Below are 114,080 nucleotides of genomic sequence, written 5' to 3' on the forward strand. Positions count from 1 at the left end.
TCATTTATTAAGCTAATCAACACCACTGTGAAACACTGTCCGCCTTCACTGCACAACTGTCCTCTCAGGGTGGTATTTGTGTTAGAAACCACCTTCACTGCACAACTGTCCTCTCAGGGTGGTATTTGTGTTAGAAACCACCTTCACTGCACAACTGTCCTCTCGGGATGGTATTTGTGTTAGAAACCACCTTTACCGCACAGCTAGCCTCTCGGGATGGTATTTGTGTTAGAAACCACCTTTACCGCACAGCTAGCCTCTCGGGATGGTATTTGTGTTAGAAACCACCTTTACCGCACAGCTAGCCTCTCGGGATGGTATTTGTGTTAGAAACCACCTTTACCGCACAGCGAGCCTCTCGGGATGGTATTTGTGTTAGAAACCACCTTTACCGCACAGCGAGCCTCTCGGGATGGTATTTGTGTTTAGAACGACGGTGCACAGCTGTGGTGAAACAGTTGACTTTGGGTACCAATGTTAGGACCTTTCAAGAAAAAACGTGGGGCCTTGGGACCTTGCATCTCCTAAATGACAGGTTGTGACCCTGGGTCTTCCATGAGGCGAAATTGAGCCCTGGCTTTCCCTCATTTGCAATTTTTAAGGACCTTTGAATACAATTTCCCCCCCACCAAAATAACCCTAAACTCTATGAGGAAATGGGAAAGGTAGGCCAGGTGTTGGAAGTGTTTTTACAGTTAATGTAAACTTGGCCTTAACCTTGTCTGTACTTTGTTAAAAATGGTGGACAGAAAGCCAAGTCTTTGGTTGTCCCTTCGGCCCCATTATTAGCCTTGTACTGGACATCGCCACCTGAAATAATGCCTTGTGAATTCAGATATTTTTTTGCAACAAGCAGAGTGAAAAAATAAGTAGTTGAAGCCCTTTTATGTAAACTATATGGGAGCCGTGCTCTACAGCGACCCACCTAGAGCTCCACGTCACCCAAATATATTTTGTTCCTTTTTTTTTTACTTTAGTAATTTAGCAGAAACTCTTATGTGGAACGTCTTTCAGTAAGTGGATCTTAAAATAGCCCTGTGAGACAACCACATATCATTGTCCTAGTTAGAATATTTTCCCGCAATAAAATGCTTTAGCTATCAGCAAAGTCTAATAGAAATGTCCCTCTATCCCTCCATCCTTTCTCACCCTACATCCTTCCCTGGTTTCTCTCCCCCGCTCTCCCTCCCACCCTCAGCCCGCTTCTCTCCCTCCCACCCTCCGCCCGCTTCTCTCGCTTCACAGCCATAGCCACCATCCAGCGGATCTAGATCATCATATCATCATGACGTCATGGCAACGCTGTCTATCTGAATGATGAAGCAAGACAGGTAGAAGTAGTCTGTCTAACTCCTCACCTCACCTGCAGGCTATAAAATGTGTGTGTGGTATGTGTGTGTGTGTGTGTGTGTGTGTGTGTGTAGGCTATGTGCATTCATCCATTCCCTCCCGTACAAGGCAGTAGAATTACAATCATGTAGAATTACAACTATTTCTGCTATATTTATATTTGTAGCTCAGGGCTGGCAGTTACCCTTGAGCAAATTCATAAAAGCTCAACTTCTCCCAGTTTCCAGGGCTGTGTACTAAACTAAACCCTAGCATCTATCTAGTGCACTAGTTTAACCACTTGTTTAACCCCACACGGCGCCACTCGAGACTCAACCCAGCTGTCAGTGTTGGGACAAAATCACCAGGGAGGAGCTTCATTCCCACAGTGAGGTCAGTCTGACCGGAGTGGAGTTGACAAGAAAAAGAGAAGGGAACGAACAGAACAGAAAGAGAGTGAGATGAAGAGCAGGAGGGTGAGAGAGTTAGAGAGTGAGGAGACTGAGAGAGACAGAAAAACAGAGAAAGAGAAAGAATTATTTTGCGTAGGGATTTTAACGCTAGAACAGATTCTGAACCTGACTGAGGACCCTGAGGGTGTAAACACATATTTGGCCATCCTACACCGAGTCCCATCTCCAGTCATAGAAAATAGGTCTGGCCAGGGAGTGAACCAAGTGGGAAGGAATTTTGGCATCTCTATAGAAATGTATGCCTGCATTTTCTTAATGGCTGGATTAGAAGAGATTCTTTGGGAAGGTTAACCTTCCGTTAAGCTCATGTAGCCAATGTTGTTGAAGCAGTCAAAAGTAAATTTATGGAAATGTCAAAAACAATTCTAGGAGGTAACCTCGTAAAGAGATATGGTTGTAAACTATTAAGAAAAAGAATTGGATATTCATTTCATTTTAGAGTCATTTAGCAGACACGTATATGCAAAGCAATTCACAATATGAATTAGGTTTAGGATTGAATTAAGTGTTGTTTTACTTTGTTGGCTTGGTTGATTTGATCAGGCAACCTATCAGTCCCTGGCTATCTGCAGCTATAAACAAATGGAAAACATCAGCAACCACAGAATAGTCTTAATAAAGAACAGAAATACGACATAGCACATCAAACAGCAATATTTGGACAGATCCTTTTGTATAGTCTCTATGGAATTAAACATATTGCCTTAATTTAACTATAAGAATGCCCAAGGAAAAGTCAGCATCCTAGAACCAAATTAAATTACTAGCAAATACTCACATTACACTTTCAAAGAAAATACTAAGCCTTGAACCTGGAAAAGCATGTGTCCCAAAGAGTACTCCTGAACAACAATTCAACCTGATTTTGATAATGTGCTGCTTCCCTGATATTTGGAACCTGGGGGTTATAACCCCCATGTATTCAAACAGGTGGTGGAATTCGACACCACATCTGACCAGTGTCATGGCCAAACCATGTCGCTTTATTCTCAGTGACTGCATACAAGCCTCACTCACTTGCCATTATGCCGGCAGAAAATATTGATATTTACAACATACAGCAACAACCTGACATGTTTACAACATACAGCAACAAGCTGACATATTTACAACATACAGCAACAACCTGACATATTTACAACATACAGCAACAAGCTGACATATTTACAACATACAGCAACAACCTGACATATTTACAACATACAGCAACAAGCTGACATATTTACAACATACAGCAACAACCTGACGTATTTACAACATACAGCAACAAGCTGACGTATTAACAATGTAAAGCAACTGACATATTAACAATTTACAGCAACAACCTGACATATTAACAGCTTACAGCAACAACCTGACGTATTAACAACATAAAGCAACTACCCAACATATTAACAACGTAAAGCAACTACCCGACATATTAACTGTGTACACCAACAAACTGACTTATTAACAACTTGACCAGGAATTGATTCCAGGGACCAACCAAAAACAAAATGTATCCACACGTGACATTATTTCAGGGATAAAAGTGTCTGCTAAATAACCATTAATATTTGTTATGACAACACTGACAGCGCGTATTAAAAAGCTATACGTCAACGACATTACTGTCTTCTTACATAGCATGTTGCAGCATTGACGAACAGTCGCAGGCCCATTAAATCACAGGAACCCCTCCATGCACGAATGCTTCTCCTAATGAGCGTCTGCACAAGCAGCCGTGCCGCCGTACACGTGTTTGATCACGGAAACCGAACTCGGATTAGTTCCGTGGAAAAGTAAACAAATGAAACAAACAAACTGAAAAGGATTGGCTCCAGAGGCAGACGTCCCTAGAAACACACAACCAGAAGTTCATTCAGGCAGCGTATGAATAAAACATGCTCTATTCTGGTGGTTTTGCATTGTGAATATATAATATCCCACAGCCCTCCGGAAGCCTGTCTGTTGAGATATTACTGTCAGAAGGACAGGTAAGGGGGGGGGGGGGGGGTCAATGCAGAGACATTAGGATATTGTTTCATTTCTGTTCCAACAGGCTCTGCATGACCTTTCTTATTCTATTGGTAGAAAGGGGACTTCCCTTATTTAATTCAATTTCATATTTTCTCTCCCCCCCCTCTCTCCTGTCTCCCCCCCCCCCCCCCCCCCCCCCCCCCGGCGACCCCCCCCCCCCCCCCAGCCCCCCCCCGCCCGCGCCCCCCCCCCCGAACCCGCAACCCCCTCCCCCCCCCCCCCCCCCCCCCCCCCCCCCCCCCCCCCCCCCCCCCCCCCCCCCCCCCCCCCCCCCCCCCCCCCCCCCCCCCCCCCCCCCCCCCCCCCCCCCCCCCCCCCCCCCCCCCCCCCCCCCCCCCCCCCCCCCCCCCCCCCCCCCCCCCCCCCCCCCCCCCCCCCCCCCCCCCCCCCCCCCCCCCCCCCCCCCCCCCCCCCCCCCCCCCCCCCCCCCCCCCCCCCCCCCCCCCCCCCCCCCCCCCCCCCCCCCCCCCCCCCCCCCCCCCCCCCCCCCCCCCCCCCCCCCCCCCCCCCTCTCTCTCTCTCTCTCTCTCTGTATATGTTTTTAAATGATCCCACAGTGCCCGAACTTCGGCCAATCTGTGAAAGGTTTGCTTTTCCACTGGGCTCAGCCCACTGCCTACAGGGCTAGCCTCTCAGTGAGAGCGGTTTGTTGTATCACCACATCGGACATTCTTGTGGTGCCGTAGCAAAGAGCTGCAACTTTTTAGAGGCCCTGCCAAGTCCCTCAATACAGAGAAAGCTATTTTTAAGCACAGTTGGAAACCCCTTTCAATAGTTTTGTGGGTAAGACAACTTAATGGTTAGCCTGAACACATCAAAGACGTGAGAGACTACTCATCACAACTGTACAGTACCCTACTGTACTGTATTGGTGTCTACTTAACTCTACTGTACCATACTGTACTCAAATGTAGTCTACTGTACCCTACTCTACTTTAAGTGGTCTCTACTACATTGTACTCTACTGTACTGGTCTCTACTGTACCCACTGGTCTCTACTCCGCTGTATTGTAGAGTATTGTACTCCAATATACTGTACTATATCATATCCCAACCCTAACACCCGGACCGCTGGTTCTCGACAAAAACACATATTATCCATCAATATCAATCACCAAATAACTCAGCGCAGGCAAGTCTGTGAGCCAATAGCCCCTCTCTGACCCCCTAGAAAATCACACCCACATCACATTCTGAGTGGATAGAATTAAATGCAAAAGACCCTAGAAAACTGTGCTAAAACGCAATTAGCTACCCACTAAGCTTAACGTTTTAACCACACAGACATATTTTCAACAACTTTTATCTGTGTTTTGCTCAGTGTAATAGCATAAATGTATCACCAATTAAATCTAATTTAAGTTTTAATGGCTTTGTATCTATCCAAAATGCTAGGCTGTCCTAGACTGGCATCCTCCTGGCCTAAGAGTCAGGAAAGTGTATTCGTTTTGATGTTGTCAGCAGGAGGTGTGGATAATGAAGTGGATACACACCGCTGGTTGGATACATACATTGCAAATTGAACCAATCATAACCTCAGTTCAACTAAGCCCCGCCTCACGTTTGCCTCATGTTAATTACCAAAATGTTTAGCAATGCTTGAATTGATGAGGAAACTTGTGGCGTTCCGTGTGCAAATTGCTATTAAATAACAACCAATGAAAACCCTAGCACACCAGTGAGCCACAGCTGTCCTTGTTCTGTCAGCTACGTAGGAACAGCTCTAAGGATCAACAGACATGAACGCCATCACCATGAAATACTTCCATACGGGAATTCATTAGGTTTGTTCTGGGATGTGTTAGAATGCAATTTCCCCTTTCGTTGTTCCACTGTGCTCCCCTCTGCCGTAAGGTACCTTAAGTTGGCGGTGCGGTGTCATTCACATGCGACGGGTAGCGTGTGGTGCTACTGAGTTATCTTCAGGCCTCCATTTTCACATTATGTCCTTTTGGATTTGCCGAGAGGATTTGTAGTGAAAATGTTTTTTTGTGTGTGTGTGTGTGCGAACGCCCCAACCCGTCACTTTCAGCCACAGGCTATGGGCTCTGCCGGTGCCATGCTTATTTCCTGAATGCTTTGTTCTTGCCCTCCTCCTCCTCCTCCTGTTCTCCTCTCCTTCCGCTCTCTTATCTACTCCTGAGGGGCACACCCGCGCCCAGGAAGGTGTGTGTGAGTTTTTACAAAAAGTATGTATTGACAGGCATCATTGCCTGAGGTTGGTCGATGCTCCGTCCGTCTGTCTCTCCAGCAGTGTATGACGAACATCTTGCTGGTTTTACACTGTTTGAGAGATATCGCCCTGCCTGTCTGAATCAAAGGGAGCTCTATAGGCACCCGGATATGGAAGATATATTTGAAATTATTTTAAGGACTTCCTCAGATGTAAGTGTGTATACTGCATGTATCGTTGATGTCTAGAGACGGCACAGATCTATTTCCTTCAACAGAAAACATTGCATAATGGTTTCGAAGTCAATAGACAGAGACAATTGTTGTTTTTTTGGGTTCATGTTTGCATATGGGTTTGTCACTGTGTGCGCGTTAATTCAGTGTGACAGGAATCTAGCTAGATTAAGGATGAAATCATTTCTGTTCTCAATGTCAAACGAATTTCCCCCCAAACAATATTTACTTACTGCTTTTAAGCCAACCCTGGTTGATTGCACAGGTGTTAAAGGCTACCTTTTGCCTGCCTAGGGAGTAGTTAAGGTCAACTTTCTAATGGAAATATAAAACATTTAATTTTCCACTTTCCTGGCTCAGGGATTTGTTGTAACTTCCTTTCAGTTTGCTGGTCCGACACTTTCCCTCCAAGGCTATCTACCGCCCCTCAGTGCTATTGCAATAATGATGTGTTTGAAACAAACATATAAACAGATGGGCTGATAGACAGACAAGCAGCTCATGGTAAACCTCAGTCTGCAAACAGTATATTTAGAGAACTCTGTTAAGACTGAGACTTGTCTTTGTTATTGTTAAGGTCATAGCAAAGACGGCAGCTGGATCCCAAATGGCTCTCTGATTCCTATGTAGTGCGCTTCTTCTGACCAGGAACCGCTGCGTTAAGGCCACTCAGGGCCATTTGGGAAGCCGCTGGAGCTCTCTGTTAAGAGAGGAGAAATCACTTAGTCACTACGGTTGCCAGATTCTTGACAACCCACCAAACCACACGTAAACCAAAGAAAGCACCGCAAGTCAAGGGAGGTAACTGGAAACCGCAATGGAAAGCCAATGGTGTACTGCACCTGTCTCATTAGAAGGTGCCACCTTTTCAGATACATTCACATAATAGCAGATGCTGTTTGCTGTACTTTGTTCATCTGACGGAAGTAATAACACATTGTCTTGTTACTTCTTAGAGATAGGATACACACTGCAAAACAAACTGAACATGTTTTGGCGGGATGTTATGTCAAGATGTGTTCCGCATGTATCTTTCAGTTTGTTTTTATGCGTCATAAGATTTCACAACTACTTGATTTTGTCGAGATTTTCACAGAATATTCTCACCCATTGCTGGAACCGACAAAGCTGCTTTTGGTGCTAAAAAACTATTCGGCTGCCGCTTTGAAAGAACAAAACAATGGTGAGTCTCTCGTACGTACACACAAGGGGCTGTTGCGTGCACGCTGTGAGTGTGGTCGCTCCATTTCAGGACCTCTGGGATGTGCACCCCAAGCAACTAGAACCTCCTGGTCCTCTTTACAGCGGCTCCGTTGGTGCAGAAGTTGGCAGCATGCTCTCTCTTTTGTATGTATGATTTGTACAATTTGCACAGTGTCATTTTGATTATGCATGTGCCTCCTGGTTCAACCGTTCCCATTGGGATTCCAAGAAAAGGCTCCAGACCTCTCAATATGAGCGAGTCAGAACTCCTTCCCAGTACCAAAGGCTCTCACTTTGATGAACTGAAATGGCCAAAGGTGGAAACAAGCATCGCTCAGATGAGGTTAGGTTTTCCGCAGCCTTACCACCCAAATATCTGTGTAATAATTTTAGCAACTTAAATTATTCACATGAAACACCACTAAGAGCGTTGCCAACTTCTTTACCTGTCGATTCTGGTCACATTTCCAAATGGTGAAACCAGTATTTGCACAAATAACCTAAAATAAAAGCTGAGAGACTACACTCTGACCTCTTAGTAATGGATTGCATTCAAACCCAAACCTTTGAAGGCAACAGGAGACGGAATTGCTTCTTCAGAGCCAAAAGAAGAAGGAAATGCTTCACTCTCCCAATAATTACGGAGGGCACTTCATGTAATTATAACGGTCAATTATCCTCTCTAAAGTAATGGAAAATTACAATATTTATAAGAATGTATTTCAAATGTTTTACCTCCGACTTAGAAACTTAAACTCTTTTGCTAATACTGTCTGATAAAGGGACCGAATGTAAGAATTTTTCTGTACTGCTTGCATAAATACAAGCATAAAGAAGACATTTGCAGTTAATGTCTTAAGCAAAGTCATTTTCTTCTTCAAAATTGTTTCAAATGCCTGAGATATTTCCCCATGAATCTTTCTTGCCAGTTTGTCAATCAGTTTGCGTTGATGTGTAGTCTTCTTGTACTCGCTTTAGACCCTCACTGTACTATCCCCACTCCCTAAACCACCCTGGACTAGATAATACTATCACCACATCCTAAACCACCCTGGACTAGATAATAATATCCCCACACCCTAAACCACCCTGGACTAGATAATACTATCCCCACATCCTAAACCTCCCTGGACTAGATAATACTATCCCCACTCCCTAAACCACCCTGGACTAGATAATACTATCACCACTCCCTAAACCACCCTGGACTAGATAATAATATCCCCACACCCTAAACCACCCTGGACTAGATAATAATATCCCCACACCCTAAACCACCCTGGACTAGATAATAATATCCCCACACCCTAAACCACCCTGGACTAGATAATACTATCACCACACCCTAAACCACCCTGGACTAGATAATACTATCACCACTCCCTAAACCACCCTGGACTATCCAGTACTATCCCCCCTAAACCAGCCAGGACTAGATAATACTATCCCACACCCTAAACTACCCTGGACTATCCAGTACTATCCCCCCTAAACCAGCCAGGACTAGATAATACTATCACCACACCCTAAACCACCCTGGACTATCCAGTACTATCCCCCCTAAACCAGCCAGGACTAGATAATACTATCCCACACCCTAAACCACCCTGGACTATCCAGTACTATCCCCCCCTAAACCAGCCAGGACTAGATATCCCGGTCTTGTTCACTAAGGGAAGAGGAGGAAACAATGCTGTGGTCCTGTAGACGTTGGAGGCAGGATTCTCCAGAGTGCCCATTTAAGCCATAAAAGCTTGTCCATTTCATGTAATATCAATGTTGCTTACAATTAGTTTACTGTTAATTCTCCAACATGCTAATACCAAGAAAATCCTCGTTTGGGCTACCTGCTACCTCTAAGGGGTGCTATACACAGACATGACAATTATCATGTTCATTAATATGAACACCACGAAGTTGTGATTATGCATCCAATGTGATGTCCATAACGCTGGAATTGCCCATATAGATGGTGGGGTCCCATTTCGTATGCCGACACTCATCTTCTTCCTCCATTAGTCACAAACACAAACAGATGGTGATTCACACAGAAGGGTCTTTGCATGTGATTAAGGAGTCTAATGCAGGTATGGAAACTGTATTGGAGCGAAGAAGGGAGAAGACATCAGAGGACAAGTAGGGAGAGGAGCGGGGAGAGCAAGGGAGAACAGATGTGAGGAGGTGAGATAGGGAGAAAGGAGAGGGGAGAGCAGGGGAGAGCAGTGGAAAAGGAGAGGAGAAGAGGAAGGAGATGGAAGAGGAAAGAGAGGGGAACAGGGAGGAGAGAAGGGAAGGGGAGGGGAAGGAGGAGAAAGAATATGAGAGGAGAAGGAGGACTGGGGAAAAGAAAGGAGGGAGGGGAGAGGAGGAGAGGTCTCCAAGTGGTGACCTTAACCTCACGACCTCAGTGCGTGATGGTGCGTGTGTGTGCACGTGCATTCTATTGTGCGTGCATGCATGTGTGTGTCTGTTTATGTGTGTGTGTGTGTGAGCGTGTGTATGAATGCACAGGTGTGTGTGTGTGTGTGTGATGAAGTGTCGATGCTGCTGCTCCTTTCAGACGCCTCCTAATACCCAGGGAGCTTGGTTTGTTCCTCCGCCAGCCACCAACGCTCTCATTAGCCCGCTGTGTCCCAAATCGAACCCCAGGCCCTATTTAGAGCACTACGTTTTAACAGGGCCCGCCGGACTCTTCTGAAGTTGTAGTGGACTGGGATTAGGGTGACACTTAGAGCGCACCCTCTGGTTGCCTTTCCGCCAGCTGCATCCAAAATGGCACCCGATTCCCAACGCAGTGCACTACTTTTGACCAGGGCCTATCGGGAATCGTGTGCCGGGCGTAAATTCATTCTCAGCCTCCTCACTTCCTGCTACATGCTACCTGCTACCTGCTCCGGCACAAAGCAGACCTTGTTCTGTTCTCCGTTGTTGCGTCCCGTTTCCTGGGACGCTGATTAGTCCGGGCAGCGTGTTTTGAGAAAACTCCAATTACCCTGCTGATGAGTGGGCTCCTGTTTACATGCTGTAGAACAGCGTCCCTGATTAGCCCAGCAACAACCTCACAGGGTGGTTGCCACGGGACTCAGGGCGCTGTAGTGTAGCCATGTGGAAATTCCTAAACCTAATCTATATTTTGCTCACAACGCCGGGATTAAATGCACAGAAAGCAAAGCCCTCCGTACATAATAAATTATCCAACCTGGTTCTCCTGTGTGCGCGGCCTGCGTGACGTAAATTCGTGAATGTGCCGTTTAAAGAATGACTCTCCCTGAGGATAGTACATTCTGACCCTTGGTTTTTGTATTCTGCAGTGCATAGTCCCACGACCCCCAATGACCTCGGAGTTTCATCAAACGCGTTTCATTGCCTTTAATCCTCTCTAGCGTCCTCTTAAAACAACGGTCAAAGGTAATCAGGAAGAGGAAACGAGGACTGAGCGTGCGTGAATATGTCGTATTTTAAAAGAATGAGACATTAAATGTAATATGTTTTGAAATGTGCGGTTGATTTTGTCCTTCAACCCAAAAACTAAAGCGGCGAGCTTTGGATACTCCTCAACCGGTCTGTTCCTCCCTTCCTGCCCCCTCGATTGCTGATTGGTTTACGGGTCACGGTGAAAAAGGCACACAGGAGAGCGGATTCAGGATTAACTTCAATGGATTGAGAAAAGGCCCTCTTCCACGCGCAGCCACAAGAAACTATTAACCCAGTAGGATCAAAGGCATCCATCCCCATATTCCATTGCAGTTGATCATTTTGGGCTTTACGGTATCTACTCATTGGAGCGTTGCATAGAATTACATTGACAGAGATCAAAGGTCACCGAATGTCACCGCCGAGGATCACAGACTCGCCTTCGTACTCCAGTGCACGCAACACTTGTGGTTTTGGGTTGGATTCCCACAGGGGAGGCCGACAGAAAAATATATGCACTCCGATTAAGGGTGTTTACTAAATAACAGTCTCCCTTTATAAAGTGGCATTCCCTGACTGCATATTGAACACTGGAGGTATACGTATGAGGTATGCATTTTTTTTACTCCTATGATACCAGGAATACTTCGGCCCGGTTATCAACGGCTTCACCTTTCATAAATGAAGGCCTGGGCTAAACTTACAGGAGCACACGTGTAGCCAACCTTGATTCCTAATACCCAGCTGAATTAAAAGCCAGTGAGCCAGCTGGAGCAGATCCTTCTCTATCCACGGAGGCCATCAACTGTCCCTGGGAGTAATCCCCATTCCTCCAAAGGAATGCTCATTTTCTTCTCATTAAACGCTACAAGATGGCCAGTTGAAACAAGAAACTGTCCTGTGGTTTATGTTTCATGTTGTTTTTTGACTCTGGATACTGTAATGAATTATTCCGACTGGTCATTAGAAAAGGTGCCAGGTCTCAGATCCTATATTGTCTGAGCCCTGGTCAAAACAGTATTCCCCCTCTTATTGTATGGCTCAATCATTGTCTTTTTCTCTTTTCTTGATCCTACGTGCTACTGGTAAGATACGCTGTCTCTTTCTCTGTCTCCCTCTGTCCCCGTCTCCCACTCTCTGTCTCTCACTTCCAGTCTCTCTAATTTTCATCCTTCTTAGTAACAATTGTTATGAATAATGTAGATAACTATTATTGCTGAGAACCATTTGCATCGTCCTACATGGTTCACGAAGGCGATATATATTATGTACAGTGGATATCATTCCCCTGAACCTCTCCCTTTAAGACATTCCTGCCGTCACCTCATTGAAATACAATATTTTGCTTGATTGCATATGCCTATTAATTATGAATTAGTCCATACAGTCGGATTACTTTTAAATAGACTTGAAATTGTCTTACACGGGTGACATATGATGCATTCATCTATTCTCTGCAGGTGAAGGTCAATATTAGAATTGTCCAGGTGAGCAAATTGTCTGTCTCTATATAATTAAGAAACGGACCACAATGGAGAATTATGAATGCTGCTACATTTTAATTGACTGACTTAAACCTAACCGGCCCTGTGCAGAGACCAGCTCATGTTAGTCTTTATTTAACTTATTTAAATGTAAACTTACATTTAGTCGTAGACTTAATCTTAAATCTGAATTCCTAAAACTTAACACCTAACCCTAATTCTAAACCGAAGCCTCAACAATATATCAGTGAATATATTTTACTAATATATTACCAAATGTCTTCACTGCTTCGAAGATTCCTTGTGCAAGAATTCTTGTGACTTTTGATCCTCACAAGTATAAAACACACACACACACGTCTGATGGCTGGTCTGAGATGTTTCTCCTGAGGGACCAGACATATCATCCAGGACGATGTGTCAGACATGTCTTCCCCGTGGGTGTGTGTCTTCAAACCCTGTCTCCTCACAGTTGAAGAGATTACCCTGCCAGGACCCTGCCTCCCGACCGCAGCGACCACAAAACTGAAGAGGAGACAAAGGTGTCATTTCAAGCACAAATGAACAGTAAAACCCAATAACTGTACAAATGGCGAAACTCAACGATTGGTCTGACAACTCCACTGCACTGCCGCCCATTTTTAAAAGGCAGCCATATCCACAGCCATTTTCCCCAGCCATTTTTGCACGTCGAAGGATTGTTAACCTAACAGGCAATGCGACAAGAACATGATTTCAAATAAGATTAAAGCTCAGAACAACAGAAGTGGTTTAGGATGGAGAACACACGAATGCTTGACACCACCTACATTGTAGTTGACAATGTCATGGGGACAGATCACGTCTAACCCTAAACTGGAGGATGTAGACACTGACAAAAACAAACATTGATGGTCAGCATTGTAATGCATTGCTTTTCATTGGTTAACACACATTTATAGCTAAATGTTATTTAACACCTCTGCCACTCGCAATACCATAGCATGTCTAGTTTGTGTCGATATCAGCATGAACTAACATGACCATTTCAGATAATCGAAAATAGCTTTAAATCTTCCCCTGTATTTATATCAGCGCTCCGCAGTTAAGGTTTACTCAGGCCAGATAAAAAAACAAAACTGTTTTGATCTGGTTAGTATCTCAAAACTCTATTAATGTTTCCTTAAAATTAAAATCATTTGTGAGAGTTAGAGACATTAGAAAATATACATTCTTAAATTCTAAGTGAGTCTATTGGGGTAATTATCTTGGATAAACACACAGGAAGGAAGAATTGGTAAACAAACAAAGCCTTGTATAACCCACTTTAAGAGATGCATGAACGGATAAGGTAAGCTTACAGATGGAGTTTCACTCGCCTAAGGTAAGACTGCAACTACAGTTTTCATCTGATTCAATTAAATATTTTATAATCTCAGAAGCATGGAGGTAAATGAGGCCTGACAGATGTTAGGGTAGATAATACAATATTAATCCACAGCAGTTCGTTCTTCCATGAAGTTCTCGTTGTGTGTGTGTGTTCCGTGTGGTTTTTGAACTGCTTCTCTTCTCTGCAGGACATTCTCAGTTTCTGACGTAGTCCCTGTCAGGACATTAAGGTAAAACACGTAACGTGGTTTCTACTGCTGCAACACATCCCAGCTATTCTCCACCAGCATATGGGGCAGACAAAAGAAGGACACAGGAGACGGAACATTCTGCCCGACACAGGAGACGGAACTTTCTGCCCGACACAGTAGAAGGAACCTTCTGCCCGACACAGGAGACGGAACCTTCTGCCCGACACAGGAGACGGAACATTCTGCCTGACACAGGAGACGGAACATTCTGCCCGACACAGGAGACAAAACATTCTGCCCGACACAGTGGACGGAACATTCTGCCCGACACAGTAGACAGAACATTCTGCCCAACACAGTAGACGGAACCTTGTGCCTGACACAGTAAACGGAACATTCTGCCCGACACAGGAGACGGAACATTCTGCCCGACACAGGAGACAGAAAATTCTGCCCGACACAGGAGACAGAACATTCTGCCCGACACAGGAGACGGAACATTCTGCCCGACACAGGAGACAGAAAATTCTGCCCGACACAGGAGACAGAACATTCTGCCCGACACAGGAGACAGAACATTCTGCCCGACACAGGAGACAGAACATTCTGCCCAATGCAGTCGACTGAAACGTCTCTGAGCCTGCCTATGCTGTGCCGCAACATTTAGTACCACTTTGGAGTTCCATCACAATCTGACAAATGGAACCCTAATCCCTATTTATTATAATGTGTACTCCAGTGAAAACAAGTGCGCCACAGTGGGAAACCATGATCCCAGTTTGCTGTAATTAAGTGATTTTAGTCATTGTTTGCACATTAGGCCCAGCAGGATTTGTTCCACTCTCAACCTGGCCCCACTAAACTGGAGAGCCGTGGGGAACTGTCACGTCGGGGTGCCCCGGGACCAATTTCACTGTCTTGAGTAACGACAGAACTACAGATGTTCCACCGTTCTGGCTCAGAGATTCAATCTGGTAACCTATTAGTTTCTGGTCAGATGGTTTATTGCTGTAACACTTTCTATTGGCCCAAATAATTGTTCACTCTAAAAGTCTTTAGAAATGTCAGCAAACATTTCCCTCAGCAGGCTAAAAAAAGATTAATATTAACATCAACATAACCTCCATATTACCTGAAATCAACTCAATATTGGCTGACCCACAACACGCTGAGATCCACATCCTTTCCATTGATGTTTAGCTAGTGGAGGTTATAGTTAGCTGGATGTTATGTTCTTCTTGGACAGTAGAGTGGTGTAAGTTAGGGTAACAGATCACCAATTTTTTCAATTACTTGGTTACATATAATCCGTCACTACACAATCCTATATATAGATAACTGTAAGGGGGAGGAACCATCTAACATTTAAAGTGTAAAAAAGTGAACTAGTCCTTTAGCGTTACGATAGCTGTACTGTGAACTGAGGCACAGCGACCTTTCATGGAGTAATGAGCAGGAAGGGAGGTTCGCCGAGGCTGAGTCCTAAATGCAGCGCTGACTTCACAGTGTGTTACAGTGCTCTAGACAACATGGAGTGCAGGTCATATGTAGTGTACTACTTAGGGAAGAGTGTGCCGTTTTGGACGTGTCCAAGAGACATTATGTGCTGGCTTCTCTCTCTTCTCAAAGGCCTCCTGGCGACGACATCTTTCTCGACTGACCGGACAGCAGTTTCCCAGCTGAGAGCCGAGGGAGGAGACCCTCATACTTTCCGACATCCGTGGGACTGGTTGAGGACCTGGGCAGTCTGTGCGCGGAGAAAGTTCAAAAACGCCTTCCTTGAAAACACTACGAGCTGAGAGAAGGACTAAGGCTGAAACAGAGACAGTATGAGAGACAAAAAGAGACACAAAGACAGATGAACACAGACACAGAGAGAGCGACAGAGAGAGAAAAAGAGAAAGAAAAAGAGAGAGAGAGAGAGAGAGAGAGATACTAATACAGAGAGACAGACGGACACAGACGCAGAAATGCAATGACATTTTCTGTTTGGCTTTCATGCCTTGAGGCTTTTCAATAACGTCCATGCTGGTATACATTATTATATTTGTATTATTATTGTTACAGTATCTGTTACTGAATACCATTCCCACTATATTTATTACTACACAGGGACAGAGAGAGGCAGTGATAGAGCCAGAGGCAGTGATAGAGGCAGAGAGAGGCATTGATAGAGCCAGAGGCAGTGATAGAGACAGAGGCAGTGATAGAGACAGAGGCAGTGATAGAGACAGACAGAGGCAGAGCTGGGGGTTGATGCTGGCCTGCCTTCCACATCATCTACTCTCTCACCCAGCTTACTGCCTGTCAGTAAGCCATATACCAGACAGTAGGGCAGAGGGGAGGAGAGGAGACAAGGAGAGCGGGGAAGAGGAGAGGAGGAGAGCAGGGCAGAGGAGAGGAGCTGAGGAGAGCAGGGTCGAGGGGAGGAGACGAGGGGAGCAGGGCCGAGGGGAGGAGAGGCAGGCAGCTGGTCCATCCAGGTGCTTCCAGTCTGTGTTCCTGTGCCAAGCAGCTCAACTTGAAATCCACAATACAGAGACTCTTTCAGAAAGACTGACAAACACTGAGGGAGTGGAAAGGGAGGAGGGAGGAGAGACAGGAAAAAAAACAACACAAAAGTTAAGCTGAATAGGAAGGAAAGACAATAATGAAAAGCCAACTGAAATTTGTAGAAAAAGAAAGGGGGTTTTCTGTAAATTCAACATTGTTCGACCAAGACATGGCTTCCGCTTTAAGCCCACCCCCCTGAGTTGCGGAGGGAGTGCCACGGAGAGGAATTAGGGTCAACTGTCTTGCTGAGGGAGAGAAAGTGAGACTGGGCTCAAGGATTCACACTTAAAACCTTTCGATTACTAGATGCTTTGATCGCTGGATGACCTGCTATTTTTGAACAACTGAACATGTTAATGAAGAGCCAGAAGACAACTGGCGACCTCTCAGAGCCAGACCCACCTATCACGCAGTAACACCACAACCACCAGCCCCTCACACAGTAACACCACAACCACCAGCCCCTCACGCAGTAACACCACAACCACCAGCCCCTCACGCAGTAACACCACAACCACCAGCCCCTCACGCAGTAACACCACAACCACCAGCCCCTCACGCAGTAACACCACAACCACCAGCCCCTCACGCAGTAACACCACAACCACCAGCCCCTCACGCAGTAACACCACAACCACCAGCCCCTCACGCAGTAACACCACAACCACCAGCCCCTCACACAGTAACACCACAACCACCAGCCCCTCACGCAGTAACACCACAACCACCAGCCCCTCACGCAGTAACACCACAACCACCAGCCCCTCACGCAGTAACACCACAACCAGCCCCTCACACAGTAACGCCACCACCAGCCCCTCACACAGTAACACCACAACCACCAGCCCCTCACACTGTAACACCACAACCACCAGCCCCTCACACAGTAACACCACAACCACCAGCCCCTCACACTGTAACACCACAACCACCAGCCCCTCACGCAGTAACACCACTACCACCAGAATAAAGGCTACACTGGCTGTTGACAGCTGTGGACCTGAAGTGAGAAGAATTCTATGAAGTTTATTTGAAAGCAGACTACTTTATTATTATTGTTTCTATGTGGTATTTTTCTGTCTAAATTTCATAGCACTTCATATTTTATCCTCAAATTAATCGTGGCTCTGCCTTCTGTTCTTTTTGTCTATGTCAAACAAAGACCTTCATCTTTTGAGACCAATGGGATTCACCGGTCGTTCCTCTTTTGTGATTTTACTGGAGGCTCATCTTCATCTCCATACCAATTATCACCCAGTCCCCCCCCCCGGAGACATCTGCCTGTGGAGCCGAGGGACTCAAGAGGACGTGTGAAAAGCTTTGTGGGGTTTGAGAGCCAAATCCTCTCTCATATTATCACGGCTCCGTCCCATGAGGCACGGCTTGGCTTCGCCACCAGTTTAGATTCACTGTGTCCAAAGTCTTTATCGCCAGATAATGACAACCGGATCGGGCCAGCGTTCATGGTGGATAGAGGAGGTGGAATGGGATGTTGTCCGGCTGACTAGTGGGTCTGCCTGTGGGAAAGTAGGGCAGAAGACAGTGAAAGAGAGAGAGTCAGCAGAGAGAAAAAGACAGAAGGACAGACAGGGAGAGGGAGAGGCTGATAGAGAGAGATTGATCACTACAGTGCCTCCTCTGTGCTCTGCTAGGCACCCTGCTCTCCTACACAATAGTGTTCTGTCACTTATGCCAGAATGTGACCGTCAATGTTCATGTTTGGAAATATTGACAAGGCACACTAGCCTTGGCCATAAGTGCTTTAAAATATACAAACCGGCTGAGATATCTCTTAAGACTGACCACAGACAGGTAGACAGACAGGCAGACAACAGTTCTATTTAGACAATGCAATTAGATCCAGTTAGAAAGAGCTTCGCAGAGAGAGTGAGAGATAGAGAAAAGGAGAGATGGTTTCTCCATGTTCCTAGATTCATGAGCGACTTGAATCAGTGCTGTAAATAGAACTGGAGGGACGTCAATGAATCTGTCATTTTTAAACAGTGAACTGTCTAGCACATGCAGCTTCATGCAAGGTCACACTGTATGGAAGGTCACACTGTATGGAAGGTCACACTGTAACGAAGGTCATACTGTAATGAAGGTCATGCTGTAACAAAAGTCATACTGTAACGAAGGTCATACTGTAAGGATTTGCATTAGTTCACCTGAATCTGGACTGCGAGGTAGAAAACAGGGATTTATTTTTAAAGTCTTGGAATGTCCCTTTAAGGGACAAGATGAATGCTTTGTTCCTGCGTTGATAACAACAAGAGGCTTCTCTGCACGATCCTTGGCCTACAGCGCCCAGTATCACTGGTTGAAGCCGGTCACTTACAGGGTTCAGCTGAGGGCCTTTTCTGGGATCAACAACAAGCTTGAAGTGTATTATTTTCTCAGTTCATCTTTTCCACAGACTACTTGGAAAATGGAACAAACGCCCTAATTAGATGGATTAATAGTTAAAAAGCCCTTTGGGAATTGCACTGGTGGTAAGTCACATAACTCACAAGCAGCAGAACATATTTCTAATGTAATTTGATCAGCTAATCTGTAGCACAGAGGTTGTCTTTGGCCATTATGGACTCATGTATGAATGTGAACATCCTATGTTATTTTCTAAGAATCTCTTCTTCCTTAATCAGAGGGGTACTTCTTTCATCGTAGCTGCATATTCTGCCGGAAGGTCCACGATTTAAAAATCTAATGTCTCACTTTGACATTAGTGTTTTGTATTAATCAGTGTCAATCTTCTAATTACATCCATTTCATTTTCATTTCATGTTGTAACACAATAACATTCGGAAAATTCCAAGGGGGTGAACCATTTTAGATAGCCTCTGTATTTGTCGTCGGTTGCTAACCTAAGTCGCTATGAATGTGCTATTTGTGTTGGCATTGAATAAACGGTTGGGTAACGGTGTGTGTTTAGATTAAAAAATCTATTTGTTATGATCAATTGCCATGCCTCCAGTCAAACCAAGCACACACAAGTGAATCATAACACCTCCTGGGAAGGTCCTAATCCCCATATTGTACACAACAGAAGTTATGATTTAGAACCTGGCCCTCAACGTGTTTTCTGTGTCCTAGGCTTCACCAAATGTCAGATGAGTAAGAAAGACTGAGCCACACTTTCCACTCTCTACTGCACACAACAACTGTCCGGTCAGAATTCACTCTGTTCTGTCCAACCAAAGGGTACTGTTTTTTTCCAATAGATTCTCAACGGCACCAACTTGGCCTCAGCCCTTTGGCTCGTTTCCTTCAGAGGGACAGCTCCATTACAGCATGTGTGTTTTTCTCTATATCCTTGTGTGGACAGTTAGTGCTTACACATGTGAGGATATAGTATCCATAAAGATGCTGTGCCACTACCAGAGGCGTCGCTAGGATCACAATACATTCGGGGCTTAGCCCACCCCCCACCCCCCGCCCGGGACAGAAAGTACAGGGTTTTGAATGTGAATGCGGAAAACATTTCGATGTGCACGCTAGCGGCCTACACGTCCACATTGTCATAATTCGCGATCGGAATTACAGATGAATAGATCAGGGGCTATTTCTTTATCATAATGTTTTTTCAATCAATTTGAGATTGGAGGCTTTTCATAAAAGCTCTGGGGCTATAGCCCCGGACGCCTAGGCCTAACGACGCCGTGGGCCACTACTAAGCGCATTTGTGTTGTAAGGTGGTAATGGCAGTGTTTCAGACACCGGAAGGCTAGGTTAGGTTCCATTAGGTTAGGTTAGGTTCCATTAGGTTAGGTTAGGTTATGTTATGTTTCGTTAGGTTAGATTAGGTTCCATTAGGTTAGGTTAGGTTATGTTTCGTTAGGTTAGATTAGGTTCCATTAGGTTAGGTTAGGTTAGGTTATGTTTCGTTAGGTTTAGTTAGGCTGGGTTACATCAGATTATGTTAAATGCTGTGAAGTGACTAAATGTCCTACATAGCTGTTATAAAGGCTTCAGACAAAAATCTGACAAAGGCTGAATTTCCATAGCACTGTTTGTGATGGACCAACACCTTATCAAAAGGTTGCTGGATGCCCCTCCACCACTTCCCAGCATGCCTTCAGGCAAGCCTTTGTATTTCTACACCCCATGTTGAGCCGTCCCTTTCGATCTCTGTTGGTTTCTCCATGGCAGTTTCCCAAATGGCACCCTATTCCCCATAATAGTGTCTTCTTTCTGACGTGGGACATGTGCAGTGCACTTTGAAAATAGCTTGAAAATTGGGATGCAGATGCTGCTTTCATGCTGCTGAACTGCAAATCTAATAGTCCTGTTAAGTTTTTAAATTAGGCTACGCAAAGGTGCAGCATATCCTGCTCACTGTGCCAATTATTTCTATTTGATCTCTGTGAAAATAACACACCGTGCCGATGAGGCTGTGAAAGGGCATTAATTACACCGATTTGCATGGAAATGGATATTGATTGCTGGAGATATCAAGCAGTGAGAGTCATTGCGCTCGATGTGCCAGACCTGGGTTCAAGTAACATTCTAAATCCAGTCTGGGCTCGAGCATGCCTTGTGCAATTGAACCAATTGAACAGTCCCAGAAGTACAAAGGATTCAAAGTCTGGTGCCCCCGGCAGACAAAAGCAAATGCTGAAATTATTTGAAAGATTTTGAATAGCAATTGAACCCAGGTTTGCGCAGCTGACACGCTTCTGTTTTAAGAGACATATTTGTCATTTACAGCCTGCAGCTCCTCTGAGCGGCTGCTGGGAGAGGCTCGGAAGGAACTCAGATGAAAAGGTAATTTTGGAGATAATTTTTAACAACAAGAAAACAAAGAGGGCATGCTGGGCCTCCCTCAAAGTGTACTTCCACTTAGCATAGATGTCATTTCATATTACAGGACGCTCTGTCGGGAAGTTCCTAAAAGCTCTCCAGAAACAGGAGTCTTAGAAAAAGCCTGAAAACAGTTTTTACACACCAGAGCTTTCTATTAAATCAAATCAACAGAAGTGCTAAAATATATAGGCTGTAGTGTGAATAGTGGGTCAAGCAGAACCATGAACATAAAAGGGTTTCAAAAGACTAGATGCAATTTACAGCATTGTACAGGCACTTTGAAATACTGATAATGATATTAATATCTTGCCCAAAATGGAAATAGCATTTTAACAATAGAAAGGCCATGCCTTTTTGGACCGTAGAACCCCCCCCCCTCCCACCCACCCACTTTCTGCTAATGATGAGTTTATTTTTACATCATAAATATCAAAAATTATGCTATTGGAAAAATAATCCTTTCACAGTGTTTATGAAGGTCTTGGTTATCATAAAATTTTTATTATAAAATAAATAATAATTTCAGCTATTCACACAACCAGGCAACGGCACGCGGTCTTCTTCACCTTTATTTTGGATTTACGGTACATTAATCAAATCCTGTGAAGCTACTCAATGAACCTTCCTATACAAGCCACATTACATCACAAGTCCAGTTACTTTCGTGAAATGCCCGTTTCCAGAAATCCTGTGTATATTATTCTTACAAATAATATATAAAATTAAACATCCATGGATCCAAATGTTTTGGTTAGGTATGTCCAGACCTTTGCAACTCCAAATTACAATCCCACTAAGGGGATTCACCCTATTGGCAAGGACGCTAACCTTCTACTCCAAAAGTTAACACCCCGCCCTGCCTCACCTACTACAAGGCAACAGTCCCTCCAAACTCAGTCTCTCTAAACAGCGTCAGTGCGCGGCTCCACCAGGTCTGCTGCAGAGATATGTCCAGTCCGTACAGGCCACAATACACCTCATATATTACACTTATAACGTACTGAGTTTGCCCAAACAGAATTAGGACCCTTTTCAATGCAACAAACCATAATAACAAATATTGTTTTTGGCAGAGCAAGCGCACGTCAATATAAATGCGTATAGGTCTTGAACCCTACACCTGTGCGTCATAGCCAGAGCTATGAAGGACTCTGCAAATATGCCGTTTGCCACACGAGCCATCTCACTCACTGAACTGTGTTCACAGGCAATAGACCAAATATATATAATTAGCTAAAAACGTTTGGTGAACAGAATCCCCCTGAATGTTTTACTGCAAATAATCGTGGAAGTACTATATTTGGGAACATACTAGTCCTGATCAAACAACTATTCAGGCTCTATGCCTCCCTCCTACTTTTTCTATCAAATTTCTCTAGCTGCGAACCTGGTCGCAATGCACTTACAACTAAATCAACATGCCTTTCCAACCACGCCACCCATTACTTTGAGGGGAATTAATTTGATTGACACGAGCAAAAATGCTATTAAATACATTCAGAATCAAGGAGCAAGAGAGTGATGTGAGTCAGCGTTCTAGATAGCTAGTTCAACAGTTTCAACAGAAATACTGTAATAATTCCTATTAGCGGGTAGCAAGTACAAACCCAATACCTATTGATTTGACGACCAAAATACTGTACATCAGAGGTGTTGCTAGGATCACAATACATTCGGGACTTAGTCCAGCCCCCCCCACCGAGTCACAAAGTATAGGGACCTTGCGTGTGCTGCAGGATTTTAATCCATTACGGCGTAGTGTGTTACTAATGGTTTTCTTTGAGACTGTGGTCCCAGCTCTCTTCAGGTCATTGACCAGGTCCTGCCGTGTAGTTCTGGGCTGATCCCTCACCTTCCTCATGATCATTGATGCCCCACGAGGTGAGATCTTGCATGCAGCCCCAGCCTTCCTGGCATAAGGAAGAAAGAAAATTCCAGCAGCTGCAGAAAGGCTCGGTTCCAGAGTTTTCCTCAGTAATGGTGGCCTCATCCCATCCAATTGCTTGGCTATTTCCTCCCTGTACACTTCATACATACAGTCTAACAGTTCGTTTTGTACAGTGCTAGATGTCCCTTTGAAGATGGGCTGAGCGTCATAGTACCTCTGAAGTCTCGAATCGCCCTCTCACATAGTCTCAAAAATGCATCTGAATATTCCAGGATTCAGGGGTTCCACCAACTTGTCGTGCCCCGCAGTGCGGTTTCACATTTTCCACATAGTTTAATACATGTAATGATCCGACTGAGAACATACCTGTTTTCCTCCACCTGTTTGTTATGCTGTTCAATGGAGCACCTGTATGCAATGTCAACTTGGGCTGCGACATTTACCCTTCCAAGTAAGCCCAATTTCACAGCATTGTCCAGATGACTCCCGCTGCTCATGTTTTGCAGTCCTCTCAGAAAGATGTTTCAAATCTTTGTAACCCGTCCTCGACCAAGTACCATCTCCACCAAATAGCAGATATGGAAAACAGAAGAGTGCCTTCTTTTGTATGCTAACTGTTAGCCACTTTTTCTTCAAAAAACACTCCACGTTAAACCCGCGGTTACTTTTACCAGCAGTTTGAGTGATGACAATATCCTGTGGCTGATGGGCACCAAGTCGCTTTACTTCTCCTCCAAAATAAGAGCTTGAGTATGTGCTCGAGTATGAAATCCATTTTATTAATTTTCTCAAGTTATCTGGCGTTTGTGAAGCTAACAAGCTAGCTAATACAATCTACCCTCCTCGCTCTTCTTGCCGACTAATGTTGGCGCCAGACAGACAGACAGCCAATCAGTTTTGAAATACGAAATTACGCTGTAGTGGGGCTACTGGCTGTCAGCCCCACTTGGCATAAAATTTGTGTGATCTACATTGATCACACTAACATTCGGAGCATGCGTATTAATATTTTCACACGTACAATGTACATTGCATTGTGCGAGAGGGGCTAGCCCCACATTCACGCTTAGCCTATGGACTATTACTGCAAACTCGAATCGTCAGAACACAGTCTGAAGCAGGAAGGCAGGGACCAATGAACATGAAATAACATCCTAACACAAATTTTATGCAATTCAGGAAGATGCTATATTCCTAGATAATAAATTATAGGAAGTAATTTCTGTTGGCAACATGTGTGGCTGTGCCCCACCTGCCCCTAATGACCAGTCCCCCCTGCTGTCATGTTATATTTAATCAAATAAAGCATATTTTTCAAACCCCATAAATAATTTTTAAATGCTATATTATATTGGATGCATTTTCAAAATACTTCGCTTCATCTTTGCTTCATCTGTAAATACATTTAAATGCTTTTACAATTTACAGACAGTGATGTATTTTAAAGACAGAAATGATTACATACTGAAAATTAGTCAGTAACTAGAGGGTATAATTGATGTATAGTAATTATAATGCAATATTAATAATGATAATACTGGTAATTGAAAATAATTTAAATCACAAGCTATTCTATATGAAAATGCTATGGTTTGGTATGTAGGGCAATCTTATAGGCCTAAATAAGGCTAACATAGCTACAATAATCTATTGGCTACTGTCTTATACTGGAACTTAAACTGGGTACTGTCTCCGTGTTCACTGTAATTGTGTTCACATAATTTTCACAACTTTAAAGTTGGGGGAACATTGGGGGAACATTACTACAAGATGAATGTAATTAAAATCAGCTGCCTTCTGATTGACAGGAAATTTGCAAAAATACAACAGATTCGCTGAATTACCTTTAATGGAGTGGCTGAAACAGAAGCTCACCAGAACCTCACCAAAGTCAGCATTTGGTTTGTCTCATTGATCTTCCTGCCAAAACGGTAATCCAGGAAAATCTTTGTGGGACCATGCCAAATGGCACCCTAATCCCTAGGGCTCCTATTGGGCTCTGGTCTAAAGCAGTGGACTAGGTAGAGAACAGGGTGACATTTGGGATGTAACCTTGCTGGGCTTACATACAACCAGCCACATTTTCTAGCCCATGTTCCTTATTTCAGGATCATTTTTAAGTTCCTTTGCAGACTCATTAAACCCAGTGAAGCCAAACCAACGAGAACATTTCCTTGTCTACGTTCCCGCCTTAGTCCTAAACGGCGTCAGATTCCCTAAGTAGTGCACCACTTTTGACCAGAGCCCTATGGGCTGGTCAAAAGGAGTGCACTACAAATGACAGGGTAAAGGGATGCAATTTGGAAGGCAGCCTAAACATTCACTTCAGGAAGACACTCGGGCAGTTTAGGTGGTGTTTAATGAGCAGTGAAATGCTGTTACTTCCCATTTAGAAGACAGATCAAACAGTCACTAACTGAATTATTTTTCAGTTTAAAGCATGAGCCACTGGTTCTGTTAGCTATCGTGGGGTTCAGCGAAGGAACAAATCTTGCACACTGTGCTTCATATATACAGCCGTTACATATAATGGGATTATGGGCCAGCGTTGTTCACCTTCAAGTGACATGGCAACATTTTATCCTGCTTATCCTTTATTTTTACTTTGTATTTTTATTTCCAGGAATTTGAATTAGACAAAAATAAAAGTAATTTTTAGATGGTGTAGATGTTTCTTTGACCAATCACCTGGTCATATCACATTATATTTGTAAAAAGAAAACAAGTGAAAAATTTAGATGCTTACTTACAGAAGATACTAACACAACGTATGTGTTGTACCTTGACAACAACCAGTCGTATGTTGGAGTACCCTCACAGCAACCAATTGTATGTTGTAATAACGTCACAACAACAAATCGTATGTTGGAGTACCCTCACAGCAACGAATTGTATGTTGTAATAACGTCACAACAACAAATCGTATGTTTTAGTTGACCCCCAACAACCAATTGTATGTTGTAGTCCCTTCATAATAACCAATCGTTTGGTGTTGTACCCTCACAACAACCTGTCGTATGTTGGAGTACCTTCACAACAACCTGTTGTATGTTGTAGTACCTTCACAACAACCTGTCATATGTTGTAGTACCTTCACAACAACCTGTTGTATGTTGTAGTCCCTTCATAATAACCAATCGTTTGGTGTTGTACCCTCACAACAACCTGTCGTATGTTGTAGTACCTTCACAACAACCTGTTGTATGTTGCAGTACCTTCACAACAACCTGTCGTATGTTGTAGTACCTTCACAACAACCTGTTGTATGTTGTAGTACCTTCACAACAACCTGTTGTATGTTGTAGTACCTTCAGAGCGACCAATCGTATTTTGTAGTACCCTCACAACAAACCGTAATATGTTGCAGTACCCACACAATAACCAATCGTATGGTGTTGTACCCTCACAACAACCCATCTTAAGCAAGCACCTGTCAAGAGCAGCACATCACTGTGTTGCCAAGGAAACAGGTCTCATATATATATATATATATATATATATATATATGTATAATGCATATAAAATGCCAGTCAGTGTGAGTCCCCCAGGATAGGTTGGGTAAGCCTCTATAATGTCAGCTCACCTAATTTCTCATGGCCAGTATGAGGGGGCGTACGTATAGCATTTCAATGACCTAATATTTCATGTTGACAAACTTGGGGCTTAGTGAGACGCCTCCGCTGGCTGCCATGCCATTTTCATCAATTCCAATTGCCAGTATTTTTTATTAAGTCAGACAGCTTCTTCACTCTAAACCTTGAGAATCAGAGCTGGAAGGGATGGCATGATGCTTGTAACCTATCATCGCACCAACACACGAGCTGTCAGCCTACACATGTTTGTGCCTGGCTCGAGGTCATCACAAAGACACTCATTCCATTTATAGTCGTGTCAGCCTGTTTCCTTATGTGACTGGATAGAACACTGAACATGTGAAGAATGTGCTGTTGATAATATGCACTCAGAGAGAGGGGAAGGGATAGGATTGTAGGGGGTAATTGCTTGTCATATCCTCAGACAATAGATAATGTTGTGTTTTGGCTTGGGGGCAGTAGAGAATAGAGTGTAGGCAGTCATGATAGGGATGAGTAAATCTCATTGGTGAAAGAAAAACCTGGACTTGTGGCTCCCTATTCTCCGTTTAGTACACTTCTTTAGATCCAGTGATGCACCTCATAGGAAATAGTGTGTCACTTGGGACTAACGTAATGGCCTCACAAATCTTACCGATAGTTTACGGAATAACTTAAAATACGTACATTTTTGTATTTATTTTTTCCCAACTCCAAGAAGCCTTCCTCAGCAGTCGGAATCATTGCCAATTCAAAGGCCACGGAGGCGGTTATTGATTTAGCCCTGTGTCGTATCAGAATAATTACATTAATTGTGTTTTCTTATGCTTATCGATTTGAAAGGAAAATACGGCGGCAGCCAGCAGAACATAAGAAGAATGATCAAAACAATAGAAAATGTCAGACAGCGGAAAGGTTTAGAGAGAGTCGCTGCGCGGCGAACCGGCCGAGCCTGTCCTCTCTGGCAGGCCAGCAGGGCACGTTCTACTAGCCTGGTGAGAAAGGTAGGGGGCTAGCTATATCCCTATACGTTCAACCTCTGTTTTGTAACAGACCGCCAAATACGTCACAGTGTGGGCATGCAGGAAAGACAGTGCCGAAGAAAGAATTGCAGCGAATAATGTAACAGCGCAGGTTATGTAATAGAAACACATTCTGTACATTTCAGCCAAAATGCTGCAGCTGGGAAAGTAGACATGCCATAAAATGAAATGTCAGTAATTATGTTATGACTGTATTATATATAATTTTACTTTAGAGGTAGATCTTTTATGTAAGGGAAAGTTAAGAACTGAAATGTGTATATATAAATGTAATAAATAAATATATAACAATTCAAATAATTATAGAAACAATTCAAATATTTAATCACTATTAAAAGCAACATTTTGTGTAGTGAATTGATCACGATTATTTTCCATTTTAGTATGTGCATTTTGTTAAAGAAATATTGTGCTTTAGTGTATAGGGCTAGATAAACACAAAGATGATCTGTGTCAGAATTCTTTGAAAGCTTTTACTCAGCCACAAAGTTAACTGATTTAAAGCTGTTCAGGCTTCCACTGATGAAGTATATATACTTCCTCACACAAACAAAATTGAACAGTTTTTGTTAATGGTCATGTTTTGATCCAGTCTGTTCAAGTAAAAAACAAGTAGAGAGGCTACTTTAGTTAGCGGCCATTACAATAATAGCTTTTGCTCTGGGAAAAATGCCTAAACATGGACAAGCACTCTCGTTCCCCCACATGGGTGCAAATCCTGAGTCTTACCACCAACATGTTTGTCTAGAGGAGGAAAATTCTGCTATTAAATACCCATTAGATGACCAGTACTGGGATAAACCACTGGAGTTGGAAAAAGTGAAACATTGCAGAAGGCAAGCGTCTCTCCTCTAATCTGTTGAACGGTGAAGAGCATTTCTTCTTGGTCTAGACCTGCATTAACATTATGAGTCTCAGCGTGTAGGAGGGTTAATATGCAATCTCTTTTGACTAAAACGGGACCTGATCCTAAATCAGCTCTCTGACTCCTGCTAGTAACATTTGGCTTTGCTCATGACCTGCTCTGGACTTGCTTGGATATGCTCTGGCCCTGCTCTGGCCTTGCAGGATAATTTTGCTCTCATGACAAGATTTGACAAATTAAGATCCAATACACTGTATCTAGAATGAAATGTTGGATCACAAGGCTGAGCCTGACACAAGGCTTGACAACATGTTGACTTGAATATTGACTAGTGTTTCCATTCCAAATTATGAGCATAGTGCTGCTGGGGTTATCATGTCTCTCATTAGTCAGTGCAGCTGTGGTTATCACATCGCTCATTAGTCAGTGCAGCTGTGGTTATCATACCTCTCATTAGTCAGTGCAGCTGTGGTTATCATATCGCTCATTAGTCAGTGCAGCTGTGGTTATCATATCTCTCATTAGTCAGTACAGCTGTGGTTATCATATCTCTCATTAGTCAGTACAGCTGTGGTTATCATATCGCTCATTTGTCAGTGCAGCTGTGGTTATCATATCTCTCATTAGTCAGTACAGCTGTGGTTATCATATCTCTCATTAGTCAGTACAGCTGTGGTTATCATATCTGTCATTAGTCAGTACAGCTGTGGTTATCATATCTCTCATTACTCACTAGCTGTTTACATTAAGAAGCATGTGAGGTTCGAAATAAAAACGCTCAAGGACAAACACAGAATAATTGGTACCTCTCTCTCTCTCTTTCTCTCTATTTTCAATTACATTTCAATTTCCAAAGCTTTATTGGCATGACAAGAACATTTTCAAGTGTTGTCAAAGCTATACAACAATAAAGAATAGAATAACAACTACCACTGTAATGATACTTATTATAACTATAATATAATGAATGGTAATAGAAAAAATATGTACTGTATTATTAATGTAAATAAGGTTAAACAAATAAATAATTATAATAAAAATAAATTATATATATATATATATAAACCTAGCTATATATATATACACACACACACACACACACTTAATTAGAAAATAAATAAAAAATTATTAAAAGATTATTAGGTCTTCAGCTGGCTGTCCCTAAGGTTATGTCACATATCTGGCTGCTAAAAGTGAGCAGTGTGGTTTTTCTCCAAAGAAGTATAGCATTTTTTCTTTATCTGGTAGGCTCTCAAATTCTGTATATTTCTTATGCATTTTGGGGAATATATTGTCTAATATCTTTATATTGGTCACAATGTAACAGAAAGTGCAGCTATGTCTCCACCTCTCCCTGAGGGCATACCCTCTCATCTTTGGGCAGCCAGGTCTTTATCTGTCTGTAATGATTTAAAAAACAACCACTTTGTCAGTGGTGTGCACTTTTACACTTAAATAGAGGGCAAATCCATGGAAATGTAATAATACTTTTTTGGGATATATACTGCAACTTTATGGCAGTACATATTAATGATTGCTTTAAATAAATATTTATGTAATAATACCTAACCTTTATTGAACTAGTCTGTATTTATACCTCACCCTTATTTAACTAATCAGTATAAATACATAACCCTTATTGAACTGGTCTGTATTAATACCTCACCCTTATTTAACTAGTCTGTATAAATAACTCACCCTTATTTATTAACTAGTCTGTATTAATACCTCACCCTTATTAAACTAGTCTGTATAAATACCTCACCTTTATTTAACTTGACTGACCTAACCTAGACCTAACCCCAACCACCATGGTGCTGGGAGCTGTCTTACCTTCTCGTGGTTGACATAAAGACTTTTGCTTTAAATTACCCTATTTCCCATTCTGCCAGTCTTGTTCCAAACCCACCTGCTATACCAGTATAGTGGCAACCAAATGGGAATCAAGCCCACAACCCTTGTAAAATTATACGAATGAAAGCAGGAGTTTCTCCCTCATATTCGTTTTTTAGTCTATGAGTATAAAAATGGGACCGAGATTTTAAACCTGCAGATGAAAAACAGCGTTCCCTGTTGAAATACCGGCGCTGCAACGTCAAAAGGGGTTAATGTATAAACATTATCAGATCAAAAAGTAGCTCTTTGGTCATGATAAATGATTAACAGCATTATTAATAATATCACTGGTCAAAGTCATATTTATGAGTTCTTGGTCCGTCAAAAACAGCCGTGGAGGTGAAGGCGGAGTTTCTGTGTGTGTGGTGGGGTGTCAGTATGTTAGTAAGCATATCATTCACCTCACCAGCAGAACCCCCATAGGCGTTTACAGTCAATATTACTCTCTCCCCACTGCTCCCTCCTGTCTCTCTCCCCACTGCTCCCTCCTGTCTCTCTCCCCACTGCTCCCTCCTGTCTCTCTCCCCACTGCTCCCTCCTGTCTCTCTCCCCACTGCTCCCTCCTGTCTCTCTCCCCACTGCTCCCTCCTGTGTCTCTCTCTCCACCATCCTCTCACTACACCTTTCTCTCTCTCCATCTCCACCATCTCTCCATCTCTCTTTCTCTACGCTCTCTGGATCTTTTCTCCCTCTACCTCTCTCTCGAACACTCCTCTATCTGTCTGTACCTCTCTCTCTAACACCCCTCTATCTGTCTGTACCTCTCTCTCTAACACCCCTCTATCTGTCTGTACCTCTCTCTAACACCCCTCTATCTGTCTGTACCTCTCTCTCTAACACCCCTCTATCTGTCTGTACCTCTCTCTCTAACACCCCTCTATCTGTCTGTACCTCTCTCTAACACCCCTCTATCTGTCTGTACCTCTCTCTCTCTAACACCCCTCTATCTGTCTGTACCTCTCTCTCTAACACCCCTCTATCTGTCTGTACCTCTCTCTCTAACACCCCTCTATCTGTCTGTACCTCTCTCTCTAACACCCCTCTATCTGTCTGTACCTCTCTCTCTAACACCCCTCTATCTGTCTGTACCTCTCTCTAACACCCCTCTATCTGTCTGTACCTCTCTCTCTAACACCCCTCTATCTGTCTGTACCTCTCTCTCTAACACCCCTCTATCTGTCTGTACCTCTCTCTCTAACACCCCTCTATCTGTCTGTACCTCTCTCTAACACCCCTCTATCTGTCTGTACCTCTCTCTCTAACACCCCTCTATCTGTCTGTACCTCTCTCTCTAACACCCCTCTATCTGTCTGTACCTCTCTCTCTAACACCCCTCTATCTGTCTGTACCTCTCTCTCTCTAACACCCCTCTATCTGTCTGTACCTCTCTCTCTAACACCCCTCTATCTGTCTGTACCTCTCTCTAACACCCCTCTATCTGTCTGTACCTCTCTCTAACACCCCTCTATCTGTCTGTACCTCTCTCTCTAACACCCCTCTATCTGTCTGTACCTCTCTCTCTAACACCCCTCTATCTGTCTGTACCTCTCTCTCTAACACCCCTCTATCTGTCTGTACCTCTCTCTCTAACACCCCTCTATCTGTCTGTACCTCTCTCTCTAACACCCCTCTATCTGTCTGTACCTCTCTCTAACACCCCTCTATCTGTCTGTACCTCTCTCTCTAACACCCCTCTATCTGTCTGTACCTCTCTCTCTAACACCCCTCTATCTGTCTGTACCTCTCTCTCTAACACCCCTCTATCTGTCTGTACCTCTCTCTAACACCCCTCTATCTGTCTGTACCTCTCTCTCTAACACCCCTCTATCTGTCTGTACCTCTCTCTCTAACACCCCTCTATCTGTCTGTACCTCTCTCTCTAACACCCCTCTATCTGTCTGTACCTCTCTCTAACACCCCTCTATCTGTCTGTACCTCTCTCTCTCTAACACCCCTCTATCTGTCTGTACCTCTCTCTCTAACACCCCTCTATCTGTCTGTACCTCTCTCTAACACCCCTCTATCTGTCTGTACCTCTCTCTCTAACACCTCTCTATCTGTCTGTACCTCTCTCTAACACCCCTCTATCTGTCTGTACCTCTCTCTCTCTAACACCCCTCTATCTGTCTGTACCTCTCTCTCTAACACCCCTCTATCTGTCTGTACCTCTCTCTCTAACACCCCTCTATCTGTCTGTACCTCTCTCTCTAACACCCCTCTATCTGTCTGTACCTCTCTCTCTAACACCCCTCTATCTGTCTGTACCTCTCTCTCTAACACCCCTCTATCTGTCTGTACCTCTCTCGAACACCCCCTCTATCTGTCTGTACCTCTCTCTAACACCCCTCTATCTGTCTGTACCTCTCTCAAACGCCCCCTCTATCTGTCTGTACCTCTCTCGAACACCCCCTCTATCGGTCTGTACCTCTCTCTCTAACACCCCTCTATCTGTCTGTACCTCTCTCTTACCATTTCATCCACTCTCCAGACACCACAAATATCAACCCAGTCAGCCAGCTAGACAGCTAGGCGTCTATTCAGGTGAATCACTGACTGTTTCCATATGGAGGATTGGAGACCAGATCGCTATCAAGAACAGACCGATTAACCTGCCTTTCTTATAATGATTGAGGTTTGACCAGAGGGCCGGATAAATGTTTGTGTCCCAAATGTCACCATATACCCAATGTAGTGTACTAGTTTTGCACAGAGCCCATAGGGTCAGTGTTAATGGTTCTTTAGGGTAAGAGTTAGAGGGTCTGTTGGGTTACAGTCATAGGGTACTTTGAAAGGCGTAATCAATTCAAAGAACAAGGTGCCATCTAGGGACACACCAAGAGAAGACTCAAACCTATTTTAAATGCATGGTTGGTTTTGCTGTATGTGATGTGTGAGTGTGTGATCCTGGTTTTACCATATACCCCACAAAGAAAAGGCTATTATTGGTTATTATTGGGGTTAAGTTTGGAGTTGCACTTACAATTGGGGTTAGTCATAGATATTGGGGTTTTAGGTTTCAGCATCAGGGGTTAGGTTTAGGGTTAGGCGTTAGGAGGTTAGGTTATCGAGGTTTGGGTTAGAGGCCAGGGAAAAAAAGATAATAATAATTGAACAGGCTGTCATGACAGACGAGCAGACTGTCTTGATGGATGAGCAGGTTGTCATGACGGATGAGTAGGCTGTCATGATGAACAATGTCTCTGTGCCACACCCAGCCATTTGTATTGTGATCAAGCTGTGATCATGTCCCGGGCCCAGAGTCATTCTGTTTGGATGTAACTACCTAAAGGTTTAGGCTAAAGTGTATCACCCTACCACAATAGAAATAAACGATTTTCTACATTAATTCCAAGTCTGCAACAACCTTTGGTGCTCTTGAACACATGGGTTCAGTGGAACCCTGGGAGGAGGGCTTCTCCTGCAGGCGATGGGCAAACTGAAGAGTAGATCTGTCAGGATGTAACTACCAACAGCTAACATGAATCACTGAGAGGATTGTTCTATTTGTTTCGCTCACCTCTGCTGGAGATGCGGTTTATGTTCAAACTGATTTCAACTCACCATTGTCGACCAAAAAACAACACAGAAAGACTTTTATATTCAAAATGTTCAGAAACATTTCAGAAAATAAATAACATAAAACACATAACACGCTGCTTATGTACAATACAAACTAAGGTAAATAGTACAGCACAAGTGCACTTGAGATTAGAATCCAGACTACTGAAAGCCAAACTACTGTTAGCCTATCACCAGAGCTTCATTTAGCTCCCCAGACGGGAACCCTCCCCTTTAAGTGCTCTTCAAATTGCAGTTGGGGAACACCGAATAACTTATTCATGGAATCTTTTGAAAAAGTTTAAAGAGATCCTTTGTAAACTTATAAGTCTGTTCTCATTTTGTGCATTATTATTCAAAATTAATAATGCATAACTAATTACAGATAGATGTGTGAAGAAATGATAATGAGCACACACACACATATAATATAGTATATTCAACTAATTTATTTAATTTAATTATTTGGTTTTTCTTCATTATAGAGCATCTTTATATCAGCTTTTTTGTGTTATTAAAGTGGTCCCACTCCCCTGTTTCATTTTTCTTAGAGACACACCACTGTGGTAAAGACAGGGACAGGGTCAAAGGACAAAAGGACAGACGCCTGTGTGCCCGGCTTTGAACCTTTAAATCACCAAGCCACCGTAGACCTCCTTAGACCAATAGACCGGTCTAAGCCACCTTGCCATCACTTGTCATCAGCAACATGAGCAATGTGGAACTGTTGACAATGTACACTCACCTAAAGGATTATTAGGAACACCATACTAATACTGTGTTGGACCCCCTTTCGCCTTCAGAACTGCCTTAATTCTACGTGGCATTGATTCAACAAGGTGCTGAAAGCATTATTTAGAAATGTTGGCCGATTTTGATAGGATGGCATCTTGCAGTTGATGGAGATTTGTGGGATGCACATCCAGGGCACGAAGCTCCGGTTCCACCACATCCCAAAGATGCTCTATTGGGTTGAGATCTGGTGACTGTGGGGGCCATTTCAGTACAGTGAACTCATTATCATGTTCAAGAAACCAATTTGAAATGATTCGAGCTTTGTGACATGGTGCATTATCCTGCTGGAAGTAGCCATCAGAGGATGGGTACATGGTGGTCATAAAGGGATGGACATGGTCAGAAACAATGCTCAGGTAGGCTGTGGCATTTAAACGATGCCCAATTGGCACTAAGGGGCCTAAAGTGTGCCAAGAAAACATCCCCCACACCATTACACCACCACCACCAGCCTGCACAGTGGTAACAAGGCATGATGGATCCATGTTCTCATTCTGTTTACGCCAAATTCTGACTCTACCAACAGAAATCGAGACTCATCAGACCAGGCAACATTCTTCTAGTCTTCAACTGTCCAATTTGAGCTTGTGCAAATTGTAGCCTCTTTTTCCTATTTGTAGTGGAGTTGAGTGGTACCCGGTGGGGTCTTCTCCTGTTGTAGCCCATCCACCTCAAGGTTGTGCGTGTTGTGGCTTCACAAATGCTTTGCTGCATACCTCGGTTGTAACAAGTGGTTATTTCAGTCAAAGTTGCTCTTCAATCAGCTTGAATCAGTCGGCCCATTCTCCTCTGACCTCTAGCATCAACAAGGCATTTTCACCCACAGGACTGCCGCATACTGGATGTTTTTCCCTTTTCACACCATTCTTTGTAAACCCTAGAAATGGTTGTGTGTGAAAATCCCAGTAACTGAGCAGATTGTGAAATACTCAGACTGGCCCGTCTGGCACCAACAACCATGCCACACTCAAAATTGCTTAAATCACCTTTCTTTCCCATTCTGACATTCAGTTTGGAGTTCAGGAGTTTGTCTTGACCAGGACCACACCCCTAAATGCATTGAAGCAACTGCCATGTGATTGGTTGATTAGATAATTGCATTAATGAGAAATTGAACAGGTGTTCCTAATAATCCTTTATGTGAGTGTAAATGACAGTTGACAGTGGCTGTCCCATGTCGCTGAGTCATTCGATTCCCACGGGATCCAGAATGAAAATATATGTACTCACTACTGAGTCACTCCAGGTAAGAGGGATCTGCTAAATGTCAACAATCTAAAATTAAAAAGAAGGTCCCCCACATTGCCTAATAGCATGACAGGCCTTTACAGCTTGGAAGCTACTCCTATGTATTTAAACGTTCAATTACATTTCACGTTCAAGAACTGTTGAATACATTTCACATTTTATGGGCAAAACATGCATAATCTGACATTTTTCTACAGTAACAATGTTAGCATGTCACGATGGTGTTGTGGTGGAAAGGAGGAACCAGGAGGAGAGTGGCAGTCGATGTTGTAATTTTAATAGAAAAGGAGGAACCAGGAGGAGAGTGGCAGTCGATGTTGTAATTTTAATAGAAAAGAACAATGAGCACGTAAACAAACTGAATCGACAAGGAACAATGACCGACAAATGAGGGGAGCAGAGGAGCAACATTTAAACACATACTAATGACTGAACCTAGTGTGAGTGATAATCAGAGACAAGACACAAGACAAGTCCGGGATGTGTTCGTGAATGAAAAGGAAACCGGGAAAAGCGGGAGATGACGGGGCTGTCCATCACCTCACCGTCACAAAGCAAGGCTGGCAAGATTTGTAATCAGTTAAAAAATAATGCAGTTCTAAAACTCTCAAGGCCATTTAGTCTACTAAATGAAACGGCTTAGCCTATCCTGACAAAATTACTTGATAACATTTATTTCGACTCCCGAAGGGCTGAAAAGCCCGTCTGCGCGTGCGAGCAGCAAGCAGCTGTTCGTTTCTATCGCCCCTCACCCCTTGCTTCTTCTCCTCACCCCCTCCCCCAGAGACCCCCCCATTCCACCTCATCCGTCTAGGCTACAACTTGGAAAATCACTGCGAGAGAGAAGAGCCTTTTACTGATTCAGATCGGTCGTTCACACTCCGATCGAGCCAGACGGAGAGGACACTATCACGCTGTCATAAACACCAAGACTCACAGAGACACGGAGCTGAAGTTCTAGCCACTGCATGCGCCGTCAAAAGATGCAATTGAAATCATAAGGATCATTGATTGCCCGTGCATTTATCCTGTTACGGTTAACCCATATGGAATTATATCTACAGTTCGTTAAAAAACTTGTCTAACGCCGGCTCGCGTTGAAAGCTGACTTCACGGGACTTCATGGTAGGCTATGCTATATTTCAATCTTATTCTATTTGATAATATTCCGGGAAGTCCACATTTATTTTTCATTCAAAAAGCTTATAAGGCTATGTATTATTAAAAAGGCAGTTGGTGAATCAAGGCTGTACCTCCCGCTGGGGTGGTTGTACGTCATTTGTTTGAAAAAACATGACACAGAAAATAAGGAATGTATTCTGTTTGTTCTAAATATTATCGAAATGATATTACGCTGACATGTTTAACATAACTTTCGTGTTGTTGCCGTTCATTCCCCCCGGGGACACTCACAGACGTGTCGGAATATAACGGAACCCTTTCAGTGAAGCGTTACGTTGTGCTGTTCATTCTGTAGACTATATGAATGAGTTACTATTTTCGCGAACTTAGGAGTTTGTCTCGCTCTCTCAGGATTCCTCCGACCGCCAGTTAGCAAGTGCAAAAACGTGCCAAGCTACAGACGTGATACTCAGTTCAGCACGTGGACATCCTATTCCAGTTCGCGAATGATTTGACAGATTCTAAACGCGCATCACCGCTTGTGTTCTCGTGCAGTTGGCGGCTTAGGTTAGAATCAAATCTCCAGTGTACTTCGTTATTTAAGATAACGTATTGATGTCCTGATACAACGCTTGATGCCACACTGATCTTGTTTAGTCTCCGTTCCTTCCTGTCACACAGCGAAAGCATTGTTTATAATCCTGTAAGCTGAAACAAAAGGATTTCTCCGTAACAAAATGTGGCCTATAGGAACCAGTGCTGACCAGAGAAGTGAGACATGACCTGAGTTCTACTCTTTTTATCTGTCCTTACCTGAATCAAAGCATAGGTAGACATTGCATTGCAACGAGTTTTATACAGGCAGTGTGGCATTTATTAGTCTACTCACATGACACAAGCTATGCGCTAATGGTTATAGTTCTAGTTTTTATTCCCATTTGATGTCATTCATTTTTTTCTGAGCCCATTAATTTCCTCTGTGGATTATGTCAGTCTGTGAATGAGTAGATTGCTGTTAGTGGACCTCAGAAGCACAAAGAATCAGTGTGTCTTTTTAACTGCACCTATAGGATAGTAGACCATATGCAACTTTTTTAGTGGATGCATGTGTGTTTAGAATATCTTGCCTAGATGTTCACTTCGGGTATGTACTGTACATGTATTTTACAGAGATTAATATTTATATTTCTACAAATACTACAAAACAACTACAAGTCTTAATTGAGTTTATTTGGCTAAAAAAACATTTGACGGCCATGTCAAAAGCATCTAATTACAGGTGATCAGGGGAGCTCCTTGCAGGTGAAATGTCAAGTCCGTTTGCAATTTTACAAAAACAAAGACGTTTCGTGAGGAAATACCACAATACATCATTTATTCTTGAACTGAACAATCCAAGACTTAGGTACAGGGTTATTGTCTTTGGGATAGCTCACTACAAAAACAATGTGCCATTTACAAAATGTCCTATGTGAAATGACTGCAGTAATCCATATCAATCCCCCAGCTGGAAAACAGAACCTAGCAGGTGTTGAAGTAAGACACACACATGCCTTATGCTAGCACAGGAGCTGGCAGCATCAGGATGTAAGCAGAGCCAGTGTAGTTGAGTGTTGACACAAAAAGTGCTCTTAAAGGGTTATTTTTCTGTCCCTTGCTTGAACCTTTAGGTTCTAGAACCCAAAATAGATCTACCATGAATTAAAAAAGGTTTTGTGTGGAACCCGAAATAGCAATTCCCTACTATAGGGAAAATAATTCTTAAGTTATTGTTGTTTCTGAGCATGCACACTTTTTTTTATTAACCTACTTTCTCAATAAAACAAACAAGGAAGTAATGATAATAGGGTAATATTTGTGGGCAGACAGTGGCGCCGCTTCTCTCAATGCAACAACACATTATGACACAATAACTCTTTCAGTTAACATGTTTCTGGAGGAACGTTAACCTGTTTAAGGCTCAGCTTGTCTTTTTACCTTTACTCAGTACTGTAGGTTGTCATGGTAACAAAACAGTTCCAATATTAAAATTCAAAGGTTCAATCATGAACCAATAACAGTTCTATCTGGAACCAAAAAAGAGGAATCTCCTACTAGGATAAGCAACTCTTATGGAACTTTTGTTCCTGGGGTACACATAAAACATGACAAATAAAGTAACAAAGCCAGGTGTTGGAATCAACATTATTGTTTGGAACAGAACCATTTTGGTTTTTTTTGTTTCACTGTTTCGTCAACCAAAATAAAGTTCTGAACTACCCTTAATGTACAAAAAGTACTGGTTTATACAGTTATTTTTGTTTCATTTTGGAAAATTACCATCTGGAATTAAAAAGATTCCCCTTTGGAACCGAAATGAGTTCTCCGACTGGGATTGCCAAAACACCCTTTTAGGTAATATCTGTTCTGAGAATTTAGACAAGAATGGTCTGTCCACATGGAGAAGGTATTTTTTTTCCCCAGGAAGAACTTTCAAATGGACAGCCAAAGAACCGTTCATTGTTTCAAGTAGCACTTTTTCTCCAGAGTGTGGTTGCAGAACCTTTTACCAATGGACAAGAAACAGGATCAGAGAAACTCATAAGATATCCAAGCATGTATAACTTGACTACACAGACAGGTTAATGTCCTGAGTCTTGATTGAAGCCGACAGGTAATATATGCAATGTTCAAAATGTGATGAGAGAGAGCTTGAGGCAATATAGCTGTCTTGTTCTTGCTGATTTTTTTTTAGCTACATATCATCGTTATGCAGAAACAGGAACGAAAATTAAGCTAGCAGCTTGCCCCAGGCTAGTCCTATTCATATCAGTCTAGTTGAAACATTATTCAACTAGCCTGCAGCTTCTGAAATTTTGGGGCGTGACTCACACTCAGTCTTCCCTTCTTGACAATTTTTTGTCGATGTTACCACAGTAACAGAGATTCCATTCAAAGTAAACACCTCAGATGTCACATCAATCAGAAATTACCTTAAAATGGTAACTACAACGCAGCACATTTTCCTGGGTAAAAACGATTAAGTTCCATTGCTGTGCAGATATTATGAACATCATATAAATGCCACTAAACAATGCAATGTTTGGATTGAGGCAGTGAATAAATACATGCAAATACCGAAACTTAGACAGGGTGAGAAAGATTGAGAGATATAGAGAAGATGAGGAAGAGAGAGATGGAAGAAGGCAGGGAGAGCGAGAAAGAGAGGCAGAAGCAGAGAAAATTATGGAGGAAAGAGAGAGGGATGGAGGAGAGAAACAGAGGGATGTAGGAGAGAAACAGAGGGAGGTAGGAGAGAGAAAACGAGTGGGATGGAGGAGAGCGAGAAAGAAAAAGGGGGGAGATGGAAAGGAAAATACAGAAAAGAGGGAGGAAAGAAGAGAGGGAAGGAGAAAGAAAGAGGGCCAGAGAGAGAAATAGGCAAAGATTAGGAGACAGAGGTGGAGATAAGGGGGAGGGGGAAAGAAGGCAGAAGGGGGGGGCAAAGAAGGCGGAAGGGGGAGAGAAGGGGGAGGTGGGAGAGTATTGACTGCGAAAAAAGGATGTGCAGTTTTGGCAGCCAAATGTGAGTTCTTATGTTGCAATTTTATGGACTGCTGATAGAAATTGCAACATTACAGACCTATTTGCCATTTTGTTTTCTTTCCTTGAGAGTTGTCAGTCACTTCCAGATTCGCAAAATACTATTTATTGTATTTCTTCTCATTTCAGTTGTTCTTGCAGTTAATATGAAAATGATCCCATTGTTATAAAGAAATGTTGATCTTGCAGTGCCATCCTACTAATAATAATAATAATAATAATAATAATAATAATAATAATAATGTTGTGTTATTGTCATTGGTCTGATAACTGTTAATATATTAATATACAGTGATGATGATAAGGGATGATCGGGTGGGATGATTGGGGTTGGATGATCGGGTGGGATGATTGGGGTTGGATGATCGTGGTTGCATGATCAGGGTTGGATGATCAGGGTGGGATGATTGGGGTTGGATGATCGGGTGGGATGATCGGGGTTGGATGATCAGGGTTTGATGATCAGGGTGGGATGATCGAGGTGGGATGATCAGGGTGGCATGACTGGGGTTGGATGATCAGGGTGGCATGACTGGGGTTGGATGATCAGGGTGGCATGACTGAGGTTGGATGATCAGGGTTGGATGACGGAGGTTAGATGATCAGGGTTGGTTGACTGAGGTTAGATGATCAGGGTGGGATGACGGAGGTTAGATGATCAGGGTGGCATGACTGAGGTTGGATGATCAGGGTGGGATGACAGAGGTTAGATGATCAGGGTGGGATGACTGGGGTTGGATGATCAGGGTTGGATGACAGAGGTTAGATGATCAGGGTGGGATGACTGGGGTGAGGTCATTGGTAGATTGATGATGGTTCATCTCTTGTTTTACTGCTTATGACGTCTTTCTCTCTATATTGGCTGTTTTCGAGCTTTCCCAAATGCAATATTGATAACAACGTTGAGAAACAAAGTAGATTAACTATGAATAATGCAGAATGTCTTGATGCACTTTAATAAACATCTGCATGTGAAACAATGTTTTCATAACAGTCGACAGCTATTCACAGAAGACAGGCCCATAAACCGCTAACATTGGCTCATTCTGACACTTCATCAATAATGACAAAAACAATTCTGTATGTTAATGGTTGTCACCCCAGTCACATGTCCATGTAGTGCCCTATCTAATAGTGCCCCATCAAGACAATTTTCTGAGGGATAGTGTTGAACCTTGCAGCAGATTAGACGTGGCGCGTCACGTTTGATAATGAGCTCACGCACACCCACACATTCACGGGCGGAGGACGACATTAACATCGTTGGTGACATTTACGTTGGAGGATCTTTCCTTATCTAAGATTAGGAGTTACATTTTCCCTCAAATTTGGGTGGGAGCGTCATTTGAAATGGCCTTCTTCAATGCCGTCTGATAATCAAAAGGGACTGATTATGAATGTGGAAGGCCGGCAGCGTCCAGGAGTAGCATGATGGTGTACCTACCGTCTAATACCACGACCTCCACAAGATCCTCCATTCTTCTGGCCTCCGTGTCATTAAGCAAAAAGATTAATCAAACCCCTCGACAGCCAGAACCCTGCAAACCTTTTGAATTGGTGCCCTTGGTTCCATGAATGCAATGGCTTCATTAGAAGAAATAGGAACATTTAATTATCTTGTACCGTGCGACCGTCATTTCAGTGTCATGATGCGTCATTTCCCTTTGCTCCTGCGTGAGGCGTTCAGCACTACACATTGCATTGGGTGCAGAGGAGTGCACACGATTACCACTTCAGATCCAAGTGAAGAGATCAGTGTTGCAAATGTCGAACTATGGGCCTTGCTGAAAAATAGTGCACTGTTTAGGGAATAGCGTGCCATTTGGCAGGGTTTTCTGGCTACCCAGCTAACTAGACGCACTGACCACATTCCAAAACAAAACTGTAACTCCTGTTCACATAGAGAATTTCTGTTATTATTTGTGACTTTGAAATCTGAACTCTATGTTCACCTAGAGCCACTAGGATGTTGTTGTGCTCGGTCTATAGGCTCAGTTGATATTGGAAACCCCATTTTGTTGGACCACGTTATCTTGGAGCTCACTGCCAAATCCCTGCATGCCCCATCCACTAACCAATCTCTGAACCCATCAATGAACCAGACCAGACCTTGGTTCAAATCTTATTACAAATAATATTGGGTTGAGAGCGAGAGAGAGAGAGAGACCAGAGTGAGAAAGAGGGGTGGGGGTCAGAGATGCAGAAGGAACATTCTCCTTGCTTCCTGTCTCCTCTGTCTTTGCCACCTTGTCAAACCAATTTGATGAAAAGGCCAGAGATTCACCACATCTGACGTAGATTGTTTTATTTTGTGGGGAGTGGCTTATAACCCACCAACATTACAAACAAGTCAACTTGACCCCCTCACCGCCCGGAAAGCTGTGAGAAACCTGGGACCCATTGACCCCCAAATGTGCAATGCAAACCTACACCCTTGTTTTAGTGGGTTTTAAGGTGATGAGGAACAATTAAAGAAGTATGGGATGAGGAAAATGGAGAGAGGGAGTATGGGATGAGGAGAGACGAGAGAGGGAGTATGGGATGAGGACAGACGAGAGAGGGAGTATGGGATGAGGACAGACGAGAGAGGGAGTATGGGATGAGGACTGAGGAGAGAGGGAGCATGGGACAAGGACTGAGGAAAAAGGGAGTATGGGATGAGGACAGAGGAGAAAGGGAGTATAGGATGAGGACTGAGGAGAGAGGGAGTATAGGATGAGGACTGAGGAGAGAGGGAGTATGGGATGAGGACTGAGGAGAGAGGGAGTATGGGATGTACAAAGACTGAAATAGATTGTGTTTTCTTCCATTTTACCAGCTGAATTGTGTCAGAGGACCAATGCTTTCGAAAAGCCTGCCTCCCATGTCACCCTCAGAGACCCCCCTGAACCATAGTCCTCTCCACGAACACCCATCACGAACATTAACATTGTATGTCCTTTTTCAGTATTCAGGGGTCAGAGTGCACCTTTCCCAAATGAGGCATTCTACTTTCCTCTCTCCCTCCCCCCCAAGGGCCTTTTCCTTTAATGGTCATTCCAGATATAGCTCCAGGAAGGTCGACAGCCCCTTCGGTGTGCTTCAGGCCGACACCAGAGGATACAGCATTGACTGGCTTTTTTTTTTTCAACTTCTTACCGAAGCCTCTATGGCCTAGATAGGGTATAGGGACACATTCTGGAAGCGACCAAGGAGACCAGGCCAGAAGACACTATTGGCTCCTTAGGAGTTGAGAGAGGGAGGAGAGAGGTTGGAGTTAGGGTGGAGAGACAGAGAGGTGGAAAGGGAGAAATAACCAGGAGAGACAAAGAGGAGAGTGGGAGGAGAGTTTGGGGGACAGGGAGGAGGGATGCAGAAAGACAGGGCAGAGATAGAAAAGGAATGTCTCCATATAGAGTTGTTTATATCAAACAAAACATTCTGTTCTGTGACCCTCTTGTCACTTTTGGGAATGTTTGTGAAATTGTTTACTGCATTGTGCTATTTCTTGCATCTTGCCATTTTGAAAGCAGTTATCATGGTTTCAATTTCCTGTCCCTGACAATGATTGTAGCGACAAATACTGAAACACTGTTGTATTTCGTGCGTGACCGCAGACACAAACACCATGTACTGGAAACAGTCTTTACTCGCCAAAACAGCATGAGACCTTAGAACTAGGTGCTACCTCAACACGGGCCTGTATCCTGCAGATGGAGGTTTTGCTTTTCCTGCCTGTCCTTGAGGTTACCTTTGGAATGTGTGATTACTCCGGTAAATCTTCCTTTAGAATGCAGAGCTCCGTACGGTCCTGAGCTGAGATATATGAGAGATTGGCCCGCTTGGTCCCAAATACAATACAGTCCTATCCAACTGGCAGCCCAGGGCAGTAAAACATACGGTCAACTCAAAAGTATTGGCATCCTACATGTAAATGAGTAAAAAGTGAATGCAAAAAATAACAAAAACAATTAATTCATGTCATATTCTGGGCTCAAACATAAGGGGGAGCCGTATATTTTTCATTAAAATGCAGTCCTTTTTCTGACAAATGTTTTATTGAGTAGTACGATTGTTTCTGCAGAACTCAGGTTTCAAAGGTATTAGCTCCCCTGCAATCAATATTGACATGCCACTGGAGTGGGCATGTCTGACAAGATGGGCGTACTCTTTTGGAGAGATGTTCGGACCACTCATGCAGGACATTTCAAGAGCCTTGATAGTCTTCGGTTTGCGCTGGTGGACTATGCTCTTCATTTCAGACCTCAGGTTTTCAATTGGATTGAAAATCTGAGGTCTGGTGACTGAGATGACCATTGTAGAACAGTGTTTCTGTGGTCCCGCAAACATTTCTGTGTTTATTTTGATGTGTGTTTGGGTTCATTGTCTTGTCGAAAGGTCCATTCATGGCGAAGCCTCTATCTACTAGCTGAGACAGCCAGGTGAATATCAGGGTACTTAGTGGAATTCATTATGCAATCTATTTTAACAAGAGCCCCTGTACAACTGACCTGTATGTAGTACCCTTTTGGCTTTAGACATACAAATGGTGTGCATGGCCAAAAAGTTAAAGTTTTATCTCATCTGACCACATCTGACCACTATTCCAATTGTGCTTCCAAGAACACCGTAAACCACAAGGGAGACAGGCGAGTGGGAGAGAATCAGAAGAGTGGACACAGTATTTGATCCCCAATCGTTGGCAGGAAGTTGTATATACGGCTCATTTGGAAAGTATTCCGACCCTTTGACTTTTTTTTTATTGGAATACATTAATTTTTTAGCACAAAACTAGATGATGACCCAAAGAAATGTCAATATCATTGATGAGCTGTGCCTGGTTTCCTCCAGTTATGATGCTTGTCGTTTCATCAGACCAGAGAATCTTGTTTCTTGTGGTCTGAGAGTCCTTTAGGTGCCTTTCGGCAAACTCCCAAGCAGGCTGTCATGTGCGTTTTTACTGAAGAGTGGCTTCTGTCTGGGCACTGTACCATAAAGTCCTGATTGATGGTGCTGTAGAGGTGGCTGTCCTTCTGGAAGGTTGTCCCATCTCCATACAGGTTCTCTGGAGCTCTGTCACAGGGGCTATTGGGTTCTCGGTCACCTCCCTGACCAAGGCCTTTCACCCCTGATTACTTAGCTTTGCCTTGCGTTTACGTTTAGAATAAGTTTTGGTGGTTCCAAACTTCTTCCATTTTAGACTGATGGAGGCCATTGTTTCTTGGGGACCTTCAATGCTGAAGAAATGTTTTGGTACCCTTCCCCAGATCTGTGCCTTGACATAATCCTGTCTCGGAGCTCTACGGACAATTCCCTCAACCCTATGGTTTGGTTTTTGCACTGTCAACTGTGACCTTAAATAGACAGGTGTTTGCTTTCCCAAATCATGTCCAATCAATAGAATTTACCACAGATGGACTCCAATCAAGTTGTAGGAACATCTCAAGGATGATGAATGGAAACAAGATACACCTGAGCTCAATTTCAAGTTTCATAGCTAAATGTATGAATAATAATGTAATTCTGATATTATTATTTTTTTCATTCTTCTAAATTTCTAAAACCCTTTTTTTGCTTGGTCATTATGGGGTGGTAATGTAACTAAATTTGGAAAAAAGGGGGTAGGTCTGAACACTTTCTAAATGCACGGTATATGACCGGGCCGGGTAAAGTATTCGCCAAGTACATTTTACACATTTCCAGAATTTCGCTTACTGAGTAAACAAGTGTCAATATTCAATATGCTATGAGCTACGTAGTGAACATACAGGGTGAAGGAATATGAGTGCTGTGAGGGAGTATTCCATACATTAAGCTGACAAAAAACAGCTTTGCACCACTCTGACAGATTAACGTGGACTGCACACCCGACATGCCAGAAACTGTTTTAGATTTCTGTCAGGACAGTGTGAGACGTGAGTTGATTGATGAGCTTCCACTGATTAAGCCAACAGGGCTGTCAGACAGTCACACAGCACTGTTGGAGTCTGTCTCGGGCTGGGATTCAATGCAGTCACGCTTTTCCTGCAGGCCTCTCAATTTTTGTCGTTCTAAAAAGTATGGAAGTGTGAGTTGCTCTGGATAAGAGTGTCTGCTGAATTACCAGAATATGTTGTCTCTTAAGGAAATTAGCATTAAAACTGCCTTGCCAGAAGAGTGCGTTGGGATTCAAGTACAGCCTTAATGTTTTGTTTTTTTGCAATGTTTTTCGGTGCCGCAAATAACATGAAGGAGTTCTGTATTGTTCTTCAAAACCATAATCCTTTCAAAGTAGTCTGTGAAATCTACAGTTCCCAAACCGACAGGATTTGTTTAAGACCATTTATTATTATTCATACAAGTAATGCCATTACCCAACACAACACAACACACCACAATGCAAAACATCACAACACAACACACCACAATGCAAAACATCACAACACAACACACAACAATGCAAAACATCACAACACAACACACCACAATGCAAAACATCACAACACAAGCCTGAATGACACATCAAGACACAAAAAATCACAACACACCACAATGCAAAACATCACAAGACAGAATGACACTTCACAAAACATCACAGCACAACACACCGCAATGCAAAACATTACAACACAAGACAGAATGACACATCAAGACACCAAAAATAACAACACATCACAATGCAAAACATCACAAGACAGAACGACACTTCACAACACAAAACAGCAAGACCCATCACAGCATGACACATCCGATCAAATCGCAAGACGTCACAAAACATCACAGCCATAATAAAATCGGAACACATCACCACACCCATCACTGTGTACTGAAGTTAATAATGAAATCAGCCATGCAAAATTATGTTCAGTTCACCCTTTCCTGGATCATGTGATGTCAAACCGGCACGCGGACAATACAGAGCAGAGATGTGATCTCATTGTGAGCCTTTCAGATGGAATCGCTGAGTAAGACAATAACTCTGGCAACACCCATCAGCTGCTGCTTGACACTGATATGGGTCGTCGCTCGTATTAATTATGCATTTAAAATCAACTGGCTTTTAGTTCCCCTTCTGTTGTTATTGACAGATGCCACAGAGGGTATATAGTGCATGTGTGTTGATGCACCTGGGCCCCAGTTTTTTTTGGGTGGTATTTTTTAGGTCTAATACATCAATCAAAGTTATTTATAAAGCCCTTTTTACAACAGCAGTTGTCACAAAGAGCTTTACAGAGACACCCGGCCTTAAACCCCAAGGAGCAAACAAGAGTAGTGTTGGATAAACTCCCTAAGAAGGCCGAATTTTAGGAAGAAACCTAGAGAGGACCCAGGCTCAGAGGGGTGACCAGTCCTATTCTGGCTGTGCCGGGTGAGATATTATGAGTCCAATTAGAATAATAAATACATTTCTCTGGGCTAAATCCAGAGTCTATTTGATTCTAGACTAGGTCAAAAGTATGACCAGGTGGACAAGGACAGGGACAGCAACGGGCCCCCCAAACCAGGTACTCCGCAGGTGTGGACCAGGACCTCATCTCCTCCTAAGATTTAAAACTGGCGGAGACTGAGAAAAGTTAGAAATGCATTCCTCATATCCCCCAGCACAATAATACATCAGCGTAACACCTTGGAACTGAGACGGGGGGGTCCGGCAACACTGTGGCCCTACCCGGGGGAGGCCCCGGACAGGGCCCAACAGGCAGGAAATCAAAGGGACACCCACCAACCGCAACCCCCCTGAAAGAGGGCCGAGTATTGCCAGCAGCGTACAGCCCAATTGCACAAGTGCGCAACAGAGAGACAACGACAAGCCAGTGACTCTTCCCCCGAAAGGCATTGGAGGGAGGGCATCCCAGTGGCGACGAGAGCCCACCTGGCAAGACAGCAAGGGTGGACAGTATCAAGCCTTCTGGTCACCTTAACGCCCCCGGGCCAGGCTACACCTAATTATAAACCGTGCTGTAGAGATGAGTTTTTAGTAGACACTTGAAAGTTTGCACTGAGTTTGCATTTCTATCCTTAATTGGCAGATCATTCCACAGTAGTGGAGCTCTATAAGAAAAAGCCCTGCCGCCAGCTGTTTGTTTAGAAATTCTAGGTACAATTAAAAGGCCTGCATCTTGCGATCGTAGGTTACGTGTAGGTATGTATGGCTGGATCATTTCAGCAAGGTAAGTAGGAGCAAGTCCATGTATTGATTTATAGGTTAAGAGTAAAACCTTAAAATCAGCCCTAATACATCCGGGTTTTGATTTGCGTCCCCAGATGAAGCCCATTCTAGGACTATAAAATATAGCTCAGTGAAAAACTGTAGACTAGGTTTACAACTAGGCTTAATCTGTTCCCACAAGAATCAACACCTAAAGTTTTATCTATGATACAGCTACAGCATTACATAAACTTTCTAGTGAATATTAAACAAGACTATGACAAAAAAAAATACTATACATTTTTTATTTTTACTTACTGCAACTCTGGTATGTGTTTGTCCCAGCGAGCTGAATGAAAATGAATGCTTTAACTGTATGAACCACATTTTGGATGAAAGTGCCTGCTAAATTACTAAAATGTAATTATCAACTGGGTGCTTTGAATCCTGGATGCTGATTGGCTAAAGGCCAAGGTATATGAGAACGTGTACAACAGGTATGACATTGCATATATTTTTACATTTTTAATTGCATTGGTAACCTGTTTTATAATAGCTATTACACATGCAACACAGGGCAGCATTACATGAGGCCAATGGTGGTAATACTAGACACTGACTGAATACATCCACACCTGTTCCACTTTTGTAAAGGGATACATGTAAACAACAGATGCATATAGTCCCAGTCAGGTGAAATAAGTAGATTAGGGCCTTAGTGATTTATTTAAATTGACTAATTATCTTTTACGTACTGAAAGGTAACATAGCGGCCATGTGCACCGAGCCATTGAATAAAAGGTAGCTGGTTCAAATCCCAGAGCTGACAAGTAAAAAAAAACATGTCATCCTGTCCCTGAGCCACATAATTGACCCCAGTTACTCCCAGGTTGTTGCTGAAAAGAAGGAGTACTTAGCCTACAAAGATATGTGTGTGTATTTATATTCAAAGTATGACATATATGCCACCATGGTAGCCACACAGCCAAGCCTTTGAATACAACTGCTTCAAACTGACCCCCAGCTGTGTTTCGTGTCAAAGTGGGACACCATTTCTCCTCCCAACCAGGACTGTGCACATATGTTGCATAAGGAGGCAATCATCATCATCTCCACTCATTTCGGTGGATGCATTTAAAGGGGTAGCGTGAAAATCCATTACATCAGCAGAGTGCCCTTAGTATTTGTGGTTGTGCGTGTGTGTGGTTCAATGTCCTTCTAAGGCCACAGTATCTGTCTTCCAGACATCACAATAATGGCTCCAACACGTGGCCTGGGGGGACCCCGGAGCTGTACATCACAGAAAAGAGGTGTCCTTTTCCCAATTACCTCCTTCAGACCTCCTCTCTGTAAACGAGCCCCTAGAAAAACCTTTCAATACCTGCCATAATTTTTCACTTGACTGTGCTTCACACAACCTACAAAATCCGCTGAGATTGCTCTTGACCTCTTGTACTTCCTCAGAACTGATGGAAGGGAGCACTGCCGCTCACTCGTTATCCAACCAAGGGCCAGGAATTGAGGAGTAAATGGAATTAGAGGGGATATTCAGCAACTTTTGAAGGACAAAGGAAGTCAATGAAAACAATGAAAGACTCATTGTTTTTCACTTCTGGCCAAAAGCCTGAAAATAGTTAGTTTCACTTATAACAACAAAGCCACTGTTTTTTTTTCTCCTGGCCCTCTCAGGACTTAGTAAATGTCCCTCATTCCTGGTTACTGACCTGGCTGGTGGACCACAAGGCAATTGGTTGATTCCTCTTGTGTGTTTTGGTGATCTTTTGGTAAGTGGACTAAGTGCTGGGCTGTGCTTTGACCAGACAATTAAAGGTGGTAATTAACAGCATTAGTTTAAAAATGTCCTGTTGGAAGTATTATGCCGGAGATTTGAAGGACGTCTGTGTGAACGGAGTCGTTGTTATGGTTTCTTAGCATAACCAGTAGATTTTAAAGCATGCTGTTTTTCTCCTCTCCTTATAAAAACATTTTTCAAGGGTCTTCGTTGTTCCTGCGACCGGTAAACAAAGCTGTGTCTCACGGTGAACTCAAAACATCAGAAAAATTTGATTTATTTTACTTTTCAAAAACTAATCTCATCAGTGACATTTTAAAGGCGTGCCCAATGCCTCAATTCACTGAAACCACTATAAAAAGCAAAAACACATTGTTTCTCCTGACTGGTGTAAAAATGCAGCAGATGATGGAAAGTCATATATTTCTGAGCATTTTTATTCAGCCTTATTTTGTATCCCAAATGGGACCCTAGTCCCTTTGTAGTGCACTTCTTCAAACTAAGTGCCATAGCCCTAAAGTAGAGAAATATATTGGGAACAGGACCCTAGCTGGGATGCAAACCTAACCTGAGTCAAGGGGCCACTATACCAGACATGGTCTACATTCTCAGTTCACGGGTCAGATTCAGTTTTTGCTGATGTTGGTATGTAGTCTACACACACACACACACACACACACACACACACACACACACACACACACACACACACACACACACACACACACACACACACACACACACACACACACACACACACACACACACACACACACACACACACACACACACACAGGGTGAAAGTTCTTCTCATTAGTGGACAAATAGTTATCATGTCTGTGGAATATCTGCCAAACGAACGTTTCTGATTGGGAATTTCCTATCTGTGATGCCCAGTGTGTGTGTGTGTGTGTGTGTGTAAGTGAAGTAATTTGTATGCCTGTGCATGTGTGTAAGTATGTGTGTGCACCTACATGCTTAGTGTGTCTGTGTATCTGGGTGAAAAAAAGTGAAGGGCAGTATGGTGTGTTATTTTATACCAGTAAGATGAATGTTCTCCCGGCCCGGGCATAACTTCTCTCTCTGCCTACCACCCATACATCACAATGGGCCAGATACAGTTGAGATTAAATTGCCTGCGCTACATCTAACTCCCCAGCATACTGGAACGGAATGGACATGTTATTGTGATTGATGATTCTCAATGCACTCAAATTACACTTTAAATAGTGATCTTTCTTTGAGGTGGAGGAGAATATTAGCAGCCATTATGAATGTGGTTCGTGAAGAATATAGCAGAGCTTTGGTTACAGTAATTAATCCTTTTTTTGTGAAAAAAAAAACTTGAACGATTCTCCTTAACTGGGAAAAAAAATAAAAAATCACTTAATGTCTTCTCAAGCTTAGGAAGGAATTTGTTCTGCCTGTAATCATTTTAGAAAAATGTAATAGAATGAGACAGAACCTATGACGTTTGCAATGTTATCTGCTTTTTCAATGGCCTTTGCTCACTGGATTGTGTCTCTATTCAAATTTTTAGGAAGTTGAAGACTGGAAGTCTATAGGATCAGAAAGCTTTAGCACAATACCGTGACACAGTATTTCACATAGGATTTACATATGTCAGTGTACTCTCTCTCTCTGGGCAGGTATCACACTCTGCTCCTGAACGTTGACCTTCAGATAGATCTTATTCAAACTTTTATGTCAGTTTTAAAAATAAAACATGAACAATCTGACCCTATCTTTTCCAGAATAATGTTCCAAATTATGCAGCTGTCCTCTTGGAGGGTGTAACGTTGGCTTCTTCTCAACAGTGCTGTTTAATCCCCAGTGTGTGGGTGGAGCTGTGGCCCCATTTAAAAGAGACAAAGGCATCTGGTTTACCCAAACCTTTTCTAATGTAAATTATCTGCTGCTGAATCAAAAATGTTACTTGCTATTTCTTATAGACAATGTAGCCTTAGTAGCTACGTTGTATTTCTGAAAGCTGAAATAATAAATGACCCTGAAGCTCATTGTGGGTTATTATTCTCTCATGGTGGCCCAGAGATCCAAGCATTAGCTAAATCTAGCTAACTAGCATAGTCAACGAAACAGTGTAGTTTGTTATCAAGCAAAACTTGTGTGATACATCCCATGACATGGTTAATTCATTTCAAATGTGAATAAATCCTGACTAAATGGTAAAAACCCAACATCTATATATTGGTCTGAATCCTGGTAATGATTGAGGCTAAATACAAGCAGTGAAGAATTGGATTTGCAAATTGCATCAAAACAAGTAGTGGTGAAAACACTTCTAAGTTAATAAAGCAATACTGACGCGCTGACATTTTGACAGCCCTAGTTATTTCACAGTATCTTAGCAGTCACCCAAGTTGATATGCCCTTCTGCTATCTGTCGTTTTGTTGAGAAGGGACAGCTCTTTATTTCTTGATGTGTTAAGTTGGCTTTTTCCCAAAGCAGCGCCTGACATCCACAGAAAACAGATAACATGACAAACACGACAAATACAGAACACTGATAGGCAAGATGTGTCTTTGTTAGAGTATATGTGTGTACGAGGTGTTGTGCCATTAGATATCCTTTGATCAGTTTTTTTAAAGACAATTCTGCTGTCGAATAATTGAAGATGGAATGGAGTTTCAATCCCATGGGACATTACTGAGTGTTGCTGTTAACAAATGTTTTACTCGAAGAATGTGAAGAGATTGTCATCAATCCACAACCGAGAAAGACAACTGTGTTATTAAGGGCATTTCTGTTCTGTTGGTGCAGTTAGGGGAGAAGTGTGCTGCTTTTTTTCGAGCCAGCTTCAGCTTTGCTTGTTAGTTTTTTTGTCACATTAGACCACACTAGTGTGCAGTAGCCAAGAAGTGGCAAAGCAGGGCCTGAATAACTAGCACTGTTGATCTTTGTGTCAAAAAACAAAACACATTTTGTGTTTAATATTACTTGGCCATGATAACTGACCAGGCTAAACTTTTGGGAGTGGTGAGCTATGGATATGATGCATCTTCCTAGATTGCAAATAATGTTGGGTAATTAGTACCTAGCTCTGACAAACCTTGTCAAAACCTCATCAACAGGAAGGAAATGTCTATGGTGTCTCACTAATACAGCAGTGGCATAGCCTCTGGCTGACTCGCCTGCTAATTCAATGTTAGGAAGAGATAATGATGATGATGACGATGAAGAGCATATTCTGAGCCCTGGTTATCTTCTGATAGATTAGTTCTGTGTTATCTGTGTTCTGTTATCTGCCGTCTGTTATCTGCCGTCTGTGTTGAGCGTTCGGAGTTCCGCGTTTGATGGAACGCTTTGACAGTTTCCGTATAAGTTCTTTGATTCAGATGCTTCAGAGAAAAGCAGATCTTCAGTGTTGTTTAGGGGAAGTTGCTTTTGATAGGGTATTCGATAAGGCGGTCGCTCTGGTGGGGCCGCAGTCACTCAGAATTACGATATTTTTTAAGTTACAGAAAAAAAAGTTTCAAAGTTACACAACATAACACTTGGGAATACATTTTTCAGTCGAACACACATCGTACACACTATCCTGAACCTTTGTCCTGGCACCAAACACTCAAGCGTGAACTTATTCCAATGTGGTTGATGACTAAATCATGCTTCACCGACCATTTATGTTCCCCAGGATGTATACAACGCTCATCGTCCAACCTTCCCTGTAGTACGAGTCAATCTGGCACTACCCAACCGAGCAGTACCTCGCCAACCCTCTGAGAGACGGTGCCACCTCCAGCTTCTAATCTCTGGCTAACATCTGCCAACCTCCAAGTCTGAAGGTCGGGGCAACAGCAGACACACGTGCGCTGAGTGAGGCTTTGTCGTCGGGATGGGTGGGGACCCGAAGGAGAAATTACAGAGGAGGCTTTTAGGGCACGCTCCCAGCCACCCTGCTTGCTGGCATCTGTTCCAAAGGGGCTAAGAGGGCGGGGGGGAGGGGGGGGGAGGGGGGGGGGGGGGGGGGGGGGGGGGGTCCGTCATGTGCAGCCCAGTTGGTGAGAGTGTTGATCTCCGTCTTTCCATTTCCTATTGCCGTAGGCCCCTCTGGGTCCCGCTGGGGTCACGTGCACTTTAATCTCTGTGGACACATTGAACGGTGAGAGGCTGTCAAGGCGCACATTGAAATGTGTTATTACCAGCAGCAGCGGTTCCTAGTTTTTGGTGGCCGAGACAACATAGAACACAGTGTATATGTACACTGGTTGTTTGTAGTTCTTTGGGACAAACCCTGCTGCTACGTGACGTTTACAACACTATTTATACCCGCCTGTTTTCTCCTTGTTTTCATTGGTTCACTGACTGGGGTTGAAGTGGTTTCACCTTTTGTGTTCCTCATCGGTGGGTGTGGAGCGCTTGGTGGTATTTGTACCGCTATCACAGTGGCTTTTAATTGGATTTGTGTCTGAGCAGTGCGGCTCATTTGAATACAAATATTGTTACAGACAGTCACAATGTTACGGCCGGCTCCATATCCCAGATTAGGCGACGCCGGACTATGACCGGGATAATGAAGTGTTGGTTTAAGCCTTTGAATCGGTGTGCATTGGGGCCGTGTTCAGCAGAACCACTGTCTGCATCGCTGGTCTTGAGGCTCTGAGTGGTGATTCATTTAAATATGTTAAGAGTTCATGATGTTATAGCAGTAATTAGGCTTCAGCCGTTTAGTATACTGGGAGGGATCTTAACCTTTCAGTTGTGTGATTGAACTCATATCAGCTCCTCGTGAATGTAGATATTACAGTTCTAAATATTACGGTTAACAACATTGTATTGGTTGCAATATTTGAAAGAATGCACTGTCACATTGACATAGCAAATGAGGAATCTGAAGGATTTGTCATTTATGGTCGATACACGGCAGCTGTAGGCCTGAGTTCGGGCACCCTTGTTGTTTATATAAGAGACAGTTTGTTGTTTTTACGTCTGTAGCTAATAGCGTGCTCTTTTGAAACCAACCATACACTTTTTGCATGGTATTTGTGGTTGTCACCTTTTTTGATTTTTTTTAAAGAAAAACATGTCTGAGCGGTAGTGTCAATTATGCTATTTAGGGCTCAGTTCAAAGTAATTATTGAAAGCTTAAGTTCTTCTGAATCTCATGTAAGAAGTATTTACAGAATCTAAAATATAGTTTAAAAGTATTTTTATGGAATGTCTAAGTAAATTGAAACACGTTGTATAGCATTCCTGTTTTCTATGTACAGTAGGATTGGAAATCACAGAAGGGCAAAAAAAAAAAGAAGCCATACAACCTACCACAAAAACAAGACTTCACCAAAAGCATTCCTGGATTTTTTTATTTTTATTTCTTTCGTCCTATGTTTTCTGTTTATCCTCAGATTTTGTGTCCTTAAGCTGCCTTGGCAGTTGTGATACAATGTTGTAAGAGTTATGGGTTTTCTGAGAAATTGCACTGGAAACAGTAAACATTCCAACTGGATTAATGGCCAACTTCCTACCAAGTCTGTCTGCTATTTATCAAAACCACAGATTACCAGGAGGGATTGAACTTCAGTCCAAATTCCGGGAACTGTGTTGACACATATTTAACAGGGTTTATACTTGGGAAGATGTGGGAAGATGTGTTAGTTAATCTTAAAGCTTGTCAGAGGTTTTCACCATTTTTAGGGTCCCCAACCACAGAAGTTCCCGGTTTTCACTGAGATTTTCATTTTCATTTTCAGACTTTTTACAAGGCAACACTCCATCCTAACTCCTCCTTGTCATTCTCAGTGTACAGAATACATGTATTTCTCTGTGAAGACCGTGACTGTTCAAGAATGCCTTTCTAGCATTTTATTTAATGACAGCAGAATAAAACATAACTCTCCTCATGTACAAGTATTTTCCTTAGTTCATTATTCTATGTAGAGGAAATCAAAGTCACTTTGGGTAGAGATGTATAATATCCCTGTCTTGTACTGTAGTCTCTCCAAGCACAAAGCTTCTACTGTTGATCACTGTGTCTTTCCAACATCTTCCTCCTTCAAGATAAAAAGGCTCATCTTCTTCCTCCTTTGAGATTATAGAAGGTGGGTGGGAGGATGTGACTGCAAAACAACAACCACACTGAATCTAGCACATATACATTATTTATGAGAGTTTTAAATAGAAGGCTTTGAAATTTCCTCAATTTACTTTGAGTTGCAATCAACAGATTTTCCGTTTGCAGTAACAGTGCACGGCTAGCTGTTGCTAGTGGAACCGTCGGTTTGTCAGAAGTCACCCACATTTCTTCCTCCAATCCTGTGACCTTGGGCCTTCAGGGAGTGAAACTGATTTGCATATTCCTCCCGTTCTCAAATCAGTGGGAGCTGCCCTCCCACGCAACGCTGTAGCGACCAATGAACAGGCGACGCCTCTTCAGATGTGAGTGACGGGTGTCGGCCTGAGTGTTGTGAATCGGAATAGTCACGCCAAACTTCACCCTCTCTGAAACCCACTCCCCCCTCTCGGTTTTTACTCGCTCTCACCACGCCTTGGCCACTTGGTTGCCGAGCTTTTGATCCAGAATTCTCTGTTTGTGTGTAATCAAACTGTACGTCCTTGGTGAGACAGACAAGTTGACACGGTTGTGGAAAAACCCTACACCCTGACAGACAGCTAATGTGGCTACAAATGAGCAAGGGGATTCACTGGCAGTCTTTACAACGAGTGAATTGCTGTTTGTTCAAAGATTGTTACACAACCGAGGACATGTTCTTCTGAATTGAAATTCTAATGTGATTCAAGCCAAACCAGCTGCCTGCCAGGAACACAAGTGAGTTCTGTCACAGGTTAATCATCCTGCATTACTGAATTTCCCAAAAACACAATGACCAAACAAAAAACATTTTGGAAAAAGGAAAGCATTATAAAGGTGTTCGGCCAAAAACCTACAGTGGTTTTCCGAGGAAAGGGGTGAAGTACTAACCAATATTGTTAAGTGGATGGATATCAAATGAAAGGAAAGAGGAAAAGGGATGAATAAATCAGCCTGCCTGTTGTTCAGTTGAATAATTTCTGCCTTCTACCATGATTAATATACCACCTTTATAGAGTGGAACAGTCCCTCTGAATAAGCATCTGTACCAATAAGTCTGATCATGATACAGATTCATTTAAATGAGCCTTAACAATCCGTCTTCTTCCAGTCTTGATCAGAGGCAGGTTGTGTTGCTCAATTTTTGGCTACACGTAGCTATGTTCTTTGATTACATTCAAATATTGGTTATTTGTGCTCATTCGTGCATCATATGGAATAAAACCTCTTTCTTTTCTACTCATATGCTGTCTCATTGAAGGTTGGTGGGGGGGGGGGGGGGGTGGGGGGGTATGGGTCTGGCTGAAAAATGTATAAATCATTCTGAAAAACGAAAACAACTATGAAGTCAGTGAAAAGAGAAGTTGCAAAAAATATTAGTCCCTAATAAAACATCAGTTTTCTGGTTTTATGTCTGGGGACAAGCATGGTGTGTTGTCTTCATGTGTGAGATCGCAGTGCTCTGTTTGTCTAGAGCCTAGAATTATTTATGAAATTGGCATGTGCAGGTAGCCTTTTTTTTTAATATATTAGTTTGACAATCAGATAAAAAAAATGACTGGTTATGTTTGTGCCTCATTAAAATGTTACACAGTTATGAGACGTGCCTTATTAATCCCATAAATAAGTGTAAAGAAACCTGCTGAATATTACGACGTGATTCTGCTAAAAGGACAAAGTGTCCTTCACTTCACTCCACCTCTGACCTGGAAACAAAATAAATGAATTCACATTATTTGCTGAAACTGTAAAACCATGTGTTTTTATATAGACATTATCTCACTACCTTTCATGTTTGATATGTTTATAATGTATGTAAACGTTTTTGTATTCAGTGTCTAAATATTGTCTACGACCATAGCAGCGCCGTTACACCATGTACAGTTTTAGTATGTGTAAATATGCATAGGGAATAAAAGTTCTTAATAAAATAACATTTTTATTAAATGGTCTTCAGCTTAACCCCATTAGCATAGCATATAGAGCCCTTTCTTTAGTAAGCTATAGGGGGCTCATCTTGGGCCTCTGCTGCCACAATGCTAAGATGGAAGCCAGCTAATGACGCTAGATGAATAACAGTGAACTCCATGTAATATACCTTTCGGTCATCTTGCAGACAGTCTCAGGCAAATTGACATACCAGAGCATTTAGGGTCAAGTGCCTTGCATTCGGATACACTCTGTCGTCACTGATGCGTTATAAGCCCACTACCTACCAGGCATCACCAGCATCCAATTAGCATCTGAAACGGCACAGTAGTCAGTCCTTAGCACAGTTTAATCTTAGGCCAATTGTTGGTACATGGGAGTTTTTATTTTCAAATGGCATTCTTTCATTTTTATTGTGTTATGAATAAATCTAAAGCCGTATTAGTTGGAGCGCAACACATTTTATGTCGACCATTGAATTATTCACGATAAGCTTGTGTGTAAACACCCCCACTTTACAGCACTACATGTTCTACTCCAAAGGTCTGCATCCCAAATTACATCATGTTCCCTGTATTGGGTACATCTTTGGGTCTGGAAAGGAAGTGCACCATGAAGGGACTAGGGTGCCACTTGAGACTCCGCCTTGAGGTGCCCTTCAGTCTTCACTCACTCAGGAGAACGGCTGACTGTTTCGTAGGAAATAAGCTTTCCTCTTGATCACGTTTGGATAAATGATTATCATATTTTGAGATACGACCGTATGACTTGTACTGGTGTCTCAAATGCCTCGTTCCCTCGTGCCCTTCCCAGGTCTAAAGTAGAACGGCGCACAACAGGGTGGGATTTGGGATGCACCCTTGATTACCCTAGAACAACGTGGAGCAACCCCTCCCCCGCCCCCCCCCCCCCCCAAACACACACACACACACCCCCAGCCAGCCACTGCATCAATTCAACTCTCAGTGTCCTCGTTAGCTTGCTATTTTGTTTTGGCAACGCCGCCTGGGGCTATTCACTAGACATCCATTGCTATAATCAATAATTCAAACTCTACACCTCCATAGTTTTTCTACCACGATCATAAGTGCTTACCGATCTGAGATTATGCCTGGCTCTGACTGAGAGAGGGCCGCATCACAAATGGCGCCCTGTTCCCAATAGGCCCCTATCAAAAACTGGGCATGGTGTAGTGCATAGGGTATCATTTGGGGCAGAGGGGGAGAGTCGACAGTACCAGCGCCAAGTAAATTATAATAATGAATAAAAGATGAGGACCAGAAACTGCTGAACTGGCTCCCTGTCGTCAGATCTTGGCCCGGGATGGCTGAGTGTTTCCTGGGTACAGTGACCAGGAGGGCATGGTGTTGGCACCCTCTTGTTGGATGAAGGGGTCCTAGCCAAAGAACGATTGTAGCGAGGGAATAATTGAAACTGGCTGGCCCTGGCTGGCTGGTTGATCTCCCTCTGGACTGGGTTCAAAGTTGGGTTTCATTCCTCCCCCGGGGCCAGTATGACAACCTCTGGATATGACTGATCTAAAATGTGCCTTGAAACAGACCTGGGTTTTAACACGAATCTAAATCTTACACTAAAAGCATCCGCTCGGTCCTGGCCCAGAATACCGGATGGATGGGATTTTCAGGTTTAAAAAATATTGCTTTGGTTAATTAAGCTGGGCGAGATCAGCTGAGCCCAGAGGAAGTTCATCCCTTTTCATCCCAGGCCTGCGATGGATGTATTGTACGTTAAACGTATGGCCCCAAGTCAAAGACGACGTCGCAATGAGGGGGTCCAAATCAAAGATGGCCCAGACCATCTATTTGACCTTGATCTTTTTTTTTCTACACATGTTCTCTGTGTAGTTCACCACAAATGTAGTGCCCTATGAAGGGGACATGGTGCCCCTCCCGCTCCGGCACGGACAGAGAGAGCGGCAAAGTCACTATAACAATGTTTGACTAGACTATATTATAGTCTGATCCTAGTTTAGCCAGGGAAACATTCCATATGTGACACGGCATAATGTGGTGGATGACACGGAGAGGGAAAAGGGAAGAAGGAGGGAGACGGGAAAAGAGAGGGAGAGAAAGAGAAGGGGGAAGAGAGAGATGAGGGAAGAGAGAGAGAGAGAGATGAGGGAAGAGAGAGAGAGATCGAGTAAGAGAGTGGGAGAGAGAGAGGGCCAATGAGGGAGAGAGTAAAAGAGAGAGAGAGGGAGAGAGGGGGGAAGATGAGGGAAGAGAGAGAGAGAGACGGGAAAAGAGAGAGATCAAGTAAGAGAGAGAGAGATGGGGGGGGGGGGCAAAAGATAGAGCCTATGTGACATGGCCAAATGAGATGGATGACTTCCCAGGGTTGTGTGTTCTGAGGAATGAGGTTTTTGCACAGCAGAGCCTCTATGACTGTGTGGATTGGCAGGCTAAGCTTCGCGTCTGTTAACGTGGATATCATTTACATTATTGAATTCAGCTGCCGGTTTCGGATGAGGGGTTGATGGTGCGAGGGCCCAGGGCCAGTGGCGGATGGTTGGGTCATTATCCGCGACTGCGTCATAAACGGCGCCCCATTCTCTGTGAGGCGCCCTACTTTGGACCGGGGCTCTGCCTGCTCGCTCAAGTCGAATGTATTGCAGAGCAAATAGGAGTTAGTTTGGGACTCCGAGTGTTGGTTTTGTGGAGACACAGACCTTATTGCTCCCCCCTTCTGCCTCTGCTCCTGTATGCTGTTGTTAAATTCATTTCATGCCCCAGTGAAGTTCTGCGTTCCCATCCTTTAGGATGTATTCACGCACTCCCCTCCTCACACGGTCTCTCTGCACCACTACCATCCCTTTCATCTGACCACTGCTTGGAAGTGACGTGACGGGGGGGGGACGTGACGGGGGGGACGTGACGGGGGGACGTGATGGGGGGACATGATGGGGACGTGACGGGACGTGTGGAGAAAGCCTGATGGCCCTGAACGTTGGAGGGGAGCAGGGAAGGGGGGGGGGGGGGACGGGAGAGGTCGAAAAGGGAGTTGAGAGGGGCGAGAGAGAAAGGGAGGGATGGAGAGAGATGAGAAAGGGAGGGATAGAGAAGGAGAGAGAATAAGAGAGAGCCAATGACAGAAGAAAGAGAGAGAGAGAGAGAGAGAGAGAGAGAGAGAGAGAGAGAGAGAATAAGAAACATGCATGAGGTAGTTAGGTCATGTGACTAGTGTGACCATTGGCTGTTCATTATGCTTTTTTCCTGGCCAATCAGATCGGTGCGTTGGTGGTTGGTGGTGTCACACGTGCGGCATTATCATCCGCCTGTGCCGTCTGTCTGTGTGTGCGTCTGTGTGTGTGTGCGTCTGTCTGTGTGTGCGTCTGTCTGTGTGTGTGCGTGTGCGTACGTGTGTGCGTGCGTGTGTGTGTCCTTTAAGAACGCCTCATGCAGATCTTTAATTACTGTGAGTGTTCTGTGAGGCAGGGGTCTGTCCCTGTCAGCCTGTGTGACACTGCAGTTTGTTTGTTTATTTGGAGCCATATCAGCTGTTGCTTGTGCCTCAGCTCCTACTGCCGGCCCCACACACAACATTAAACACAAGAAAGAATGAAACATCCACGGACAAGAACAGCTCAAGGACAGCGCTATGTTATTTAAAATGAGAATAACAACAAATAAACGTGGCCGTCGGTCTACAGCTGGACATGATACTGGATACTTGCCTGTTGAAATAGCAGCACACACGTACCACACGTGTCAGACAACTGCAGTTACTGGGTTGTTAGCATGACGTCTACTGTCCACTGACTGTCTCAGCTAACATGATGTCTACTGACCATCTCATCTCACAAGATGTCTACTGACTGTCTTAGCTAGCATGATGTCTACTGACTGACTCAGCTAACATGATGTCTACTGACCATCTAATCTAACAAGATGTCTACTGACTGTCTTAGCTAGCATGGTGTCTACTGACTGACTCAGCTAGCATGATGTCTACTGACTGTCTCAGCTAACATGACTGTCTCAGCTAACATGATGTCTACTGACCATCTCATCTCACAAGATGTCTACTGACTGTCTTAGCTAGCATGGTGTCTACTGACTGACTCAGCTAGCATGATGTCTACTGACTGTCTTAGCTAGCATGATGTCTACTGACTGTCTCAGCTAACATGACTGTCTCAGCTAACATGATGTCTACTGACCATCTCATCTCACAAGATGTCTACTGACTGTCTCAGCTAGCATGATGTCTACTAACTGTCTCAGCTAACATGACTGTCTCAGCTAACATGATGTCTACTGACCATCTCATCTCACAAGATGTCTACTGACTGACTCAGCTAGCATGATGTCTACTGACTGTCTTAGCTAGCATGATGTCTACTAACTGTCTCAGCTAACATGACTGTCTCAGCTAACATGATGTCTACTGACCATCTCATCTCACAAGATGTCTACTGACTGTCTTAGCTAGCATGATGTCTACTAACTGTCTCAGCTAACATGACTGTCTCAGCTAACATGATGTCTACTGACCATCTCATCTCACAAGATGTCTACTGACTGTCTCAGCTAACATGACTGTCTCAGCTAGCATGATGTCTACTGACCATCTCATCTCACAAGATGTCTACTGACTGACTCAGCTAGCATGATGTCTACTGACTGACTCAGCTAGCATGATGTCTACTGACCATCTCAGCTCACATGATGTCTACTGACCGTCTCAGCTAGCATGACACAGCAATGATGATGAAGACCTATATATTGACAAATACACATTGTAGAATTCATTAATACATTAGTTCAGTACATTTCCACCACACCAGCCAGCCAATCATCCCTACCTACCTCTCTCCCCGCCTCAGTCTGCCTCCATCCCTCACTACCTCGTCCAATGCCTCCTTTCCGCCTCTATCCATCCCTTTCATCGTCATACAATCACTTCCTACCTCCCCTCTTCCTTTCTCCTCCATCCCTCCCTCCTTCACCCCACCTCCCGCCATGCAGAACGGTCTGAATCTGGAGTTATGTGATAAGGAGACAGGGTTGTGTCTGAAAGGAACTTCATTGCGTATTGCTTTAATGTATGTCAACTCTGTCTGCTACTGGAAGAAAACACACACACACACACACACCCATGCACACGCAGAAATTAAGACTCCTGCTAAAGTGAAACTTATGTGGCCTGTATGAAGGTTTGTTATCAGAAAATTGTATTTCTCACGGAGCAGTGTGCTGGATCAATGTGTCAATAGAAAGACGGAGAGTTTGGTTATGAGAAGGAAACTATTGGACAGACCGCTACCAGTTCTGTTGGTTGTAGTAGGAATACTGGTTCTACTCGATATAATGGTTCTACCTGACCTACTGGTTCTTCTAGACAAACTGTTTATACCGGTTCTACAAGGCATGCTGGTTATACCGGGTCTACTGTTTCTACTCGAATATAAAGGTTCTACCTGGCCTACTGGTTATACTACACATACTGGTTCTACCGGGTCTACTGGTTTTATTAGCCATACTGGTTCTGCTGGGCCTGCTGGTTCTACTGGGGCTGTCTGTTGGTTGTAATGAGCCTGCTGATTCTACTGGGCCTGCTGGTTCAAGTGAGGCTACCTAGACAAATAAAGGGATGCACACACACACACACGTATATACTGTACATACACAGACACATACATGCTCACACACATTTTGGCAGGCACAACATAGCCACATACAGTTGTGTTCTGACATCCAGCGAGATAAGTGGATGAGGGTGTGGGCTCGTCGCTACGCTCTTGAGGACGAGGGATATTTCTACCTTTTTATATCTCTCAGCTGATAACAACTTGGATGGAGAGAAGGATGAAAAAACGAGTGGGCGGGCTGGAGTATGAGGGTGGACGAGAAATGCGAAAAAGAGAAAGGGACAAGATGGGGAGGAAGAATGCCATGCAATAATCACCTGTAGTGTTGTCATCCTATATCAATTCACCTCTACGTGTAGTGTCATCCTATATCAATTCACCTCTACCTGTAGTGTCAACCTATATAAATTCACCTCTACCTGTAGTGTCATCTTATATCAAATCACCTCTACGTGTAGTGTCATCCTATATCAATTCACCTCTACGTGTAGTGTCATCCTATATAAATTCACCTCTACCTGTAGTGTCAACCTATATCAATTCACCTTTACATGTAGTGTCAACCTATATAAATTCACCTCTACCTGTAGTGTCATCCTATATCAAATCACCTCTACGTGTAGTGTCATCCTATATCAATTCACCTCTACATGTAGTGTCATCCTATATCAATTCACCTCTACGTGTAGTGTCAACCTATATCAATTCACCTCTACGTGTAGTGTCAACCTATATCAATTCACCTCTACCTGTAGTGTCATCCTATATCAATTCACCTCTACCTGTGGTGTCATTCTATATCAATTCAACAGTGACAGAGATCCTTTAATAACATTAAAAGCTTGAGAAACTTTACAGAAATGAACAGAGAGAAATGAAGTCTCGGACGTAACCTTCAGTCAGCACCAGTCTGTCTGAGCAGCACTGAGAATATTACTTGGTCGCAAAGTACCGATCTTGGAGACAGAGGAGAGTTGAAGCACAGAGGTCAAAGAGTAAATAACCTATACCTACAGAGTTCCACACAGTACGCCTGATCCAGTCGGGTCTTGTTCAACCATTAAAGGTCTCTTTCTACATGTAAACACGCACAGACACATACACTCACACACACTCACCGTTTACACATAGTGCGTGAATGTTATTATCAAGACCCAAACAACCGGGCTGAGAGTAATGGATTTCAAACGAGCTGGTTGGTTTTAAATTAAGGTTTTCTCTAACAGTGCATGGTGTTGAATCTCTAAACTCCCTAATACAGAAAAAGCTTAGTGAAGTTATAATTACTTCACTCTGAGCAAGATTGCGGAGGGAAAATGTTTATAAGCCTCTTAATCGTTTTTTTAATACTCAGAATACTACAGTCTGTTCAAAGCAGGACACATTGAGCCATTTACAGGATATTTAAACCCAGCTAATGAAAATTACACTGAATTCAAAATTCTAACAACGAATTTGTAGATTTGTGATTTGCCAGTCCTCTCTGAAATTTGTATTTTTCTGTTGTCAACGGGTATGCGTGTTCTTATAGTGCCGTAGTTCGTAGTTTGGACTGAAATTCCTCAAAAATATATGGAAATGAGGACCTTCTCTTCCTAACTTCAAGTTTTTTTGGCCGGCCCGCGTAAGCGGAGACGGCCAAGAAGAGCGAATGGCTCTTACTGAGTGAGTGACTGACTGACTGATTACCCATTTTAAATAGCGTTAGAGAAGCAGACTTGTGAACTATTGGTCCTGAGTTTGTATCTCCTCGCAGGTGAAGCAAAGTACACACAATTATTCTGTATAGATGAAAACTTCGCTGGCTAAAACTGTTAGTATCTACTTTATAGTAAGCCTGAAATAATACTGTTATATTGTGACTGTTTCTGGTGGATTTTCGAAGTACGCATCCGTGCATGGGTTTTGGGTCAGGATAGACAAGCACATTTGCTGGCTTAACATACAGTAGTTACGTTATAGTAAGCCTTAACTGAAACTGTATACGGTTATATTGTGACTGTTTCTGGCATGGAAAAGTCCATCTTCAGTCTTGCTAGCAATTGCTCAATTCTTAGGATTATTCCTAGGGAAGTTAGCAGATACTTGTAAGCCTATTACAGGCTAATAAGCTGCCAGTGGCAAAAGCAATACAGTTCATAGAAGCTATGGGGGAGGTAAACTTGATAAGAAACGTTGGTCAGTTTAACACAATCCTCAATGGAGTCCTGCGACTGCTGAAACGTGTAAAGCCATGGCGTAGTGGTTAAAGACAGTGCCTCTCATGTGGAAGACCTATGTTTGAATCTAATAAGAGCAACGACATTTATTATTTATTTCAGGTAGATTCCACGATTCTCTCGTCTTTTCACCTGATGAAAAAGTTTATTGATAGTTATTGTATAAATGTCATTCACAAATTAAAGAAAAAAGTACGTTATTATGCCATGAACTGAAATAGCTTTGGCAGACACGCTAGCAATTGCTCAATTCTTATGACTATTCCAGTAAGTTAGTAGATACCGGTAAAGCTTATTATTGGCTAATTCGCTTTTAAAACGGCCAGTGGAAAACTCCATACATAGATGCTATTTGTGGTGGAGGTAAACTTAGTAAGAAACGTTAGTCAGTTTAAATTTATCAATGTCATTCATAAATGGCCAATTAACTATTAAAAGGGCCAGTAGCAAAAGATAATTTGTTCAGGATAGAGACAACGCTGTACTGACACCCAGCAAATGTACAGCTCTGTGGTGTAGTGGTTAATGACACAGCTTTTCTTGCGGGCGACCCGGGTTCGAATCTTGAGATTGCAACACATCCTATTGCGGGCCGGCTGAACTAGGCTCGCCTGGTTTCTTGTTTGGTGGGTGTGTTAAGGACAGTGTTAGGGTTTAATGACAGGTTTAATGGTTGAGGACATAGGTAAGGTTTAAGGGCAGGGTTAGATCTTTGGAGAAATAGGATTTCTGTGCTGGGTCTCTGTACAGGCACTTTGTGACAACTGCTGATGAAAGTAGGCCTTTATAACATTAATTAGATTGATTTAATTCAACTATTTTTATTGTTAATACCCAAAAGGGTATGCACCTCAAGAGTGTGAGTATGTTGCATGTGTGCGTGTGTATGTGCGTGTCTGTCTGTGTGTGTTTATGTGGGTTTTGTGTGTGTGTGTGTGTGTGTGTGAGAGCGGTTACATTGTTAAGCTCTGTGGAAACCACAAAAATAAACAGCAGGCAGTCCCAAATGGCACCCTATTCCCTAGCAAGTGCACTACTTTTGACCGGAGCCCTATGGGGTTCACCAGCAGTGCACTATTTGGAGATTAAGGAGCCACTTGGGTCACTGTCTGTCGGGGTCATGGAATACTGACCTGCCTCTCATCAAGACTGACCTGCCTCTCACCAAGACTGACCTGCCTCTCACCAAGACTGATCTGCCTCTCATCAAGACTGACCTGCCTCTCACCAAGACTGCCCTGCCTCTCATCAAGACTGACCTGCCTCTCATCAAGACTGTCCTGCCTCTCATCAAGACTGATCTGCCTCTCATCAAGACTGACCTGCCTCTCATCAAGACTGACCTGCCTCTCACCAAGACTGACCTGCCTCTCACCAAGACTGACCTGCCTCTCACCAAGACTGACCTGCCTCTCATCAAGACTGTCCTGCCTCTCACCAAGACTGACCTCCCTCTCACCAAGACTGACCTGCCTCTCATCAAGACTGACCTGCCTCTCATCAAGACTATCCTGCCTCTCATCAAGACTGACCTGCCTCTCATCAAGACTGTCCTGCCTCTCATCAAGACTGATCTGCCTCTCATCAAGACTGACCTGCCTCTCACCAAGACTGACCTGCCTCTCATCAAGACTGACCTGCCTCTCATCAAGACTATCCTGCCTCTCATCAAGACTGACCTGCCTCTCATCAAGACTGACCTGCCTCTCACCAAGACTGACCTGCCTCTCATCAAGACTGTCCTGCCTCTCACCAAGACTGACCTCCCTCTCACCAAGACTGACCTGCCTCTCATCAAGACTGACCTGCCTCTCATCAAGACTATCCTGCCTCTCATCAAGACTGACCTGCCTCTCATCAAGACTGTCCTGCCTCTCATCAAGACTGATCTGCCTCTCATCAAGACTGACCTGCCCGACTTCCTCAGCAAGACAGGATTTCATGGGGCCCTCATGCCCCCGACCATCAAAGTTGGAGAAAAGATAGGAGGAAAGGATGGATCAAAGGACAGTTTAATGGATGGATGGAAGAGGCATAGATGGAGTGATGGATGGGTGGATGTATGAAAGGAAGGAAGGTTGGATGGATGGGTGGGTGGGTGAATCGGTGAAAAAAATGGAGGGAGGAAGGTGAGGGAAGGGATAGGAGAGAAAGAGATGTAATCGATGGGTGGAGCGTGTGAGCAGGGAGATGGATGATGATGATGGAGGAGAGAAGGAAATGGAGATTAGAGAGACAGGAGAGGGATGTCAGCCTCATGGGAGTCCAGCTCTGTATCCATCAGACCTACTGTGGGAGGGTAGACCCTTTGACAGACTTCTGCATTTTATACAACAGAAATGGTTCTGTGTCCGTTAAACCAACCAAACTGATGAAACACGGATGAAACCAAGACATTAAAGAGTGACTAAATAAAAAAAAATAAAAAAACTTCTAGAGAATGGCTACGTTTATGCTTTACAAAATGTGTTCCAGTGTAAAATTTGACAGCAAGTGTAAATGGGGTACTTTTGGGCAATTTCTGTCTGTGCTGAGATTTGTGGAATGATGGGAAAATAAAGAAAATCCGCCACAGTAAACATGGTTTCTTTCCATCTTGCCCACAGCTGGTAACAGTCAAATAATCAGGCATTCAGCGCGCAGCTGCACATGGGCCGATCGAAAAGCTGGAAGGGGGTGTCAATTGGTTATGGCAAGGAATGGCAGTCTGAATTCCTGCCAATTCTGATCAAAAGGCAACAAGCAGTTGAGCTGTGACAGGGTGGCTTTAGGACCAAATGGACTTGCTCAGTGCGGGTGGACCGTGTTTTTAGCGAACATGGTCCGCATGGGTCAGCCCCACAGCTTTTTCAAAACAGTGTTGACATGGCTAGAGTGCCTCGGCAGGCAGCTGATGTTTAACTTATCATATAACTAAATTGGAGCTTGTAATCCTGGTCCAGAGCTAAGGCATAACGGTGTGTGTTTGAATGAAGCTAGCGCAGTGTTTACAAAAATGGCTTGCCTTTTTTGGTGTGAAAATCTTTGGGTGGGTGGAACCCACAACATTGTCATAGATTTCTTTAAACTGTCAAAATGTAGCCCAATAATCAGTTGTTTTAAGAAACAGAACAATATCCTTTCAGGTAAAAAACAAAAAACATTTGTGATCATGAATAGACAATGTTACATTTCAGCTATGCTGCAGGTTAGCTGATGGATTTTAGGGTGAGATGAGTAAAGAGCGGTATGAGAAAGCTGCTGTGTGGTTTATTCACATTGTAAATCATAGTTAGAAATGGAAGACTGTTATTGGGAGCTTCTAAAAGATGTGGATAGCAGCTACTGAGGGTGACAGCTATAAGATTTTAACCTGTAATCAAATGACCAGTTTTGTGCGTAGGAATCACATTTCTTTTGTCAGTTGCATAGTAATCATGGTAATTATGTTCTAAAATCTACAGTCAATCTACCACAGTCTATCATACCTCTCTGGCATTTCGCTTTGGAGTTCAGAGACACTCATATCAAAAGGCACCCCTTATCCAACTGATGCTTGACTTCAATCATGGGATGAATCGGATTTAAAACCAGGCCAAATAAGGAATTCCAGCCAGCCTTTAAGTTAAACAAAGACCTTTTGCTACCATCTGTTTCAATAAAACCTTGGAAAGAACTCAGTTGGGCATTAATTAATGATCTGTTATTCATCTTACAAACATGAAATGTGATGTTAAACTGCTAACAGAAGGTATAGAATGTTATAGAATGTTGTTCTTTGTAATGAATAAAGTTTGGGAGGAAAGACCACACCTGCAAAAATGAATCTCTGTTCTCAACAGTCAATGTAAAACGACTCCCTTCTTGCTAACCAATTCACAGTAAACTCAAAGTATTTGGACAGTGATACATTGTATTTGTATTTATCTTGTGGTATTTTTCCTAACACTTTGTGCGTTTGAGAAATGACAGTGGCTATGGGGTTAAAGCACACACTGTCAACATTAATTTAACCATATGATGACTGTGACACGCCAAAATGCAGAATTCTATCAATAACTTGTACTCACACCTAACCTATGTTTTGAGCCTATTTTGCCCCTGGCTTTCCTGTTTCAAAAGGAATGCAATAAACTTTGAACTGGCTCCCAGTCTTCACAAGGTTGTGCTTTTTCAAGGAGATTTCCTGGCTACAATGACTCGCGGCTCCCACTTCCACTGTAGGTTTCATACGATGTCCCTGGGGGTTTTCCTGCGCATACAAGACACCCAGCATTTACACAAATTCAAGGTCAATGTCTAGAGAACATTTCGTACGGAATTTTACCGTTTTCACACCTCTGGATAAGGCTACACCAGAGCCAAACTTTGTAGTCTTGGGTCACATCTTCACCACCACGCAAGAGGACGGGCCACTGACACAGACTACAGGAAACCCTGGGACCTCCAGCCATGCTGAGCGGGCTGAGGTGGAGCGGGTTGAGAGCTTTTAGTTCCATGAAATTAACTATCACCAAGGCATTTGAGGAGACTCCGGTAGCTCCGCGTCGCCGGCAAATCCTCATCCCGTTATGCTGCTGCACCGCTGATAGTGTCCTGACCGGCTCCCATCGACGCTTGGCATTGGGACTGCACCGTCACAGATCCCTTTCAGGCCGTTCAGGACCTCTACGTAAGGCGATGTCGGAGGAAGGACCTAAAAATAGCCCGACCACCCACGTCGGTCGTGGACCATAGTGCAATAAGTTACCTAGGTTGGAATGTGTTACAGTAGGACCAGCGTAGGAATGGATTTGTCCGTTTTTGTCAGTGCCTTTTTCCAGCCTCCGCCCAGCCTCTTTTTGTTTGTATTATGGTCCATTCAGACATCTCTGCTCCCTGTGAGGAAAACCTGCTTTTTCTTGGTGTGATGCTTTTGTGTCGCTGCACTTTTTTTCATGCCTCAGTCTGCTGCTCGGTGAAGGAATCCAGTTTCATTGTCCAATTCTGCCATCCTAACCATCTGCCCTGACAACAGAATGAGTCTCAGTATTATAATGTGGATTTTTAAATGCTTTGGAAATGGAAAATGTTATCTAGGTTTGTTTGGCATCGTCTACAAGGATGATAATGTCTGGAATGGCTGACAACAACCCCCAATGATTTGTCCTGAGAACGAACTCCCACCTAAGGGCCCTTCTTTTTACCTGATAGTGCAATTTGTGCCAAGTTTACTATTTTTCCTCAAAATAGCAAAACAGGACATTCTGGCAATGCAATACCTAAATGGCTGCCATAGGGAGACATGAATGTCTGAGATACACAGTGAAAACAATTATGTCGCTTTGCACCAAATCACAAGGACATTTTGAAAACAGCACATGAGGATGTCATGCCTTCTGACTCTCTGGACAGTTGACTTCAGAAAACCAGGGCCAGAAAGACCAATATCATAACAAACAACTGACAGTGAAAAGAAATGTCACAGACATAAAGTCACTAGCTATTCGTTTTAAGCAATGGACAAGTCTTCAAAATCTATATTCTCTGTGATGGAGGGATACAAAACTATATCGGAAGAGGGAAAGAGAGAGAACAGGCTATACCTGATTAACCGATAACGTGTGAAAAGATTATCTTAATCCTGACACGGCTTCTCATGAATGTAATAGTAATTTTGACAAGACTTCTTGTGTAAATCATCCTAATCCTGAAAGGCCTCCTTGTGAAGTGATCCTAATCCTGACAGGCCTTCTCATGAAAGTCCTCCTAATCCTGAAAGGCCTCCTTGTGAAAGTGATCCTAATCCTGACAGGCCTTCTCATGAAAGTCCTCCTAATCCTGAAAGGCCTCCTTGTGAAAGTGATCCTAATCCTGACAGGCCTTCTCATGAAAGTCCTCCTAATCCTGACAGGTCTTCTTGTGAAAGTCATCCTAATCTTAACAAGCCTTCTCATGAAAGACAATCCTAATCCTGACAGGCCTTCTCATAGAAGTCCTCCTAATCCTGAAAGGCCTCCTTGTGAAAGTGATCCTAATCCTGACAGGCCTTCTCATGAAAGTCCTCCTAATCCTGACAGGTCTTCTTGTGAAAGTCATCCTAATCTTAACAAGCCTTCTCATGAAAGACAATCCTAATCCTGACAGGCCTTCTCATAGAAGTCCTCCTAATCCTGAAAGGCCTCCTTGTGAAAGTGATCCTAATCCTGACAGGCCTTCTCATGAAAGTCCTCCTAATCCTGACAGGTCTTCTTGTGAAAGTCATCCTAATCTTAACAAGCCTTCTCATGAAAGACAATCCTAATCCTGACAGGCCTTCTCATAGAAGTCCTCCTAATCCTGACAGGCCTTCTTGTGAAAGTCATCCTAATCCTGACAGGCCTTCTCATAAATGTCCTCCTAATTCTAACAGGCCATAACCAATTTTAGGACAGTACAAGGAAGAAACACTTCTGCCTGATGTGTTCTAAACTCTCAACAACACTCTCTGTGGGACAGTTGTGACAAGTGGTTCTAACTCATTTAATTTACAATAGTCTGTTATATTAATGGTTATATTAGAATACACATTAAGTTCGTCACTGTTAAAAACCGTATTAAGGTTGTCACTGTTAAAATTAGATGAGTAATATTGAGAAGCAGAATTCAGATAATGCTGATCCATGTATAGATTGATTATTCGTCAATGTATTAGTAATGCCTTGGGGCTTCTGTAGGGGGATCGCAGGCGCGCGCTTTTCTTCCTCATTCAATACAGACGAGTGAAGGCGAGAGCAGCGTCTTGTGTGTTTCTTAAACCTTCCCGCTACTTTTTCCCTTTTTAAGGGTACAACACAGTCATGTTGGGAACATGTCTTGAGTATGACAGCTTGTAGCAAGTGTTCCAACGCAAAGTGCCTCGTAAAGATTTCCAAATCCTTCATAGTGCCTGCATCTGAAATGACGGCATATACGTTGATGTTTCAGGAAGTAAAACGGGAACTTATGTTTCCATCATACTGTCATTTTGATTGGTGCTGGATTTGTGCTTCCTATTATTGAAAATGCAGAACTGTTCTTGGACTAAAACCGTAAACTCAAAAGATTGAACTAGATCGACAAATGGACAAAAAGTTCTGGGGAAAAAACAATCACTTCCTTTTCCCCATGCTGCTCTTTTTTTGTTTTGATGTTTGCTTTTACATATTCAATGTTTGAAAGCGCTAGGCATAGCAAAGTTGTGGTAATGTGTCTGGGGGAAATGAGTTTGCTTTCTCTGTTTACAATATCAACAATAGGGGGATTAAAAATAGGCAGATAAATAAGCGTGTCCCAGCTGCATAGCCTTTGTCTAATGTAGTGCCCTATTCTTCACCCAAAGAAACACACCGGGCCCTGGTCTGGAATAGGGTGTCAGTCGGGACGTAGAAAAGCTAGCCTGAGACGTGCTGGAATGTCTGCTGATGTTTTTACTCAGGCGGCTGCCTGTGTCAATAAGCTTGAAAAACTCTAATCCATATTCCTGCAAAACAGAAACTAATCCATATTGCTGCAAAACAAAAACTCTAATACGTAGGGCTGCCAAACGGAATGCTTAATATGGCTGCCCAGTGGACAGTGACAGATGGAAAAGGCGTACACCAGAGGACTGTGGATTGCCATCCAATAGGAAGCGTGTTCTCCATTGACCAGGGAACAGGGTGTCGTCTGGGCTGGGTGATTGTGACTTTCTCTGGAGATCAAAGTGTCAACTGACCGACTGAATAAAATAACATTATTACAACATTATGACAAAAATCCATTAGCGTGACACATAACAGTCCAGTCTAGTCAGCTAAATGACTAAAATGCAGTGGAATATAGGCAATGGAAATAAAACGTCCATCTGACGAAATGACGTCTGGTCACAATATAATGGCTGTGTGAATGTATCGGGAGGGAAATTCCTGATTCACAGTGAAGGCCTGGTTGCATGCGTGTGTTTGTGTGTGCTGCAATTATACGTAGACGCCTGCCGAGCACCTAAAACACTCCGACACCCCCCCCCAGGGGGTTACATTTGGAAAACGGCCACCGCCATGCCAGTCAGGTCAGTGGAGTTACATCTAGGGGTCGGAGTTTGTCAGCGTAGTCCATAAAATCAACAGAAATGGAATGCTGCCTGTACAGCTGTCGAGTGCTGCCAACAACAACAGCCTGCCAACGCCAGTACAGAGGTTCTGAATGCCTGGTCGCGCTATGCCGCATACAGAAAGGCGTCCAACTGCTTCCAGCCACAGTCCTCGGCCGGTCTGTAGGAGTGCCCTATTTAGAGAGACTATAACAGGCTGTCATTATAAACCAGACTGGCCTTATGGGTGAAAAGCGACCAGGGAGTCTGTTTTTGCATGTGTGACAGGAATAACTAGAGCATGTGGGCTGCCGGGGGGTTTTCATGTAACGCCAAAGGCGGAGACATTAGCCCGAATTTTTTAAATGCAGATAATGAACGTACATAATGCAGCATAAGAGCTGGTTACAAAACATATAAACAGTATCAGTCAAACATTTGGACACGCTAACTCATGATTGCCAGTTTCTTCATAGCACTTAATGGTTATTGCGGAAGTACTTGAAGAAACCTTTTAAGTTCTTGACATTTTCTGTATTCACTGACCTTCGTGTCTTAAAGTAATGATGGACTGTTTCATTGCTTATTTGAGGTGTACTGGCCATAATATGGACTACTACAGTACAGATATAATGATGGTCATCTGTACAGCAACCCTACCTTTTACTCTAACCCTACCACAACTTATTGGCTCAAGGAAAGAAATTCCACACAATTCCTTTTAATAAGGCACATTGGTTAACTGAAATGCATTCTGTCACCACCTCATGATGTTGTTTGAGTGAATGCAAAGAGTGTGCAAAGAGTGGCTACTTTGAAGAATCTGCAATACGAAATGTATCCTGATATTTCTTTTTGGTTGGTTCATGATTCCATGTGTTATCGTATAGTGTTGATGTCTCCATAGTTATTCTACCATGTGGAAATTTGTAAAAATAAAGACATATCCTGTAAAGAGTAGGTATGTGCAAACCTTTGACTGGTTACAGTACTGTGTATTTTATATGCACAAAGCTGCACTAGAACTCCTTAAAAAAGCAAAACCATCCAGTTCATTTGTCAAAACTGTTGCAAGCTGCCATCGGCGCCCTACGGAATATGAACAGTTCTGCAGTATCACGGCTGTTTACTGTCTGCATGGTATGCTGACATGAATTCAAATGTAATCAGCCCTGGATGTGACCTGGTTATTGAATCTAACACACACACAAACAGTACAGTTAACAAACAATAGCACACTCACCCTCACACTCACACGCAGACAGGGTTACATGCAACATAACAACTAGTCAGCAATTCTGTAGGATGTGACTAACATCCTGAGTGCAGCCCTATCAGCTCTTTGGAAGAATATCAGGCATCAATTACACCATGTGCAATGTTGTAACTGCAACTTTGATCAGGCCGGATTGACGATAACCAACATAGTGTTCTCAGAGACAGACAGACAGTGTTCTCAGAGACAGACAGTGTTCTCAGAGACAGACAGACAGTGTTCTCAGAGACAGTGTTCTCAGAGACAGACAGACAGTGTTCTCAGAGACAGTGTTCTCAAAGACAGACAGACAGTGTTTTCAGAAACAGACAGTGTTCTCAGAGACAGACAGACAGTGTTCTCAGAGACAGACACACAGTGTTCTCAGAAACAGACAGTGTTCTCAGAGACAGACAGACAGATACCGACAGATGAGGAGAGCGAACGGGCGGACAGACCGACAGACTTGACAGACAGATGGGAAGAAGAGTGGATTGACAGGGTTTCACAGTGAGAGATCTATCATGTTAAGGATTTAGTAATGAAAACAGAATAGTAACAATGGAATGTTGTGTGTACAGTCCTTGGGATTGAGAATTTGCCACCACTTTTCACGTTATTGAGGATTATCATGACAGTAGATATTTGAAGGGGAATTTCGTGACAGTAGGTATTTGAAGAGGAATATTGTGACACTAGGTATTTGAAGGTAAATAATTGTGTCAGTAGGTATCTGAAGGGGAATATCGTGACAGTAAGTATTTTAAGGGGAATATTGTGACAGTAGGTCTTTGAAGGGGAATATTGTGACAGTAGGTATTTGAAGGGGAATATTGTGACAGTTGATATTTTAAGGGGAATATTGTGACAGTTGATATTTTAAGGGGAATATCGTGACAGTAGGTATTTTAAGGGAGATATTGTGAAAGTAGGTATTTTAAGGGGAATCTTGTGACTGTGAAATTTGCAAATGGAAAGTGATGTTTGTAAGGTTTTGAAGAGGAAGGGAATTGAAAACTTAGTGTGTACAGTAAAAAGTAAAGAGTGTTTAAAACGTGTGTACAGTCTTTGGAATTCAGAAGTGTAGGTGCCACCAATTTCATTGTTTTGGATTTAAAAGTTATTGATATAACTGCTTATGGTAATTTATGTTCCTGTACAAATTTCTTTATATACATATATGTAAAGTATATATTGTTTGCGGTTGTGGGGCATTTTGGATTTGAAATACAGGAAATATATTAGAGGAGGTTTAGAATAATTTTATACACAAAACACTTCTTCCTCTTCTTCCAGGTTTAAGTGGAACATTGTGACAGTAAAGGTTAGAATGGGAATTTCATGAAAGTAGGGGTTTGAGGTGCAATTTAGTCGTAGAAAAGGTTTAAAGTGAATATTATGCCAGTAGGTAATTTAAGGGGAATATCATGACAGGAAGTATTTGAAGGGGATTATCATGACAATAGGGGGATTTTGTGACCATTAAGTTTGCACATGGAACGTGATGTTTGTAAGGATTTGAAGGGGATGGTATACTAACCTATTCCTTTTGTTCTTCCATGTGTCTTTCCAGTAGGGGTTTGAAGAGGCAGCCGGTCCCTACCCAGCATCCCCCGCTCAGAATGGATGACTCTCCTGGGCCACCGTCTCCACCACACTCCTCCAGTATCACTGCCATTACATCTCCTCCATCGCTTCGTCCCAGCGTCTGAGGCAGAGCACCGGGCCATCCTCCGCCCTTCCTCAGGCCCCGCCACCCCACCGTGGCTCCCCGGACATACCCAGCTCTGCTCTGCACCCTCCCGGGCCATCCGTTGCGCATTCCACCCACAGTTGTAGCTCGGCGGTAGCTGGGAACCGGCAGCCCTCCGCCCCAACCACCCTGGACATTCCGCCACACCACCCAACGTGGCTCCTCGGCTGTCCTAGCCGGCTGCCACCACCCAGTCAAAGTACAACCACTGCGGCCTTCCGGACATAGCCAGCGTCCTACATCAGCCTCGGACCCGCCCCCGGGTAAGCCGGTGGCTTCCTGGACCTAGCCAGCACACCATTACCACACCAACCTACTATCCTGGCTCCACCAGCCGTCACGCCGCTGCTGCTCCCCGGAACCCAGCACCTCCCCTCCTCCACCAGCTGGAACCTCCGCCCATAATGACACACATGAATTACAAATACACCCTGCTGGGTTCGACGGCGGAGGAGTACAGGAAGAGGCCGCTCCTTCTCCAGGTGGACGACAGGCCCATGAACCTGTTTGCCGTGCTGGAGGTCAAACGTGAGCCCCACGGTCTCCGCCGACCCTGGCCGTGGTGCGCCCCGGGATGTGATCCAAGTACTCTGGCCTGCTTCCGGAAGTTTAGGCTGTACAGCTTCCTGTTTGGCCTCACCGTCATGTTCCTTATTATGGCTTCTTATGTTCTAACCGGGGACAAGAAGGGTCTTCGCCTAACGCCCTCACCGTATCACTTCTCCGTGGCGCCGAGCCAGGGCTCTGGGTCCGGGGCCTTGCTGTTCCCCTTCAACCTATCTTCTGTCAAGGACTGTGCCGACATTAAACAGGTGGTGAAGAACATAGCCTCTAGAGTGGAGTTCAACTCCAGCAGGCAGCTACCAGCCCGCAAGGCATTGGTCCATAGTGAACCACACGTAGGTGTATGCATGTCTGTCTTACTGTCGGTCTTTCCGTCTGTCTGTCTTACCATCTGTCTTACCATCTGTCTTACCGTCTGTCTGTCTTACCGTCTTGCTGTGTGTCTGTCTGGTTGGCTGTCTGTCTCTCGGCTGGTTGGCTGGCTGTCTGTAGGTGACTTGCTGGATGTTTTTGTGGCTGTCTGTCTTACTGTCTGTCTTACTGTCTCTGGGGCTGGCTGGCTGTCTGTTGGTAGCTGGCTGTCTGTTGGTAGCTGGCTGGTTGTATGTGGCTGGCTGGCTGTCTGTTGGTAGCTGGCTGGTTGTATGTGGCTGGCTGGTTGGCTGTCTGTTGGTAGCTGGCTGGTTGGGTGGTTGACTGGTTGTAGGTGGCTGTCTCTGTGGCTGGCTGGTTGGCTGGCTGTTGATAGCTGGCTGGTTGTATGTAGCTGGCTGGTTGGGTGGTTGACTGGCTGTAGGTGGCTGGCTGGTGCTTTGGAGCAGCTTCATTAATATTACAGAATATTCCATTCTCGCAGTAGTTATATTGTTTTCCATATCCTCTATTGTAAAGATGATCTATAGAATGCAGTCGCACACCGATACAGATGTGATCTTTTATCCATTATCCATTCCTCCTCATTTTGTCACTTTTCAATTCATTTTCAGTTTGTAACAGCTATACCTTCATAGCATTTGGGGTTATAGCAGTTAATTGCACCGGGTTACATATTTCCTCCGGCCGCTCCTCAGCGTTTCACGAAGAATGTATGTCTCCAAGACAGAAGGTGGCCTAAATGGCACCCTATGCCATATTTAGTGCACATATTGTGGCCAGGCCCCATAGGGTTTTGGTCAAGAGTAGTGGATGGCGAGTGGATCTGGGTGCAATTTGGCCATGGCATCTAGGCCCCAGAAGCCTGTTTCAATTAGAGTACTACTCATCCTGAAGATAATGGCCTGTGCCGAGTCAATTAGCCGCGTTCTCATTCAAGCTGCTAATGAGAACGTGTTTCAGACACAATCAATATTACATTACACTACCGACCCGTTAAAATAAAGCACACTTTATCTCACTCTCAGAAGCTCAATTTGTCTTTCACCTCACTCTCTGTGCCTCTCACACACGTTCTGTCACACACTCACAAATATACATATATGCGGGATTGCATTTGTGTGGACTCGAAATGAAGTACCCTAAAAATAGTTTCCCTTCATTCTAGCCCCTAACCTATATTCTTAAACCCAATAACTGTTGATACCTACACTTTATAACTGTTAGCCTAATAATTACTTTACCGCAGGTTTGGTGTATGTGAGGACTGGCCAACAGGTCACTCACACTCTCCCCAAAATGTCCTCACTAATATAGTTTAAAGATCCAATTGGCCCTCACTTTTAAAACAATTTGAGTAACTACACACACACAGTTAATCCAAGAGAAACACTTCAAAATGTGTGATTTGCAGGTAGGATGACCCAATACAATACATTTTAGCCTGAGTTATTACAGTTGAAATTAGTGATGATGCGTTATATTCTGCCATCTTGTTGGCAAATGACAGCAAGGGGACACCTCAGTTGCCCTGCGTGTCCTGCATGAAGATTACAGATCACTACTCTCCTATAAAGGGAAACAGGGACACCTGAGACAGTGCTATAACAACTTTCAAGCAGCATGTCTGTCCTTTCATTCCTCACAGATGTTTTCCATTGTTGCCCGCAAGTTCTTGGCCAACGTAAAAAACCCCTGCTGGTATGAGGAACACACAAGGAACATCTCCACGGACCCATACAGCGCCAACCTGTACGCGAGGTACTCGCGGCGATTCAAGACCGTGTTTGAATACCTGAGGAGCGCCTTCCGGGAGCACCTGGACCGCCGCGGGGGCAGGTACTACCGTATGCGCTGCCTGCCGTACTTCTACATCATCGGCCAGCCGAAATGCGGCACCACCGACCTGTACGACAGATTGCGGCTGCACCCGGAAGTCCGATTCACGACCTTCAAAGAGCCGCACTGGTGGACCAGGAAGAGGTTTGGTAAGTCAGAAGTGGAGTCACCTGACACACACGCACATTTGTTTTATCCTGACAATCTGGCGCCATATTGAAATTAAGATATTAAAATATAAGTGTAGGCTAAGTGTTACTGATTAAACATGAAACCAAGAATGACATACTGACTAGTCAAGATATGTTCAGCTAATTGTCAGCCTCTTACATGTCTGGCAGCTCGTAAAGAAATGCACGTTCATCTTTTGATGGTGTAACAATTTTGCAATGTGTCACATCTATAGCACCAACTACACCGGGTGGCCCAGCCATGTTCAGGAAGTCGGCTGAGTTTCTTTGTTAGCTGGCCAATGAGGAACCTGAATGATTTGTAGGATGATATGGGGTTTGGAGAGGGCTTTTATTGTTTGATATAATATTCAAATGACAGGTGACTGAGATGTACATAGTTAGTCTGCGATGTGTAGGCTAGCTACATTTTCCCTGTGGCCAAGTAGCGTAGCGTTGTCACTGCCTTGAACTCCAGTGTTGTTGTGTGGTTTCTGTTTGTTGGTGAAGCGACTGCATTAATGACTCGCTCTAATATGATCAAAATACCCTTGCGATTAAGGTGATACCTGTTGTTAAAAGCTCAGTATCGTTAAATGTTTCTAAAACGTCGACCTGATTACGAGGCAGATTGCCGGCAGCAGCCCTTTTAGGATTGTTTGTGACCTGGTCTTAGTGACTTAGGAGTCCTCTTGACTACTCCTAACTTTCACAGATTGAGGAGCTGGTTTTAGTGCTAAAACGCTTTGTGAAATACTCTAAAATGTTTTTGGAATATGGCCCCTGAAATCCATGTTCCCTGTATTCTAAAACAAATCCCAAGCTATCCATAAATTCAATAACCTAACTTTCTTTTTTAAATGTAACATAACCCAAACACCTAACCCTGAACCTGACTGCACCACCTAATCCTGAAAGTGACCCCAATTCCAACACTAAATCTAAATGTTACCCAAAATCTATCCACCAAGGCAGAAATTGCCTTTTAACTAGTTGGGAAATGCAGGAAAACCTTGTGACCCATTTGTCAGACTACTATTTTTGCGGGGCCCCATGTTAAAAGAGACCTAGACAAATGCAGAAACAGCACTCCCATAGCAACAAGCTGACCACCACGGTGTAGGTTCAAGCCTATAGGCTGCACAGCTGTTAAGGTTATAAACAAGAAAGTGCGGCACTTTGTGATACTCCAGTAAGGTTATAGACGAGGAAACACAGGTAATGGGTAAGGTTAGATCTCACGCCTCTCTCAGATTGGAACTTGCAAGCGTTGGGGTTTCAGTCGGTTATGTTCGCACCCGTCCACCAGCCCCATCCCTGGCCACAGCTCCCGAGCCAAACGTAATGTCCTTTAATTAAAGCCACATGGGCTTATTGCTGCCCTAGTGGCTGTTGTAAACATTCCGTGTACCGGAGCATTGAATTGCATTTTCACGCACGCCTGTTCTCCCTAAAACGTTCACCGGACGGTGTTTCCTGTTGACATCGCACTCCAGGTACTCGGTGCTAAAGCCGCCTGAGTTGGTCAGGCGAGTGGGCATGCTCCGTCACGTCTTGACCTATAAGACGCCCTGGTTACATGAGCATTCTAGGGACGGGTGAGAAATGTCTTGAGGCAACCTTCACCTACCTCCCCGCGGTCTATTCAGAGTATTTATGAGACGTTACGAGTGCAGCGCGTCCAGACTCCGTTACCACAGCCAGGCGTCATTGTTGCCCCTCCAATGAACAACGTACGACCAAACGACCGCCTCTGTGAACTGATGACGACCTCAAACCTCAGAATGTAATCAAAGGAGAGTTGACGCAAGCTGCGAAGTGTGCCGTGCGAATTAGCTGCGCGAGGTGTGTTAAACCGTATTAATTCAGACCAACCTCCAGCTCATTACGGGAATTATCCTGGGTATTTTCCTACGCTTGTGTGTGGAGCTCTTCGGTCCGTGTGGGGTGCTTGTCGTCCCTGATACAGTACGAGGTCATTAGCTCACTCAGAGGAAACCCAGTGAAGGACACTAAATGGTGGTGACGGGGTTCATTACCTTTCACTACTGAACATCAGAAGGAGAGGGAGGCATAATGCGTGGGTGTATGATGTGGTGTGCACACGGATATTGTTGCTTTAGATTTACTGTCTGTTTGTGGGGGGGCATGTGAGTGGGTGATTGGATTGGGTTTAGGAGTTAACTTTGGGGTTAGGTAAAATATTTTCTTTGTGGTAGTCAACTATTGGCCCTCTAGAGTACATTGATACTGGCCTTTAATGGACTGATTCTATGTTCCAGATCTTTCTGTGGGAGGTCAGGGAGTGCTGTAAGCAGCACTTCTCATGTGCTTTCCCTTCATTCTTGCCCGTTCGCTTAGGGAGTGTGTGCATTTCTATCTTGAGAGCATGTGTTAGGTCAGAAGGCTGGCGTCTGTCACAGATGGGATGGTTTGAGAAGTTAAAGCTTTGTGAGTAGAGGACAGGTGTCGACTAACCAAACAAAACCTCTTCAAACAGGAAGTGGTGTTTGTGGGTTGCGTGGGTCTCATATCATGTCATATTTGTTTTCATGCTCATTTGAGCTTATTGCCTTTTGCTCCATTTTGTGTTTAACTTTTCGAATTAGCTCTTTAGTATTGTTTATTAATTCTGTGTCTGCTCAATCATTCAGAGAAAGGAATACACATATGAAAAACAAAACATTCAAAACAAATGCACAAGTCACGAAAATATACAGATGTGCGGCGTGTGACAGTTTAAAATATGTAAAAGAAAATAGAAACGATTACAACCCCGGCTCAAAATGATAACATTTAAAATGTACACTGTGTTGTTTTCACATGGGCAAATATCTGACTGTTGATCTTTTGTTCCATCATCGCCCACGACCTTTCGCTGTCTCCCTCATTCAGGCACAGGGACATGCGATGGACATTACAGCGCCGAGGATTCTGAGTGGCGAGCATCAACACCATTTGTATTCATTACGTACATCCTTGACTCCGTCCTAAACGACAGTCCGTTCCCCCTAGTGCGCCACGTGTCCCGGGTCTAAAGAAGTGCCCTGTGAAGGGAACAGGATTTCATTTGGGACAGGACCCTTAATGTGACTTTTTTTTCTTCTATTGTTGCTCTTTATCTGAGGCAATTATGTAGATTCATGAATAATGTAGCCAGCTTAGCACAGAGAGTGGGGACGGTGGACGTGAGCAATGTGCGTGTGTGTCAGTGTGTGTCATTGGGCGTGTTTGCGTGTGTTCATTTGTTTTTCATTCTGTTATGTTTGGGCGGGCAGACTAACGTGCTTCCCTGCTCAGAAAGGATGTGGTTACACTTGTTGCTCAATAAAACCGGTTAAAACAAAGCTCAAACGGCTGCTGCCACTGTGAACTTTGAACTGGTGACTTTGAACATCAATGCATACAGTGAAAGAAAATAATTATTAGATCCCCCGCTGATGTTGTACGTTTGCCCACTGACAAAGAAATGATCAGGTCGTGGATGGATATTCCAGCATGACAATGACCCAAAACACAAGGCCAAGGCAACAAAGGAGTGGCTCAAGAAGAAGCACATGTCCTGGAGTGGCCTAGCCAGTGTTTTGCAGAGGGCTCGAATACTTATTTCACTCATGAAAATGCAAATCAATTCATAACATTTTTGAAATGGCGTTTTTCTGGATTTTTTTGTTGTTGTTATTCTGTCTCTCACTGTTCAAATAAACCTACCATTAAAATTATAGACTGATCATTTCTTTGTCAGTGGGCAAACGTACAACATCAGCGGGGGATCTAATAATTATTTTCTCTCACTTTATGCATTGACATTCAAAGTCACCAGTTCAAAGTTCACAGTGGCAGCAGCCGTTGGAGCTTTGTTTTAACCGGATTCAAGGAGACGTGTCCTCGGAGACACCCACTGCCAGGCCGCCTGCCTGATCCCGCAAGCTTACATTGAACAGTACGTGGATGTCACTGCTGCAGCCGGCCTGGCAAAGCTGGCAGATATCTGGTTCCATCACCTTTAAACAAAGTGCACCACTCAGTTTAAAAAAAAGGCTTAAGGGTTTGGTGTATTTTGGTGCAGTGTTATACATTATATCTGAAGTGTGCATTTTGGTGTTGCTTAAATGAATTGATGTGGCGGGTGTCTCGTCTCAGAATCGTGTTCATTGGGATTTTTTCATCTCTCTTTTTTTCGTTCTTTCTCACCTCCTCTCGATGCCTCAACCAACGCATTTATGTCCCCGGAGACCGCTCTGAATATAAATGTTTGAATTTATTGTGTTGTCTTTGATTGTATTTCGTTAGTGTTTATTCTCATACTGTGGTCGGAGTCAATTTAGAGAAAAACGCCTCAGTGTGACTATTTGCCGGATGAGAAATGAGAGTGATTAGAAAGAGATCAACTCTTCGGTCTCATGTATTATCACGTTTCAGACAACGAACGCCTTGACATGTCAGTTGCCTTTCTGAATGGGACAAATTTTGTGTTAGAGCCTTTTATGTTACAGAGCAGTAATAGCTCCACTGTCTCTGCACATAATGACATGCTAGTTTTCCAGCAATAGATAATGAAATCGTTTACTGTGACTGGCCATCCTGAAACCAGCAAAGGACCCTAAGCTGTTGCACAATCCTACACGTACTATAGCTTGTTTATTTATGCCCCGCTAAACCTCTAATCTGGGGGGAGTACTGATGGAGCGTGGTGAAAGGGGACCCGATTTCCTGCAAACTGTACTGGTTTGATCCACGGCACAAAGAGCATTGGTCAAAACTAGGGCGTTGCAAAGATATTTTTTTTACCATTTACCATTCCAGTTGAATTCACAGTTCGTCACACATTTACATACTAGCAGTCTTCAATGTACCAACGACAGCCTACATAACCTCAATACGTTACCTCAATACGTTACCTCAATACATTACTTCAAAACAAAACCTCAATACATTGATCCCACACACGACCTGTGTCGGGAGACTCTTTAGAGACTCCAAGAACAGAAACAAACGTGTTTATTTATCATGCCAGCACAGAAATCTCCTCCGTAGCACCAAATTAGCATAATTTCACCTTGCCTGAAGCAGTGGAAAAAAATACATGGTTTTCATGAATACTGTCAACATGGTGTCAGAGGACGAACATTTGGTCTCTCTCCCCATTTCACTGGCCTTATCATCTAGCCCACAAAATACCATTAAGATACATATAATGTACAGTGGTAATGAAACATATTGCATGAGTCATCCCTTTCTGGAAAACAGAGTGCGAACACAACAGTTTAATTAACCCATGAGCCGTCGTTTCATTACATTCCCAGGTGATCCGACGTCACACCTGTTCTGGCCCCCGACGGCAGGAGTGCGTGAGTGCTTATTGTCTGGAGATCCTCCCCACCTTGTACATCCAACTCCACTGGGAGAATCAGATGGGGGGGGGGGCGACTTCACGTTTGCCTCCTCTCTCTGCCTCCTCTCTCTTTCGTTCTCCTTGGCTCCCGTCTCCCACTCTCTTCCTCAACCACTCTTCTCCGTCCTTCCAGGTATCATCCGTCTCAGTGAGGGGTTCCACGACCGCTATCCAGTGGAAGACTATCTGGACCTGTTCGACCTGGCGGCCTGGCAGATCCAGGACAGCCTCACGGGCCACGCCCCGGGAGCCCCCGATCAGCACAACGTCATTATAGGCGAGTGTGGGTGAAGCAGTAACGGCGTGATGCCACGCGCTGGTCACCTGGGTGTTGCCGAGGCCCCTACTCAGGCCCCGGGCTCGGCAAAGTGCTCAGAATCCCTGATTCATTCAAATACCGTTGCAGTTGTTACTGAGTATCTTGTTTAATATAGGCAGCTGGGGGAATAAAGTCTTTAGAGCAATATAAAACAGCTTATGTGTTCCTAATGCATTAGGTTGGGTTTCGCGGCAACTTCCTGTTTGATAATGAAAGCAGCGTACTGTTTGACCATCACTGGACAGAGGAGAGTCTTATTGTGAAAGTCTGTGACCCTGAGGCATTTATATATTGTACACGATGGCTCTGGCCTGACCCTTGACCCCTATCTGCCCCTGCTCTATCTGCATGAACTCAGGTCAATGATTAGACTTCAGTGTGTGTTCCTGTGTGTGAGTGTGTGTGTGTCAGTGTGCGCTAGCGTGTGCGTGTTTGTGTGAGAATGTAGTCGTGGTTCTGGTATCACAACAGTAGCAATCTCCTCAGAGTGAACATGTCTTTATACTAAGCCTCCCTCTCCCCCCTGACTGTAATACAGCAACATTAGTCTCGCCTCACGCTATGGAGAGTCTTGCACTGATCCTCAGATAACAACTAAAAGCTCAGTCAAGCCGCTAGCCCATCTTGTTCCCCCTTTAAATGACTAATCCTTCCACGCAGAGGCATGCCAGAGACCTCCTCAGTATTCACCCCATGTCTGACCCTTGGAGAGAGGAGAGGAGTGAGGAGAGGAGGAGGGGAGGGGAATGGAGAGGGCTTGGAGTGCTCAAAAGGCTGACGGCTAGAACTCAGGCCCCTAAACTCCCTACAATCCCCCCGGCCCAGATCACCTCCTGTACCCTCAGCCTTCGCCAAACTGCCAGAAGGGCTTTTTGGAGATTTCAGGTCAGGTTTAGACTAAGGACCAGCTGGTTAATGGACTCAAAGCTCAAAGGAAATAATGATGAAAATGTTGCCCTGCTTTGAGTTCTGCTTTGAGACATTGTGTGGTAGACCTTCCTGTCCTATTTCATTTGCATATTGCTTTAATTTAGTGTCAAAGGTATATGCATTGATTTGCATGTACATTCATTAAATACATTTAAATATACCCCCCCCCCCCCGAAATGGTCCCAATTTAGAAAATGACTCTGTTTGTTTAATATTCTTTGATAACACAGTTAAAATGAAATACATTAAACTAAGTATTTAAAATGGTTGCAAATGAGACAATTGTAACTCTATTTAAACATGTTTTTTAGTTTAGAAAAACTGCATACCATACCATACCATACCATATGAACTGCATGTTTCTGTTAATGACAGAGAAAGACACCTGTCAAATTCCTCTGTGGAGTACAATAGCCAGATAATCTCTAGCCATATATTTTTTTTATTTCTTTGTCTCTTTGGCTACATGGATAGAGAACAACTGCTATTTTGGGAAATACGCTATGTGATGCCGTTAACCTTCATATCTGTCTGATAAACTCCCACTTTCAAATCCTCTGATCGATTAAATATGACAATGACAATAGTTGAAAGTAATTAGTTCCAGGATTTCACCCAGGTTTATTGAATGGTAGAATCCTTTGGTAGATTTTAAATATAAAATGTTATGAACTTACTTTCCACTTTTCTTCTCCTCAACCTCCATTAGGTGTAGGCAACACATGCAGTTAGGTTAGACAGTCCAGTAATCAACTGCTACCAAAGCCAGGAAAGAGCAGACAAACCTCGAAAGAGCAACCTGTAGAGGTGTGTGGACCTGTATTGTGATCTGATTGGCTGTCTGCGTTCCAGGAGAGGCCAGTGCATCTACCATGTGGGACAACAATGCCTGGGTCTATTTCTATGACAACGGTACAGAGGCTGAGGCCGAGCCACCGTTCCTCATCCAGGACTTCATCCACGCCATTCAGCCCGATGCGAGGTTCATCGTCATGCTTAGGGACCCTGTCGAGAGGTGGGTCTGTCCGTTCCTCCATCTGTGCCTCTTCCTCTCCACCGTTTCCATCTTACCATCCATCCCTCCCTTTATCTTGGGATGTATCAGCTAGCAGCAGATCTCAGGCATTTTTGCCTCCATCCCCCAATGTATTCTGGGTTTATTTCCCCTCAGTTGTTGCCAGTCTCATGACTCAGTGCACTCTCTGTGTCTCTCTCTCTCTCTCTCTCTCTCTCTCTCTCTGTCTCTCTGTGTCTCTCTCTCTCTCTCTGTCTCTCTCTCTCTCTCTCTCTGTGTCTCTCTCTCTCTCTCTCTCTCTCTCTCTCTGTGTGTGTCTCTCTCTCTCTCTCTCTCTCTCTCTCTCTGTGTGTGTCTCTCTCTCTCTCTCCCACACGTGCGCACACTTACACATTACAAACTACATTCCACATTGATTTCACACTTGTTTGATATTTGTTCTAGTGAGAAATGTATTAACATAACTCTGTTCAAGAAGCAGAAGTAAAGGTTAGGATAATGATATGTGGTGCCGTTCGTGTAGAAGGATTTTTTCAATAACTGCTAATCGCCCACAAGCGTGGGAGGTGTTTTTTCTCTCTAAGTGAAGATTTGTTAGTCCCTGCACTGCCTAAACTGTGTTTCAGTTCACTGTGTGTCTGTATGTCTTAACATGCTCTCTTTAATTGGTTTTGTCGGTTGTCAACTCAAAGCCAAGACTACAGAGTCATGTGTGTATGTGCGTGCGTGCATGCGTGTGCACACACAGGAAATGAATTGCTATGCTCGATGAGATTAACTGAATGCGAAATGTGTTTACAAACCCAAGCACTATATGAGTTTTGATGACAAGGCGGAGAAAATAGATTTTTCTTTGGGTGTTTTGCATAATTACCCAATTCCTTTTTGATTAAATGATCAGAGCATTTAAGCGTTGAAGCTGGAGTACATCACAGAGACTTTCACCCATGTCTCACACTTGTTAGATTATGATCTAATGCTCACGATTTGTGGTAATTCAAATGCTGGTTGTCCACAATGCGGCACTGGATGTTAAATGTTTACTGTCAAATGGTAATATTGTTGTGGAAATATTGTTCTCAGAAAGTAACTTCACAACAGGTAACGGTCCCAAAACCTGAATCATGCTGCTCTAATTATTGTTGTTTCATAGGTTGTACTCTGACTATCTGTACTTCGGGATCGCCAATAAATCTGCTGAGGATTTCCACGAGAAGGTGTCGGAGTCCCTTCAGCTGTTCGAGGGGTGTCTTATGGAGTGTACCATGCGTTCCTGTGTCTACAACACCACTCTCAACAACGCCATGCCAGTGAGTAGCGTCCTCCGCCCGACTCCTCTCTCCCTCCCCTTTACTCTCTTGTTCTTTCTCCTGTCTTGTTTCTGGGGGTAAAAAACATTGAGAAACAGGTTCTCATTTACAAGTGTGCCCTGAGAATAAAATTTTTAAGGGAGAAACAATTTTCAAAGAGGAAAATGAAGACGCAAATCCATTACTTAGGCATATTTTGCATGATAGGAGGACTACAGAGGACAACAGAAACCACCAGTAATCTTCTAAATTATTTGAATGTTTTATTTATTTAACCTCTATTTATGCATCTGTTTTACTGAGCCCTGTTTTACAGCAATATACAAAAAATATATTTGCCATATGTAGTAAGGAAAGCACATACAGAAACACATGCAGGTGAAGCACACACATTAAGAAAGGCATTCACAGCAGGTCATGTATGAAACATTTGAACTGCCTTATAGGTACCTAGGCTTCTACAGTCATGTGAAGAAGTTAGGATACCCCCTGGAAAATTACATATTTGGACTCATATATAGTTTGAGCTGAAGTCCAACCACATTCTTTGATAAAAGTAACATAACACATCACACAAAAAAAACTTTCAAACCATTTATGCAATTAAAATAAACAGAAATGCAATTTCCTTCTGCTGAAAAGGTCAGTAGACCAAAAGCATGTTCACCAAAACAGGTGCAAGTGATTAAAAAGTAATTAGAGTGACTAGGGAGATTCCAGCATTCCATAAAGATTAGAAACTGGGACTGGTTTGGTCTTCACCATATGGGGGTGTGATAACATGTGATGCCAAGATCAAAAGACCAATCCAAGGCTCTCAGAAGAAAGATCATTGATGCCCTTCAGTCTGGGAGTGGTTACAAAGCCATTTCCAAGCAGTTTGAACTGTATTATTCCACTGTCTGACAAATGATCTACAAGTGGAGAATATCCCGGACCACTGGCTATCTACATAGCACAGGTTGTCCCGCAAAATTCAGTCCAAGAGCTGACTGACAGAAGCTCATTGAAGTCTCTACGAAACCAAGTGGTAACATCAAGGGATCTACAGGCCTCTCACGTCACAGTCAATGTCCAAGTGCATGAGTCAACTGTCAGAAAGGTACTGAACCAACCCAGCCCACATGAGTGGTAAGGAGGGAGGGTGTGTTCTCAGAAAACTATACTAAGACATGACTGACATTCGGTGGGTGAAGCCCGAAGCTATATGAACGTTGTACCCTGGACAGATGACCTTGCAACCAGACAATGTTTGAAAAACACACAAGCAATGTTACAACAGAAGGGTAAAAAGAAGAGTTGGAGGTTATGGAGTGACAGAGCCAAAGCCCAGATCTCAGTCCTATCAAAATGCTTTTGGGGGACTCGAGGCAGGCAGGCTGTGCATGCGAGAAAGCCCTCGAACATGACACCGTTAAAGGCAGTAGTGTAAAAAGAGTGGGCAAAAATTCCTCCATGAGAAAGATAGACAGAAAACCAGCTACATTAAGTTATTTCAGCCAAAAGGAGTAACACCAAATATTGAAGCTACAGTAGGGGAGTATTGACTTGTTCCACATCATGACATTGCAATTCTGTTTTTTGATGAGCACATGATTGCAAGCTTGTTATTTAAGTTACCTTTATTCATCAATGGCGTTGAAGTGAAGATCAAATATCCATATCCAAATATGTGGAATACAAATTTACCAGAGGGAGATTTCTTTTTCACAAAACTGTAAATTACAGTTATACTGAAAGACATTCCATGATTGTGAGTCATTGTAGTTGAGAGCAGTTTCACCTAAAATAAGAGTAAGCCCTTGGTATCTAAAGTACAAGCCAGGCTTGTCAGCGTGTCTGATAACTGCTGTTTTTCCAGTGCATTTCTGAGGTAAGTTAGTTTGGAGGTTTTAGCTAGAAAGCCTTGTACACAAACCTCAACCAGTGTCTGGCCCTTGTTGCAATCAGTAAGTCCCAGCCACCCAAAATGTACAAAAGACAATGATTTGTGAAAAGGTTTGCACCAGTAATACAACATAGAGCTGCATGATCAGAAGCTCATTCCACATTAGTCAGACATAATAACTAAAAGCATGTTTACCTCAGTAACCACCTAGATGCTGTAGTGATGCTGGGAAAACTGATAAATTATGATAATAATTTAATAAAATTACCATGATGAGTCCAGAAAATGTTCACCAGAAATAAAACGAAGCGCACAGTGATTTACAACATTGAATTTTTTTTTAACAAAGGCCACAGTATGTACATTTGAATAATGTCACCATAATCTAAAATTGTCTTGGACAATTTATTTTAATTATCAAATGACAGCCATGTTCTATTCCTGTAAAAAATAATCCTATCTTGAACTTTAGCTTGCTTACCAATTAAGAAACTATATCTGAATGATATCTTATCATCACGCCAAATACCAGGATATTTGAATGAGGTAATTTGATCAGTTAGGGTTGGTTCCTTCATATTAATGTTATGCTACCTTATTTTATGGGCCCTCCAGAGCTGCATGTTTTGTTTTTTGGGGTTAAGCCTGCCTTCAAGATCTATGAGTAATTCATGTTTAACTTGAAAATCATATTGAAAAAAACAGAAAAAGCCTGTTGTACGGAATGAGCAGCAGAATATTATACTGTATAATCTGCATAGATATTTATTTATTTACAAATTTTCACAGAATTTCTAGTGTCATTAATATAAAGCATATACAGGACATGTCCCAGAATATAGCCTTGAGGTACCCCTTAACATATTGACTTTTCACAAATCCACAAAAAGAGCAATACAACTCTTCTCATTTTAGCATCCAAGGCATTGACAATCATTTGTCCTGGTCAAATACCTGATTGATTCATATTCAAAATACAGTTCTCAGATGGAAAACCAAAAATATGCAGAAACCTTCTGGTATTCCCTGATGTTTCTGTTCCCAGTATTCCCTTTCTTCCCTCTTGCAGGCATTCCCTATCTTCTCTGTTCCCAGTATTCCCTCTTTTGTCAGTTCCCAGTATTCTCTCTCTTGTCAGTTTCCAGTATTCCCTCTTTTTCCTCTTCCCGGTATTCCCTAGCTTGTCTTTTCCCGATGTTCCATTTCTTCCCTGTTCCTGATATTCCATCTTTCCTCTTAACAATTCTTTTAGAGCCATGCATGGGTTTGTTTTTTTGCCATTGTATAAATATTTTGCCTGGAATTATTTTATGGAAAATGTTTTGAATATGAGTATTATGTGTATAATACTTGTTTTGTACATCGACTACACTGAAGTGCCTGTCTTGGATTGCCAGGTCAGATTGCAGGTGGGACTGTATGTAGTTTACATCCTGGACTGGTTGACTGTCTATCGGAGGGAGCAGATATTGGTCCTCAGGCTAGAAGACCACGCCTCCAACAGAAAATACACAATGCACAAAGTCTTTGACTTCCTCAAATTAGGTATTCTCAAAATTATTTTACAACTCAGCTTTTATTCTCTTTTTTTTTACATAGTTTTTCTTCTTTCTTCCTTTCTTAGTTCCATTGGTTCTTTCTGTTTTTATTTGGATTGGCGAAGCCACTCATGAACAAAATGTGTCCCTTGTCAATGCATTTTTGTAACAAATTGGACACAATCATTGCATATTCCCATGGCAAAATGTTATTACTGCCGCAGAAAAAAACAAGCAACAACCAAAAAACTCAGAATACTGGAGGGACTTTATATAGCTCAAGATTTTAACTGTAATCTCACCTCAACATCAGAGTCAGTGGCAGTGTTTACACAGGCAGAACAAATTTGATCTTTAACCAAATTTGAAAAAAGCAACATTTTTGACCAATTGGTTAAATGCAGCCTTAATGTATAATATATACATGTATAATATTTTAATGTTGGCAACTGTACAGCACATTTTTACTTACTGATTAAGTACTTGGTTGATAGATTGACAGACTGAATGACTTACTGATTGAGTGATACTGGTTTGAATGCCTGACAGACTGACTAGTTGATAAACCGTTATGTAGCTTCCAGGATGTTGTTTGTTTGACAGACTGTTTGATCGATTGATTCACTGACTAAATGGCTGACTAATTGAGTGATTGATTGACTGGTATTTAACTTTAAAGGATGTCTATTTTTGTTTTCCAGGGCCATTGACAGAGCAGAAGGAAGCAGAGATCACTAAAAGCCCAGCTTCCAATACCAGACGCCCAGCAGATAAGAACCTGGGACCTATGCTTCCTGTCACAAAGGAGATACTGAGGGACTTCTACACTCCATTCAATGACAAACTGGCCAAGGTGCTCTGCAACAACTCCTTCAGATGGGACAGCCATTCAAAACTCATCTAAACTCTGGTTGCAAGGGAAAAGGACATTACAAACATGTGTAAATACTTATTTTAATGATTATGAAACTCTTATTCTAAAAGGCTGTTTGAATGGGAAAAATCATTCAATGTGTATGTAAATACTTGTTTTAATGGGAGAACCATTCCAAAGTCATGTAAATACTTGTTTTAATTTGAACAACATGTAAATTATTGTTAGCCTAGTGCCAATCTGCAAAATGCAACATTCAAAATAACACTTCCCTGCAAAAACACAAATGAGTTGGAAACAGGCTCAGGAACAAGACACGACCTGGAACCATAAAGGGTTCTTCGGCTGTCCTTTTAGCACGAGGATCGTTTTTGTATCTTGGTTCCAAATAGGTGGTTTAACTTACAACCAAAAAGCAGAAAAAGAATTGTGTTCTCCTACAGGGACAGCTGAAGAACTCTTCCTAAACCCCTTTTTTCAGCCTGCTTCCCAAACAGCATCATACACCCTTCACTGAAGGGTACCCTACATAGGTAATAGGCTGCTATTTGGGATGCTCCCTGTGTTGTCTCTGACAGACACATCAGCCCCTCCCTTTTCCACCGAGAATAATTTTGTTATGGACTAATTATCTGGGGAAATCGACATGTTATTTTTTAAATTATAATTTAAATGATATTAATTCAGATATTCCTTCAGTCAAGGATAGGATGATAATAGCACAAGAATGCTTTTTTCTGATTTTGGGGCTATGTTGGGAGTTTCATTTTCGTGATTTTTTTTGTTTTGTTTTTTGTTTGTTTGTTACTGAGGTTTGTTGTACCCTTTTTTGAGCTGTTGTTTATTAAACCGACAGTGAAATGCACAACACAGTCAGACTATTCGTTTTCAAAGGTGTGGTGATGTTTTAATGAAAGATATGTATCTACATTTGGCAGACTCTGTGATCTAGAATCAAAAGGTTTGAAGGGTTACTGTTTAGGGATAATGCACAATAACATGCGGTAATGTACTGCAAATCAGTAGCATTCTAATTCAACATTATTGGTTATGGTTCACCTGTACAATTTCAGCATACTGCCTGTTTTGTCCTTATGATTACCCAGTAATAATTGTTTGGACAATACTGTCTCCTACTGGTGAATATTTGTCATTGTAGTCAAAGGAAAGGAATGACATTACTCCACAAATGCACACGCCCTTGGTAAATTTAAAAGGTGTATGGCAAATTCTGGATTTGATCAAATATATTTGGTAGAAATGTTTTCTAGATTGTGTTAACCATTTTAACATCCTTTATTATTATGAAACTGAACAAAGTCTTGGAGTTTTGAAGCAACCAGCTCTCAAATGAATGCAGTTTGTGTGATTGAATGCAAATGGAGGACACAATTCCTCGACCCCGAACCCTGATGTAGCGCCGTTCACGCTCCACAATATGACATGTATTTTTTTCCAAAACATTTAGTCGCTACATGATTCCATATGTGTTATTCCATAGTTTTGATGTCTTCAGTATTATACAATGTGGAAAATAGTCAAACCACAGCAACACCCTGGAATGAGCAGGTCAGTCATCCAATCAAATGTATTTAACAAAGTGCTTTTACAGGCACCCATCCTGACACCCCAAACAGCAAGCAACGACAGAGTTGAAACGCAGTGGCTAGGAAATGACTTGCCGGTTATTAAATGCAGGTTGGATGTGTGTATGTGTGCTTAAGATGTCGTGGGGTTGTTGGTGTTCCCATAACACCTACTGGGTGGGGCCCAAAAATCCCACAAACCTTGTACAGACCTTTAGCCAATCCAGTCGAGGGAAGAGGCTATTTCAAATGTTACATTCATGTCAAGGCGAAAGTTTTTTTTTCCGGTTAGGAGTAGGACTAGTCATTAAGGAAGATAGGATTCTCCTAAAAAGAAAGACATTCCTAAAATATGTGCTTGTCTCTCTCACTCTCTCTCTGTGTGTGTGTGTGTGTGTGTGTGTGTGTGTGTGTGTGTGCGCGTGTGTGGGTGGGTGTGTGTACTAATGTCTAATGTCTATAGGGGAGTTTGAAGGTTAGAGGTTAGGAGAAAGTAATATTTTAATGGGAATAAATGTTGTGTTCTAGATGACACACAAAGATGGTAAAACCTGACAAATCCATCCCCACGTGGTCTCCAATAGGAAAAATTTGATTTCTGGCTTAAGGGTCATCTTAAGAGAAACTCTTACACTTGGCCCCCAGAAACACAGATATCCCTATGTGTGTGTGTGTGTGTGTGTGTGTGTGTGTACAGTATGTGTGAAAGTGTGTGTACAGTGTGTGTGTGTGTGTGTGTGTCTGTCTGTCTCTGTGCATCTGATCCAGTGCTAACCTATGTCCCCAAAAAGATAGTAAAACCTGACAAATTGGTCCCCACAAGGTTTTTTAGCCATTCCCCAGCAGAAAAAAGGTGATTTACGAGAGAGCAGGAAACATTAGAGAATGTATTTTTCAAGTTAAATGAACTGTTAGGTACTTGACAGATTCTCTGTTCATTATATGCATATTACAAAATGTTGAATGGAAAAATGTGGTCTAATATTGTAATGACCTGAAATAATTGAAATACTTTCTTTGGTTTTGAGTTGGAGGTAGTAAGGACCAACAGGCAGACCGGAGTCATTTATGGAAGTTCTCCTTCAACACCAATTATCCTAGAATCCAGACATTACTGCAAAACATTACAGCCTGCAGGCTGCACAACCTGTGTCCATTGAAATAATGAAAGCTTCTTGATGTGTAATTGACCTTGTTTGCCATAATATGTGGAACACTGGAATGTTGGAATCCCTACGCAGCTGTCACTCAAACTTATTTGAAATACGCATATGGTACATAGCCCAATACTGCAGCTGAGAATAGATACACTTGTGGTATATGGCCAAAATACCAGAGCTTAGAGCTGTTCTTAAGCATGATAGATTGCAGTGTGTCCAGACTAAGTGCTTAGCTGGGCATGGTATATTGGCAGTATACCACAAACACCCAAGAGGCCCTATTGCTCTTATAAACCACTTACCAACGTAATTAGAGCAGTACAAATTGTTGTGATTTCATTCCCGTGCTTACAGGGTCTCATATATCATGACTTTCATCCAATCAGGATTCAAACCACCTGGTTTATAATTAAATTTGGAGACCATTTCTGCACACGCAGACCCTTTCTCTGTCACAAGTGAAAGTCCTTTGCTGTGTTCTCCAGGTGAGGGAAGGCCTAAATGATCAATTAAAAAGACTTCATTCAGGTCTTAGGAACTTCCCTCACCTCTGTAAAATTAGAAAGGTACCATGACTGTTATTCGGCAAAGATGTTTAATTTCATAGAGACATATAAACTAATCTTTCAATTTGCCATCACTCGGAAGCGATCTAACAACCCTTTGGTTACTGGTCAGAAACTCAAACAACCATGCCACATCTCTGTGTTGATGTTGTCTGGGGATTAAGATCTGCATTGTCAGTGAAAAGCTTTCGGTACATGCTGTACCTGTTAACAGTTTTTACTATGATATGCTGTTGTCTGTTATGGGCCACTTACAGAACACACTGGGCTCTCTTCTTCTTTTTAACATCTATGTTTTGCATTCACTGCCAGTTCACTGGAAAGGCTTCAGGCCTTTTTGTGAGTTTCCATCATTCACTAGAACTGTGAGTCCAAATCACTTGCCTGTTTGCGCTAAAAATATTTCAATAATTATAATAGAGAATCTGAGAAGTAACGAGTTTGTTTCATCCAGTTAGTGCGTGTTGGGTGGGATAACCACAGTGCAGCTTTAACAAAAAACAAAACCATCACACAACAATCAGATGGAGGTAAGTTGAGTCACTGTAAGATTTGGAATAAGGTTAAGTTTAGGTATTTATTCTAACTGTTTAAGACAAGGTTTAAGGTTTGAGACAGGGTTACATTTAAGTATTAATTTATAACTGGTTACGGTAAGGGTTAGGTTTAGGGAGAGGGTTTAGCTAAGGTTTCCCAACCCCTTGTCCACAGCCTCTTTTCCTAGAATAGTGTTCACCGTCGCCCGAAGTGATAATTTGTTATGGCATAATATGATTATGTAGATTTTCAAATGGGTCTTTAGTGAAGCGTAAGTTTCATCTCCTCGCCAAATAGCCTTTGTTATTGATGATGTTTTTGAAAGATAAAGAAATATTAATTGGACTAGCAACACCTTTGAGAATTTGTCATTCCTAAAGTCATAGAACATTTCTCTTCTGAAAAATGGGAAAGCAAATATTTGGGTACATGGCGGTGAATTGTTTTGTGTTATGTCTCAGTGGATTCTGTGGATTAGGAGTGATTGTGCATGTTTGTAAGGAAGTCTGTCTGTTTTTTAGTGTATGTGTGTGTGTGTTTGTGAGTGTGTTTTAAGGATGTAGAGCAGGTATCAGGATATAATTAGATTATTAGAAGGGTGTAGGCTTATGGATAGATGCTGAGTTTAAAATGCACATATTATATTTTAAAACTTATAAATGTTATCTGTTAATTGTAGTCCTTAAAGTTAAAAACCTGTGAAGTCATACCAAAACAATTGTGTTGCCCTATTTTCATATATTTGTGACCAATGCATAAAGTGTGGGGGAAGAACACCTCAAGTGGTTTAAAAATGTCATCCTCGTGAAGGGCTGACTAGACAGCACACTGCTCACATTCATATTTTTTTATATCTCTGTATGAGAGGGTATGTCATTAGAGAACCTGTTTTCACTTACCATGACAACCTGTTGGGTATATGCCCTTTGCATTCTATGGTTAGGCTCCTCCCATGTCTTCTGTCTGAGTTAAGGCTGCTGTTGAACTTACACTACATACTTACAAGGGGAAGCAATATTTCTCTTGTAATGTAATTGATTGTAGGTCATATTTCACACACATCTTTAATCACTGTTCAGTTACTTCATTAAAAAAGTTATTTCTCTCATTATGTCCTTTTCCCTCATTTCTCACCATCTGTCTAATCTCTCTCTCTCTCCTGCTGTACTGTTTCTCTCTCTCTCGCCGTTCCCTCCCTCTCCCTGACATTGGTGGGCTGATGGGAGGCTGATGAGGCTAAAAGATAGAAGAGAGAAAGGAGGAAGACAAAGGACAGAGGGTGAGAAAAGTGAAGTAGGATAGAGAGGGGGAAGACAAGAAGACAGAGAAGGGAAAGGAGAGGAATACTGTTGAGAGAGACAGAGGGTGAGGAAAGAGGAGGAGAGTTAGAGGAAGTGGAAGAAGTTCCTGGGTGTTCCTGTGTAGGTGAGGTAAAGGCTGTCTGCCTCAGTATTTACTAGTCTGTATTTCCAGAAGGTTGACAGGATCGTCTGGTCAGCAGATGGCAGCATCATCTGGCCAGTAGGTGGCAGCATCGTCCACACAGTAGGTGGCAGCATCATCTGGCCAGTAGGTGGCAGCATCATCCACACAGTAGGTGGCAGCATCATCTGGCCAGTAGATGGCAGCAGGGTTTGGACAGTTGGACCTCAGAAACCTGTCAGGTCAGATCATCTCCCTGGTTGAAGGAAGGGCACTGAGCACTGTGGACAATGACTGTCTCTATTTCAGTCTGTGCTTCGCTGTCTCCCTTGGTTTCCCCTCTCTCTGTTTCACACCCTCTCCCTCTTTCTCTATCTTACCCTCTCTCCTCTATCTCTTTCTCATCCTCTTCCTCCCTCTATCCTAACTTTTTTCCTCCTTCAGTCTCATTCTCTGGGCTGTCAAATAAACTTCCAGTATGTTCCAGTGAGGTGTTATGTGTAGGAGCTGCTGGTTCTTTAATATGAACCACATATGTGTGTGTGTGTGTGTGTGTGTGTCTGTTTTGTGTCTGTGTGTGTACATGTGGGCATGTGTAACTTCAGTTTCACCTATCTTATTTCCTTCACTAATTTCATATATTCCTGACCTGACCTTTAAAGAGCACATTGGTGTGACAGGTAGCCTAGCGGGTACTGGTTTGGGCTGTTAACCCAAAGGTGTCTGGTTCTAACCCCAGAGCCAACAAGGTGAAATATCTGTGCATGCCTTCAGCCACGCACCTAACCATAATTCCTCTAGTAAATCGCTATGAATTAATGTCTGCCAAAAAAAGGCATTGTAGATAACGAAAAAGGTCAAAATTACCATGTTTATGTAACAAACCTTTGTTAGTCATCAGGGTGATTGTGTCGTCAGAAACCCAGCCAGCAACTTTGTCAGCCCTCTGAGCCCCAGTCATTACTGTGGTGATGACAGAGTACTGATAATAGATGGAACAATAAAAGAACACCCAGGCATTCTCATGGAACCATAAAGAACCGAGGAGGATTCTTGAGCACGGACAGCGGAAACAAACATGTCCCGCTAAGAAAACAACAGCATGGTCCAAAAAAGAAACTGGGAAATAAGTAGATTTCTGTCAAACAATCCAAGTAGTCTGGACTCACTGTGTGCATCCATATACCCTAACCCTGTGCCATGTTAGACATTTGCAAGACTGTAGTTCAGCATGCTTAGTCCTCTAGTGGCGGCACAGAGCTACTAAAAGGATTTTATCAGCCCGTCAACTCAACCGTCCATCTGCTTATTTGAATTCCATGTCGTCGCTGCCACTTGTCCGCTCAACGTTAACATTCTCACAATCTGGCTGCTATAAACCAGGCTCCCTTGGACAGTTTCTCAACAGGCGCCGTGATAAGCTCACATCCCATCAAGGGCTCGCCACCCTTTAACCTCCCGTCGCCTGACTTGCACTAATTGCTTTCAACCACTTTGTTTCATCCGCTGGGTCCCTCTGACCTCACCTTTTCCCAGGCCCCTCCAAAGCGATAAACCCGAGCTCATCTTTGCCTGAGGCAGTTTGTCTACTATCCTCAGAGAACTTCACACACACAGCCTCTACCCTGGTGGTCACGTGTAACTGACTTTTATGTCTTGGTGTAAGTCGACTTTTTCATCCGACAAGACATCAAAATAGATGGTTGGCATGGAGATGGCGTGTAATTTAAGTTTTTGAGATTTGATGAGCGCATTCATACAAATTCTGCAATTAATCAACTGGTACCAATGGAGAATTGAATTTACCTTACGAACCATCCTGCTTTATGTGCTTCGGGGGTAAACACACTTACACCCATTTCTAGGAAGGTCCATCACTTCTGCAGTGGATTTAAACGTCCTATTCATGGATAGTGGAAATATTTAAAGGTATTTAGACATTTATTTGCAGTATTATTATGTGTCATAATGAACCAATTTTTGTCTCATTGAATTTGTATGTATGGCCTGTTTCACTTGTTTCCCCAGTGAAACAGGAAGTCATGGATGACCAATAAGAGATCCTACTGAAAGATATGTAAGTGGTTCATATAAAATTTGATTCATAAGAATTTTCTGGGTATGCCAATAAACATGCCATAAAGTTTTGAAATAAATCTTTATTTCTTGATTTTTCTTTTCTTATTTTTTTTACAAGTTTACAAGTTTATTAGGCTGCAAGTGAACATTCTGTCCTCAAAGTTGATACGTTAGAAGCAGGAAAAATGGGCAAGCGTAAGGATCTGAGCAACTTTGACAAGGGCCAAATTGTGATGGCTAGATGACTGGGTCAGAGCATCTCCAAAACTGCAGCCTTGTGGGGTGTTCCCGGTCTGCAGTGGTCAGTACCTATCAAAAGTGGTCCAAGGAAGGAAAAGCTGTGAACTGGAGACAGGGTCATGGTGCACGTGGGGAGTGAAGGCTGGCCCGTGTGGTCCGATCCAACAGACGAGCTACTGTAGCTCAAATTGCTGAAAAAGTAAATGCTGGTACTAATAGAAAGATGTCAGAACACACAATGCATTGCAGTTTGTTGTGTATGGGGCTGCGTAGCCCCAGTCAGACAAGTCAGGATGCCCATGCTGACCCCTGTCCACTGCCAAAAGCGTCTACAGATGGGCACGTGAGCATCATATCATTTCTATAAGTGCGAGAATGACACTCAGCTACTTTTCTTAGTCCCTGCTTCTGACGCTTAGGTCATGGCACACATCTCTGAAGTGCCTGGCAGATATCTCAGGCAGGACGTCGCCCCATCACCTCAAGTTCAACCTTAGCCAAATGGAACTGCTCTTCCTCTTGGGGAAGGCCTGCCCTCTGCAACACATCTCCATCATGGTTGGACAGTCCCCAGTGTCCTCCCCCCCAGAGTGCAAACAGCCTGGGATTGACTCAAGACCATGCTCTGTCGTTCTCTGAAAACATCGAAGCAGTGACTCGCTTACACAATGACTTGCTCCGGCACACGTCATATCCTGTCTGGACCACCGTGACAGTTTGTGACTCACGAGTTGTACCATCAAACCCCTGCAAATTAGTGTTGCGTGCCCTTGTGGCTACTTGTTTTTTGCGTGTGTCTATTCCACTCTATGCCCACAGGTGCCCGTTTGTGATTGGATGCTGTTTCCCGCCAGTCGGTCCAGGGCCAATCGTCTGCCTTCTCCTCCCACATTAAAGAGCTGTAATTTCTTCCCTCTGAAGTTGTTTTTCTTTTTTCTTGGTGATGCTGTTCTGGTTGTGTATGTTTGGTTACATACAACACACAGCATTTTTCCTTATGTTTACCTTTTTGGTTGATTTGTAGTAGTTTGGTTATTCTTTTTACTTGGCTTACAACTTGTAGCAGGGGAAGTAGTTGACAGGTTAGATACCCATGGGTATACATTTGCTCACACATAGTTATTTTCTCTTTGTATTAGTACTTCATTCTAGCAGTTCAGATGTGGTTGTCACACTTTTTTATTAGATAGGGTTAGATAGTTTAGTTAGTATAGTCCGTTAGGGTTTGCCAAGAGATGTGAGCTAGGTAAGATCATTATTTCCGAGTAGGGATGTTTTTGTTTAGAGTAGGAATCCTTTTGTGTTTTTGAGATAAGCAGTATTTTTCCCGTCTGTCCGTAAGACTGTTTGTTGCTTTGTTCTACTGATCAGTTGTAAATACATGCCTGTATGGACATTCAATTTGCACTGTAGTTCTGGTTGCTGTGTACTTCTGGATTATATGTTAGTGAAGTGTAGGTGTTACGTTCCCACTCTCCCCAAGATTGTAGCCCTGGGGTTCGTAACAATGAAGCACCGTCTGGGGGTCCATTTTACCAGAAGCTCCCACTCCGACCAGTCCACTCCGACCAGTCCACTCCGACCAGTCCACTCTGCCCAGTCCACTCCGACCAGTCCACTCCGACCAGTCCGCTCCGACCAGTCCACTCCGACCAGTCCACTCCGACCAGTCCACTCTGCCCAGTCCACTCTGCCCAGTCCACTCTGCCCAGTCCACTCCGCCCAGTCCACTCCGCCCAGTCCGCTCCGCCCAGTCCGCTCCGACCAGTCCGCTCCGACCAGTCCGCTCCGACCAGTCCACTCCGCCCAGTCCACTCCGACCAGTCCGCTCCGACCAGTCCACTCTGCCCAGTCCACTCCGACCCGTCCACTCTGCATGTCTCCCCCTCCATACATCTTAATGCTGGGTGGAGAAGGGTCATTGTTGGGAATAGGATTAGACAGTAAGATTTAGTTTTGTGTGAAACAGCGGTGTAAGCCTCCAGATATGGTGTGCATCCCAAAGGGAATCTTGTTTTCTGCTACTCTTGACATTCCCTATCTGTGTCTCTACGTCTGACCAGAGCACACTGTTTTCATGATGAGTGTACTTTGTGAGGAGTATGTTGCTGTTAAGACGTGTCAGTTCTTTGTTCACCCTCGCTGTCTTTCGTCTCCTCTCCTCCTCAGAGTTCTCTGTATAGTCTCACAGTTTCTCCTCGTCCGTGAGGTCAGGATAAGGTCAGCGCTCAACGCCTCTCACCTCCAATCCCAGCCAAGCATCTCACAAACCAACAAGGAAGGGCTGTGTAGAATTATAATGCCACCATCATTTAACGGGCATTATTACTCAGAGGAACTTTCAGTACTGAGTGCACACATTTATCTTACTAACCCCGCTATTGATGGCCTAGCAATCCTTTAACGTACTGCACAGTACTGATTGCTTAGCAAGTAAAATACAATTGTACGTGCATGTTTATTTTATGGGTGAGCAATCCCTTTAATTGTCCATTTAGTGCAAATCCAAAACGGTTGTTTAGTAGGAGCTATGTCTGTGCATTCAGTTGAAGCTATACGTTCATACATTGTATAAACTGGTTGTTTAGTAGGAGCTATATTTCTAAACATTATATAAGCTGGTTGTTTAGTTGTACAGTATGTCTGTAGAGTGCCCTTTAATCATATTGCTCAAAACTATACATTTCAGACGTGTTGTAGCCTGACCAGTTTTGAATCTGTACCAAATGAAGCATATTTCCTGTTTAGTATACTGTTTTGGACCTGGGCTGGATGTCCTGCAGTGCATTGTTTTATATGCAATATGCCGCCATTTGGGACACATCTGTTCTCCATCTGGAGCTAGTGCCAGCTCTCTTTAGTATGTGCCTAAAAAGGAACGAGAATAAATGGAGTGCAGGCAGGGGAAGAACGGAGAATAAGAGGAGTCAGAGGAGAAAGGAGAGGAGGAAGGAGACAAAAAGAGGAAGATGGAGTGGTTTTGCAATGCATCATGGGGCTATGAGCCAGGCCAGACCACCCTCAGTGTAACAGTACCCATCAGGTCCAGACTCCACAATTCCACATTATTTTGATGGATCGATAAAAACATCGTGTTTGTATTCTGCCACGGGAGATTTTGAAGCTACAGGCCACTCTTCGCCACGAGGCATTAGACATTCCTGAAGTGGCCAAGTATCACGGAGCGGCTGGCTATCTTACACTTAGTGCACTTCTTTTGACCGCAGCCCGAAGGATTCCGGTCAAAGGTAGTGCACTCTAAAGAAATAGGGCTCCGTCTGGAACGCCTTTGTTTCCCATCGTCCTCTACAGACCATCCGTCATGAGGCCATACACTTACTTGCAAGGATTAATTATTCCTCCAGTTTAAAAAATAATAGCTTTTGCAGGCAGTCAGGGCAGGCTTTAAATTAGATGTAATAACTGGACAGGGGGGAGATAATGCTTTTAACTGAAACTAAACACACACCCACATGCACCCGTGCGCGCGCACATACACATACACACACACATATACACTCTCACGCACATGCAAACAGATTCACTCACAGGTCAAGTCTACATGATAAAAATACAGAGCTGCAGAAATGTATATTGTGTTCTCTTGGTCTACAAAAAAAAAAACGATCACAGAGCTTGCTGTACCGCTGAGATTATTCACTGGGACCCCTCTGACTCTGAGGTGTTTAATGCACAAATATGGAGATGAAGTGGACAAAAGTTTGCGCTGCTCCTGAGCTAAAGCTGGATATTGTTCAATAAGCCTCTTTGTTGTTGGCTGAAGTTTCAACCACTGTTTATCTCCCAACTGGATGTGCCAGACAGCAATAAATCCTTAAACTTCAACATCAGGTAGGGTGGAAATGGAGACCACAGAATGATGCTTCAGACTTGGAGCAAATGCAATGTAGTGATGTGGCCTTAAGGAGCAGACAGCCGGAGAGCGGATCAGTAGAATCACCGTAATCCGATTAACCATGAAGATTGTTCAAACATCACCTCATTGTTCTCCTTTCAATTAAGAATGTGCTCTTTGATTATTTCTTACGAATGAAAAGAAAACAATGATACGTACATTTCTGCTAAACACAGTCACAATATAAATACCACTATCTGCAATGATAATGAATTGTCTGATCCAACATTCTAAATAATTTAATTTATAATCAATATAAATTGAAATTAGATGTATTTCCCCTGGGATTAATTCAAGCCCACCATAGCAGTATCCACACAGTGTTTTCTTTACAATATTCATCCTGTGTCCACACACTTCTAATCCTAAAAATGAAAAACATAACTGTTGGGGTCTAACTCCTGCAGTTGTTATAGATGTTCATGTGCAACACATAACTGTCTAGGTCTAGCCCTTGTAGTTGTTATAGATCTTCATGCACAATCCATAACTGTTGGGGGCTTACCCTGTAAGTTGTTATAGATGTTCATATACAAAACAACTGTTGTGAGCTAGCCCTAGTAGTTGTTATAGATGTTCATGTACAACCCATAACTGTCTAGGTCTAGCCCTGGTAGTGCTAATAGATGTTTTTGTACAACACACAACTGCTGGGGTCTAAACCTGGTAGTTGTTATATATGTCCATATACAACAAATAACTGTTGTGGACGGGGCCAACTTTCCAAAAAGGCTGCTAGGAGGACCCTTCCAAAATGCACTTGTGAAGGGCAGTTCCCCTGTTTCAGTAGCTGAAATAAAAGATCCCAGACATTTTCCATACACCATTTTTTTTTTCTTTCCTAAATGCTGTACACATTTTGTTTAAATCTGTGTTTATGCTTTTCTTAGGTTTGAGGCTTTAACAGACAGGCACAGAACGAGTTAGAGAGCAGAGTAAATGCTGAGACAGGTAGCCTGACGGACAGACTGATAGATGTTGTTACACGTCGTATTTGTTTTAAACACATGTCTTCAGTCCTTGTGTTTTCAGTCCTTGTGTCTTCAGTCCTTGTGTCTTCAGTCACTGGTACACAAAAGGTTGAAGAACAATGTTAATAACCGCACTGCCAGTGTGTCTGAGCAGGTTATGTAGGCCGGTGTGGACAAAACGCCTGAGGCCGAATTCCTGTCCCAGTCCCCTTGTTTTTAACTGGTTTCCATGGCTACTCAGGAGAAATATCAGTACATCCAACACTATGGTCTGTTTTTCCCCGTCTCTTCACCAACACAGTGATTTATCCAGGAGGAGCCCAGGCTTGGAAAAAGTTTGAACTGCTGTTTGACCTCCTTTATGCTTTGGTTACCACATTCACATGTGCCTACAGTGTGCAAAGTATATTCTGGATTTGTTTTGGAAATGAAATTTTGGGGCCAGACAAGTAACACGTTTGTATAAAGATATTGGCGAAAAATAAAAACAGTTTTTCCGGGTTGGTTCTCCCGTATCATCGATGGACACTTAGTTCTCGCCACTGCACTTGGACCTGTTTTGCGAGGGAGTCTTCAGATTCTTCATCCAGCAGTTTTAATACTTCATCCTCAGGATGGGCTGTTATTGCCTGTTTTCATGTCCAACAGTAGATCAGTTTTAATAAAACCCACATGGCAAGGTGTGAGTCACAGCACCTTTCTGGGTCATAAAATAGATATTAGCCTTGTTTGGGTTCCATGAATGTGTCACTTCCATCAGTTTAATTACACTAAAACATTGAGATAGCCAGGAAAACTGAACCCTGATCAGTTTCTCAGGTTTTATTGCTTTTTAATTTATTAAACTTGTTTTAAGTCTCTTTTCTAAATGGGCTCTACATAAACTGTCTTTATGAAATGGTATAACTTCTTTAGACATTTCATGTCAATATGCATCAAAACAATTATATATTGTCAACATACATTAGAATACATGTAAATCATACGTCTTAAGCAAATCACTGAAACCAGAATATCCAATGTGGGCTTAATCGGGACACACATAACCACATACACACACTGACACACCCTGTAGCCTATTAGAATAGTAGACCCCTATCCTCTGGTTACGGTAATTAGAAGGTGATGCTGTCAAAGTCAAACAGCGGTGATCCTGCACTAACCCAATTTCTTTGTTCCCCTACACCAATTTTAATCTGTTTCAACGGACGACTTCACCACCAGGGGATGAATCTGTTTCAACGGACGACTTCACCATCAGTGGATGAATCTGTTTCAACGGACGACTTCACCGCCAGGGGATGAATCTCTTTCAACGGACGACTTCAACACCAGGGGATGAATCTGTTTCAACGGAAGACCTAACCACCAGGGGATGAATCTGTTTTGACAGAGGACCCTGTTGTCTTTATCTCGCCCTCATCAGTAAGACAAAGGAGTAGATTGTGGACTACAGGAAACAGATGAGGATGGCCCCATGCACATGGACAGAGTTGAAGTGGAGCCTTTTCGAGAGCTTCGATTTCCTCAGCGTACTAGTAGACAGTACATGAGACAAAATTAGATACGTTTAGAAAGAGAAACTAGAAAGAGGCTAACAGCACAACAATGACAATAAGCTAAACAGACACAGTACCGCTCACTTTGTCAATGTCTTGTTTCCTCTTCAGATGTCCTGGTAATTATCTGATCCTGCCAAACATATCTCCTCCTGTCCAGAGTGACTTATAGTAGTGAGTGCTGACATCTGAAGAAAAAAAAGCTAAATCATACTGGTCCCCCCCATGGGAATGAGATCCAGAAGTGTCACGCTTTGCAAAATCAAATCAAGGTGAACTGTCACGTGTAAGCTGCTGCTGTTTTCTAACAGTGCAGTGTTTAAATGTGAAAGGGATGGGAATAGACAATATGGGCTTGTTTTCATTAAAAGGGAGAATACAACACTCGATAGACTCAGCTTAGTTTGCATAATAATTCACATATCTTTTGAATTTACGCTAGCGTGCTCGAGATGTACTAAACAGGACTGTGGTCGTCAATCGCAGGGAAATTGCAATATGCGAGCTGAACAGAAACCTGATAGTTTCTGAAATCCAATCATCAAGCACATCCCAAAACCTGTCTGTGTTGACGGGTAATGAGGTTTAATCTGTTTATTTGGGTGAATACCCACACTCACACACAAACACACACACACAAACACTCACACACAAACACACACACACATGCAAGTTGGTACAGCTAACCTCATGGGGACCAGAAAATTTAAATTGCATGCTCCCTTGCCCTAATCTTAACCCTAAACCTAACCCTTACCTTAATCTAACCCTAAACCTAACCCTAACCTTAACCTCAATAAAGTTACATTTATGCCTAAACTTTACCTATATGTAATGCCTAACCTTAACCCTAAACTTAACCAACAACACCTGGACCTTAAAGAAACCCCAATTCTAACTATTAAATACATTGTAAGTTTGACCCTTAACCTAAACCCTGAGCCGTAAATTGACCTTTGCCTCACGGGGACCGCCAAAAGATCCCAATGAGTCAAATATTTTCTGGTTTTTCTATGCTCATGAGTTCAGTAAGATCTAACCAGATGCACACACAGAAACACACACAGATGCACACACAGAAACACACACACACAGATGCACACACAGAAACACACACAGATGCACACACACACACACACACACACACAGATGCACACACACAAACACACACACACAGATGCACCCACACAAACACACATACACACAGATGCACACACACAAACACACACACACACAGACTGCAGACACTGTTTCAGCCACCTACCTTCTCCTCTGATCTGGAAGACCAGGGAAGTGGATGTCGTGGGTATGTTTCTTTGATCAGTGCTCTGTCTGATTCTGGTACCACTCCTACAGACCGTAGATCAGGGCTGTCTGATTCTGGTACCACTCCTACAGACTGTTGATCAGGGCTGTCTGATTCTGGTCCATTACTAGTACATTACTCCTATAAGTTACTGATCAGGGCTGTCTGATTCTGGTACAGTACTAGTCCATTACTCCAATAGATTACTGATCAGTACTGTGTCTGATTCTAGTACAGTACCACTCCATTCACTCTCTCCCTCTCATATTAACCTGTGTTAAATGTCTCTTTCTCTCTGTTAACCAAGTGCAAATGTATTTACCTTAGTTGGACGACATTAATACAGAGCTCTTTGGCCATACAAACCAATCCAAAAAATAACCCTGTAACTATTATAAAACATGTTGGTGAATACTTGGCTTCCTCTGATCCTTGGGCCCTTGTTAAGATCAACAGCTTTATGAACTTTTCACAGTACCAGGATATTTTTGGCCTGAATCCTGTTGGCCTCTGCCAGGAGGCCAAAACGTGTTGCTGCAGCTCAATGACCCCAAGTACACGACGAAAACCTCAGTCGGCTTGATCATGAATAAACATTCTGCGTGCAGAAGACATCTTCTTCCCTGGAAATACGAGCTGAGCTAAAGGGTCTCAAGAATCTGAAAATATTCTGTATGGAGAAGTTGTCTTAAGATCCCTTCAGCTGTGTTGCAATGAAAAGAATTACTGGAAAATATCCAATACTTTTTCCTTGTGAGAGAAGCTTGCACACAGAGCTGAAATCTAGACTACCCAAAATGTTGACAGTCATTTGAAATTGTTTAATTTCCTTTAAATAAAGTGGAATATATTGTACTATTTTATAGTATATTGTACTATACTGTACTATATTCTTGCAAACGCATTGTTGGAAATATACCATATGGCTCATTAGCAGTGTTGTTAATGTTATTCAACAATTCTCTTTATAAAAGGTTAGGGTTAGAGTTAGGGTTTGGACAGTATTGCATATGGGTTCAACATAGACAGTACATAATTTCTTCAGGTTGCAATGTACAGTACTCATTGTAAAACATAAACTCAGTCCCTACATTTTTGTAAATAACAACAAGGAAAGAGGCAAATGTAGCAGTAGTCAGGGGAGAGAGAAAGCTGTAAATTGGGCTACTAGACAAGCCAGGTCAGACAGCAGGAAAACATGGAGGACAGAGAGAAAATAGCAACATAATATTCAGTGCTGTCTAATTTTAAAATAATGAAGCCTGTCTCTTTGATCTTCCCATCCTCAGATGTAAGGCTGTGAAAGCCTGTTTGCAGATGAAGAAAGCACCCAGAGATTAAGGGTATGTCCTACATGCCGCAAATTTCATGTGTACATATGTCAGAAAATCGTTGAGTTGATATTTAAAAAATCGACATAAACATTATGTACTGGCCCTAATGGAGCGTGCAATTTTCTGATTCAGCCGAGGAATACATCTGGCTGATGCCACTTATTAAACATGATGAGCTGTTGACAAAGTGTGCTGTTGATGGGTTGTGGTGAGTGGGGGTAGATTAGGGTGGTTTGGGGTGAGTGGGGGTGGATTTGGGTGGGTTGGGGTGAGTGGGGTTGGATTTGGGTGGGTTGGGGTGAGTGGGGGTGGGTTTGGGTGGGTGGGGGTGGGTGGTGGTGGAATGGGGTGGGTTGGGGTGAGTGGGGGTGGTTTTGGGTGGTGGTGGGTTGGGGTGGTTTGGGGTGAGTGGGGGTGGTTTTGAGTGGTGGTGGGTTGGGGTGGGTTGGGGTGCGTGGGGGTGGTTTTGGGTGGTGGTGGGTTGGGGTGGGTTGGGGTGAGAGGGGTTATTGTGAGGGTGGGTTGGGATGGGTGGGGCTACTCAGCCATGTTACCATGGTGTTTTCTGCAGAATCGCAGTACAGGACAATTTCACCATAATTTGAAATACTTTATATTATCATTTGGGGGTTCAACACAGGTCCTAAGACTCCATATAAAATTGTTAAATAATCCATGGTTTCTCCGTTTGTGAAATTTTGGGCAATGATGATATTTCAATCCAACAGATAATTCTTAAATGTAAATACATGTTTTCTTGAATTAAGCTCTGATAATACACACACCTGACCAAACTATGGCTAGGGACAGACGATGTCCGTGGTTTCATTCATATTCCCACGATAATGAAGGGGCTGTCATAATGACACTAGAAAAAGCTGATGTGGTTTAACATGTGTTGTACGCCCTCCGACAAAGCTGGACTTCCCACTAGGTAAGGCTTTTGGTACTTGTATTGCCAAGGTCGTGAGTTTAATTCCGATAAGTGCCAGTATGTAAAGGCATGCATCTGTAAATGTAAGTTGCCTTGTATAAGTATGTCTGTTAAAGAACTTAAATGGGAAACAGTGCAAGCATCTGAATGTTCAGCAAGTATTATTATTATAATATTATTATTATTACAATTATCTCCACTGATTCCTCTGTATTTGACCTGATACCTTTCTGGACCTTAATTAACTGCCTGATCGGTATTTACACCTATTTACTCAAGTTTGCTCTTTTACTTTAGGCTGTATTGCGACATGTATGTGTAGTATTTTGTAATGACTCTTACGATTCCTACTTGTATGGTCGTCTGTATATTCACGATCGATTAGGCCGGTGTGCCTGCACGTCAGCCTTCCTGCGCCTGTACGTTTGAACCACACCGCCTCAACCCTCCGTCCTCCCACGCCTGCCCCTGATCTCGCCGCTCTCTCCGTGCCTCACTCCTTCCTTCCCGCCCTCCCCCCACTGCCATCCTCCCTCTCACTTTTTTTCCATCTCATCTCCTTTTCTCTAATAATCTCCTTCTTTCCACCTCCTCTCCCACCTCCCCCCCTGTTCTGCAACAAACCGTCGTCCCCACAGTCATTAATGCATAGTTGGGTTCGTTCATGGGTACAGTCTTAGCAAGGAGTGGGCGACGTGGGAATGCTCGTCTGCCGGCTCCAATCTATTATCCCCTCAAAAAATTATTACCCTTGATAAATCTGCAGCAACAGAACGACGCCGTGGTTTGACGTTTTAATTATTCCATGTCGTTGGGTATTGTCATTTTGCCATGGCTTGACTGTTTAATTACACCTTTGCTAATTTTACTTCGAACGGTTAAGGGGTTTCTTTTGGGAAAGGATTCAAACCAAAAGAAAATATCTAAAAACAGGATTGCGTGTTCAACTCACTCAAGAGTTGAACACAGAACCCAGGATTTCTCCCTGCATGTCTCCCTGCCTAACCCTATACCCGCCTACCTGTCTCCCTGCCTAACCCTATACCCGCCTACCTGTCTCCCTGCCTAACCCTATACCCGCCTACCTGTCTCCCTGCCTAACCCTATACCCGCCTACCCGTCTGTCTGCCTAACCCTATACCCGCCTACCCGTCTGTCTGCCTAACCCTATACCTGCCTACCCGTCTGTCTGCCTAACCCTATACCCGCCTACCCGTCTGTCTGCCTAACCCTATACACGCCTACCCGTCTGTCTGCCTAACCCTATACCCGCCTACCCGTCTGTATGCCTAACCCTATACCCGCCTACCCGTCTGTCTGCCTACCCGTCAGTCTATCCAGTCTGTTGGGGACTGTCGCTGCTGAGCTGCACTCCCACGCCGAACCCCCGATTCCCCCCTTCCCTCCTCGCTCCCTCCATCTCCTCTCCCCCTCACACTCTCTGATCCTGAGACCTCCTCTCTGAAACCACCCCCCCCCTACCCCCACCACAGCCCCCGTCCATCCCGCGCCTGTCTTCCCTTGGTGTCTGAAGCCTCCCACAGCGCCAGGGCGGAAGACCAATTTCCATTCGACCTTTTGTGGTTTTCTACGCAAGTGACATTCCCCCTTAGAGGTCACCAGTAGAGGTGTAATGAAGCAATGCACTGAAATGGTGTTTGGATCGGAGCAGTGTTCTTCCACCAGGGAGGTGTTCAGCACAGACCGACCGCGTTGCTGCTGGACACTAAGGCTACATTAACACAAGAAGCCCAATTCCAATCTTTTTCTTCTTTCAGTAACTGTTATTTGTATAACAGCATTGTCAAGCTAAGTAAACGTCAGCAGCTGTAGTTATCTGTGTGTGTGTGTGTGTGTGTGTGTGTGTCATATCAAGCTATGTGGAATCCCCAGCTGTCTTCTCTCAAGTGACAAGGTATCAGAAAGAGTGTGTCCAGGGCAAATAGTAAATCTCATTGATTCTTCTGCAATGCTGAGAAATGTAATTTTCCCTGTGTTAATAATACACCTTAGGTCACATAATGCATTATAGAAATATATGGATCCTTGTTCAAAAGCCTGTTCTCATATAGCCTATAGGCTGTTTGGAATTTTTGTTTGGCCAATCCTCCACTCACTGCATGACATGAGGTCCCTCGAAGATTCCATAGAGATTTCAGTTAATTTCTGCAGGCAAAAACTATTGATTTGCTGCAGCAATTATTGTCCATTTTCACAGCTATGATTTTGTCAAATTTGTCACAAAAATGCACCAGTGAAGAAAACCATTTGTTGACCTTTGGGTTGATTGAAAATAGTTGAGATTGCTAACTTTTTGTATTAGAGGGCAGGTCTGTTTTTGTTGAAATTAATGAGATGAATCTACACTTTTTCTGTGGAAAACATGCAAGTGTTGGTCAAGTATAAAATAGGATCACTGCAGCAGTATGTCTGTCTCCGAACCAAAACTCTTTCAGCGAAACTCCCTCTTCTATCTTCCGCCACTGTCCCTCTCAATTAGCATAAAATGCCTGAAAATAAATGTTTGAAGTCTGAAATTTTATTCTGAAATTGCATAATTGTGGCATCCTGCAGGGACTAACGATGTGCATACTTTTTGGAGTCATTAAGGGTGACACTCGATTGCAAAAGATTAGTTATTTTCAATTACATCATGTTGATGATGTGTTGCAGCAATGCTG

General features: G+C 43.2%; 2 protein-coding genes across 7 annotated transcripts; both read left to right on the forward strand.

Moving 5' to 3' along the window:
- The first annotated feature begins 13,641 nt into the window (after positions 1-13,641).
- Positions 13,642-77,803, forward strand: LOC117594590 (uncharacterized protein PB18E9.04c-like). The gene is made up of 4 exons (XM_034292822.1): positions 13,642-13,658; positions 16,803-17,445; positions 67,669-68,490; positions 77,489-77,803. The coding sequence occupies exons 1-4, from the start codon at positions 13,642-13,644 to the stop codon at positions 77,801-77,803; spliced, it is 1,797 nt and encodes a 598-aa protein (XP_034148713.1).
- Positions 36,710-94,667, forward strand: chst15 (carbohydrate (N-acetylgalactosamine 4-sulfate 6-O) sulfotransferase 15). Of its 6 annotated transcripts, none has more exons than XM_010868862.5 (8): positions 36,710-37,233; positions 77,396-78,474; positions 80,160-80,499; positions 86,049-86,192; positions 88,017-88,179; positions 89,333-89,489; positions 92,775-92,922; positions 93,617-94,667. In XM_010868862.5, the coding sequence occupies exons 2-8, from the start codon at positions 77,980-77,982 to the stop codon at positions 93,817-93,819; spliced, it is 1,650 nt and encodes a 549-aa protein (XP_010867164.1). In that variant the 5' UTR covers positions 36,710-37,233; positions 77,396-77,979; the 3' UTR covers positions 93,820-94,667. The 6 variants fall into 6 exon arrangements, with proteins under 6 accessions (XP_010867164.1, XP_010867180.1, XP_010867171.1 ...); XM_010868878.5 differs by having other exon boundaries at positions 77,399-78,474; XM_010868869.4 differs by lacking the exon at positions 36,710-37,233 and adding an exon at positions 76,189-76,531.
- The last annotated feature ends 19,413 nt before the right edge of the window (positions 94,668-114,080 follow it).

Source organism: Esox lucius, chromosome 6, assembly GCF_011004845.1.
Source record: "Esox lucius isolate fEsoLuc1 chromosome 6, fEsoLuc1.pri, whole genome shotgun sequence".
NCBI classification, from domain to species: Eukaryota; Metazoa; Chordata; class Actinopteri; order Esociformes; family Esocidae; genus Esox; species Esox lucius.

Bases quoted from the DNA above. Each gene is read 5' to 3' on its own strand.
- chst15 (XM_010868862.5), top strand. From the start codon at position 77,980: ATGACACACATGAATTACAAATACACCCTGCTGGGTTCGACGGCGGAG. The intron at 78,475-80,159 runs GTAGGTGTATGC...CATTCCTCACAG, and splicing joins TGGTCCATAGTGAACCACAC to ATGTTTTCCATTGTTGCCCG. The intron at 80,500-86,048 runs GTAAGTCAGAAG...CCGTCCTTCCAG, and splicing joins GTGGACCAGGAAGAGGTTTG to GTATCATCCGTCTCAGTGAG.
- LOC117594590 (XM_034292822.1), top strand. The intron at 17,446-67,668 runs GTGAGAAGAATT...CCTCTCATCAAG, and splicing joins TTGACAGCTGTGGACCTGAA to ACTGACCTGCCTCTCACCAA. The intron at 68,491-77,488 runs GTTGGAGAAAAG...ACACTCCTCCAG, and splicing joins TCATGCCCCCGACCATCAAA to TATCACTGCCATTACATCTC.